The following is a 144,179-nucleotide window of genomic DNA, read 5'->3' on the forward strand; positions in this document are numbered from 1 at the left end:
GAAGGGCAGTGGGGGTGGGGTGCGGCGGATGGGGGCGTTTGCTCTCCCCGGGACTCCCAGGCTTTGCCGCCGAGCCACAATTTGCTGAAGGAGCAAAGAACATCCTCGGCTCTAAGTAGGGCTTTTAGTGTGCTCATTGATGAGTGAAAGTCGCCACACATGTCAAGCTAAAGGCAGTTGTTGGGTTACTAACAGGACCCAGCGCCTTGCAAACATATGCGCTAAGCTGTGTATACAGATGGCACGCAGAATAATGGAGCAGGCGCCTTTTATAAAGCTCTAGCTGCTGCCTGTCTTCAGACCTGGGAAATGAAACTATTCAGACTCGCGGCCAGATAGCGCCTGCGATTGTTTGTTACCGTTTTAATCCTATTAATTAAAACGTTAACCTGATTGGGTAGAAAGCGCTGTCCCAACAGGCGAGTCTTCTTCATAATAACCTACTCAGAGATAATGATGTAAAAGACTCCCCCGTCTGTGGCGGCGGCTGGTTGATGGGTCCGGAAATCTCTTGAAGGTGAATCCAAGCAAGATAAACGGTGCGGAGAGGCGGCGCGGGGCTGGGCTCAGAGCGGCGGCGGCAGCGGCGGCGGCTCCACTCCCTCCGCGCCCACCCTCCCACCATGCGGGGCCGCGGCCCATGGTGAGCCCCAGCAGCCAGCACCATCGGCTGGAGACGAAGAAGAAGAAGAAGAGGAGGCGGAGAGCGCGGGGGAAGGCGAAAAAGAAAAAGAAGGGGAGAGGGCTGCCAGCAGCACCGGGACCGACGCGCGCACCAGCCCAGGAGCCCGGCTCGGGCGCGTCTGCGGCGCCGCCTGACTCCCCAGCCGAGGCGGCGGCGGCCGGCGCGGCGGGCCGGGGCTGTGCGCCGGCGCCGGACCATGGAGCGCGGGCTGCACCTCGGCGCAGCCGCCTCGGGCGAAGACGACCTCTTTCTGCACAAGAGCCTGAGCGCCTCCACCGCAAAGCGCTTGGAGGCGGCTTTCCGCTCCACGCCCCCGGGCATGGACCTGTCCCTGGCGCCGCCGCCCCGGGAGCGCCCGGCGTCGTCCTCCTCCTCGCCCCTGGGCTGCTTCGAGCCGGCTGACCCCGAGGGGGCAGGGCTGCTGCTGCCACCGCCTGGGGGAGGCGGCGGCGGCGCGGGAGGCGGCGGCGGCGGCGGCGGCGGCGGCGGGGTGGGCGTCCCCGGGCTGCTCGTGGGCTCTGCCGGCGTTGGGGGCGACCCTAGCCTGAGCAGTCTGCCGGCTGGGGCCGCCCTGTGTCTCAAATACGGCGAGAGTGCGAGCCGCGGCTCGGTGGCCGAGAGCAGCGGCGGCGAGCAGAGCCCCGACGACGACAGCGACGGCCGCTGCGAGCTGGTGCTGCGGGCCGGAGGCGCCGACCCGCGGGCCTCCCCGGGCGCGGGAGGCGGCGGCGCCAAGGCGGCCGAGGGCTGCTCCAACGCCCACCTCCACGGCGGCGCCAGCGCCCCCTCGGGGGGCCCCGGCGGCGGCGGCGGCAGCGGCGGGGGTAGCAGCGGCGGCGGCGGCGGCAGCGGCGGCAGCGGCGGCGGCAGCAGCAGCAGCAAGAAATCCAAAGAGCAAAAGGCGCTGCGGCTCAACATCAACGCCCGGGAGCGCCGGCGGATGCACGACCTGAACGACGCGCTGGACGAGCTGCGCGCGGTCATCCCCTACGCGCACAGCCCCTCGGTGCGGAAGCTCTCCAAGATCGCCACGCTGCTGCTCGCCAAGAACTACATCCTCATGCAGGCGCAGGCCCTGGAGGAGATGCGGCGCCTCGTCGCCTACCTCAACCAGGGCCAGGCCATCTCGGCCGCCTCGCTGCCCAGCTCCGCGGCGGCGGCGGCGGCCGCCGCTGCCCTGCACCCGGCGCTCGGCGCCTACGAGCAGGCTGCCGGCTACCCGTTCAGCGCCGGGCTGCCCCCGGCCGCCTCCTGTCCGGAGAAGTGCGCCCTGTTTAACAGCGTCTCCTCCAGCCTCTGCAAACAGTGCACGGAGAAGCCTTAAACACACCCCCGGAAAACACTAGACCGACCCCAAAGCTAGAGGAAAGTGAAAAGCTGCCCCCCACCCCTTTTACTTTGGTCCTCTCGTAGTTGTGAAACACTTGCAAACAAAACAGAGGCGAAAACTGAGAAGTATCAGAGACAAACGGGACTTTTAGCCTCGACATCCCCAGAATCTCGGTCTTTGGGGTGGGGAGGGAGGGAGGAGGGAGGTGGAGTTGGGATGAAGTATGGATGTTTTTTTTTTTTTTTTTCTCAGAAAAGTGGCAACTTTGGTGGCAGCCTAGACCGCAAGGAAGCTTAAAATATAAGTTGGGAAGTAGTCGCTTGGTTATTAAGCGTGGAGAGTATTTATTAAATGGCAAAATACTAATCCTACTAATAATTGTGAATTTGGCTAGTGCTGAGGGGCAGAGGAGGAGTCCGGGGTTGGGTGGCTTGTGGGATGAATATTCATTCAGACAAATCAGAAAGGGCACTTGAAAATAAATTTTGATTCTGAGCCAGGAGAAAAACTTGAAATGTAGACTTATTTAAGTGGGGGAAGAAAACCAGAAAGAGACACATTGCTATGAAAGACTTGTATTTTTTATTGTCTCTGAACTTTAATCCTGTGAAAATGCTCAAAAGTTTTGGCAAGAGTGATATAAAAAAAAAAAAAACTGACTGTGGCTGAAAGAATTGCATTTAAAAATATTTATGTGCACCTTGTTACTTTTCACTCTGCAATGATGTATTAACAATTCATGGTATTTATTTGTTATTCTTCAGTGACCCTTCCACATCAACAATATTTATCATGTGTTAAGGTCATGGGTCTTTTGTGCAGATTTTTTTTAATGCCTCTAAAATTCTGTTTTATAGATTAACTTATACTGTGTGCCAAGTGTTTAAAAGGTTTATTTGCCAACAAGTATGAAGAGACATATTGATGTATCTGAGCTGCTTAGGTTTATCAAAGGTCACCTGGATATTTTCAGTTGCATCATCCCTGTATTTAAATTGAGCTTTAATAAATTGCTTCAGTCCAAAAATTACAGGAAGGTGTATTCTTAATTGATGAATGAATTGATCTCTTTTTTTGAAAGGGGACTCCTTTGCATTCTAAAAGGGAAGGACATCACAGCAATAGATCCTATAAGTAAGAACATGCTAAGCAAATATTTTTCCAGGCTGTGCTGTGCATTTTTAAAAGGTCTAATTTAATTGCTTTTAATATATATGTACATATATAAGTTATTTTAACTGTGGAGAATTATTTAAGTTAAAAGACTGGTTTTGATTTGCCTATGGTGTGAAATCCTTTGTTATTTTTCTAAAAAAAAAATAAAATTTAAAAAGAAATAAAATAAAACTAAGGAAGAGCAAGAAGCTATTTACCCAAAGTGAGCTTTCAGTTTTAGTTTGCATGGCTGTTTGCCTGCCTTTCTATCCTATGAAAATCAAGAAAACCTTTTTTAAAAATGGAGTCCTGCTATTTTCCACTCCTTGCAGATAATACAAATTCAGCTTGTCAGGTTGGATGGCGAGTTGGGAGCTATGATGGATTTACTGGCGGGTTTTGGATGTGTAAAGAATGATATATATATCAAATAGGTCAATCAGACTATGACAGCTATGTACGACCATTTGTATGTGTATCTATGTCAGAAAGAATCTTTATTAAAATATTTTGATCAAACATTTTATTATGCTGTGCTTTGTGGAAGGAGCAGTCCCCTCTCTTCTGTGTTACTTTGCTTGAAAGGTAACAAAAAAGAAAGGAGTTTCAGAGAAGGTGGAACTAGGGTTTGGGCAGGGATACCCACTTAGGAGTAGCCCCACTTCACTTGTTTACTTGTCTGTAGGATGATGGCTGGGCCTGGTCATGGGAGGAGAGAGCAGTGGGGTCACTGGTGAGACCCAGAGGAGATCCAGAGTTCCTATCTGCTGGCATGAACTTTGAAGGCCATGCTGCCTCTGGAACTCTTCCCACTTGTATGGCACTGTTAACCATGCCAGGGCCCATCAAAGAGGGTAAAGTTTCTTAAAGAATTTAATCAAAATTTCTATCTCCAACTGCCTGAAAGCCCAGGAAAAGAGATGGGTTTGGATTCTCTGAGAATGGATTTTGTTGTGGCTTTCCACTTTTTTCTCTTTTGTAACAGGAAAATCAACCAGGCTTAATTATAAGTGTAAACAATGCCCATAGAGATTTTCCAAACTTACTAGTGTGGCTTGTTAATGAGATTTTTAGGGACTATATTGGGATCGGGTTGAGAATTGATTCTTTTAAAGAATGTCTGTGTAGGCTTGTATTTGGATCTTAATAATGTCCTCAAATGTAGAAGGCTTGATTTTTGCTGTGGTGGAGGTTATGGAGATGGTGGTGGTGGTGATGGGTTGTTAGAGTGTTTCCTCTGTAGGCAGTAGGCTACGTGCATTTTTGTCTGCATAGCCTCTGCTCATAATGATATCCCTAAATGACATCAAACTTAGTGGGGGGTGAGGGAGGATATTTTCTGCTCCACTTGCCATCAAAAAAGATTAATCAGAACCTGTAACTTTTCAGAAAACATAACAGCAAAAGGCCTTGAAGCTGGAGCCCTCCCAGTCAGGGAGTGGGGGTAGAGGGAGGGAACAGACCAGGGCAGCCCCCAGGCAGGAAGAGACCGTCTCTCAGCATTTACCAGACAAAGCCTGGGTGCGTCTAATTATGATTATTAAAACAATTTCCATGACGATGTCTAATATTATGTTAATTTGAAAACAACTGTGTATGAAAACTGTCGACTATAATACCTAAATTCATTTAATGAAACACATCGTTAAGGCAATTAAACCTCCTGGATGTGATTAAGAAACATAATTACGACACTGTTCTGCGCCATAATTGGGTGTCTTTAATCAAGGGGTAAAGTGATCAGCAACACAGCCATTAGTTTGTATTGTTCTGGCCCTGCTGTCCATCATTCTGATTAGGAATTAACCACAGCCACCATCAGTAGGTTTTTTTTCTTTTTGCATATTAACATTATAGGACATACATTTGCTGCAAGATTTACTGCTTGATATTTCTCATTATTAAGAAGGCCTCCTTGAAATACTCTGTAACCTCTGTGTTGTTTAGCTATTATTAGAAATTGTACAAATAACAAATCTTGAACTTCAGGAGAAAAAGAAATGCTCATACTTCTTTTATTCTTTGATCATTCATTCAATCTCCAGTCTTACTCTTGGAAGAGACTTGAAACGGATGGGGAAAGGAGAGGATGTTGAGGATAAGTTGAAATGTCAGACGAATATGTACAATTATTAAAAATGGCGAGGTTAATAATATTTATTTTCATGTTGGTAATTACAGACAAATCAATTCTCTTTCCAAATCCAGGAGTTGGCCAGCGTTTGGTTCTAGGAGTAAAGGTAGGACACCTGAAAGGACCAGGAGAGGGGTTTCCCCTGATTTCTTAGGTGGCTCTCCAGATGGCCTGAAACTTTTCAGTTTCTTCAGCAGCAACTTTCAAAGAAGGAAACTGATTGCCGGAGGAGCAATTCTTCTCCATCCCGGCAACCAGCACACCGCCCCCCCCCGCCCCCCGTCCCCCACCCCCGGGGGCTGCTTCCTTTCTGAGGTTTGAGTCCTGAATTGCGCGGCCCAGTCTGGAAAGTTGGCCCACACGCTTGTGGGCCGCAGATGTATTTCCAGTATGTACCATCCACGTCGGGACCGAGTGGCTGAGCACCAGGGGCATCAGTGTGGTCTTGGGGAAGTGTTCTCTGGCCGGAGCAGACGGGCTGGCCCCTGAGGCTGTGGCTCACCAGACGGCCAGAGCACCTCGCCCGCCTCTGAGCCTGCTCCGCCGGAACGGCGCCTTAGGTAGGGCGCTTCTTCAGAGAAGCCCCGCAGGATGGATCCTGCTACTTGTTTGTTAGAGCACAGACAGTAGGCAAATGAGGTTGAGCGAGGACCCTGGGTCCCACTCGGCTTTCTATTCCACCGGTTTCCTTCTCTAATTTCTAATTTCACTTGGCTTCTCTAAATTCTAATTCCTACTTAATCTCATCTCCAGCTTGACACTAGGCACCTACAGAAGCGTCGGGGTTATTCGTGGACTCCTACAGGACCAGCAAATGATCATCTTCGATGAGCCTGCTAGTACCCCTCCTTCCCTTCCCCGTCTTGTGTGTGAGTGTGTGTGAGTGTGTGTGCGTGTGTGCGCGCGCGCGCGCATTCTGTACTGCCTTCTCCACTCTCCGCAGCTGGGCATCCCCCCAAGATCCTGTGTTGAGCTTAAATTCTACTCCCTCCTATCCCACCCACCACCCATCCTTACTGTCTACAGCTCACCCAGGAGAGCCCAGGCTCACAGGTTTCCCTTCTCCACGAACTCTGGGACCCGGACGCTGGAACCGAACCTTTCCACGCGCCCTAGACCCTGAGATTGCCCCAGCATGAGTGGCATTGACTTTCCAATATAATGACTTATGAAAGATATAATCATGTGTTAAATTGAATCCTCCGTTTAACTGTTAATGGTGTGCTCTGGGCACATTTACGTATTAGATGCTATGGTAACTAATTACCACTAGGAAAAAGGATAATACACTTCCCAGACTTTGAAAAATAATGATGAGAGTTCACTTCCCGGCTCGCAGCACACTGTGGCGGCTCTGCCGCGTGGAGCGACAGAGCGAGAGGAGACCCGAAAGTGTGCTCATAGAAGGCAGGAGGTAATGAATCCTGGTCAGGCGAGGCTCCTTAGCAAAACCTTTAATGAAACGGTGATTCAGTTGGGCAAGTGGTGGTAGGGGGAGGTTACCAAGTGCACAACAGTGCCTCCAAACAAAATTAAATCGCTCAACGTAAACATCGGAAACATAAATAAGTTTTCTTTTAATTAAAATGCAGGTCCGATTAAATTATCCTCGTGCCAAGCAACTTTACATCAATTAACAGTTTTTTTGTGTGTGTGTGGGCAAAATAAATGAGCCCCGCTCCTGCGCGCTCCGCGTTGGCACTTATAACTCGGATGTTCCCGGCTTTGCCAATGTGGTGCAGGTTGATTTCAATTTGGCCTTTTAAATCCGACCTTGGGCACGGTAGATGGAAGGAGGGGAGCAGGGGGAAAACAGGAGACAATAACTTAAGTTTAAGAGCAAAAACAACTCTCAGGGTAAGAGCCCTTTTCTTCCTGCTGGATCTCTGGCTCTTCAGATGTGTGGTTACTAGAACCAGGATACTGTAGGTTGTGCTGCATAACCAGGTGTCTGTTTCACCCCAAGCCAGGGCAAATGTTTGTACTGGGCACCCTGGGGGGCAGAAGAAAGGGGGGAGGGGGGAGAGTCAGTTTTCCAGGCAGCCCAAGGTTGTAGACCGAAAGTCCACAATACACGTGCCCACCGCGCCGCTCTGCTCGCGCTGCGCCCTAGGAGGGACTCTATGTCCGCAGCCGCAGGGCACCCCTTCTCCCAGTGTCCCCCATGGACTGAGTGCCCAGCCCCTCCCGATCCCGCAAAAACAACCAACCAGCCTCCAAGTTTCTTGGCACAAAAAGCGAAGTTCAGGGTTCTGCCTCAAACTCTTTTTTCAGAGTTGGCACTTGGATCCAGTTGTCCCCTGTGCCCCCTGGCAGGTGGGTTCACGGGCAGATCCCAGGCTTCTCAGGAACACCCCACAGCCTTGCTAACCCCAGGAATTCTGTGGAAGCGCCCCAGTTTTAAACCTCAAAGAGCTCTTTGCTCCCTAGCAAGGCAGGGGAAACTCTTTGCTCGCTTTTTCTGAGGTTTAATTTGGGTTAAATTCTACCACTTTTTACTCGTCTTAACAGGATCCAGGAGATTTCTGGATAATTGCAAAATTATCAGGTACCCCTGAATGCGTGTGGATGTGTATGTGTGTGACTTTTCTTTCTTTCCTTCCCCTATGTTCTCTAATTCGAGCAATATAGAAATACAGATTAGAAACTTTAAGAGAAATGACTGGGCTGGGAAGGTTAGATTGCAAAGGGGAAAGAGGATTTTGCAGTTTCCAACCCCCGCCCCAACCATATATAATAAAATAGACAAGCCTATCTTACAAGTAAGTCACCAGGATGCTTCGATAGGGAGTTACCTTTAATTATGCACCCTGTGATATCATTCTCCTTTCCGGCTTGAGAAAGAGTTAATTCTTTCCCAAAGACCATAGTTGCCCTTGTCTTCTCAACCTGATTCAGAGATGCAATAAAATATGAAGCAAATTTATGATCTGTTTCAAGCATTTTATTGCTGTATTTTTAAATTCATATATGCACATATAAGAACTATGATCTGTGAATAATTTGAAATGCTATAGTAGAATGATACATTTTAGATAAAACATAACCATATCTTTATATAATTGTCTCAGATTAAAATAAAAAAGAAAAATAGATTTCTAATGTGGACCAAACTGAAAAACTAATGACAGCCATAAACTGCTAACCAACCATAAATTAACATCTTCATCAAATGCTAAAATGGTATCAGTGGTTATATAAAGCAATTATTATTTCTCCTTATAAGTTTTAGAATAAAGTTCAGGGATATTTAAAGGATCCATTATTTACAAATGCTTCACAATCTTAAAGATTTCACATTTTATTAGGAGGATGGTTGCAACTCAAATCTGCTGTGTTAATAGAGATGTTTAGAGATGAGAATTTGGATTTAAACATAAAAATGCTTCATGGCCTAAGCTCATTTTATGCATTTATTCTGCTCTGGCAATTACTGAAGAACTTGGTATAAGGATTTCTTTGTTAAATATCCTCACCTACTCTTTGAGAAGAGAAGACAAATAATACCTTATTATAATGGGAGACACCTGGATTATATACCTAACTGGTTAAGACATTAAATCACGCACTGTCTGTTCAAGTAAGGACAGCTACCTTTGCCATGTACAGTTTCTCTGCAGAGCTATGGTCAGAATCCTGGTATCAGGCTGAGCCATGAGACGTCCACGAAAGGAAATGATTTTCCAAACCAGGCCTCCACAGAAACATACAGCGCCTGGAGGGGGAAAGGAAATCTATCTATTGAATGCTCCACATATCAGGAAGCAGGGTCAGGGAGTAACTTACTTTAATTTTCTTTTGGAGAAGCATCAGGCATATAGATCTTTGAAGTGTACATTTTTTAAGAAAGCGAAATTAAGTAAAATCTAGAATTTTTGAAGTAAGATCTTTTTAAAATTTAGAAAAAAATGGTGTTTTATGAAAACCATACTTAATTGGACAATAGAGGATCTGTTCGCAATACATACTCAAATTCTCTCTGCCACTCTGTTATTTATAGCAGGTTGTCCTAGAGGGTAGTTATTATGGATAAACATCTCCAAAGTTCAAGGATTAACTAAGGTCTCCAACTGGCTAAGTGTTGGGACCACTCTCTAGTTTAACATTTTGCAAACATTGTTTAGTCTGAGGACTTTCTTCTGTAGAAATGAATACTATTTTACAGATTTCGTGTAAATCTAAAATTAATTCAAAATAAAAACTTAAAAAATGGATACCTAACTTGAAAACACAGAGACAATACTTTCTGTAGACTTCAAGACTCATTAAAAAAATTCAAAACTGATTTAAAATACTTAAAAAAAAGTCCATTTAACAAAACAAAGACATTTGTAAAACTTTAAATATACTGGACAGTTCTTAGAAGTTGTGAAATAAAAGTATATTTCATTTAAACACTAAACAGAAAAGATGAAAGAATTTACTAAAAAATCTGGGGTATTTATCAGGTAATAATGACATAAGTTCTTAGAAATAAATGTTATATGGAGTAAATGTTCTCTTGTAAACAAATGAAAATCTTAAATTAACACATGCTTTATATTGAGGAGTGACTCATGGATGAATCATTAGATATTAGTACCTTTACCTATTATTTATTATTAGATTATAGTTCTCTTTACCTCTAGTTTCTTCTATAGGCACCAAATGTTGTAAGGGAAATAAAATGCTTCATGAGTGTATCACTAAACACTTACTTCCTGTATATTTAGCAATATATCCCACTTTTCCTCAAATAATTGACAACAAACTATATCAAACCCAGTTAAAATTATCCAGCATAACCACTGACTATTTTTTCTATCCAGCTATATCCTGAATAGAAAATGTATGTTATGATTCACATGGTCATGGCTGCTTCCAGACAGTTAAAAAAATAAAATTTTTATTTACTTGATAAATGGTTTTTATAGTAAAATTGAAATCATAGATAATTATTTCATAGACTGCCCATTTAATGACATAATTTATCTTAATTTTTAAACAATACTGAACTGACTAGTTCAAATACACAGGAACACCTTTAGAGCTAAGGCAAGTTCCTGTAAAAACGTTGACTCACAGGAGTGTTTCTTAGAGAAGTCAAGTGTCCAGGAAAAAGCTGTACGTATAGTTACTGAAGGAGCCACATTTCATCTTCAACACCATCCCATATTACTTGCTTTATCTACAATTTGGATTTCAGCCTTATGAATAAATAGAACACTGTCCAAGTATTATTCATCTTCATTCATGATCTGTGTTAAGCGACCTGCAGAAGACAAAGACCTTGTCTAATGGGATCTCTTTTCTATTTTTTGTTGTTCTTTTACATCTCTCCACAGAATGACTACAATTATTCAGAGCTAGAGACTAGCAAGGTCAGCCTGGTTAAAATAAACTTATTAAAAAACGTATTAGTCCCTGATATTTCTTGGGTCTGTTTTTATTATTTCCCACATAAACAGCTAAGTTAAAATATATGAAAAATACTCTGAATATAACAATGAATGCACTTTTAGGAAGAGTATCAGAAAATAACAATGTGTATGTGTGTGTGTGTGTGTGTGTGTGTGTGTGTGTGTGTTTGGGGTGGGGGAAGACAAGAATGTGAGGATATTCAGACAGCAAAATTATCTTCCAAATAACTCGCTATTTGCAACCAAATCTTCTGTCACCCAACATGCTCCTAGTAGGGAAATAAGGAGACACAGTAATTCACCTGTGTTTTAAAAGTTAATTTATTGAATTATTGTTGTAAATAAAAGATAATTAAGTAGATTTGCAAAGCATTTGCATTTCTAATCTAATGCCTTTTTAAGATTTGCTTCCTCATAAATCCACATATATACCATTTTAAATTCAAAAGATATTAAACGAACAATTCAGAACAACAGTTTTTTTTTATAACATACAGCACTTCCCTTTGACTAAAAAATATTGTTAAACATAAGCATTGCCAAATTATCTCCTTTTTAAAATTGTGCAGTAGTTTTTTTCACAAATTAAATTCATCTTACTCAAGAAAGTATTATAAACAAAATAAAGGTTTCAGCTAAAAAGTCCAAACATCAATGATCACTGATTTAGATTAACACTATGAAGCAAAGTAAGTAATAATTGCGTTAGAGAAATAGTAGAGAGTTTTATGTGATTACTCATTATAATTTAAAATAATGCTACAGGGAATGTAATCTTGGCTTGCTAACTTTTTCTTAATTGAGTATGTGAATATGAATACCTAATAATGCAGTTCAAGTAAATAATAGTTTGCAATATGGGTGATTTTAATAGGTTAAGAACAGTGCATATTCTAAGGGCATAGAGTTCTTATTTTATCATTATTGACATTATTTTATACTAAGATCAAAACTTAAATAATTTTTGTGCTTTGATCTTTGAAATTGGTTTTAAGTTTCCACTGTTAAATTAGAAGTCATTTACAGGAAGTGTTACCCAAATTATTTTTTTTTTGTGAGAAAATAAACAGAAGTAATCATGCAGATTTTGAGTATAGAAACTCTTTTACCTTAGACTTGTGACCCCAAACTTAATGATAAAATGGAGAAAATATAATTAAGTGTTCCAGGAAAGCCAGAACAAGGCAGACAGATGTCCCCACATGGGTTGCTTAGCAGTGTGCCTTATTTTAGTAGTAAATAGCTTTTTTTCTTAATATCTGCAGAGCATTAAGTTTTTGCCAACTGAATGCATTACTGTTAGCCATTGATATATAAAACAATATTATTATTCATTTCCTTTAATTTGAAACTAGGGGAGGGGCTGTAAAAATGAAAAAAAAAGAGTTCTTATGATATATAAAATATAGTTTGTAAAAAGATTCTGGAGCCTCAATGACTGTGTTTGGTTTGCTATTTTTATCATATAATCACAATACCTGATGTATATGTTTTATTGTGCATAATTATGCACATGGTAATTTCTCATTACAGAACACGACTCTGGAATGACTGATGGAAGGTTGGTTAGAACTAGTGGTAAATCAGGATTTTAGAACCCTTTTAAAGAGATGAATTTATTGCTTCCAACGACGCTTACAATAAATCGGTTGTGTGTGTGGTTTTCCCTAATAAATTGTGTGTTCTTGAAGAAGGGTAATCGAGTGCACAGCCTCATGTCTAGAATAGAGGCAATGCTCAATAAATGTTTGATTGAATAATGAACTATATGATGACTAAAAAAATATTCCCTTTAACAAATATATAAGAACAGTTTTTAAAAGGTGCAACCTTGTTAAAGTATCTCCTTTACAACTTTATGTTCGCATATTGCATTACACTTTTCAAAATAAATTCACATGTCTCACTATGTTTAGTCCTCATCATGAACCCTCATTTCAAAAAGGCCTTATTATTTTTATTTTGCAATTAAGGAACTGAAGCAATGAGAAGCAAAATGACTGGTCGATGATAACAAACTAGTCATATCACAGCTAAAATCCATGTCTTTTAGCTTATTTCTACATGACATTTTTTTTCCTATTCATAAACACTCTTTAATTCCTACATGTAAGCCTGTGACATGATTCTGTTTTGCTTCTACTGCCCATTCCTTTTATATAATATTTTCTCAACCCTTTTGTTTATTCTTACTTTCTATTCTAAATTCCTGGATACACTTTGGAGTTAAGCAGAAATTAGAAGTGAATAATTTCCCGTGCTCTCTCTGCTGTAAGACAGAGTATACTGCGGAGACAAATGGAAGAATATGGTAGCTTCTCCTTCAGGGAATATGGTGGACTAGTTGTCCTCCTAGTACAAAAAGAATGGGCTACGCTTTGTGGCAGGCAGAAGATAAAACCTAGGGCCTAAGTTGGGAGTGTGTGTGAAATCCAAGATTGCTGCACCAAGCCAAAAACTTGCAAAGGGAACATCCTTGGTTGGTGAACTAGAAAGAAACCTCGCTCCACAGCAAGACTGACTAGATTTGCCTCTCTGGGTGATGGCTCTGGGAAAAGAAAAAAAATCCCCAAAGCAGAAAGTCTCTCCTGTCTATTCCTTATCACAGAACTGCTTTGTAGCTGATTTAGGGTTATAACCCACATTACCCATATATTTCCCATCCCTCATCTCCTCTCAAAGTACTCAAGCTGAAAACTTAAAGTGATCTGAGTTTGATAATAACATCAGTACTACACAAAAGAAACTCAACTTCTCCCCAAAGGAATGAACCTTAAAACTCAGGTCTTAAAAATTTTCCAGAGATAAAATTCCAAGGAATACGGGCTCAATAAACAAGTCATACTGAGTAAGAGTTAAACTAACAGACACAGAATCAGACCCACAAAATACTAATGATTTAGAAATATCAGAGACATAACATAAAATAGGTTTCTTCATATACTTAAAGAAATGAAAGAGGATATTGACTGTATGACAAAGGAAAAAGACATAGAAAAGGACCAGGCAGATAGGAAGAACAAAATTAATCATTGAACTTAGCAAACTCAGTGGGATCAGAAGAAAAACTGAAAGCTAAGTTGGCAGCTGGCACCTGACTCAAAATCAATCCACAGAAAGGAGAGGATCATAAGGGTCTAAGGATGGAACATAACAAATTTAGAACATCTTGGGGAGAATGAAGGCAGTCACAAACTGTGTGTGTGTGTGTGTGTGTGTGTGTGTGTGTGTGTGTGTGGTGTGGTACCATGGTTGGGGACAGAGTCTGTGGCAGCCCAGGGTGAAGGATGGCTGCACACAGCAGTGGGAAGACAGGTGGGGGTAGAGTTCCTGCTTTGGCCTCTCCCCCAAATTAAGTTTCCCATGGATACAATTTCCATCGTGGGGTGAAGAGGTCATTAAAACACTGGGGGTGCATGTTATGGAATACTAAACAGCAGTTAGAAGAAACATATTAAATATACGTATATATCTGTGTGTGTGCATGTATTTGTGTGTGTGTGTGTGTGTATAGTAATATGGATAGATCTTTAAAAACATAGGGCTTAATAAAAAAAGAAGGATCTCATGTATAGAAAAAGCACTTATGTGAATTAACCTGCACACAGGTAATATGTTTTATAAAAATACATACTAATAAAAAGATAATCATCAAACACATCAGAACGTTTATGATGGGGAGGAGTATAATGGTGAAGATTAGGGATAATAAGATAGAGTAAGTAGATAAAGCCAGAGGGGTCTTGCTTGGACAAATCATAAGTGTGTGCCATGAATAAGAAGGATAAGGAGTAGGATTACTCAATCCTCTGAGGTGAAATAAGAAGCAAGAAACAAACTCCATGGATGAGTTAAAGAGCAGATTAGGTACACCGTGAGAGTGAGATCTATACCAATTACCTAGAATATAAATTAGAGCTAGAAAACATGGGGAGAAAAGGTCAAACAACATGGAGTATCGAGTGGGATGCTCTAATACAGACTCTGGGAGAGGTATTATTCTGACATTATGGCTGAGAATTTTTCCCACCTGATAAAAGACACATATTCTCAGACTCAAGAGGCACTGTGACATGCAAGCATGATACAGAAAGACCAAGAACATCAAAGACAAAAAGAACATGTTAATGCCATCAGAGAGAAGAGGCAGACTACCCTTTGAATAATTAAACTGACGGAAGGCTAACCTCTTGACAGCAGCAACAGAAGCCTGAAGACTATGCAGTATCTTCAGAGTGCCGTGAGGAAACAGACTTGTGCGCATAGCAAAGTCATCTCTTAAGGATGAGGGCAAAAAAGACATTTCCAATCAAGCAAAAATCAGAGTTTAGAACAGCAGAACCTCACTAAGAAATGTGTAGAGCATGTACTTTAAGAAGGAGAATATGAATGCTAGAACATGTATTTACTATTAAGTATTGTATTTTATAATGTTATTTTAAAAATCAATCACCTTTTTTTTTTAAATTTTTTAACGTTTTTTATTTATTTTTGAGACAGAGAGAGACAGAGCATGAACGGGGGAGGGGCAGAGAGAGAGGGAGACACAGAACCGGAAGCAGGCTCCAGGCTCTGAGCCATCAGCCCAGAGCCTGACGCGGGGCTCGAACTCACGGACTGCGAGATCGTGACCTGAGCTGAAGTCGGATGCTTAACCGACTGAGCCACCCAGGCGCCCCTCAACCGCCTTTTTAAAAACAATAGTACAATGCTGAAATAGTAGAAGTTCCAATCATGCGATACAAATTAACTGAATTTTATTACCTGCTTTTCCTGATTATACACAGTATCATCATTTATGTCAGATGCCCAATAATCCCTTGGTACCCTGAAATGAGAAAGCTTTGAATCATGGACACAATGCTACGTTATGGCATATATAATTATATTGCATTACGTAATCAATCCAAATAAGCTCCAAGTCCAAAAGATGACATGTCAAGAACAAATCCTGCTATCGAGTTTCTCAGTTTATATAAATGGAAGCATCTAGGAAAGAGTTCATTGCAATGCTGATACAACCCTTCCAGTTGACAGTGAAACCAAACACTACCATGTAACGATTTCAACATTTGCTCCTAACAACAGACCTGATGTCTCGGGCAACGGCTGAATCTGCAATAGGTTTTGTGTGTTCTTATACATCTTATCAGTATCTAACTTAACATGAGTGGTCTTACATAACAAGAAATTTTGTTGCATTGAGCCATAGTATACAAAGTGATAAAGAACATTTATGGATGATTAAATATTGAAGTGAAGTTGAAGCATTTAATCTACTGCAAAACTCATTTAATGCAGATATTATTGATATTATTGATATTATTGATATTATTGATATTACACTTGAAGGGAACATTTTCATCCGGTTTATCTCATGAAAATTTAATTTCCTTCTTCTCTGAGAATTTTGCATTTGTTAGACTGTGTCCATTTCTAGCACAAATTTCCAGTTGTACATAAAGTGTGGTTTTACATATTAGAAAAGAACATGAATGACTTAAAAAATCCCACAGTGCCAAATTTATTGCGGTACATTTACTATGACAGGCGAAAATCACAGTATGTAGAAAAACATAAAAAAGCTATTTTGAGTTTATCATTATGCTTATTTTGATGTCCATTTTCATGTCGACATTCTATTTTATTTTATGATAGGTTTTGTGCACACTGGACTGATCACAGATCAAATATAAATTGACACTTCTTAAACAAACAAACAAACAAACAAAGCAATTACATTTGCAGAAATTCAAAACAAATTGATAAGCCAAGGACATTTAGGTTAGTTTTGATAGATTTCTTTTCTTTCTTTTCAGCTTCTTTAAGATTTTACCTTGTACCTAAATAAAACATCAGAGGCTGGATGCTGAATACCAAACAGAAAACGGCTGCAGTTTGCTTCTATAGGTTTATCATCAATTATTTCTAAATTAAAATAAGTTAAAAGTACAACCAACAATTGCTTTATTTCAATAATTGCCAAAAATCGGCCTGGACATTTGCTGGCTCCAGTTCCAAATGGCATTAGGTAACACTTCAGTTTTTTTCCTTTTTTGAAAAAGGTGGTTTTCTTCTTACCATCTTCTACAAAACGATTAAATCTGAACTCCTGTAAAGAAGAAATAAGGAGTATGAAAATTAAACATTTACATGAAATAGTTTGACCTCCGTTCCACAAAGTTGCCAGCTCTCTCTGCCCTTCTTACAAGGCCTCTCTGCATCCAGCAAATGCCAGAAAGCAAAGCGTGACCAAGTGCAAATCATGTATGAACTTTCAAAAATCTCAAATGCTGCTAGGGAATTACTTCTCCTCTATCATAGTGAAATGCACACACTGATAGGACTTTTCTTCCTAATTCGTATTTCTCTCTTAGGAAATACATACACTTAGGAAACTCAGTGTAGAGGTCATCTCTTAGTTTTTGTTCTCTAAGATGGGTTCTGACTGATGGGCCCTTGGTGGACTGATGTTCGGTACAAGGTAAGGGCTCCTGCACTGGCCACCATTGTTACTCTGGAATAATGTCTCTTATTGGCCACAGGAGCTGCCTAATATGCGTTCTCTACTCCTTCCCAGTTAGCTACTGACGGACGAGGGCTGTGAGCTCAGGATCCAGTGCTTATGTCTGGATTAAATGGACATAAAATGAAATGTGAAATCTATATAAGGCACTAGAGAGGAACTAAGCCACAAAATTGGTCTTGCTTGTTTTTGGACGTTGTACTGAATTTCTCTTATCACACTTCTATTACAATGGACTCTCTCTGGGTTAACTCTAGGGTTGTAGGTATTTCTGATATGTTTTCATACAGAAGTTACATTACTTGTCACAGAAAATTGTAGGCCTGGTTTATCTATGGTGTTTAGCCTGGCATTAATTTACTCTCGCTTGAGTTTCTGAGAGGAAACTGAGTGACCTTATTTCAGCCCATGGCAAATTAAGCCATTGATTAAATTACAGCACGTGGCATGCATGAAAACGACCAAGTATTTCCTATACTTGGTGCTCATTAGCATTAGACCTGCTCAGCACACAACTTTGATATGAACTATATGAAGTCAGAGGTAAAGCAGCAGGTCAGATTGAAAGCATTTAACATTGCATGAAAACCCTACAATATGTGGATGGATTCTGAACCCATCACAAATCATCTAATTTTCTCACTCAATATTAATGTCATCAAAATAATTTCTTTTAAAAGTACTGGGTTTGTCCTTACTCACCTAGATACCTTTTGTGATAAATGCTCAATCTTAGAAAACACACTTTGGGTGGTTTCAATCCCCTTTCAACTTGCAAGCTGATGCAATCACAATGGCAAAATTAATCTGCATTACAACACAAGTATTCCTGGCCCCCCTAGACAGTTCTCGGACGTATCTGAATAGGATCTAACCAGAGCTGAGCTAAAAATATGTGTGCATCCTTGTATTAATGACCAAGGACACTCTTGTTGACATGCATTTTGTTCCTGGAGAAAGAGTTACAATATGGTCCTCTCTCCCGATGACTTTTTCCATTACTGGCGCCCAAGCCTGCTTGCCTGAGTTTAGGACTGCTGCTTCTTCCTTCTCACTGGCCAATCTGAGGAGAGAACCCTCCACAAGAGCTTCTCACATAGCCAAGTCCGTTCAAGTTAATTTACTCATGAGATGATTTGTTGGAAAAGGTCTCACTGCACCTGCACTATCTAAGGCAGGAAATACGAAAGGAACACTTAGCTTGGGTTACAACTTCATAGTGTCCTGATTATATAAATAAACCAATAATTGCTTTACTTCATGGCTGTTCTGTTCTTCCTTGTGAAAGTGAATGTGCTCCCCTCCGAGAGGCCAGAGGGGCAAACATATAATGTGCTGCCCAGCCCTGTGACCTGCAGGTGGTGTTCACATTCAATTCCCTCAAATTTCTAGTCAATCAGCAATGATACTCTTCTAGTTTTCTACCACCTTCTATTAAATTTCCTTATAATAAACATCATAGGAATTCTTACTTAGTTGTTTATATTATTAAACAAGAAGAGAAAAGGCCAACTTCTGTTGTTCTGTTACTACCACCAAGCTCAAAGGACACATGGGCATAGGTATATTTTTGAGTTAAAATTTATTTTCAGTTTGTTTTCCATCGTCAGGGCATGGGGAACTAGAGCAGAAACTAATATTAGGAAAGGCCCATAGCAGATACTAGAGAGATGGTCTGGTTTTTACCCAAACGAGAAGGGGTATAATAGTCTCATCTGTAATATTCTGGGGTCACAGTGACAAAGAACAAAGTGTGAAGAACTCAAGATACACACATTCATTTGGAACAACTTAAATACAGGATTCATCATGTGGACTTAAACTCTTTGCAGTAACCATAATAGGTCAGCACTTCACAACTAAAGAAGGTTAATTAAATGCAATAATAATTAAGTGGATGAGAATAGAGAAATCATTTTTAAAAAGGTATGACACTGTAATTCCCCTTACTTCTCTAATCATTCTGTGGTTGACTTCTGAACATCTTTCTTCTGCTGAGGTTTGTCTAGGCATCAATCATGGTAATCACATGGCTGTGGCCACTGACAGATTTAGGGTAGGGTGTGTGGACAAGTGCTACAGGGGTAACAACTGTGAGGACATCTGATAGGGGTTCCTTTCTTGTGAAGAAAAAAAACCAAATGTTTAATCACCGCTTCCCTTCTGGAGCCACCTATATGTGAATACTTATAACTGCTGTGGCCACCAGGCTGAAGATGGAGCTAACCCACAGGAATGGTAGAGCCAAGAAATCTCAGGAGATTGGCGTTGTTACGCTGTCTTATTGATCTCTGTATTTTCAAAGCACCCAACATAGTGCTATGCACACAGTAGAGGTTCCATATATGTTTGTTGAATTAATGAATAAATACATGATTAAAGTATATTTTAAAATCAATCTTCAGGGGCTCCTGGGTGGCGCCGTCGGTTAAGCGTCCGACTTCAGCCAGGTCACGATCTCGCGGTCCGTGAGTTAGAGCCCCGCGTCGGGCTCTGGGCTGATGGCTCAGAGCCTGGAGCCTGTTTCCGATTCTGTGTCTCCCTCTCTCTCTGCCCCTCCCCCGTTCATGCTCTGTCTCTCTCTGTCCCAAAAATAAATAAAAACATTGAAAAAAAAATTAAAAAAAAAATCAATCTTCAAGCTTTTGAAGAAAACACAGATATTGAAAGAGTAAATAAACATGTAGAGAATGAAGCATCGATGAATATTCAGCGTTCACAAATAGAGAATGGTATGATAGCACTAGAAATCAATAATGGATAGACGATACAATTTTCTAGACAGAAAACAGTTTTGGTGCAAGTGACTGAGGACCATTGAACTCCCTCATTTGTATTCTCCAAATATTGTGTTCAGTTGAGTTTAAGAGATTTTTTTGAGCACTTCCCCGTATGTGAAACATTGAAGTTGAAAATAAAATGTAGTCTTGTTCAGGTAGGTGACATACAATACAATCAGATTTTGTATTCACTCAATCATTTTGGGTATAGGAATCCAGATTAGAGAAAAGATATGATTTCTTAAAATAAAAACTATCAGTGCTTTGAGTGGATGACTAAGGGCCTGGACTCTTGCCCCAGCTTCACAGTCAGTACTCCTGGGAGCAAGATGACAGAGTTCTTTTTATCCCCATAACTTGGGTTCCAATTAATTTATACTAGGTTGAGAGAGTGTGCATATCTCTTCCCAGCTTTGTGTTTAGGGTCTTCATATTAGCAACGTGGAATCAGCCATGTGGGAGTATTTGTATCGCAATAATTGACAAAATCAGGGCTTTTCAGAGTGCCGTGCTGGCAGCACATCCTGGTTCCAACACAGTAGGTATGAAGGCCAATGTACTGGTATGGCAGAAACCCTCTCAACATGAGGCACCTAGCTCTGAGAACACAGCCATATGATAAGGCCAATTCCCTACACTCTGCGCTCTTAAAGAGAAGAGGCTTTTAAATTTCTCGGTCACTCATTATGCCCATCGCAGTGCTTTTGGCATCACACATGCTCAGTATACATGTGTTTCCTTGAAGTATATGGATGGCATCATCTCTATACCAATGTGAGATACAGACAAAATATTAGAGTACGTCTTCATCTGTTATGGCCAGTATATTTGTAGAATAATGACAATAATCAGAATAATCAATACAACAGTTTTAATAGTGATTCAGAATTTATACAAGGGCTTTCAAATTCGTTTATCACTTTATAATCCCTACACCTCTGAGAATGAGGTCAAATAAGGTCTTTCAGCCTCAGACCTTTGGGTGTGCTCCAATGGCTTTGTAATTACTTTGTTTTTCTTCACTGTTACCTTACTTTAGGAGGCGACGTGGTTGCGATAAAGTGTTACTACTACCTTAAGTGTTTGCTGTTTCTTCCCTATCACTCAGTTGTGTCCCCAGGCTTCCTTTTGTACCTCACCACCTCTGGCCACAAAAAAACCAACCAACAGACTTGCTCCAATAAACTAAGCAACCAATATTCAGGAAAAGAATAATTCTTCACACAGAAGTTACACATTGGTAGCTTGTAGACCCAGTTAGGTACCAAACGCTTTTTGTTTAGTCCATGTTGTGTTTTTAAACATTATTTTTCCAAACATTTAAAAATTCTTAACTTTACCCAAAAGTCTATTTTCTGAGTTTAAAAAAAAAATTATTACTTCTTTAAAGGCCTCAGCCATGCCAGGTCTACATGCTTGTAAGAGCTGAATGTTAGCTCAGAAGTAGACAAATGGTTTTATTTAGATACCTCTTGGGATCTCCATTCTCCATAGTTCTTACCAGCCCTGATAGTCTTGCTACATTTATACACAAGACACCGCATCCATTTGTTCTAGTTAGATGCATATTTGAATATGTAATATTGATTCTGATTTAATATTTTAACTTAAGTATGTTTTCACTTTCAGAATATTCATCCATCCCAGCATCCCCTTATTTATTCACCCTGTGAACACCCTCATGTGCAAGGTACTGAGAATGCACAGAAGGCAATGATGTGGTCTTTCCCCTTCTGGAGCTTACAGCATACGGGAGCACAGACAAATAAACAAGTAATTGGAAAGCAGCAGGTGGTATGCACTATAACAAAGTACAACAGACCCCACAGTGGGCAATGGCAAATTCCCCAAGGAATGAGGTGGGAATCAGGAACACTGCCAAAGAAGAGGTGATTAAGGGTGATTCTTGTGGAGTAATCTGGAACCTCTTGAGTGGACAAGTAAGGAGGAACATTCCAGGAGTAGAGAGGTGTATGAAGGAAGACAATGGACTGTTTTTGGAATGTAATATTCTCGAGTCTCTTGGGCTTGAACATCCTGAAACCATGCCTCATTGGGTAGGAAAACCTATGCTCTGCTAAGACTCTTCAGTCTCTGTGTCCTCCAAGAATAACTATACTTATATTTGGAGCGAGTCTTCTTCAAGTTTCTGGCCCAACAGCTATTGTCTGTTTTCTACATCTAAGGCCGGGTCTTCCCATTCAAGATCTACCGGGCACAAAAGGCAGTGAGGAATATGAGCCTCTGAAGAGCTTCTGGGCCAGTGCTCTTAGTGACAAATGGCCAGGGACAGAATTTCCCAGGATCTTCTTCTCTTTTTTTACTGTCAGTGGATGGTAGTTTCATACGAATATCTGTTCTATGAGCATCTACAGCATCTCTTACTGTCATTCTAAGTTGATAAAAATGACAGGAATAAATCTATATGCCTGATAGTGGTAGGTGCTCAGTCAATGTTTACAGAATGAATGATTAAGACCTTGCCGAATAATATAAAAATGGTTCTGAACCATACATTTTTCTGTGTCAATAATGACCAGCATTCCACAACTAATTTCAAGAAAATAATGTTGGCAAAAAAAATAGCTAGTTAATGGTGGTAATTTGGTAAACATTTATTATTTGTTGATAACTTTAATGTTGATTTTATTATGATGATATGAATGGTAAACTTAATGACTAGTAGAACAGTCACATAATGAATATAATAAACACAATTTAAATAAAGAAAAGAAACTACAGACAGAAACAAAATTTAAAAATATTTTTCAGAGATTAGTTATTATTTGCCCTATTTACTGACTATCTATGTGTTGATATTCTTTTTTTGCTATTTACACATGTGGAGACAAAGCTAGTTGTCTGCAGAATGTTCACTCACTCACTAATACCCTACTTCTGATTTGCTATCACCATTTATATATTGCCTCTTCTTCTGAAACACATAGAAATCATATGCACACTTTCCCTCTCACTTAAAAAATTTTGCCTTTGCTGATTAAATAGATGCACTGTTTGCATCGTAGTTGGAATCTACCCTCTTCTTATTAATTTCCAAAACTCAACAATACTTTAATCTAGCCTGGCTGCCAAACCTCTAACTTAGAAACTGGGTTTTAAAGTGGTCCAGCTATAAACTGCCCAAAAAGAGCACAGAAGTTCACCTTTCAAAAATAGTACTTTATATACAAAAACCACTATGGCAACACCATTACTTCATGAGACACACAGGCAGAATATGACTGCATTCAATTTGCATGCAGGTGGTGAACCTCTGAAGTGGTATTAAGGGATGAGCCAGGGTGGATTAATTTCCAGTCTTTGATATTCATTAACTCCAGCTTCAGAAAAAAATATAAGGAGATGACACAATTACCCTCAGAGCTTCACCCGTGAGCAGCAGCTTTACAATCTGAAGTTCGTAATGCCATCCTGATTTATCAAAAAGGGGCATATACCTTTGGTAAGAGGTGAAAAAGTATATGGGCTTAACTATGGCAGTGATGGTATTTGATTCTGGGACAGTCAACCCCACTCTGGAAACACTTAGCAAAACAGTCATTATCATTTATTCTCTAAGCCACCTGTCAACAGTTAGCCCTCTATGGTTTTCAATAATTCTCTGCCAAGCAAAACATATTTTTTTGGCCTACAGGTAACGATAGGCAAGGTACCATGCCTATTTTGTTTGAAGAAGAAAACATTTAGTCTCATCATTCTATTTCTATTTGTAGATCACAAAACCTTTGAAAGAGAGATACTTAGGAAACACTTCAGTAAACAGGAAAATTTTCCCACTGGAAGAAGAAAAGAAGTCATCAATCCATCTCAAATTCCTTCTGGGACAAGGTGGAAGAAGCAAGCTACAGAAAGAGAGTATGAGGCCCCTATCCCTCTGCCCCTTTCCCTGTTCACGCTCTCGCTCTCAAAAAAAAAAAAAAAAAAAAAAGAGTATAAGGAAGAGGAAGAGGAATGTGCTTGCAGTTATCTAAGAAGTAGCAATGATGCGTGTTTACCTCTGGAGCTTCAAAGATTTCCGGGTCATAGTGTAAGGCTGGAGGAAAGATGGCGACCAAGTCCCCCTTTCGCAGACAGTAGTCCTGCGGCTCTGAATGTATAGTCAAATCTTCTTGAACAAAACGGAAGATGCTTGAGAATGAGCATAGTCGTAAAACCTCGAGAATGGTGCTTTCTGGAGGACACAAGCAAGCAACAGCTTATTAAAACACAACTGCTCCTGAACGGTGCACTCAATTGCCATTAAGCTCATTACCAATAGCTTTGATTGAAAACAAAGCCCTTTCGTAATCAGATCTGTTGAGCACCAAGAGGTAGCCATGGTGGCCTTCCATGGCCAGAGTGAGGAAGAGGCAGGGGAGTTAGCTGTGACCTGGCCCTAATCACAGAAGGCAACAGTGGTGTACTTGGGCAGAGAGCCATTAACTAGGCTTTTTGTAGGAAGGAAAGGTTTGTAAGAGAGGAATGCTGTGTTATAGGTATATCCTTTGGACATTAAAACCATATCCCCGTTCAAGTATGGTGCTGGTGGGTTATTTCACCAACCTTTAGAACAGCTACCTCTTTAAAACCAGGCTGGGACAGTTAACAACCACTTAGGCAGTTCATAGTAAAGTAATTGTAGTAGTGCTTTCTCCGATGGCTTAACACTTAATATCTTCTATGCTAGCTGTAAATAAAATGTGGGTCAGCATTTGTTGGAAAAATTTCAAAGTAAAAAGACTTTTATAGGATTCAGAAGAAAACCGTATTTCCCTCAGCATCCAGGGAAAATAACAGTCACCATCCTAACCTGGAAGATTCCAGAAGCTGAATGTCCTTGCTTTCCCAGTGGCCTTCACCTTTTGCTCCTAGCACGACAGATTTTATGGCTAATTTCCGGCAATTTATCCTGGCAGTTTGAGGAGGAATTCCTTTGGGAATAATATGCATAATTTGCATAAATCATTCTGATAGCATGCATATCAGCATGTAGCTCCTGTCTAGGTCTGCATCTCTGCCTTCATAATCAAAACTGACTATGTTTTCACCAGCGTGAATGGGTCCTAGAATATAAAGCTTGATTCTTTCTAATCAGCAATGTGAAAAAGAGCTCCAAATTGAGCATTTGTCCCCTTTCACATGGTAACAAATGGTTGTGTTTATGGTTTGCAATTTAGAATCACACACACACACACACACACACACACATACACACACACACACATCCCAATTTCTCAGTGTTCAACAAAGCTCTGAAACATAGAGTACTCAGTTATGAGATTATAGCAATGCACTGGTCAGTGAGGGCTTGCATCCGCTAAAAAATAAAAATAAATGCTATTTCACTAAAACTTAAATCTACACACAGCTTGCACAAGGATATCAAGTAGCTTTGGGTGCCTTCTCCCAGGATGTTTTTCCCTAAGCATGCATTTGTCTGAAGAAATGAGGCTGCGGTCAGCTCTGTGTGGCCAGTGTGGTGATTCAATGTGACATACAGTGAGGCAGTGCATATTCTTTTGGACTGCCTTCGTTATTATAATCAGGCAGAGTCAAATCGGTTTGTTGGTGATGAGGCCAGAAAAGAACTTTGGTTTTGGAACATGGACTCTACCGCAGATAGCCACAAGGCACCTGACACGACGGATTTCAGCCGGCAGGCCACCACTGACCAACATTTCTGTGCTGAAAAGCAAGGGTCGGCTTCCCATGTACTGCTGCTGGCTCCACTGGCTCAAGAGCAGAGTAGCATCATTTTGGCTTGTGGTGTGAAATGGTAGCTGACATATGTAGCAGTGAGGTTCACCCAACAAGTCCAGTAGGGGTGTGGGAAGAAGAAAGACAAAAGCAAAAATAATTGTGGGCGGCTCTGTGACAGGGCAGGCATTTACCAGTCCAAACGACACAGTCACATCCGATTGGCCGATGTGCTCGAGGGAAGCATGGCAGCTTGCGCCCACTGCAGTATCACAAATGACAATTGGGCAAGCATATCTTATGCAGAAGTTAATCACAATAATGGAGCACAAAGTGTGGCTTAGCGGTCAGATCGTAAATGACAAATCTGTTTTACCTTCCAGTACCAGTTATGTGCGCAAGACGAGGTTGGCCATCGCTCTGAGCGATCATGCTGATAATCATTAGATGACAAAAGTAATGAGTTGCATTATTATCAACAATGGAGAGGAGAGCTTCCGTGGCTCTGTGTCACAACACACAGACACAAAAGCCAGCAGCTTTCCCACCAGCCCCCGTAAGAATGCAGGCAGAGCTATATGTTGAGAAGAATGACAACTGCACAATAAAAAAAATTGCAGCCTTGACTTGTAGTTGTCATAGTTGAGCAGACACCAGCCAGTGCCACTGACGGACCAGCTGGGCCCTGGGAGGACTTCCATGCTGCACCAGGAGGTACAGTAAATTATCCTGCACGGTAGAGCAACATCTGTTTCTGTGCTAGTGCCGAACAAACAAGGCAATTTAAAACATACCAAGGGATAACCAAGCAACAAATGAACATGACCCTCATTTTTTTCCTCCTTCTCACACACGAGGTGTTAAACTTCATTGTGCAAGCACTCCACGAAAGAGAGGCCAGGTTGGTATTTGATAAGGTGTTGTCAGAGAGATTTTGCAGATTTCCAAAATGGAAAGAAAAAGCTTATAGTATTGTTATTCTTAGAATCTTCCTTCCCCCCTTCTATCGTCATTTCTTTTATACCAAAGCTAGCACTCAGTTCTCAATTCGCTCTAGAATTAAAAAAAAAAAAAACTTTCCATATACTTATAAATATTCAGTCTTTAAACCTAATTTGCTATACTTAGTTCACATGCCTTCAAGCATTTGTCTTCCAATTTCCACTGAATAAATGCGTACTAATGAGAAGTAGAGCAAGCTGCTGAGGCAAAGCTGGGTGACTTGGGTCTGGCCTGCCACCAGCTTGTGATCGGCGGGCAAATTGAGTTAAAATGAAAAGTCTTGTCAGCTGAAATTCAACATGGTAGCCAAACAGCAAGCTGTCAATCATCCAGCCAAAACAAGGGACTGTAGGTAATAAAAGGTCATTGTGATCATTAGTGCACTTGGCTTTCGTACGCAAGTTAATTTTAATTAAACATGATCTCTATCTGTAAATGTTTTATAAAACTTATTGTGCATAATGGATTGTTAATTTATACTAACATTTAGCAGGTAATAGGACCCTCTACTTCTGAAATGCATTGTGGAGAAATGGCTATCGAGAATGCAAATATTTTGGGGATAATTTACACCAGGCACCACAAGGTGCCAACGATTCGATTGTGATTAAGATAAGGCTGCCTGTGTTTTATTAAGAACTGAGCTTTACTGACCAGTTCACGCCACGAAATTGGATTACAGAATTCCCACCATGAACTTACAGTGCAGAGCCTGAACCACCTCCTTCACCTGGCTAGGAGAGATTTGTTTCTCTTTTCAGGAGCTAAAAATATTCTGATTAAGTATCCCTCCTAAGCAGAAGCTGGGGAATGTGTTGAGCTAAGATGCTTTACCACGTAACTGTGAAGGAAAATGGCAAACGAGAGGAACTGCTGGTAGGAAGAGGCATACACACTTTCTCTTTTGCCCTCAGATCTCAATCCTGGCTGTAATAATTGACAGATGATTCTCATTTGCAGATTTAAAGTGCTGAAGCAGCTCATGACAATCAATAATGCATGTAACGATGCAAACACAAATAAGCACATCCAAGTTTCTGCCTCACACTTAGGCCATGTCTGTATATGTGGAATGAATGTACTGTGACATGGCCAGGCTGTTAATTTGGGTCATCTTAATGATCGGTGCAGACTGTCACACAGTCTGATTAGCCATGGTGATCCGTGGATAGCAGTGATGGCTGGAGTGAAATGGACAGCCAGCCCCTGCCACAGTCCACTGGGGCTGAACACTTGGGCGGTCTTACAAAGGTGTATGAGAAGGGGGGACAGGAGGATCTGCAGGCAGTGTTCCGGAAGGTATGAAGAAATGGAGTGAGGCTCCAGGTGTGTGTGTGTGTGTGTGTGTGTGTGTGTGTGTGTGTGTGCCCATTTTACATAACTGCCTTCAAGACAGGTAAGAAGGTAAATTAGAAATTGCAATAATCAGATAACTTGAAGCAGATAGCTAATTTTGGGCTCAACAACTGTTTAATCTATTTTAAATTTTTTTTAATGTTTATGTATTTTTGAGACAGAGAGGGACACAGCATGAGCAGGGAAGGGGCAGAGAGGGAGACACAGAATGTGAAGCAGGCTCCAGGCTCTGAGCTGTCAGCACAGAGCCCGACGCGGGGCTCGAACTCAACAAACTGCGAGATCGTGACCTGAGCCGAAGTCGGTCGCCCAACCGACTGAGCCACCCAGGCGCCCCTGTTTAATATATTTTAAATCAAGTTAGCAGTACGTCTGAATTGGTACAAATGTCTACTTTCACTCTGCACTGAAGACACAACATTTGGTTTTCTGCTAAAATGTGGAAATGTAAATTCAACATTCATTTGTTCAATAAATGTTTATGAAGGTCCTACTCTGCTCAGGGCAGTGGACCACTGCTGCCAGGAAAAAAAAAAGGAAACACAGTTTTCTTGGCCTTCATGGTTTGGCCTTCATGGACACTGCAATCTGGGTAGTTCAAAGTTGGGAAGTGCATATAAACAGGAATGTGGGGCAAGATTCTAGAGAAGATTCTGCACAATTTCTGAGTAGACACCTCTAAAGATGGCATTCATAAAGTCCTGGAAAGATAAAGGCAAAAAAAAAAAATCAAATTCCTCTTCCACATATTAGCCCTTTAAAAATATTTAAAGACAAATGAGGTACCTGGTGGCTCAGGTCATGATCTCACTGTTCCCGAGTTCTCAAATGAGCCCCACGTCAGGCTCTGTGCTGACAGCTCAGAGACTGGAGCCTGCTTCAGATTCTGTGTCTCCCTCTCTCTCTGACCCTCCTCTGCTTGTGCTCTCTCTCGCTCTCAAAAATAAACAAACACTAAAAAAAAAGACAACCATCATGTTCTTTTTATTTTTATATTATTTTTTTTTTACATTTATTTCTGAGAGACAGAAAGAGACAGAGCACAAGCAGGGGAGGGGCAGAGAGAGAGGGAGACACAGAATCTGAAGCAGGCTCCAGCTCTGATCTGTCACCACAGAGCCTGATGCGGGGCTCGAACCCACAAGAACCGTGAGATCATGACCTGAGCCAAAGTCGGACGCTCAACCGACTGAGCCACCCAGGCGCCCCAATCATGTTTTTAAATTGTGTGTCAGGGATGACATGGCCTCAGTCTCTTGGCATCCTAGATGAATTCAATTAATCAATGTGTCTCTAAAAGTGTGGCAGAATTGGGTGTGGTGTTTCAATTAGAAACGTGGAAAGGAACTACTTTCTTCACCTTGCATACCAGACTTCTATTCATGTTTTGTTGGAAGCAGAGGAGCAACAGATTTTTGAAATCATATCACCACAGCCTTGTCTTAAGCTTTGTGATACCCCACAGGTTATCAGCTCTGGCTGCCCATCAGAACCACCTGAAATGGTATTAAAAAAATAAATGTTGGGGCGCCTGGGTGGCGCAGTCGGTTAGGCGTCCGACTTCAGCCAGGTCACGATCTCGCGGTCCGTGAGTTCGAGCCCCGCGTCAGGCTCTGGGCTGATGGCTCAGAGCCTGGAGCCTGTTTCTGATTCTGTGTCTCCCTCTCTCTCTGCCCCTCCCCTGTTCATGCTCTGTGTCTCTCTGTCCCAAAAATAAATAAACGTTGAAAAAAAAAATTAAAAAAAAAAAAATAAATGCTCCATTCCAGACCAATGGAATCAGAACCACTGCATTAACTAAACCTTTAAATGAGTGGTTTTGAACCTTGGTTGCACATTTAGAACCCCCATGGGGAGCTTTTAAAGCCATCAGCCTGCACTCCAGACCAATGAAATCAGAACCTCTGGGGGTGGGACCAGGTATGAGTAGTTTTTAAAGCTCCCCAGATGATTCCAATGAACAATCAAGTTTAAGAACCGCTGCTTTCAACTATTCTGCTAAGCCACACATTTCCTCATCCTGTTCTTATGCAGTTGATTTTTGACCTAAGTACAGTATTTTGCCTTCTCATTGTTTCCCTTTCAATTCCTGTTTCCAGTATTCATTATATTGTCTAACCGTCTTAGCTTTGTGCTGAACTGAAAATTTGATATACATCCAGATCAGTCTTTTTCACTTTTTGACCAATGTTTCCTTATATTACCTATGAAAATCTCACTATCTGATTTCTGGTGTAACCCTTTGTGGAAGATACCTTTCCTTCCTTCTCCAGTTAGAAGTTTCTAAATGAAGAAGACTATCCCCACTGGAAGAGAGGATTTTATTAAACCTTACTATTACTGTCTAAATTGTTTATGATTGGGGCGCCTGGGTGGCGCAGTCGGTTAAGCGTCCGACTTCAGCCAGGTCACGATCTCGCAGTCCGTGAGTTCGAGCCCCGCGTCAGGCTCTGGGCTGATGGCTCAGAGCCTGGAGCCTGTTTCCGATTCTGTGTCTCCCTCTCTCTCTGCCCCTCGCCCGTTCATGCTCTGTCTCTCTCTGTCCCAAAAATAAATAAAAAACGTTAAAAAAAAATTTAAATTGTTTATGATTTTTGGGGCGCCTCGGTGGCTCAGTCGGGTAAGCGTCCGACTTCAGCTCAGGTCATGATCTCACGGCTTGTGAGTTCAAGCCCTGATGTGTTGACAGCTTCAGATTCTTTGTCTCCCTCTCTCTCTGCCCCTCCTCCGCTGGCACTCTGTCTCTCTCTCTCTCTCTCAAAAATAAATAAAAATAAAAATTTAAATTATGTATTATTTTTCAAATACACAATTATCTTTAATACTGAATGAACGTTTTCAAAACAACACCCACAATTGTGACAAATAACCACACTAAGATGTTAATGATAAGGAGAACTGTATGTGTGTGTGTGTGTGGGGGGAGGTATATGGGAACGCTATCATCTTTGTAATTTTTCTGTAAATGCAAATTTATTTTAAAATGAAATATCTATTTTTATTTAAAAAACACCCCCCAAATTCTGATGTGAACCTCTAGCCCCATTATTACCCTCAAACCCAACTGCATCTGAGAATTAGTGATACGTATCCTTGTAAAAGAGTGGTCAAGTTCTCTGGTAAAGTTGTAGAGCATTTTCCCCCAGAAGTGACAGTATTTATGGGTTAGCATTTAAGTCAGAGCTGGCATCGATTTCTGGCTCTGCCACATACCTAGCTGTAGGAGTTGAGCTGGTTAACTAATCTTTCTGAATCTTGTTACCTAATAATTGAATGAAGATAATAGTACTTTTAAATTAAAAAAGCTAATATATGTAAAGCAGGTAGCACAGTGCCTACCACATAAGAAAATGATAGTTGTTAATATTGCCATTCATACTGTTCCATCTGGAAATTAAAAATATAGTTAACTCTATCATTATCTTGCTCACATTTTCTGATCTTGTACATGTGCTCATCATGGCTAGCTTTGCTGAATCAAGACACAAAGAATCCCTCTCCCCTCTCAGTTTGGACAATGAGAAAGGGCTTCGAGGGCTCTGCTATGAGACAAGTCTGAGGGAAAAAGGTTGGATGTGGCCAGAAAACCCTTTACCTCCGTGACCTTAGGCAGGTTATTTAGCACCTTGAACATTTTCTCCTCTGTAAAAATAATGACAACATAAGAGCTGCCCTAGTCCCCCAGTATTTTGGCGAAGATCACCTGAGAAAATGTAGGAGTCCATAAAATTGCCTTGAAATTATGAAGTCATTAATATATTTAACATGGACTATGTCTAATGATCATTATGTGTTACTAAAGTTTATTTTTTTTCAACTGATCATTTCTTTGTTTCTGCTTCTTTCTCCTCACTAATTGGGTTTAGCAAGTTTTGATAGAATTTTGTTGGAGAATCACTCACTGCAGGCTCATAATTCTAGGGGTTTTATAATATACGGTCTCCTTTTAAAAAACTGTTACACATTTTGCTGAGCTTTAGTTTTATAGCACCTCCTTTTATTCCAATAACCCTCACTTCAGCTGCAGGTGCAACTTTTCTCATTTTCAGAACATGTAATTGAACAAAATTAGGTGCCTGCAATACACCTGAGTTATTCACTTATTCAGGTCAGAACTTATAATCCACTTTGACTTAGGTTCTTCTTACCTAGAGTATGTTTGTTCTTTCATGTGTGATGCACAGAAAGAGCACTCCTGCGGGGTAAGGTAGATGTGAGTTAGATACCAGTTTGATTCACAAATAATTGAAAATGAAGAGAACAACATAAACATTGCAGGGATGGCATTGAGGTTAAATATCATTTTGGGGATAGCAATAGATAACATTTAGTGAACCCATACTTTTAAAGTTATTTATATACATTATTTAGGCAAATGTAGAAGAGGTAGTATTCAGCGAGATTATTTGCTCTCCGTTTGTCAAAATTCCAATTTTGAGAGCTTCTTTCCCCTCCTTGCATTACCTTTTTTCTTCACTCTGACTCATCTTTTCTCGTTTTTCTTTCTCTGTCTAAATCCTACCTCCACTCCAGGTTTCTCTTTCTGGGAAAACTGAAAAATTCTTACTTTTCTCTCAGAGTTTCTCAAACTTCCATTCTATCACCAGTTCTTCCTATTGAGATTCGGCCCAACTGGCTGTTATTTGAGCCTCATTGCATTTACTATCTTATTTTAAATTTATATTTAACTTTTGTTGTAGAGACCTTTACTAAACATCAATCGATATAAAATTTTGGTGAAGTCATGATAAGCAGAGTCCTTATAATAAGTTATATAAGTATACAAAAACATGAAGTTGTGTTTTTCTTTATCTAAAAAAAAAAGGTGGAATGGTTTCAGAGAAAGATTCTCAAGAGCATTGGAAAAAAGCATGAATCCCTCACAACCTCTTACAACAGATGATTGCTTTGAATTACTTAAACAGGCTTGGTACTTAAAAGCCAAATCTATGGTACATATTTTAACTTTTGCTGACATTAAGTGTATATTGATGTCAGAGGAAATTTGATACATGGAAGGCCTAGAGGATTGAGCCACAAATGTCAATAATATATGCACAATGATTCGCATTATGATAAACCCATGCCCCATTGGGCTCTGTCTTCTATAATCACTCTAAACAAGAGACATCATTTTTGTTCAGGAATAAAGCACTCATTTCTATGGCATTCTAACTTTCTTTTCAACCTTACTTTATAATCAATGTATGCTGACATGCAAAATCTCTGTTAAAAGAGATTTCTTCTTCCTGGTTAAAAAAAAAATTCTTCTTCCTGGTTAAAAAAAATAGTAGCATTCATTTCATCCTTGTGATCTTTTCCTTATAATAATAGAAATTCAAGATGTATTTATTTTTAAAGAAATATACTTAGAATATATAGAACTCTGTCCTTAAGCACATGAGAAAGGGGAGACACATATACTCCATATCAGGGGGTACACTGTAAATATTTAATTCTGTAAATCTTCCTTTTGTATGTACAGTTCATGCTCTATTTATATCGAGAAATATTCACAACTGAACTATGACCAGATGCAGAGGTTATCTGTTGTGTTACTAATTCATGTAAAAATTTGCTTCAATCTGCATCAAACTGTCTACCTCGTGCAAGAAAAAATGCACACTATTTTCTAGAAGATTAAATTCTCGCAATGAACAACACTGGCCTCTGCTGGTAACTGAGGTCACGATGAACAGAGATCCACCTTTTCTAGATTGCTGAAGGCTCTGCCTTTATCCAGGTAGATCTACACTCTCTTAGAATAACTGTTTTTCACCTGTTGATGATAAGTGAGCTGTAAATTAATGAGGGCTCCAAGGATGAAAATCTCTAGCACTAGCCATGGACCTAAATGGACCCAGACTGTAGATCTGGAACTTGCCATTTCTTCTGATGAAATAAATTTAAACATTTCTGCTTTAATGTCACAATTTTAAAATGACCTTTTCTTTCACGTCACTCCTCATCAGGGAAATACAAATCAAAACCACACTCAGATATCACCTCATGCCAGTCAGAGTGGCCAAAATGAACAAATCAGGAGACTATAGATGCTGGAGAGGATGTGGAGAAACGGGAACCCTCTTGCACTGTTGGTGGGAATGCAAACTGGTGTAGCCACTATGGAAAACAGTGTGGAGGTTCCTCAAAAAATTAAAAATAGACCTACCCTATGACCCAGCAATAGCACTGCTAGGAATTTACCCAAGGGATACAGAAGTGCTGATGCATAGGGGCACACATACCCCAATGTTTATAGCAGCACTTTTTCAACAGCAGCCAAATTATGGAAAGAGCCTAAATGTCCATCAACTGATGAATGGATAAAGAAATTATGGTTTATATACACAATGGAATACTACGGGGTAATGAGAAAGAATGAACTATGGCCTTTTGTAGCAACGTGGATGGAACTGGAGAGTGTTATGCTAAGTGAAATAAGTCAGGCAGAGAAAGACAGATAACATATGTTTTCACTTTTATGTGGATCCTGAGAAACCAGAAAACCATGGGGGAGGGGAAGGAAAAAAAAAAGTTAGAGAGGGAGAGAGCCAAACCATAAGAGAATCTTAAAAACTGAGAATAAACTGAAGGTTGATGGGGGGTGGAAGGGAGGGGAGGGTGGGTGATGGGCATGGAGGAGGGCACCTGTTGGGATGAGCACTGGGTGTTGTATGGAAACCAATTTGACAATAAATTTCATATTAAAAATAAATTAAAAAATAAAAATGGGAAAATTATCTTTTCTTTCAATAACAAGATGCCGAGAGTAAAAGAGAATTGATGACTTTCAACTAAATATTTAAGAGTAATAACTGTGTACAGAATATAAACACATATTCCTTTAAGTTTATTTGCTTTACTTCCCAGTATCCATCATCTGATTCAGAAAATGCAGCTGAAATTACTGGAATACATAGGAAAGCAACCTTGAGTTTCATAGATCTATAAATCTACCCAGAAAATACTGTGTAGTCATGTGAAGGTGACTACCCAGAATTTTTATGCACATTGTTTTTTGGATTTGTTCACCAATAATTCTGCAAAGACCAAAATAATATTTGTATTTTGGTAATGTTGGGATTACTTTCTTTCTCCAGGCAAATATAAAATACTTGGATAATGTAAGCTAAATTACTTGGATAATGTATGCTAAAGACTATAAGGTGATACATTTTTCCCAATTGATCGAACAAGCTAACCAAGTGCCAGTACAAGACGAGCTTCCCGCTACTGCTTCTGATGGGTCTGAGCCTAGTCAGTGGGAACAGTCTCTTAGAACACAAGGGCCATTCCTTTTAATATCGCCCAATAGTCAGCACAACTCAAGATCTGTGAGTTCTTTGCGCTCGGAAGTTCCCATCAAAGAACTGGAACATATTTATTTTATTATTATTTTTTAATGTATATTCATTTTTTGAGAGAAAGAGAGACCGAGTGCAAGCAGGGGAGGGGCAGAGAGAGGGGGAGACAGAATCAGAAGCCAGCTCCAGGCTCTGAGCTGTCAGCATAGAGCCTGACGCGGGGCTCGAACTCATGAACAGTTGGGATCATGACCGGAGCTGAAGTTGGTTGCTTAACAGACTGAGCCACCCCACCTTTTTAAAAATGTGAACCTGGAACATATTTAAAAGATAAAAAACTGAGGCCAACACAGGCTAAAATACTTGCTTACATTGTCAGGAGTGGAACAACGGATACATATAAAGACATACTCCTACCTGTGCCCAAAGGGACTTGGGTTATTGTACAGTAAAGGATACCACAGGATGAAATATCAATACAGAAGGGACAGAGAATAACTCATTGATATGGAATTTAACTTCGGGAGTTAAAGTTTATTCACATAAACATATGATGTGTCTTATCAAAACTGGTCAAGGAAAATGCAATCCATTGTCATCGAAAGCTCATGTCACTGGTGTACACGTCTACGTAGAAATAGAAAACCGGGGCGCCTGGGTGGCGCAGTCGGTTAAGCATCCGACTTCAGCCAGGTCACGATCTCGCAGTCCGTGAGTTCGAGCCCCCGCGTCAGGCTCTGGGCTGATGGCTCAGAGCCTGGAGCCTGTTTCCGATTCTGTGTCTCCCTCTCTCTCTGCCCCTCCCCTGTTCATGCTCTGTCTCTCTCTGTCCCCCCAAAAAATAAATAAATGTTGAAAAAAAAAAAAGAAATAGAAAACCAACTTAGTCACTCCTGACCTCCAATATATTTGAAATAGTGGCTATGCATATCTCATGAGTCAGTGATTATTTTATAAAATACTGACATTTCACATGGAGTAATTAGTAGTTGCTGCTGCTTCTTTTCCTCCTGTCTCCCTTTCTTTTTCTTCCCTCCTTCCTTTTTCTCTCCCCCAAGTATGTTTAAGTCAAGAAGTTCCAGTGGAAATCACTTTTACTACGTTCTTGAGAATCATACACTTCAAGCTGTGTAAAACATCCTAACCTCTGCCTTCAAATATAGATACCATTTTAGGGAAGAATAAATACATTTGGTACACAAGTTGCCTTCTGAAATACTTTCTTTTTCAATCCCCAAATACCTTTCTTGTCAAGATAGTGCAGCAGTGTTTAGAAAGCGTTAGCACACCAACAGATGCTCAGAATCAAATGACTTAATAGGCATAAACTTTTTTTTTCAAATAATTGCAAAGCTTTGGTTTAGCCTTTTGCATACCTTGCATAGTTAATTACCTAGGCCTTAATGTTTACATGTAATGAGAGTATCTACAGCTATAAACTACATAATTTATAATTGATGTAAATGGGTGTTATTATGTCAATTAGGCAGCTGTGTCCTCCACCTCTTGGTAAACAGCTTTGAGTGATAAACTGAGTTTGCAGAGAGGTACCTTCTTTTCTTCATAACAGATAAAAATAAATTACCTAGGTAGACCAGGCTGTCCAATTGTTCTCTGGTGAGGTGGATGGGAAATCCAGACCCTTTCTTTTGACCTGTTGACTGCAGCAAATGGTCAATTTCGTCACGCAGCACTGCCATAGCTTCTGGGTGCTGTAGGAGGTAATACATCGCCCAGAACATAGTTGGAATAGTGTTTGTCACAGAGGCCCAGAGAAAGCCTAAATGATGTGCTGGGAGAAAATAAGTGAAAAGGAAGATTAATAGCGTTTATTACACTGATTAGATTTGCAGTGTGCTAATTAAAAGATGTTAGGACACAGACCCAGCCAAGGATCAGTGCATGCTAATGAGGACCAATAGGCTTCTGAAGTCTAATTTTCTGCTTAATGAGAATAGTTTAAAATGTAATGTGCGTGTGGGGGGTGGGGAGGTGGGGGATGAGATAAGAGGAGTAAATGCAGCTTAGTTATACTCTTTCTCATTATCACCATTAAGTATCTTGTTTTACCACCTCAGCAAAAAAAAAAAAAAAAAAAATCAATTATCACAGAGGGTTGTTTCAGAGTAAAACATTTTATCATTAGCCAATTAGAAAGAGCATAAAAATTTTCAAGGTCACCATTTTGTCTTTTTATTTCAAAGGTCTATTGTAAATTATTTTATTTTAGACAAGTAATCATCCAGAAGTTTCTTACCTCCTATTTCAAGGTCCTCGAGCGTATAGTATTTCTCCAGGATATCTTGCCTCATTTGAACAACTTCTGACCATCCTTGTATCTTAGCTAAGTGTTCTGATGTCAAGTTTTTTATAAGTTTATTTCTAATAGACTTGACATTTCCTAGAAGCTCTATGGGTACGTCTGATACTAAATACGGGAATTTGTCATCAAATTTTAAATAATCATCTCTTAGCTCAGTAGTAAATTTCTTCGTACTACCAGCAAGACTTTTTCCATATATGGTTGTAAATGTGATCTCAAACATCACTGAGTTGCAGAATGCCAACAGCGGTGTCATGACCCAATCTGTGGCTTGTAGTAGGTGGAGTTCAAGCACTTGTCTTAAATTCTGCATCATGTTTTCTGTGAGTATGTCCAAAGATTTCCCTTGTAAAAGTTGATAGCAGATGTGAAGTTCATCGTTCAGGTCATCATTGGTTTCCAGCTTTTTGATGGAAAATGCTTTCCTTAAGAGTTTATTAGTAAATATTCGAAAGCTTAATTTGCGGTTTTTTATCACTGACTGGTACTGAAAAGGGTCCAGGATAAATGTTATATACTTTCCTAAAAGAAATAAATGAGAATATGAGCTCTTTTGGTAGCAAAACACACAATATACCTGAAATTTGAAAATATTTTAATCAAAATTAGAAAGACCTTAACAACATCTAGAAAGGTGCAAAGTTTAATAAAAATCCATTTTGTTCAGATTCCATACCTGTTTCCTTTAAAAATGGGAGATAGTAGGAAAGGCTTTAAGTTAAATATTCTTAAATTCTGAATGACTTTTAAAAAGATACTGTCTTATTTTAATTAAGTACCCAAGTATTTAAACTACCCTTGAAATATCCTCAGAATCTCTTGACTTAAACATTTCTCATACAATAATACAAACAGAAAACAAACATCAAACAAACAAATTATTATTTACACTTCATAAAGAGCTATTTCATACTTGGTATCATCTTAGCTTTGGTTGGATACAATACCTTTAACTCAGATAAATGAGTATGTGGTTTGAGGCCAGTACTCACAAGTTAATGTTCGGTACAACACTAATACCAAATCAAAATGTCAGCATTTTCATTTTTATACATGAGAAAATAGTGGTTCATGGAGATTTAGTAACATGTCCAAGGTTACCTACTGATTTGTGACTAAAACAGAATTCCAAACTAGAACCTGTCCATTCATGCATTCATCCCTACCTTCAACATTTATTGAGATCCAGATATTTATTTGGATCTCTTTCCTCTTAAGATAAAAAGATGCAAAGAAATCATTGTATCATTGTGGATGGTGTTGTAGCAGAGATGTGAACACAATGTAGGGGAAAGAGAAAGGGAAATCTGCTTCAGTCTGCCTGGAGTTATCTATCATCAAGATAGTTCCTTGAGGTGCTGACATTTCAGTGTTGTCCACACTTACCCAATTAAAAGACTTAGGGTGCTGGTTAACAATACAGATTCCTGCCTGATTCTGATTCGTAAGGTTTAGATGTGGGACCTACAAGTCTCTATTTTTGACAGGGGCCTGAGGTGATTTAAGACAGCACACTGAGGAACATTGCCATTCTATGGTTGGTCTCTCAAAACTGGCAGGAAACTTGGAGAATTCCCAGCTCTTGGGAACTCTTGGAGTTGGGAGAGTTCCCAGTTCCCAGGTGATCATTGATAGTTCAACTATCAACTCTAAATTAATCAGTTGAAAAAGCTAAAGAAAGTCAAGAGAGGTTAAGGGCCAAGATCCCTCTGCCATTTTTAGTGGCAGAGCCTGGACAAGAAGTCACTCTCCATTCATTGTTCCGTTCCTTATGCAGTGCTGACTTCCTCTCACTAGAGTGCTGTTTTAAGATTCCTAATTTGAAGTATTATGCAAATAGTATTTAAAATGGGCATTTAATGTCCTTTTTTTCCAAGAACAGACATGAAGTTTAGATAACCCTACAAATTTTAATATCTATTAATTATATTGTCTTCTAGAAAACAGTTCATAGACATTAACATTTGTAAGATCATACACACTTTCCTTTTCACTTTATCATTCCTCTTTGTGTGAGTGTGTATGTGTGTGTAGCTTTCTTAGACCAACAATGCCTCACTTGTTATTTATTGGTAATTCAAGCAGCATCACAGGTATTAAATTCAATGTGGTACATGATTAGGACAAAGTTTTGAATAATTTGCAACCTAATTCTTGAAACAGGATAATATGTTTTTGTCTTACAATTTTAAAACATAATTTTTAAGTATACATTAATGTACATGTGTTATGATGTTTTTCTAAAAATATATCATACGTCTTGAATTTTATATATTGTATTTCTCCTTCACTTATTTAATAAGGTGGGTCAATATAGGAATGAGGGTAAAGCTAGAAGTGTCTATTCATTCTGGTCAGATCCCAAAGCTGCGTCTATAAAGTAAACTGGATTTTTTCCCCCTAGGGAGAGCAAAAAGGACTCAACTGGATTTGAGCATATTTTATGACACCTGCTTTACCATAGCATCTTAATTAAATAAAATTGCCAGCATCTGCCTGACAAATAATTGAAAAAAAGAGTGAATTCTCTTATTTTGCAAAAGATATAATTTTAGGCGAAGCTATGTATTTTCACAGGTGGTGATTCATACTTTCCTCCTTTCACTAAATGAGAAGATTTTGTTAAATATCTTTAGGGTTATTTTAAATTAGCCACTAAAATTCAGAGAATGTATAAAAGATTCAGTTTGTAAAACACACAATTTTTAGAGAATAGTTTGAATTTTTCTTACCAATTTTCTACATTCATTAAAATCTAAGTGGAAAGACAAAACTATATTCAGCCATGACAGCATGAGCTACTGGCCATTGGCCTACTGAAGTAGATAGAGCCTGTGTGCATGCAAGAGTTTTTGTCTTCAATTCTTCACAAATACACATATAGCCCCTCTCTCTCCTTGCTGGTTAGGATATGGGAAGAAAACAATGAGATTAATTTCAAATAAAAGGAATAAAAGCTAATTAGCAACCAATTATTGATAAATTGTTTTTTAAAATAAGCAATTATTGCATATAGGTTCTTTATAAAAATCCTTCCTGATTAGTTAAAATCAATTTATTTGTAAATGAAATTCTCACTCCTGTCAAGCCTCTTTATACTCCAGGATCTGTATTTTCTCTTTCTCATTCTTATTTTAATTTTCTTCAACATCAAGGCATTGTGTTTCCCAACTCTCTTTCTGAGTAAGATGTTGATTGCTTTAAAAGTAGACGTTTTGATTTTCTGGATTTTACTTTTCAAGTGGGTTTGGAAGTACTAATAACCCTGGAGATGTTAGTTGGCTTTCCAACTTTTAATCTTCAGTATAAACAATTTAAGCTAAGTTTTCCAAAATTAATATTAATTTAAACCATCTGTCCACCATCTGCTAATGTGAGATGCAAAACCAGAGTTTCTTTGTAATCTTTAATCAGACAGTTAGGAAAACACATATACATTCATAAAATGAATTTAAATTTTTTAACAAAGGAAAGCTGAAAAGTTATTCTGAAGGCCATGTATTCTTGGAGCAAAATTAACTTTTGCTCCAGTGTGATTTTATGTAAATGAATATCAAGTGTTGATAGGCAAGTTGCCTAGTTTACAAAGATCACAAGGTAGAAACAATATCCATTGCCATGTTTCCAAAAGAGAAAAGAATGCTGTCAGCAGTTGATATGAAATATTGATTTAAAGAATTTCAGAGTTTGCATTTGTCTAAAATAGAAATGTCAAAATGGGGCTCACTTCTGCTACATATATATATATATATATATATATATATATATATACATATATATATAATGTAATATTATATGAACTATTTAATATATATCATATATAATTATCTTTTAGAGCAATAAATTTGAAATGGGCTGAAAATTTTTAATGTCTTCTTTAACAACAATTTCATTCTTGTCCCTTTTCAGAGCTGAGTCTAAAGATATTAATTCTAGCATTCCTGTATAACCTGTGCATGATCCTTTACTAACTCGGCAGCCTTTTCACTTCTTTCGAAATCACTTCTTTTAGGAAGGTGAAGCTACATAACGCAAAGTACATCAGTAAATATAAGAAAAATTAAATTATTCACCCAGTTGTCTTGTACACAAAACGTCTGACATCTGGATTGTTATAAATTGAATTTTGATGTTTTCATTTCAGGTATTTGGTGCTATCCAGAGACACATCCATGGGAATTCAGGACAACTATTTGAGCCTTTAGATATAGAAATGCCTAGTCAACAAATATGAGATAAATTTGGATTTTAAAGAGATTTTCCTTAATTATGAGCTTTTAATCTCCATGCTTAGTTTTTCAATAGAATTTTTTAAAACATCAAGCTGAAAATATTAGTTTGAAAGTGAAATATGAATGAACTTTTTAGTTTCTGAGGATGATCACATTTTATACTCTCCCTCTTATTAGGGAGATTTCACTAGCTGCTGACAATGATGTACAGTGGTGCTTCGCCGGGGTGACATCTAGGGAAAACTGTTCCTCTGCACCACCACACAAAACCAATTAGAGAACTATTTTCTGCGACAGGGCACGAATTTACGTGGTTTCTCATGAAAAGATGTACCTTTTAATTTCTTTATTAAGATGACATCCGTGTCCCTTGAGACTTTTGGGGATGACAATCATTTGTTCATCATGCAAGAGCATACAGTAACTGAAATCACATTACGGGACAAGGGTGGAAGGCCCCATTCCTCATTTCACATTTTCCAAAGGAGCTATTTTGCCAACTGATCATTAGAAGCAAATACGTTAACAGGGTATCTTGACAGGAATTAATACAAACTCTGGTAAGGAGCCAAAGGGGAGTAGTGGTACACATTCAACTGTGGTTGTGTACTGTTGAGTTCAAGAGCATAACCATGGTCAAATTATTTAGACATCAGAAATTCAACAAGCTTCTTAGCGTCTAAGATGAAGATATCAAGTGTCAGTGGAAATTGGTTCTTTTTTGAACAGTGAATAACATTATCCAACTCTACCACAAGTTTCTGTTTAATCATCTTAATCATCTCAGGCTATTTTGTATAATGTATTAAAAGGGAAAACTGAGAAGATCAATAATTTGTGTCTACTCATTAGGACATAAAGTTTAAGTTTTTAAGTAAGAGTGATTTTTTTTTAAGTGAAGAATATAGTTTTGTTATTATGAAGCCAAAAGATCACTTAGAATAGAAGCACCAGGTATGGCCTTTATTTGTATTATAGTAAGTGTTTCATCAGCTCTAAGGTATTGGGAATATCCTCATCAAATATTTATTGTGAATCAATCAGTGCTGAGCTCTGGTCTAAATGCTGGCAATAGAGGAGATAAAGAATAATGAAGGTAAATAGACAAATGAATTAACAATAAATTCACAATTTATTAAATGCCATGACAGAGTGATACTGAGCGTAATGGGAGCCTGGAGAAGAGGCGTTAAACATAACAGGGGAGAAGAGATGGTCAATGATGCTTTGGGGAGGAAGTGTAATGTGACTATGACCTGAAAAGATGAACCCGTGTCAGTCATCTTTTCAGGATGACTCACAAACAGAAGAACGGCACTCAGGCAGAAAAAACAGCAAGACAAAACACGGGCACAAAAGGGCATCATGTGTGAGGAGAAATTTCAAACAATTTGGCATATTAATAGTGCATTAAGCACAAGGCAAGCGGTAGCAAGAGCCGAGGCCAGAGAGGTGGGGGAGCCCAGTCTTGGGGAGCCTTGTGAGGATTCCATTAGATAGTGCAGTTGCTCCAGATGCATGATGTTTTTTTCCATTTCAATTTTCCTGAAATCGGAGTGTAGGGAGAGACCTGCCACTAGGTTGTGATGAAATGGATACTGCCTGTTCATGCAAGAAGGCAAGCCGTGCTGATAATTTCATCCAGTTGGGTCGTCGTTTTTCTCCCAATTACATTAAAATGGCAGCACTGAAATGAAGTTGCTCTATGTACAAAAGGTTGCTTCTGATACTCAACAGAGTAATTGCAGTAAGAAGAAATTACCTAAATTCTTTAGGAACAGAACATAAAATTCCAAGACTGGTTAGAGGAAGGTAAAAGGGTTGAGCAAAGAAAGGTGTTTAAGTAAAGATGACCCAGTTTAAGGAATACTCAGGGTCAGTGAAAGAACCAGAGGTGCAGTGTCACCAGAGTGAAAGAAGAGGGCGCTCTGAGAAGGAATGAGAGATCTGTACGGTCAAACAAAGTAGAGAGGTCTAGTCAGGTGAGGGCCCATTAATGTCCTCAGCAAGGCAGATGGCTTGTTCCAAGTAGGAGGTATCTAGGAGATAAGCAAGCATGGGAGCAAATGTAGGTAACTTAAAAAATCTGGATGCAAAAGAGAAAAAAAAAAAGAAATGAAAGGTACCTAGAAGGAGAATATAGGAGAAGCTTAAGTATGGCTATTTTAAGCTTTATGTAAGGGCCTAAGAGGGAAAGAAAAATGAAGACATATGTTTGGGAAGAATAAATAATGAAACCGGACCTTTGGAGGCAGGATGTTACGGTCACGAGGACAGGTAATTGTCTTAAACATTCTTTGAAATTAGGGAAAATGTAGGGAGGATAGCTGTGAGACACAAGGATATCCGGAAGATAGGTGAGGGTCTGAGATCATACCTGATGGCTTCATTCTTCTTGGGAAGGAAAGGAAGGCGAGTGAACTATGTTGCCACAGCCCAGTGAGAGATGGAGAGCTAGAACAGCCTGGAAAGGCCTTTCCTGCCCTCCCTCCAGCACGCTCAACTAGAAGTCAGAGGGCAAAGAAGTGCAGATAATCTAATCTGTAGAGATCAGATTTCTGGGACATAGGACATGAAAGGTGAAGAAAAGAAATAGCTAGTCCAGTGATAAGCTGATATAAAAGACTGTGCGAAGATGGCTACAGTAAACTCTTTCTATCTCTCTACACATGCTCCTTTGCAATGGGACTCTGCCATTCTTCCCAGAGGGTGGTGAAGTTTATTTCCCTACCCTTGAGTTGGGGCTGGGCTATGACTGCTCTGACTAATAAAATGTGGTGGAAGAGAGGTTTTGTAATAACTCAGCCCAGTTCTCAGGAGGCTCTGCAGCTTTTCCTCTCACCCACCTGAAACACTAGCTGCCATGTAAGGACAACTTCTGGAGAATGAAACATCGTGTGGACACAGAGGCCCAGTCAGGCACGTGATGAAGCCATCTTGGAACATCCAGTTCCCAGTTAAGCAGCCAGATGACTCAAGCCACAAAAGTGATTCAGGCAAGATTGGTTGCTTTAAGGCATTAAATTTGGGGGAGGTTTGTTACACAGCAGCTATTTAGCTATTTAGCTCATACAGCTGGACAACATGGGCCTTAAAGGAGGATGAGAGAAGAACATTCCAACTTTTCCTCTCAGCCCTATGATATTGGGATGTTTAGTAATCTTGCTGTAGTTTTCTTTTTTCTTTTGTAAGCATTTTATTCAAGTGAGAAGCATAACAAACAGTTCAAAATTAAAAATACATTGTAAAGAGATACATTCTAGATCAGTGGTTGCTAGGGGATCAGGTCGGGAGGAAAGCAGAACGAGTATGTGGAATCCAGAGGATTTGGGGGGCAGTTACACTATCCTCTATGATAGTGAATAATATCCAGGGAATGGTGGATCGATGACATACGTTTGTCAAAACTCAAAGAACTGTACAACGCAAAGGGTGGACCCTAATGTAAACCACAGACCTTTAATAATGTATCAACATCAGCTCATCAGCTGTGACAAATTATGGGATATACTATAGTAAGAAACAATAAGGAAAACTATGATCAAGGGAAACAGGATATACGTGTAATCTCTGATCAATTTTCTTTAAACCTAAAACTGCTGTATAAAATAAAGTCTGTTAATACATTCTAGCCTTTTTTCCCCTTGAACCATTCTTTTTATTCTTTAATTTTTTAATGTTTATTTATTTTTGACAGAGAGAGAGAGAGAGAGAGAGAGAGAGCATAAGTGGGGGAGGGGCAGAGAGAGAGGGAGACTCAGAATTCGAAGCAGCCTCCAGGCTCTGAGCCGCCAGCACAGAGCCCGACGCGGGGCCTGAACCCATGGAGTGCTAGATCATGACCCGAGCCGAAGTCAGATGCTGAACCGACTGAGCCACCCAGGTGCCCCGAACAATTCTTAAAACCAAGCCAAATGAAGCCAAAATGGCAGGTGATGGGAGGACAGCAGGGTTCCCTAGGTACCCTCAAGACTTTTACACTTGGTGTAAAAACTTTGTTTTTAATGTGAAAATTACTGTACTCAAAGAAATAGTTTTCTTTTGTACTAGCCTACAAATGAAACAATAATATATAAACATTCCATATTTTGCCTAGAGAAAAATACAACTTAAGAACAACTGAGAAAAAAATCAACTGAGAATTTATTATTTTTTTAAGCATTTTTCTTTTCTGTTTTTTGTTTCTTTTAAATTTTAAGTAGGCTCCACACTCAGTGTGGGGCTTGAACTCATGCCCCTGAGATCAAGAGTTGCACACCCTACCAACTGAGCCAGCCAGACACCCCAAGAACTTATGACTTATGGAAGGTACTTATAGAAGTGCTGCTTACCCCCAAGGAGAACAGTGAAAGTGTCACCATGTTGCTTTTGAAGTGTTTTCATGAAACCTAAAGGATTCTTTTGGAAGTTCAGGGCCTCTCCAAGGTAAGGAAGCCAGCCTTTTATCAATGGAGGCTCACCAGGTCTCCTATGAGAAAAACAAACAAACAAACAAACAAACACAAGAAAAAATTAAGTCCCTATTTTAATACATGTGAGTTATGAATCCACTCTAGAAGTGAATGGATGAATTGCACAGCTAATTCCGTTCTTTTATTCAATGATTCTTATATAATCAAAGACATGGATTTATTGAGCCCCACCAGTATGTGTGGGTTTTGGGGTATACAGTTCAACTCATAGCTTTTGGTGAGCAACTTTTTGAAGAACTTTGTTATCTTGTAAGACTCAAATGGCTGACTGAAATGACAGCTACACTTAGTAACCATTTTATGTATGAGCTCTGTCTGTACTGTTCTGAGTGTTAGATGTCAGGTAGTTCACTTGCCAAAGTAAAGTTCTTTGTTATCAGATGTCACTTTAGGCTAGGATTATATCATTAGAAGAGGGACAATTAATAACCTCGAAAAATCTTTTATGCTGTTGGGAACAGTAAAAACTTCAACATTGTTTCCATGAAGTATATCTTGTTATATCCTTTCATAAAGTTTTTATTCAACTCCAAAATGAATAGGAATATTTATTAAATTTTACAAGACAACATATGAAACACATTCAACGAAACATGGAAATATTGTGAATTAAAAAACAAGTTCCTTCTTTTTTGACCTATAATCCTAGAAAAACTAGACTTCAAAATTTCTTCTTCTTCATTTATTTGGTGAACTCAATCTGATTTAAAGTTAAAAAAAAAAAAAATCCAAAGCCATTTTATCCTAGAAGGGATTAAGACAAATATTCAAGAGAACTCTGATAATTCTCTATCCCATCTGTGAAGATGACTTATACTACAGGCAGTACAACCCATTTTGATTAATCACAAGATATTACTAGCTCAGACCTAATCAAAGTTCAAGATTATGATCATATTCAACATGGACTTTTATGTAGCTAGAGTAACCCTATCAAAAGCTTTTATTTTCCCACATCCCAACATGGTAGAATTAAACTTAAAACATAAACATCAGATCTTTCAGGGGAAAAAGGAAATAAACTAACACAAAATAAACCCAAAGTATGGTAGAAATAAAGGAAAAAGGTATCAAAACTCTTCTTTCTGTTTTTAGAATAAAATTGATTTTTATAATAATTTATAAAATGTATGCTGTTATTTAGATACATATACTTAGAAAGACAATAAACATTGCATAAAAGTGTATATCTTATGCTTCCTCCCTTTCTCTGTTACTTTCTTAAATGCTAACTTTCTCAATGGAGACTTGTTTTTTTGAGAAATTTAAAAGTGTACCAAAAAAGTATTTTAACAGTTAATTCTATATCCATAGATTAAACAAGAGGAGACAACATATATGATTGTAAGGTAGGATCTCCAAATTAGAAACTGCCATAGCATACCGGCTATAAATCAATGGCTTTCAAAATTCGTAAGTGATCTTAGTTCACAAGATTTCCTTTAAAAATATTAACTCTCTTCCTTGGTCTATTTTTACTCTGGTTTGTTTAATGTTGCTTGAATGTTGCATTGTGACAAAGATTTTGAAAGGCTTTTTGTCATATCGTAATTTAATGCAACTAATTTCATCCTCTATGCTCTGTCATTTGGTCCAAAGCTGTATTCTTCACGGGATTTCCGCGGGGGGAAAGGATTGAACTCAGAAATCCAGGGGAATATTAAGTTAATGTTCAGAGTTAGGGAAACACATTAGGAAGCCATTTTACTGTTACAAAGATGAGAGGATCATAATTTCTTACAACTATGTTCATTTTGGCAGCAATAGGCTCAAAAGTATGAAATACCATGTCACAACTACGCATATTTTCAGCAAAAAATATAGTGCTGGTTCATCTTATGACCCATCAAAGACAGACCACAAAAATCTGTCTTCATCAGTACATTTGTAAAAATTATTTAGAGAGGAAAGACATCACCATAATGATCCAGAAAGGCCTGCTGACATATGGCACAGTGTAAATACTGCTATTTGTCTCTCTCATGCTCTGTGACTTTGAAAATGAAATACCCACTGCCCACTGCTGAATGAGAGAATAGATGCCTAATGTTTCTTGGGAATGATCAGGTCCCAAAGCTTAAAAAGAACAGGTTCTGAAGCAACAGTGGGTAATTTAAAAAATAAAAAAAACAAAAAACAAAAAGAAAAACTGTGGTCCATACCCCCTCTTAATCCTGCTCTGATGGTATATACTTCCTCAAATATCCTCTTTACTATTTAAGACACTATAACTATAAGGACACATCTTGTAAATTTTACAAATTAGAGCTTATAAAAGGTTCTCAATGATTAAACCCAAGTTCTTGATTTTTTTTTAGAGAGTTCTCGTGCATGCATGTGCACAAGTGGGGGAGGCAGGGTGGGTGCAGAGGGAGAGGGAGGGAGAAAATTCCAAGCAGGCTCCATACTGTCAGTGCAGAGCCTGACATGGGGCTTGGTCTCACGAACCATGAGATCATGACCTGAACTGAACTCAAGAGTCAGTCACATTGAGGAGGGCCCTTGTTGGGATGAGCACTGGGTATTGTATGTAAGCAATAGAACACGGGAATCTACCCCCAAAACCAAGAGCATGCTGTACACACTGCATGTTAGCCAATTTGACAATAAATTATATTGAAAAAAAACTTAGCAAAAAAAAAAAAAAGTCAGTCACTTAAGTGACTGAGCCACCCAGGCACCCTTAATACTGGGATTTTAACTCTAATACACTAGCTATATAGACACCCAGTTGTTTTTTAACTTAAGAATGATAGGGGCGCCTGGGTGGCTCAGTTGGTTGAGCGTCCGACTTCGGATCAGGTCATGATCTCGTGGCCTGTGAGTTCGAGTCCCGAGTCGGACTCTGCTGACAGCTCAGAGCCTGGAACCTATTTAGATTCTGTGTCTCCCTCTCTCTCTGCTGCTCCCCTGCTCATGCTCTGTCTCTCTCTCTGTCAAAAATTAATAAACATTAAAAGATAAAAAAAAGAAATTTTAACTTGAGAATGATAATATTAACCTTAAATGTTTACCATTCATATATGAAAGTAGTTGTGCTATACAGAACAGGATTAGTTTTCTGGGCTATTCACATACATTGTAACATACGTGATTTTTCTCTTTTATTCTCTGTATGAACTGTTTTCTTCATCAACTCTCCCTGCTATCTATATAAGGAGCTTGGAAGGCATCACTCCCATCTTCACCACAAGAAAAAAGCTGAACAAACTGAATATCAATAACTCTTCTTAGATTCATTACAGAATTGATGCCACCGGGCAAACCACTGCCCTGAAAGCTATAGAGACAGGTGAATACAGAAAATCATAGCTTACTGGGAACAGTGGCTGCTGCTGGAGTCTTTAAGAGAGACACTGAAAAGGGTAATTGACCAATTGCTGGAGACTGAGCAAGGACTAACTTATGATATAAAATCTCCTAAGGGGCCAGACTTACGAGGGCTCCACAGGGCTCACACAAGGAGAAATAGGTAATCTGAATTAGTATGCATCTATCAAATAAATTGAATCAATATATATCTTTTGAAGTTTATTTATTTTGAGAGAGAGAGAGAAACAGCACAAGTAGGGTAGGGGCAGAGAGAGAGGGAGGGGGAAAGATCCCAAGCAGGCTCCACACTGCCAGCATGGAGCCCCATGCGGGGCTTGAACCCGCAAAGCCATGAGATCATGACCTGAGCTGAAACCAAGAGTCAGGTGCTTAACCGATGAGCCACCTAGGTGCCCCTGAATCAATAATTTATAATCTTCCAAAGCAGAAGGCGCCAGGTCTAGAGCTCACTGGTGAATTTTATCAAACATTTGAGGAAATGTTACCAATTCTCTCTAATCTCTTCTAGAAAAGAGAAGCAGAGAAAACACTTCCTAACTCATCCTATAAGGACAGCATTACTCTAATACAAAACCAGACAAAAACATGACAAAAAGGAAAATTATGGATCAACAAAAATAACATAGATTTAAAAATCCTCAACAAAATAATAGTAAATTGAACTCAACAGAGTATAGAAAGGATTATTATACATTAGGAGCAAGTGAAATATATTCTAGGTATTTAAGGCTGCTTCAATATTCAAAAATCAATTAAACGTAATTAATGTAATCCATTAATTCAAAGGGATAAAGAAAAGAAATCATCTGATCATATCAATAGATACAGAAATATCATTTTACAAAATGTAACACCTATTCATGAAAAAATTCTCAGAAAACCAGGATGAGAGGAAAATTCAACTTGATAAAGAACATCTACAAAAAACCTTACAACTAACATCATACTTAATGGTGAGAAACTAAATACTTCCCTGCTAAGATCTAAAACAAGGCAAAGATACCCCTTTCACAACTCCTGTTTGACATTATACTGAAATGCAATAACACAAGAACAGAAAATACAAGGTAGAAGAATTAAAACTGTTTTTATTGCAGATGACATGATTGTCTATACAGAAAATCTCCAAGAATCAACAAAAAAAACCCCTCCTGGAACTAATAAGCAATTATGGCCAGGTAGCAGAATACAACATTAATACACAAAAATAAATTGCTTTCCTATTTACCAGCAGTGAATAAGTGGACTTTGAAAGAAAAGACCATTTACATTGGTACCCATAAAAATGAAATACTTTGGTATAAATCTAAAAAAATATGTACAAAATCTACATAAGAAAAACTACAAAACTTGGAGGAAATAAATCAAATAAAAGTTAAATAAATGGAGAGATATCCCATGCACATCAATAGGGAGACTCAATACTCTCAAGATGTTCGTTCTTCTCAGCTTTATCTACAGATTCAATGCAATCCTGACCAGAACGCCAGAAGATTATTTTGTGGATATTGACAAAACAGATTCTAAAGCTTATATGGGAAGGGAAAAGACCCAGAAGAGCCAATATAATATTGAAGGACAAGAACAAAGTGGAAGGAGTGATACTACTCCACTTCAATACTTATTATAAAGCAATAGTAATCAAGACAGTGTGTTATTGGTAAACAAATAGACAAACAGGTCAGTGGAACAGAAGAGAAAGCCCAAAATTAGACCAACACAAATATAGTCAACCAATCTTTGACAAGGGAGCACAGTAATTCAATGGAGAATGGATAGCCTTTTCAACAAATGGGGGTAGAATAATGGCATCCTCTCACAAAACTAGAAATCTAGACACAATTCTTATACCTTTCACAAAAATTAACTCAAGATAGATCAGAGACCTAATTGTAAAATGCAAAACTACATAAGTCCTAGCAGATAACATAAGAAAAATCTAGATGACTTTGGGGCTGGCAATGACTTTTTAGATACAACATCAAAAGTATGATCCATGAAAAAAAAACAAACAAACAGCTTCATTAGAATTAAAAAATTTTGCTCTGCAAAATACACTGTGAAGAGAATGAAAACCCATGTTTCAAACTGGAAGAGAAATTTTTGCAAAACACATACCTGACAAGGGAGTAACAACCAACATATACAAAGAACTCTTAAAACTCAACAATAAGAAAAAAAACAATTAAAAATGGGCAAAAGATATGAACAGACATCTTATTGAGGAAGACATACAGATGGCAAATAAACATAAAAAGATGCCCCACATCACATATTATCAGAGAATTTCAAATTACAACAGCAGTGAGCTACTAGTACGCACCTATTAGAAGGGCCAAACTCAAAACACTGACTGCCCCAAATGCTGACAAAAATGCGGAACAACAGAAACTCTCATTGTTGGTGGGAGTACAAAATGGTACAGCTACTTTGGAAGCCAGTTTGGCGGTTTCTTATAAAACTAAACATACTCTAACCATATGACCCAGCAACTGTGATCCTTGGTATTTACCCAAATGAGTTGAAAACTTGTGTCCACACAAAAACCTGCACACAAGTGTTTATAGCAACTTTAGTCACAATTGCCAAAACCTGGGAACAATCACGATATCCTTCAATTGGTGAACAGATAAACAAACTGTGGTAAATCTGGTTGGTCGAATATTATTCAGTGATAAAAAGCAATGAGCTATCATGCCACAAAAAGACATGGAAGAACCTTAATCACATATTGCCAAGTGAACTAAGCCAATCCAAAAAGGCTACATACTGTAAAATGACAAGTCTGTGACACTCTGGAAAAGACAAAACTATACCTATTAAAAGATCAGTAGTTGCCGAAGGTTTGGGGGAGAGAGGGATGAACAGGTGTAGCACATAGGATTTTTACTAGAGCGAAACTGTTCTGTGTGTTACTGTAACCATGCACATATGTCATTATACATTTGTCAAAACCCACATAATGTACAACACAAAAATGATCCCTGATGCAAACCAGCACTTTAGTTAATTCTAATGTATTAATATTGGGTCAATTGTAACAAATACACTATACTAATGCAAGATGTTAATATTTGCGGAAATTATGGGGATAGGAAGGTGGGGGGGTTACATGGGAACTCTGCAGTTTCCTCTCAATTCTTCTGTAAACCTCAAATTGCCCTATAAAATAGAGCATATGTATCTCTATAGATATAGATATCTCTCTCTCTATAATAAACTTTAAGCAAGAAATTGTTATGTAAGTTCACATTTTTTTAATTAATATTTTTTAAAAATATAGACAATTCTAAAGTATTAGTATTGGGCAGTGTGTAAACTGATACAAAATGCAGTATTTTTTAAGAGTAAAGAGCTCTAAATTGATGGTTCCCAGAGGAAAGGGGGTGGGAGGATGGGTTAAATAGGTGATGGGAATTAAAGAGTGCACTTCTTGTGATGAGCATTGGGTGATGTGCAGAAGTGTTGAATCACTATATTTTACACCTGAAACTGTATGTTAACTAACTGGAATTGAAATAAAAACGTTAAAAAAGAGTAAAGCGTTCTAGAATCCAAAAAGTGAGACAATTGCTGTGCCTTATCCCTGGCCATGATAAGCCAGTTTCTTGCCATGTCCTCATAAGAGGCCATTGTTAGGGAATCCCAAGCACCTATTTAAGATGTTGGCTGGGCGGAGGATTTTGTACCTTCTAGCTCGGGAAGCTGGTTTTCAATGACCTGTGGGGACTTTGACTAAAGTTAGTTTCTTCCTTGGCATTGTAGGGTTTTTGTCTACTTTGTCTATTAATTATTTTCACTTTAAAGAAAAAGTGAAAAATTTAATCATAAAAGAAATTCTTTTTAAATCTTTTTCTTATTTTTTATTCTTGTTTTTTTGCATTTTTAAAATTTAGTTTGTTAATGTTTTTGTTTACCTTTATTTTTGTCTGGCACTATGTTGATTCCATCATAAAGATCAGTTTTTCAGGTATGCTTTGAAAGTGATTTTCTTTTGAAGTAATTTGGGTCAAGTTTCTCCCTAGCTTTTCCCGGTTTTAAGCTGACATTGGGACATGGTGCCTCCAAGTAAGTGTAACACACCGCCGGGTCTCTCAGTCATCTCTGCTGAGGGAAAGACCCAGGTTGGCAACTACCATGGGCAAGGATATCTTTGCCGAGGTGAAGTTAACCTGACACATCCTGATTGGAAAAGAGATGGTCATGAAGATCATTAACAGGAGTCAATCCTGTTAAGTATCCTATAAAGTCAAAATATTGAGGGCCGTGGATCACCCCAACATTATGAAATTATTTGAAATGATGGAGACAGGAACAGTCTACCTTGTCATGGAGACGCTAGTGAGGAAGGGCTGTTCAATTACCTAGTGGATCATGGCAGTATGAAAGAGAAAGGGCCCCAGGAAAATTCTGCCAGAGAGTGTCTGCTGTACAGTATTGCCTCCAAAAGGGTACTGTCCATAGACCTAAAGGCAGAAAACCAACTATTGGAAACTGACATAAACATCAAGTTTGCAGACTTTTGCTTCAGCAATGAGTTCCCCTTTGGCAATAAGTTGGATGCCTTGTGTGGCAGCTTCCTTATAATGCCTTGAAACTCTTTCCAGGGCCAAAAGTGAGATGGCTCCATGGTGGATGTGTGGAGCCTAAGAGTCATCGTATGTATTCTGGTCATCATATGCCTGCATTTTGATGGACAACTTTTTAAGGATCAGAGAAAGCAGTAGTGAATTCACCATATACATATATATATATATATATATATATATATACACAATATACACCACATACATATACATATATATATATGTGTATATATATATACAATATATACTATATATATATATGTACACACACGTATATGTATATATCTGTAAGTTAATAAAGCAGTTAAGTAACCATAGGCACAACAGTATTTTCCTCAAAAAAATGTGGTAAGGGATATAATACAAAGAGAAAGCGCGGGGATACTTTAAGATGTTAATGGTCATTATGCTTGGTGGTGAGATTATGGGAGTTTGGAAGCTGGTGTCTTCTAATTTGCATGATACAAACATACTTCTTTGAAGAGTATTTGGCATTTACTTGTAAAATGTCCCTCAATTTGGGGTGTCTGATGTTTTCTCATGATCAGATCGAGGTTGTAACGTTTTGGGAAAGAATCTCACAGAAGCGATGTGCCTTTCTCAGTGTATTGTTTTTGAAGTTTAAAAACAAATGCTATTTTACTGTTAAAATTAAAGCCATGTATAGAAGGCAATGTCTTGTAACATGTAGGTGATGGCAAAAAAGTACACTCTACAAATGAATCAAGGATTGATTCTAAAAATGAGCTCCACATTCCTAATTGGGTGAGCAGAGAAAAAGGCTGGGATTCCCCACAAGGACAAGGAGCACCCTTCCCACTCACACTCCAAAAGAGAAGAGCAGACACCAGGGTCGGACTCTGTTAACTGTACAAAATACGGACACACAGTGCCACCTGAGATACCTCATCACTTCCAGGTGATGTACTAATGAGGCGGGCAGAGTTGGTTTCTGTGATACCCATGAGAGGGCAGGGTGTTCTTTATAAATGGAGTTGCAGCTAGTGGACTATGACAACTGGGGCCCCTGAGCGTCTTTTCAAGGCTGCACTCGGACAAAGAAACTGTGGCGCAGAGCTCACTGCCTCTGTTCCCTCACAAAACCCCAGCGCATCTCACGCTTACAGTTAGGGAGTCGGTTAATTTTTTCCTCCTTGTGTATGATGATTCATAGATTCTTTAGGACTCTTAATTCACATGTTGAACAAAAATGATCTGCTTAGTATTTGTTTACTGCAAGAATCGCAACTATCGTAATCTCTTTTCAGGATGAACATTAATCCAACTCTGTCTAGAAAAATTATGCAATTCATTACCATAAGTAATCTCTATTGTACCCTGTGATTAACCTTCACTTTCTCCCCGGTTTTATAATCTTGCAAATCCACTGGTGCTGTGTGATTGGCATCTGGTGTTCATAAACCTGCCTCACAAAGAATCAATGAAAAATCTCTACATAAAAATGTCATTTTTCAGTCTATCAATGATTCAACCCTCTGTTCCTTGGTGACTTTCGTACCACTCTAGAAAGTTCTGTTAACTTTGCAGCTCACAAACAAAGCCTTTACTCTTGAAAATGTTTTGTCTCTATCAGGATGGCAATTGGCAGTAGCAAAGGTATCACTGTTCAAGCACTTTTGATCAAAGTATTAAAAGTAACACAATGTAAAAGCCAGCAATGCTGAATGGTCACAAATTTCCCCATTATTGGCATGGAATCATAGCAAAACCAAAATGAACATGACTATATCTTCACACCCATAGAGAGTAACTTTTGAAGCCATATTCCAGTTGAACCTTTAGCTGTCAGTTCATCTCTGTGATTGTGTCATCCGAATAAAGCTTTTGTCTGTGGAATGTGCCTTGTAAACTCAATTCCATTAGCAGATTTATACTAATGCCTTGATCAAGTGAGTGATTTGTAAGTGCTTCTTTGGATAAGAAGCCAAACCACATCCATGTAGGATTTTACTCAGAGAAGTCTATGATTGAGCTTTTTTTTTTTTTTTAAACTGGGACAGATGCCCAGTTTGGCACCAGTAAAATAATGTCAAGGCATATTAAAAAAAAAAACAACAAAAAACCCAAAGCAAAAAACAACAAAACAAAAGCCAAAAACCAAAACCAAACCAAAACAAAAAAACAAGTCTCAAGCATGCCCCACAATAACTACAACACTGGAAGACGTTTATGAACTTGACCTAGTTCAAGCCCTCATCCATTCTCATGTACACTGTTGCAATAGCCTCCTGATGGCTATTGATAGCTCAGGTTCCAGGCTCTACCAACTACCATCAGTTTGCTGACTTTGGCCAATTTATTTAACCTATCTGTGCCTTGGATTTCTCACCTGTAAAACGGATATACTGTTGAAATTTCTTCACGTGACAAATAAGAACTGAAGGCAATGACTGGCATATAGCAAGCCCTCAGAATGTTAGCTGCTGTTATTACTGTATTATTGTTATTGATCTCCAGATCACTAGCAGGGATCATCTAAAATACAAATCTAATTGTGGCTCTTTCCCGATTTCTCTTTCCAAAAAGTTTTCAAGAATACTAACTTTTAAGATATTTTTTTTTATTTGCTTTCATACTTTCTTTTCTTGCCTAATTTAGGTATTAGTTTAGGGTTACCATATTTGGTTTGCTGGTCAGAGGATGGGGCACCAGAATCATCTACCCACTTGGGGAGAAATGACAACTTTTCAGGCTTTTCATTCTCTGAGCAAATCCACTTACAGGGACAAAAGAGGCAAAGAAGAGCACTGTATCTTAGGAGAAAGCCAGTCAAGAATGTTTAAACAGCTTAGACAATTCTGAAAGAGGGAAATCGATTCATAATTGAAAGTTATTTCAATTCCTTAATTAAAATAGAAAACCATGCAACTGATTTTGTAATTTCTGAGATGATCAGTTGCTAATTTATTTTACAGATAGGATTTGATTGGACTTCATGGAAGAGATATCAATTCCATTAACTCATCATTTCTTACATTTGATTAAATTGTTTGATTTTGAAATGTTTAATAAAAAATCAGAACCCACAGTTTTGTGAAACTGAATTATACTAGAGGGCTAACTCAGAAAGCCTTGGTAATAACAATATAAAGATCAATGCCCACAATATATGAATGCATAGTCAAGGGTGCCTGAGTGGCTCAGTAGGTTAAGCATCTGACTTTAGCTCAGGTCACAATCTCACAGTTCATGAGTCTGAGCCCCGCACTGGGCTTTCTGTTGTCAGCACACAGTCCTCTTCAGATCCTGTCTCCTCTCTCTGCCCCTCCCTGACTCGTGCATGCTCTCTCTCTCTCAAAAATACATAAACATTAAAAAAATAAAAATAAATGCACAGGCAAGTTATCAGGTGACATTTCAACAACCAAAACCAATGAAGAAATAGTTTCAAATGTTGAAGGTCAACACTAAAATAATGAAGCACAGCTTATCAGAACCATAGGAAAAGCAATACAAGGGTACTTGTTTGCTTAGGTGGAGGCTCATAAAAAAGCCCAAGGACCATATGCCACATCTGCTTCATAATGCAAGAAGTCATAGCCATACTTTATATTGAGTAAACTATTAGCATAGCAAACGCTAATACTATCTCTATATTTGTAACACAGTGCGTGGCACCTAGAAAGGCAATGTTTTGACTTTGTCGTGAATTAAAGGACTTTTCAACAGGAAAAAAATACTCTTCAAAGACTGGTTCCTAACTTTGGCTTATGATTTATTTTAGGTCACTGTATAAAAAGAATGTGTGACTACCTCAAGAAATCCATCATCACTAATATTACAACATGGAACGTGGAAGACCCGGCATCATATTTGTATACAGAAATCATAAGGTCTGCAAATTCTAAAATTAAAGATAGCCTCTTCTTTATTTTAAACATAATGCTTGCAGCATCCTTTGCTCATGCTATCCTTTCTTATGTGCACCCTTTCACTGTTTTGTGAAATAAATTTTCAGTATTTATAGCAGAATCATTATTGAGGTAATGCTCAATTGCTTTGTTTTTGTGTTTGCCTTGTTTTCTGTGTATCCATCACTAATTTTTATCAATCTCTTTCAGTACTCTCTAAAATCTTTCTCAATATGGTCAGACATATGGTCCTGTAATTTTCATATAGTGCCTCTCCTATTTTCCATCAATTTTTCTTTTGCTCCATTTAATGACTTTCTGGACTTAATCCCTTTCACAGATTATTTTATTTCTAATCTTAGATTTCTAATTTCACAGACTTCTTTTGTGCTGATTACACATTATACAAATTAAATTCTGTTCTTGTTTTATGAATGCAATTTCTTCTCTTATCTCTCTAAGACTGATAAATATAATTTGGGGGGGGGGCGGGAATTTTCTTCTGTCCCTGAATTATCTATTTCCTTGAAGTCCCTCTTTTTATTTATTTATTTATTTATTTATTTATTTATTTATTTAATGCTTTCTCTCTTTCATGATGGAAGCTTTCTTCAGTATCTCATGATCCTTAGCTTTTTTTAAGATTTAAAAACAAGGCTGTGTGTGTGTTGGTAGGGCTGATGGACTTCACCATATTGTGATTAGAAGGGGACCTAGTCATTTTAATGAACTACCTATCTTTTGCTAGTTAAATGGATGAAGCCATCACCTACCATGAATTTTAATTTTGCTTTCAGGGACTCTGGGAATAAAATATAATATACAAATATAAATAAATACACTTCATATAAAGAGTTAACATTAATTAATTTTGAATTTGTCTTAACTATAGTTTTTTGGAGATTACTGCTAAAGTCATTTGTAGTCATGTTTGTAGATAAAAAATTTAGAGTCCATTTCTATTTACAGTGGTGAGCATAGATAGTATATTTCACAATATGAAAGGCTGGCATTAGAAGTCAGAAAAGAGGGGCAAATGATGGGTTCTACAGTTATGCAAGTTTGTCAGTTAAAACTACAGGTTAGAGTAAGGGATTTTATTATTTCACCGTTCCCAAAATTAGTCCAACACTCCTGTAAGTGATATTATCTTGTTTTAGGGCTGGAGGGATTAGGGAAGACTGGCAGAAAAAATTGAAGTGCAGATATATTCTTTTTTCTCATTGGGGAAGGGTGTGTGTGTGTGTGTGTGTGTGTGTGTGCACGTGCATGCTCATGCATGTACATGTAACTATGTTTTGAATTGTGACTTAAACAAAGTGATGCCAAAGTCAGTAAAACATGAATTCTTTCCACAGACCACCCTCCAAATGGCAAATTTTTAAATTCCCAATAGAGTAAAAAAGCAAAGATTCATATCTTTCTCCTAGTTCCTCAGATACTTCTTCATCCCTTCTCAGAAATACGTGAGTTTTGACAAGACTCATGCACCTATAGAAGGTGTTTTTTCTCTCCTCTATAAATAGGGTATGACCTATAAAAACAGAAGCCACTATATGATCTGTAAATGACCATTCTACCATCTTGAGAGCTTACAGATAATTCCTCATAAGTGTTTAATGACTGTTAATGAGCATTTAAAATTCATTCTGCTCCTTTCCTAGAATTAAAAATTCTATCCTCGCAATCCCTATCAAAATAACACCAGAATTCTTCACAGAGCTAGAACAAACAACCCTAAGATTTGTGTGGAACCAGAAAAGACCCCGAAGAGCCAAAGCACTCTTGAAAAAGGACATCAAAGCTGGACGCATCACAATCCTGGACTTCAAAATAAATTACAAAGCTGTAATCACCAAGACAGTATGGTACTGGCACCAAAACAGGCACTCAGATCAATGGAACAGAATAGAGAATCCAGAAATGGACGTACAAACATATGGCCAACTAATCTTTGACAAAGCAGGAAAGAATATCCAATGGAATAAAGACAGTCTCTTCAGCAAGTGGTGCTGGGAAAACTGGACAGCGACATGCAGAAGAATCAACCTGGACCACTTACACCATACACAAAAATAAACTCTAAATGGATAAAAGACCTAAATGTAAGACAGGAAGCCATCAAAATCCCAGACGAGAAAGCAGGCAAAAACCTCTTTGACCTCAGCCGCAGCAACTTCTTACTCAACACGTCTCCAGAGGCAAGGGAAATAAGAGCAAAAATGAACTACTGGGACCTCATAAAAAAAAAAAAAATAGCTTCTGAACAGCGAAGGAAACAATCAGCAAAACTAAAAGGCAATTGACAGAATGGGAGAAGATATTTGCAAATGACATATCAGATAAAGGGTTAGTATCCAAAATTTATAAACAACTTATCATACTCAACACCTGAAAAGCAAATAATCCAGTGTAGAAATGGGCAAAAGACATGAATAGACACTTCTCCAAAGACATCCAGATGGCCAACTGACACATGAAAAAATGCTCAACATCACTCATCATCAGGGAAATACAAATCAAAACCAAAATGAGATACCACCTCAAACCTGTCAGAATGGCTCACATTAACAACTCAGGCAACAACAGATGTTGGCGAGGATGTGGAGAAAGAGGATCTCTTTTGCACTGCTGGTGGGAATGCAAACTGGTGCAGCACTCTGGAAAACAATATGGAGATTTCTCAAAAAATTAAAAATAGAACTACCCTACAACCCAGCAACTGCACTACTAGGTATTTATCCAAGGGATACAGGTGTGCTGTTTTGAAGGGACACATGAACCCCAATGTTTATTGCAGTGCTATCAACAATAGCCAAAGTATGGAAAGAGCGCAAATGTCCACTGATGGATGAATGGATAAAGAAGATGTGGTATATATTATATTACTCGGTAATCAAATCTTGCCAAATCAATCAAATCTTGCCATTTGCAACTATGTGGATGGAACTAGAAGGTATTGTGCTAAGTGAACTTATTCAGAGAAAGGCAAATATCATATGACTTCACTCATGTAAGGAATTTAAGGTACAAAACATATGAACATAAGGGAAGGGAAGCAAAAATAATATAAAAACAGGGAAGGGGACAAAATATAAAAGACCCTTAAATATAGAGAACAACAGAGGGGAGGGGATGTGGAAGGGGGTTGTGGAAGGGGGGGATGGGCTAGATGGGTAAGGGGCATTAAGGAATCTACTCCTGAAGTCATTGTTGCACTATATGCTAACTTGGATGTAAATTAAAAAATAAATGAATTAACTAAAAAATAAGTAATACCAAAATGGTAATCAACAACAACAAAATTCTATCTTCTTATTTCCAATGAATTTTATGTAAAGTGTGTGTGTTATCTATCTCTCTGTATCTAACATCTATCTATCTATCTATCTATCTATCTACTATCTCTATGTGTGTGTATCTACCAATATATAAAAATTATGGTATTTTATATAAGCATATTATATATATATTATGTATATATTATATATGTATGATGTATAATTATATTAATATTATATATAATATATATTATATATTATAATATATAATATATATAATATGCTTACGGCAGGGCAAGACCATTAAAAACTAGGGACAAATATATTAAGAAGTCTTATAATTCTACAATAAGGAGACAATCCAATAAAAAAACAGGCAAAATATATGAATAAATACTTCAACAAAGAAGATACACAAATGGCCAATAAGCACATGAAAGATGCTCAACATTAATCTTTAGGGAAATGCAAATTACAAACTAAAATGAGATACTACTATTCAGTTGCTAAAATGGCAAAAATCAAAAAGAATGACTGTGCCAGTGTTGGCAAAGATGAGAAGAAATTGGAACTGTCATATACTGCTGGTAAGAATATGAAACAATACATTCACTTTGGAAAAAAGGCAAGAAATTTCTTATAATGTAAAACATACACTAATAGTACAACCCAGCAATTCCAATCCTAGGTGTCTCTTTACCCAAGAGAAATAAAAACATACGGCCACACAAAGACTTGTATGTGAATGGTCATAGGTGCATTAATCATAGCCAAAAATTAGAAACAATTCAAAAGTCCATCAACTACTAAGTAGATAAAAAGTGGTATATCAGCAATAAGAAAGGAACAAACCACTGATGTATGCAACAACACTGATAAACCTTAAGAGCATTATGCTAAGACAAAGAAGCCAGGCACATAACTTTAATTATATGAAGTTTCTAGAAAAGATAAAAAAAATAGTGGTGGAAGGTAGATCAGTTCTTCCTTGGGATTGAGGGTATGAGCAGCAATTAAATGCAAACAGTCATAAGGAAACTTTTTGGATGTCGGAAGTATTCTAAACTGGATTGGGATAATGGTCGCACAACTGTATCAATTTCTGAAAACTCATCAAGCTGTACACTTAAAGTGAATGAATTTCATGGTATATAAAGAATATCGCAATGAGCCAGCTGTAAAAAAAATGTGGTTCATTGTATGATTGTTTTTGTACTTCAGTTATCAGGCAAGTCTTTAAATAAAATGTATCATGCCAAAAATTATGTTTAAATTTCTGTTATTAATCAAAGAAAAAGCAAGGAACACTTAACAGAACTTACATAGTAGGTTTCAAGTTAGATCTCAGCAATTTTTGTACCATTTCTAAATATGAAGACATACATTTTTATTTTTATATTTTCTAAACAAACGTCACTAAAATTTTTTTTTATGTTTATTTATTGAGAGCGGAGAGAGACAGAGCACAAGTGGGGGAGGGGTAGAGAGCGAATGAGACACAGAATCCAAAGCAGGCTCCAGGCTCTGAGCTGTGCACAGAGCCCAGCGCGGGGCTCCAACTCACAAACCGTGAGATCATGACCTGAGCCGAAGTCAGACACTTAACTGACTGAGCCACCCAGGCACCCTGAAAAATCTCTTCTTTAATGATTTTGCTGAGCCATCTATATGGCTTCTGCAGAATTCCATAAGTAGAACAGGGTACTGAAATTGCAAGAGTTTTGGGAGACTCATCATGTGTCTTACAAATAAGAAAACAGAATCAGAGAAGTAAATTAATTTGTCCAGTCACGCAGCAACAAACCAGCCAAAAAGATCAAAGTCCAGGTCTCCTGACTCCCAGTCCAATGATTTGTTCTCTGTACCACATTATCCAAAGAAAGATAGGCACATAGTCAGGGTTAAGGGGGTCCTGACTTTCTGAAATCAGATTTTTCTCTTTTCCGATATGTTCTGCACTTGCAATGAGCCCAGAGGTGATAATCCTATAAAGTAAATAAACATAAGATGTTATCTCCCATAGGGCAACTTCTGTTTGTGGCTAAATGAGCCAAGATGAAGAAACACTTCAAATAAAAGACTCAGCTGGAATAACCTAGAGAAGAGGTTGCTTAGCTTGAAAGGGAGTCTGGCACGTAGCCACTATGATTCATAAACTATAATGTAATAAACTTGTATGAACAAAAATCTAATTTCCATATTCAACACTGGTTACCTGAATGAGCCATATAAGAGCAAATTTTTGGAAACAGCATTAATTCTCTGGAAACAAAATGAGCCACTTGATACAAGCCAGAGTTTGGTAGCTCATGGTTTCAGATTCTACAACCTATACATTCCTATTCTGCATCTCCAGATTCTGAGAGGTATCTCTAGAAACTTCTTAAACTAAATCTTAGTCTAGTTTAATGTCTGTGTTTTAAAACACCTCCAACTGATTAAAGTATAATACAAGGTCAAAAATTAGGCATCTGAAACAAAAGAAAAGATGAGGACATCTGAGTCTCAGAAAGTTTTCATCTTTCAATACCATTAACTCAGAGAGCTGCATTGTTTGTAGCAAAATGACAGAGACTGAAGAATTTGTGGCACCAAAGTTCTCAGGGACTAGAACCAGCAGTATTTATCCCAAAGGATTCAGGCAAACTAATTCTTTTATTTTTTTAATGTTTATTTATTTTTGAGAGAGAGGGGGACAGAGCATGAGCAGGGGAGGTCACAAAATCCAAGAGAGGGAGACACAAAGTCTGAAGTAGGCTCCAGGCTCTGGGCTGTCCACACAGAGCCTGACATGGGGCTTGAACTCACAAACCATGAGATCATGACCTGAGCCAAAGTTGGACGCTTAACTGACTGAGCCACCCAGGTGCTGCCCCTGTTTTTAAAAAAAAATTTTCAGGCAAACTAATTCTTAACCAAAATCTCAGTTAACCCCTGCAAAAAATGAATATGAGAACTCGATATCTCTTAAACATAAATTTTTAAGGAACTTGCTTAAGGGCTGTGGTAAATTGCAGTAGTGTTTAAAATACCCAGTTCCTTCCTGTAGAAGCACTATTCACTGATGTCTTATTGATGCCAGACTTAACCATGTGACTTCCTTGGCCAGTGAACTGTGAACAGTGATACATGCTGCTTCCCAGCAGACGCTTTATGAGCCATCACATGGTTCCACTATGTTCTCTTCCTATTGACACAAGTTTAAAAATATCCCACGTGAAGATTCTCCTTAAATTTGGAACCTGGGATGGAGACTATGACTCACGGTGAACATAAAGATTGAACAAGAAATAAATCTTTCAGTTGTAAGCCACTCAGCTATTTGTCACTGTACTATAACCTAGCCAAATGTGACTGAAACAACAGTTAAACAAAAAAGAATGTTCTGATTAATGGACTACATGGTACTTTGCAAAATGAAAATGTTGATATATACTCCCATTTCCTAGACCGATGTTCTCCAAAACTTTTGATCCAACGTGTACCTTATGATATACAAATACATGTATATGTATATGGCTATGTAGATATACCTAAAAGTCAGAAAACAAAACTTCCTCTCATTATTTAAAAAAAAAATTTTAATGTTTATTTATTTTTGAGAGAGAGAGAGAGAGATACAGAGTATGAGTAGGGGAGGGGCAGAGAGAGAGGGAAACACAGAATTTGAAACAGGCTTCAGGCTCTGAGTTGTGAGCACAGAGCCCGACGCGGGGCTTGAACTCACAACCTGTGAGATCATGACCTGAGCTGAAGTCGGATGCTTAACCAACTGAGCCACCCAGACGCCCAAAACGTTCGCTTATTATGTGTGATGTACTCCGATATTTTCTCTTCTATTTTACATTTTTTAATGTTTGCTGGAACTCACTAAATCCATTTCAAGTCTCACTATTGGGTCACAAACCATTACCCTACTTTCTACCCATTGTCTCTCTTGTTGAATGATCCTTCAATGTGTCTTCCTATTATTTTTCCTCCCAAATTTTAATCCAATAGTACTTGACCCTGAATTTACCATAGAACCACCAGGAAGATTTTTTAAATATACTGCTCCCCAACAAGAGATGGTGATTTTTTGGTATGGTCTAGAAACCATTATTTTTAACATTTGAGAATTCCTCAATTCTTTTCTCAGAGGAAGGTAAGAGAAAGAGCCACCATCACAGTATGGCTAAGGCCTGGCGATGATGCATGTCAAATGACTTGTACCTGGGATAATCAGCAAAATTTTAACCTTTTTGCTTTGTATCCAAATTATACCTAGCTGCAGAACGTTTTAAAATGAATTGCTGTAACATATCTTCAGTTATCAGTTTTCATATAAATCATTTGGCCATATATTTGTTTTATACTAATATGCATGCTTCTGTTCCTGAAAATCTGCCACCTTAATTTGGCCTCCCAGTCACAGAAGGTCCTGAAATTGTCTCTTATCTGATCATATGGCTCCTCTTAGATGCCAATGATTTCAAATAAATTTTGGCTACTCATAGCAATCTCAATTAGTTGGGTCATCCATAATCAATGGATCGATCAATTCATCAATTCAAACAATTATTCTGTACTCAATCTGTGTCAGACTCTACTCTATATGACAAGGGCACCAGGAAGGATAAGAGACACAGGATCTTCCCTGTGAGAGCTCAGTGTTGATGTAGGTAGGTTTTAACTACGTACACAAAGATAAGATACCGAAGTACCCTGTAGTGACTGTGATGACAGGGGTTATTTTGGATTACATACTCTACTTGTCGCTCACTTCTTATTTCGATTTCAGATTGTCAGAAGCTTCTGTAACTCATTGTTCCTTATCGTTAGTCTGTATTGAATTTAGCACCCTGGTTCACACATCTGTTTCTCTTTGCTGTGTATCTGGTGTCCATATATCCTCCCCAAGGAATACTGTTGCTCAACAGAAATACAGTGATGATTGAACCTGTCCTGGCCACGTAAAATCACGCTCAAATACCCAAATAAACATGCAACTCCCAGAATTACTTATTCACAGTCCTGCAGGACGTACTTGCATCTTTTCTCAACACATGTCATTAACACATTATTTAACTTCTGTGCTTGTTAAGTGGTGTTTCTATGGCCCCTTTCTCATTGTTATCTCTGTACCTGTGAAGTGGGAACTTCGAATATTTCATTCATTCTATTTTGTTCCAGCCTTTGCAAGGCAATGGCAACTCTGTAATAATTATTTTTTGTAATGTGATAATAACCATATCATAAGAAGGTAATGTTGAAAGTAGTTTAGTGAAAGGTGTTGGAATACTTTACCTATGTTTGAACTAGAAGACACTGTATCCCTTTTCTCAAAATTTAAATTTCTAAAACGCATACTGCAATTTCTGCTGAACGAGATTTGGGAGAGTCAAGTGATTGGTAGATTCCATGCTCTGAAGCAATCAACTGTCAGCCTTCCAGAGTAATCTGAGATTTAAAAATATGATATGAATGATACCTTGATGCCAATAAGCATTAGCATCAGCCTTCCATGCCCACATGCTCTAGAATCTGTGCATATGTTTCAAATAAAATTACTCCTCAGTGTATTTAATTTCAAAATAAACAAGGACATAAGTCAACAGAAGCTTCTCTCTAATACTACCACTCCCAGAAGAAAGATATATGTTGGATGCTAAATATGGGTCAAGTTTATTCAAACTGTATACCAGCCCCTAATAATAAAATAAAGCAAATAGGTATAACTAGATGTGTTACTATAAACTGCCTTACTGTTCTAAAAATAATTAGAAACAAAGTCACAGATCACTCATATACAGAAATCCTTAATTCTTTATGCCACAGGTAAAATCATTTTCTAACATAGCCTGGCAAAGATTTTTTAAACTTTAAATTGTAACAGCTTTGACATTTATTTTTTAATTTGAATCTTCTGAGAAATTTGCAATTCAAAATGTAAACTAACAGCAACAGAAAATTTTGTTTGGCCTTCACAGGGCCTTTCATCCAAGTTAAAATAGAGAGTGCTTAGGAATTTCCTCTATAGCACACTGTGGGGCTGGGCCTGGAGGAAGTCAATGACCTGAGGAATCTTTACAGTTTGCACTAGGGGCATAAAAGGTAATTACAAATACTGATTTCTTAGATTATAAAATAAATAAAGGTGGATTTGAGGTGAGGGCAGAAGAGCAGCTGAGACCATCCGTGATGTACACTGATCATCTGAGCTTTGAGGAAATGACACTTGGAGAGTGTCTGTGGTGATTCTTCCGAGGTGGTTTCTCTTCCCCCTGATGGCACTAGGAAGATACGGCTCATTCTTCCATTTTGCAGCCACAGACTGAGACCTTTGCCTCCCAGTCTTGCCTGCTGCACTCTTCACCCACAAGGCTCTGATTGGTGAAGCTGTTTCCATAATAGGCTGAAGCTATTTCCATAAAATAAAACACTGTGCGGGGCGCCTGGGTGGCGCAGTCGGTTAAGCGTCCGACTTCAGCCAGGTCACGATCTCGCGGTCCGTGAGTTTGAGCCCCGCGTCCGGCTCTGTGCTGACTGCTCAGAGCCTGGAGCCTGTTTCCGATTCTGTGTCTCCCTCTCTCTCTGCCCCTCCCCCGTTCATGCTCTGTCTCTCTCTGTCCCAAAAATAAATAAACGTTGAAAAAAAAATTAAAAAAAAAATAAATAAAAAAACAAAACACTGTGTGGTTGGAAGATGATCTGGGGAAAGTGGATGAACATATTGAGACTCTGGAATTCAAAACAAATATTGCAATGCTTCCAAGGTTGGTAATCTTGGTGGCTAAGAGCACAAGATTTGGAGCCTGTCTGGATTTGACTCCTGATTTCCACCCACTCAATGGATACTCTTGAGGCAAACTCTCTCTGTAACTTGGCTCCATTTTCTGCAAGGTAGGGCTAATGATACCTCCTCCCTTACTGGGTGGTTGTGAAGATTCAACGGAATATATAAAATATTTAAGAACACTCAAGCTCAAAAGAAAGGTTCTATCAATGACAGCTATTACTGTGAATCACATATAACCTATCCTGAAAATTGATTGATGAGATTATGGAGATGTAGACAGGCTATGACTTGCAAACATCCTAAGATAAAAAGACTCAAAATATAAATCGTGGCCTCTTGACTCCTAGCCTACGTTTTTTTCCAAATTACTAATATCCCCAAACTTTAGTTCTTCAAAAACCATTGTCAAAAAGGTTAGCCACATCCACGAAACAGCTGCTCATACTATTTTCTTAGTATCCTTTTTTAAATGGGCTCACTTCTTTTGGGTAAATAAATCAACACCATACAGAAAAATAAAACATTGCAATTAAATTCTAGCTAGCTATTCTAGTCTGCTCAAAGCTCCAAGCCCAGAACCTGTTCTTGGTCTACAAGGAAGATTAGCAAGTGTTATGAGCAGAGAATACTTGGTTCTTTGGTCTTTGACTTCATAAGGTTTAAAGCAAACTACAAGGGGGCTAACTTTTTCACAGGGTGATTTGACATTGATGTCACAATCACAATTGCCTCCTGACCTTGGTAGGCTCACTGCTCTTTGGGAAAAGCTGTCTAGGCCATGCTGTGTCCTGGAGAAAGGCCCTGGGGAGCAAACACCAGAAACATAGCCAGGCCTCATTTGCTAAGACACCAGTGAAGTTTCTCATTCACCACCATAACTCAACATACAAGGTAATAAGAAGTGCTCTAATGAAGTCACAAAACCAAAGATAAAACCATTTTAACCAACAAGAATTCACTCGTTGAAGAGACCGGGGTGGGGCAGGGGGTGGGGGGGAAGCCCAATCATGCAAGATTTTCACACAGAACTCAGAGGTTTTGGTTTCTGGATCCCATGTATTGATGTTAAGAAGTATTCCTATGTGGTGCTGTCAGCTTTATAATAAGGTGATCTCACAAGTGCCCTGTGATTGGGGAAATCACTGAATTTTAAGCCACCACAAACACATTAAACTTTAATTTAAGGACTCTCAAAACTGAAGGCAAAGCAAACAGTGACAATGCATCCTTGTGGTGCTGGAGCCGTCTGTGATGGTCACGTCCCCGTCCCCAGGCCCAGAGCACAGCCACCCTGCCTCAGGGCTCTCTATTTAAAGTTTTGATTACAAAGGTTTGGCGTTTATAAAAAGCAGCGTGTAAAGCAAAAACAAAAACAAATCAACGTGAGACGCTTTGGGTCGCATTTCAATTGACTGAAGGAAGCAGGTAAAACAGGTAATCTGAATTAATCTGAAAAACAGGTAATCTGAAAAACAGGTAATCTGAAAGTTCAGCGGACTTTCACACCACCTTGTTACTTTGGCTTTTTCACTTGAGAAGCCTATAACTAAAACGGGTTCTCTAGAAAGTGGCCTGAGGGTGTCAGTAATCTCTGGTATGAAATGCTGTGGCCAATTAGGATCCATTTTTCCTTAGGGGGAAAACTTTAACATTGGAGGGTAAAAAGGCTGAGGCCCTCTCCAACTTTTGCGGAAGTTCAGGGCTCTCTCTTTGGTGTTCTGTTTGTTTTGTTTTTTTTAAGTCCATTTATTTATTTTGAGAGAGAGAGTATGTGCGTTAGCAGGGGAGGAGGAGGAGAGAGAGAGAGAGAGAGAGAGAGAGAGAGAGAGAATCCCAAGCAGGCTCCATGCTGTCAGCACAGAGCCCAGTGCGGGGCTCAAGCTCATGAACCGTGAGATCATGATCTGAAATCAAGAGTCAGAGTTGCTTAACTGACTGAGCCACCCAGGTGCCCCAGTTCTAATTGTTTTTGATACCTCTATTATACTTGGCATGCGGTGTGAAAATGTTGTTGTGATGTGGCAGGCACTGGCACTACTCCATGACCTTCTTGTTGGGAAGAACCATGTCTTTCTCTTCCTTTTTCTTCCAGCGCTGGCCAAATTCCTTTAATTAGTAGGGGCTCAAAATGTATGTTAAAGAGATGCCAGAATAATTAAATTAGATCTTAGAAATCTATACTCATTGTAGAGACATTATAAAAAGGAGGTAATCCAAAGTCACCTGTAATCCAGCCACTCCAAAACAGTATCATTAGCATATTAATGTACATCTTAAGGATAATATATACAGACAGCCCTTGCTTTACACAGTAGTGCAGGACCATAAAACTGTGTAAGATGAAACCATGCCAAGTGACCGTAAATATAAAATTATTATTCTGTGGTCCTTTGAAGTTTTTGTCAAAGCACTAAAATCTCTCCTATTGTTGGCCACAAATGTATAGGAATGTGAACCTAATAGTAAAATTAGCATTTATTTAGTCCAAAGTAATTTAAAACATTAGAAATACTGGGGCGCCTGAGTGGCTCAATTGGTTAAGCGTCCAACCTCAGCTCTGGTCGTGATCTCACAGTTTGTGGGTTCAAGCCCCATGCTGGGCTCACTGCTGTCAGTGCAGAGTCTGCTTCAGATCCTCTGTCCCTCTTTCCCTCTGCCCCTCCCAGCTTGTACTCTCTTTCAAAAAAAACCCAAAAAAACAACCCCCCCCCACACACAAAACCCACATGAGAAACACTGAAAAGTAACTTCTTTTACTGAAAAAGCTTGAGCAGTTTGAGCAGTGGTGGTTGCCTTCTTGTCACATAACTGAGATATGGTGTATCTTCTCTGTGCCCTGGCCAATTGTCACATCCCTTTCTCCATTTGGATCAGCCCCTTTTCTTTTAAGGTTTATTTATTTATTGTGGGGTGGGGGGAAGAGTGCGTGTCTGGGCACGAGTGGGGGAGGGGCAGAGAGAGAGAGAGAGAGAGAGAGAGGGAGAGGGAGAATACCAGGTAGGCTCCATCTTGTCAGTGCAGAGCCCGAGGCGGGCTCGATCTCATGAACTGTGAGGTCATGTTGGCTCCTAACATTTGATCCTTTGAGCTTTCAGTGCTGTGCACTATCGCTGAGAGTTCCTTTCACCTGAAGTAAATTATTCGCTGCGGTTGCTTCCCTGGGGAGAAGCCACTTTTCTCCTTTACGCTCATGAGCTCCCTTCCCTGAGCCCTTCTGCTGCCCATCCAGAGCCTCTGGATGGTGGCTGTGCATTCCCCGGCTCCGTGGTTTCTTCTCTGTCTCCATTCACATTAAATTCACATCTTGCTTGCATTGTTGCTACTTTTGTCTCTTTGCTGCCCTTCATCTTTCTTGGTCAATTCTTTCTCAAGCATCCGAGCTTCCACCTGAAGAAAGGTGGCACCACAGCTACGCCCTGGCGTGACCTGAACGACAGATACTCAGCAACAGACCACTGACTGACTTGGGAAGAACTGATGTGATCGTGTCACTGATCACAATGTGCATCTCTGGTTTACATAGTGACTTGTGGACTGAAGAGCTAGAGATGAACTCCGTACTTTATTTTTCACAGTCACGGACTGTAGCAACTGACTTTTGAACTGTAGTGTTGGGGAACTGGTGTAACTTCACCAAATCATGGTAAGTGAAACTTTGTGCATATTGAAACTGTGCAAAGTACCTGTAATGAAAAACTATTTATTATGTATGTTCACATCTATACATAGATGCATATTTTAATATTGTGCTATTATGTGCAGCTTTCATAGTTTTCTTTTCTCATTTTATAATATTTCGTGAGAATCTATACTGGTAAATTGATACCTATAGCATCCTTGAAAATGTGCTGTGTGAATTCCACTGAATGAATATAAACAAGGTTGCTATGACTTAAGCGACACAGTACATACAATGCTCTTAGCACTGGGCCTGCCGCAAAACAAGAAATCTAAGTTATAATTAAATGACTTAATTGATTTTCTATTGATGGATGCTTGGACAGTTCCTAATTAAAAATTTTTTTTTAATTTATTTATTTATTTTGAGAGAGACAGAGAGAACACGAGTGGGGGAGGGACAGAGAGAGAGAGGGAGACAGAGAATGCCAAGCAGGCTCTGCACCATCAGCATGAGGAGCCAGATGCAGGGCTCGAACCCACAAAACCCCCAGATCATGAGGTCATGACCTGAGCCAAAACCAAGAGTTGAACACTTGATCGACTGAGTCACCCCTGACTCCCTGGACGGTTCCTAATTCTTAGCACATTATGATGAATATCCTTGTACAGTGAGCACTGTGTGCTTGTAATAATTGTTTTAGAAGATGATGACAATCTTGGCTATTCATACTCAGAACACGGTTCTCAGATGATGGCTCCTCTCACATAAGAGACTAGGGGAGCAACAAACACTTGGTGTGATGTTGGGAGGGAAAGTAGACGGATTTCTGAGGTGATATGCCTGTGAGTGGGACAGTTTGGTAGAATTACTCAATAGGCAATAAACATACATCTTAGTTCCTAAGAGATGTAGAGGCTTGGTGGTTATGGGTACATACGTGAGAAGTCCAGTTCTGGAGTATACGAGACCCACCCAGGGAGAGCTAATGGGAAGATAAAGGACAGAACCCTCGGCAAAAATCATTATGTAAGAGTGACAAGCACTAAATATAACAATAAAAATAAAACAACATTCAACAAGTACTTACTATGAGCCAGGTGGTCTTGCCAAGCACTTTAGGCATATTATTTCAATTAATGCCCAAATAATCATCTTTATGAAGAAGGTACCATTATTAGTGTAGCTTTTCTATAGATCATAAAACTGAGGCTTACAAAAATTAGATAACTAGTCCATGGCCACTTACTAAAACATGATTCAGGCAAGATTTTCATGCATATATTATGTTTCCAGAATCTACTGTCTTAGCCTTTGTATTCATTATCATTGATGTATAATAAATTGCCACCAGGGGAGCCTGGGTGGCTTAGTCAGTTGAGCATCAGATTCTTGACTTTGGCTCAGGTCATGATCTCAGTTTGTGGGACTGAACTCTGTGTTGGGTTCTGAGCTGATAGCGTGGAGCCTCCTTGGGATTCCTTCTCCCTCTGCCCCTTGCCACTCATGCATGTGCTCTCTCTCTCTCTCTGTCTCTCTCTCTCTCAAAATAAATAAACTTAAAAAAAAGAGTAAAAGCTTAACATTAAAAAAATTTTTTTTAAATAGGGGCACTTGGGTGGCTCAGTCGGTTAAGTGTCTGACTTCGGCTCAGGTCGTGATCGCGCAGTTCGTGAGTTCAAGCCCTGCTTCAGGCTCTGTGCTGATGGCTTGGAGCCTGCTTCAGATTCTGTGTCTCCCTCTCTCTCTGCCCCTCCCAAGCTCATGCTCTGTCTCTCTCTCTCTCAAAAATAAATAAACATTAAAAAAAACCCTAAAAATAAATAAGTAAATAAAATAAGAATAAAAGCGTCAAAAAATTTCCCCCAAACTGAGAGGCTTAAAACAATAAACATTTATTATTTCACTATTTCTGTGAGTCTAGAATCCAGGCAAAGTTTAGGGTGCCTCTGACCCAAGGACTCTGACGAAACTGTACTCAAGTGCTGGCTGGGGCTATGGTCCCACTTGAAGGCTTGATGGAGCAGGACCTTTGCAGGCCTTTGTCCCTTGTCACATGGGCCTCTTCCCAGGACCGCTTTGTGCCACAGGAGCTAGCATCTCCGGGGGAATGACCCAAGAAAGCAAGACTGAATGAGTGCCTAAAGTGGAAGCTAATCTTTTTGCTGCCAAATGCTAGAAGTGGCATCCCATTATTTCTGTGTATTCTATTTGTTAGAAGCAAGCCACTCAGTCCACCCCACACTCAAGGGGAAGGGAACGTACAAAGGCATAACTACCAGGAGTCAAGGATCACCAGGGGCCTTCCAGCTAAGAGCCATTTATCATACTGTTCTGTGAGTATCATACCAGGCTAATAGGAAGGACCCAGGAATCAAGGAGTGGGCACTTACATTTTACTGAGCAATACTCTAGAATCTAGGCTACATTTTTGTTCTTTGAGCTGCTATGAGGGAAGAACCTAACCCAGAAAATATAGTGAGAACACTCACAAAGCTAACAGTTGAGAGGTTGGAAAGACACTTTAAAACTTTCAGAAAATAAAGAATAAACTCCCTGGTGTCCTACAGACGTGAAAAAGGGCGTGTGACCACCTGCAGCTCACAACTTACACGAGAATGAAACCTGGTGACCTTTGCAGCAACATGCAGGATCTTACAGAAGCATGAAGAGCAAAGCCTTCACGGAGACTGCTAAGTGCAAAAATAGAGTTGGAGGGTCACACATGTTCTCATGAGTCTGAGTATTACGACGGTGACCCTTCACGAACGTGAGGGGTTAGACCAAACGTTGTAGGTTTCTTCTAGATTAAGGTTCTGGCAAGAATTAAAAAGGACTCTGTAAAAGTTTGGAAGACAACAGCCAAACCTTCCATGTGAGGCCATGATAGTGTTCTTGAAAGTTAGGCTCTGCCACCTTAAGAACTCTGATGTGATTTACTGTCGTTTGTTTGCAAGGATGTCAGTTTTTATTTTGTGTCCTTTTCTTTTGGAGGACCAGAGATGATTTAAACTGTTTTTCTATTATAGTGGAGCCAGAATAGTTGATCTTAGCTATATCCAGATGGTTTCGTCGCTGAGGCTGATTTCTGTTAAACTGTGTAATGTTGTTAATAATCCTTTTAATATATTTAAATTTGTGTGCAGGGTAAAGGGGGGCAGATATGGTACAGATTGGAAGTCACAGCGTCTGCTGGACTTCTGTTGATTTGTTGAATCCAACTGTGGTCTCTAGCACTTGTTCCAATTTTGTTGAACTTAAAGTAACCCCTTCCTTTATGCTGTGACATTCAACTGCAATGGTTCATTAGTAGGGACATTCAGGCAATGTGGACCTGACTGCTTGGGAAATGTATGCCTTTAATATGAAATGCATACTTTAAAAACCTAAATGTAACTACAGTTTTTATTCCATAGAGGAAAAAGCATGTTGTGAAGGAAAGAGTACAACAAACAGATTATCTTCCACAGTCAATGAATCATAGGCTTGTTGATTTTCATTCTTAAATTAACATCTAGCTCTGCAGCCCATCTCACAAGGTATGGACCTACCTTGCTTCCCAACTAGACCCTAACAAAGGTCTCCCAGCTGGGTGGTCTCTTTGCTTTCAAACTCACCCCTATCAAGAGAACAAAAATAATAACTAATATGCACTGATAGATTGCTGCTGGGTTAGTGCTCAGTGCTGTTCGTGCTCTCATTGAACCTTTATAAGCTGAGAAGGTAAGTTCTATTGCTGTCCATTTTACAGATGCAAAAACTCAGATTTAGAGAGTTAAGCAGCTTGCTCAAATACTAAGTCAATTCTATTCTTCCCATTCACCCCGAACATGAATACAAACTGTGCCACTTCACCAATTAAAATCTTGGCTCTTCGGAAACAACTGAGGCACAAATTCCTTAGCATGGCACTTAAATAAGAATGTTCGCGTTCAAACACTGAGTACTTTCTGTGTTTCTACATGGCTGCAAATCCTTACCTCAACCCTGTAAGATACGTGTGCTTTTCATTGTAGTAGATGAAAAAATGAAATCTTGGAGGGATTTCCAAGGTTACAAAACAATTGTTGATGGGCAGAGATGGGATTTAAACCAGGAGAGGTTCCGTAATCTCCTTGTGCCACTATGTCTGCCTTACTATATATGATTATATACATAAAAGATTTTTTTAAATGCTTATTATTTATTTTGAGAGAGAGAGAAAGAGAATGAGTGGGTGAAGGACAGACAGAGGGAGAGAGAGAATCCCAAGTAGGCGCTGTGCTGTTAGCAGAGCCCAACATGGGGCTCAATCTCACAGACCATGAGACCATGACCTGAGCCAAAATCAAGAGTCAGATGCTTAACTGGCTGAGCCACCCAGGTGCCCCACCAACTACGCTTTTCTTAATACCCAACTTCTACCAATCTGTATCACTTTATCTTCCCCCCTTTCCTTCTCCCTTCACTCTACTCCTATGCTCAAAGTAATTTTTGGAACACAGGCAATTTTTTGAAACATACTCTTCCGTATACCCAGAGTTTATTTATTTTTCTGTTTATCTGGCAAGCTTCTAGATATCATTTAAGACGAAGCTTCTTCTGGGCCTTTTTCTTTTCTTTTCAAATTTTCCTTCACCACCCTTTCCTTGCTGGAAGACTTTTAAAAAAAATTTTTTTTAAGCTTATTTATTTTGAGAGAGGCAGAAAGAGTGCAAGTGGGGGAGGGGCAGAGAGAGAAAGGGAGACAGAGAATCTCAGGCAGGCTCTGCACTACCAGCACAGAGCCTGATGCCTGGCTTGAACTCTCGAAACCATGAGATCAGGACCTGAGCTAAAGCCAGGAGTTGGGCACTTAACCACGCAGGCGCCCCTGATTATTTTATTTTCAAGGATATTTTGTAAATAGTTGTGAGAAGACTGCCATCTTATTTTATTACAAATGTTCGTTTATAATAGACAGTGATGGGGTATCATATATTGATTCATTTTGTGCAACCAATTATTCCTGAATGCCTACCGATGTGTCTTACATGTATCTCTGCTTTCCCAGCTTTTAGTGCAGTGCTTGCCACTTAAATAGTAAAACAAAACAAAACAAAACAAAACAAAACAAAACAAAAAAAAACAAAAAAAAACGGCTGTATGAATGAATGACTAAATAAATGGAGGCTTCACTCAGGAACGTGCAGGAGCTAAATCAACAGCAGTCGTTTCTGAATCAGACTATAAAGCTCCTGAAATATGGTTAGCCATGATTCACTTGTCTTCTCCTTTTGTGGGCAGGGCCTCCTTGATCTAAATACAATGTTTTAAAAGATGCTTTAAATAGCCAAGGAAGCCTTCTAACTCCTGAAAGTTCCAAATACAAAGGAAACTTTGTATCAGCTAATTGCAACAGAGTGACCCCTTTGATCCTGGGTTCTCCAGCTTTCTCATCTGTCCTGTGTCAACCAGCATCCAAACCATTCACAACCCCAAAGCATGTCTCATAGAACAGGGGCAGGGTGGGACAACTGCCCTCTTCATCTTTTCTCTGTTAAGTTCCATGTGTTTTTTTCTTTTTTTTAAGTTTCTGTATTTATTTTGAGAGAGGAGGGTGCGAGGCAGAGAGACGGAGAGAGAGAATCCCAAGCATGGCTCCACGCAGTCAGCGCAGAGCCTGATGTGCGGCCAATCTCACCAACCATGAGATCACGACCTGAGCCCAAATCAAGAGTCAGAGATGCTTAACCAACTAAGCCACCAGGTGCCCGTCCATGTGTTTTCTTTTCAGTGATTGTTTCACTACAAAACACCAGGTTGAGCACAGCTTCATCCCCAGATCCTGAGGACCAAGAATTTCCGTGCACTCTGATCTGGCAGCATTATGCCTCCTTCTTGCCCGCCTCCCCCCACCCAGGCTCTCCTCCTAAGGTGTCCAATGCTCCCTGGTTCTCAGCAGCACTGTCCCTGCCACTGCTCTACCTGGTCACACACTGTCCACTCCAGAAGGGCTGGAAATACAGATTGCAGCTGGGCATGTATTTACACACACACACACACACACACACACACACACACACACACACTGCTATTGTTTCTGGCCCAATTTTAATAATAGTTATTATTTATAGAACCTGTTTATATTAGACTCCATGCTAAATGCTTTGAATGGATTATCTAATTTAATCTTTACACTCATTCTCTGAAGCAGAATTTATCATTATCCTTTTTTACAGAGAAAGAAACCAAGACTTGGAGAGGTAAGAAATTGGTCCCACATTGCACAGCAGGGAAGCTCGCATTTGAGTGGGGCTTGGCCACCATACTCTAGAGCAAGAAGCTTGACTTTGGCTCCTAGTCTGTAGGCTGAACAAAACATGAAAGGTACCCCAGGACCGTTACTTAACTAAGCTGATGTACTCTCCCCAAGTTTCATGGACTTTCACTTGATGAGTGCCGACTTAAGGGGTACATGTGCAAATGTCTGAGACCCTGTAATGAGGACAAGGCTGTGAGCTGAGCAGTAATCTCCATGAGGGAGTTACCGTGGTTGCACCTGTCCTTTACCTATAAATTCTTGTCTGTCCTAAAGGCACTGAAGCATGAGAAACACTGAGACAGAATATAGAGTTGAAATACCGACAGAACAATGGAATAATTAGTTTGTCCAAAGGAACACAAGCCAACTGCAATTTGGCTTGATTATGCATGGAATTAAAATTTGTCTCTGCCAATCATATTGGCATCGTCTTAAAAAAGGAACCCAGACCACCACGGCTGGCCAGTGAATTGGACCCTGGCAACTTATACAATTATTTTCTATGTGTCATATATGAAAATGAGGCTACTCCATTACTGTCAGCAGGACACATATTAATATTTATTAATTCAGCAGACATTTATTGAATGCCTACTGTGTATAGGTACGTGACAGGCTCTGTGCACAATGGCTAAGAAGAAAATCTAGGACTTTTGCCCTCCCCTAAGAGTTCATCATCAAGAAGAGGGGGATAAAATCAGACAATTGTGGGGGAGATTAAACATGGGGTATCAAGTACTCTCAAGTTTTGGAGATCAGGATCATGTTCCTATCCAATGATCTGGAAAGTCTTCAAATAGGAGGGGGCATTTTACATCAAAAAGCAGAAATGCTGGAAGAAGACATTCTAAGAAAAGAGAATGTCAACATTTAACAAGCTACATAAACTAGACTAGGTGAACTGATTTGGGCAAATGACTTTAGCTTACACAAATTACTTCACCTTCAGGGCAACTTAAAGAAATGAAAGCAATTTCCTCAAATTTTTAGATAACTGCCCAATCTGAAAATATTAGCTTTCACTAACAAACAGAAGATACACTTTAAGTATTTGAAAGCTTGAGGTACACTTTCAGTAAGTAAATGTTAATGCTTTGTTTAAAATGATTTATTTTATAAGTCTATTGCTGATAGAAAAAAGACTTGATAAGACATCATCTCACACCTGTCAGAATGGCTAAAATCAACAACTCAAGCAACAACAGATGTTGGCGAGGATGCCGAGAAAAGGGAACTGAACCCTCTTGCACTGTTGGTGGGAATGCAAACTGCTGCAGCCATTCTGGAACACAGCATGGAGTTTCCTCAAAAAGTTAAAAATAGAGCTACTCTATACCCCAGAAATTGTATTGCTAGTATTTACCCAAAGGGATACAAAAATACTGACTTGAAGAGATACATGCATCCTGATGTTTATAGCAGCACTATCAACAACAGCCAAATTATGGAGAGAGCCCAAATGTCCACCAACTGATGAATGGATAAAGAAGATGCTGGGGATACACACACACACACACACACACACACACACACACACACTGGAATATTACTCATCCATCAAAAAGAATGAAATCTTGCAATTTGCAATGACATGGATGGAGATAGAGTGTATTAATGCTAAGCGAAATAAGTCTGACAGAGAATGACAAATACCATATAATTGTACTCATATGTGGAATTTAAGAAACCAAACAGGTGAAAATGGGGGGGGGGGAAGAGAGGTAAACCAGGAAACAGACTCTTTAACTATAGAGAACAAACTGAGAGTTACTGGAGGGGGGCTGGGTGGGTTAAGGGGTGAGGGGCATTAAGGAGGGCACTTGTTGGGATGAGCACTGGGTGTTGTATGTAAGTGATGAATCACTAATTTCTACACCTGAAACTAATATTACACTGTATGTAAACTAACTGGAATTTAGATAAAAACAAACAAAATAAGACTTGAAGGATATAAGGCACAATGTTAAATTAACTGATTATTTCTGGGTATTGGGACTTTCTGGGATTAATTTTTGTTTTCTTCTTTGTGTTTTTCTGGGTTTCCCAAATTTCCAATAATAAAGATATATTTCTTCTGTAACCATCTAGAAGCACAAAAGTTACTCTAAATGGTCCTTTAAATGTGTTATTCTTGATAGAGAGTCAGAGCTAATAAGTTCATGTGTTTAACAAATATGTAAGTCCCACTCACATGGCAGGCAATGTCCCTGTGATGGACGCAAAGGTGAGTCAAAGTCCCCTTACAGAGTTTGCAGTCTACTGAGGGAAAAGAAACTAAATGACTTAGACAAATTACTAACATATCACTATGACTTGAAGGAAAGAAAGGAACAGGGTCTTGTGTGAAAGGGAGTCATGAGAACAAACATGATAAAGTTGGTGGGAGGGCAAGGGTAGGGTAGAGCTGATGGCATCTGGGGCCAGATCACAAGGTGAGTACAGGTGGGCTGGGGTGAAGCGTCCAGCTGCATTGAGCAGCAAGCACGTCTCTGCCCTGGGGTGGAAAACAGATGGGCATCGCGACAGGACTAATGACACTGGGCTGGAGCACCTTGAGGGGAGGATGGACTGGTCGAGAGGAATTTGTTGAGATGAGGAGGGTCTAGATCTCACGGGTACTTGCAGGCCATCTTCTGCCAATAACTAAACCTGTCCTCAAGTGTGAGCAGTAAAAACTCAAGACAATGAGAGACAGGGGCAAAGAGTTCTGATGCTTGAGTCAGCTGACATGAACCCCCAATTTCCCTGGAAGATGCTCCTATCCAGCCTTCCTAAGCCCCACCTTATTCATCTGTAAAAAGGAACTAAGCCCACCATCATGAGAGTAAGGTGGTTGTTAGAGTTAAGAGAGATAATACATTTGAAGAATGGCACCTAGAACAGAGTAATCAATTTAAAAACTAACAAGCAGCATAGCATCTTGAGTATCAAAAAATCCTTCCATTACTTCCTTTTTTTTAAAAAGTAGGCTCCATACCCAACATGGGACTTGAACTCACAACCCAGAGATCAAGTTGCACGCTCTACCGGCCACCCAGCCAGCCAGTCAGCCAGCCACCCCGCCATTACTTCTTTTTAGAGATAAAACCCAAAGTAACATGTATTAGTTTTTTTTTCCCAAAAAGCTCTTCTTTATATGACTAAGAGAGATCTAGAATTAAAGAGCCTGTTTTTAGGGTATCAGTTTTTATGCAAAAGAAACAAGCTTGTATAAATATAATCATATATATACCCGAACATACACACACACACACACATATACACTATTTTTTAAAACATTGTTTGAGGTTTGCATCATTAAATTTAACTGAGCTTAGAATAAATAAATATATTGTACACTGCCAGGCAAGTCTAGTTTTACATGTTATCACAAATGCATTTTATAGGATTTAACTCAAAAGAAGAAATACAAACGGAAGGAGAAAAATTTTAAATGGCCACCTAGGAGAGTGTGCTTGTGTTCTCCAGAATTGTCAGTTGTTGTTGTTTTCTTAAGTAGGCTTCAAGCCAAGGTGTAGCCCAACGGGGGGGCTTGAACTCATGACCCTGAAATCAAGATCTGAGCCGAGATCAAGAGCCAGATGCTTAACTGATGGAGCCACCCAGGCGCCCCCAGAATGGTTAGTTCTGATGACACCACCTTATAGCTGTTTTAGTGAAGGAGAGTAAGTAGAACTTACCAAAAGAAAAACAAAATCAGAGAAAAATAGTCTAGTATCCAATTGTTTGTTTGGATTTTTCCCCTTCAACAGTATTGATTATTCCTATTACTTAACATAGTGATTAGTTTGCTAGACTAATTATCTGCCTTAAAAAAGTGCACACACCACCAATAACAAACCCTGTTGGCTCTTTAAAAAAAAAGTTGGGGCGCCTGGGTGGTTTAGTCAGTTAAGCGCCCAACTTCAGCTCAGGTCATGATCTCATGGTTCGTGGGTTTGAGTCCCGGGTCAAGCTCTGTGCTGACAACTCAGAGCCTGGAGCCTGCTTCAGATTCTGTGTCCATCCCCCCACCCCCCGCTCTTCTCCTACTCATGCTCTGTCTCTCTCTCTCTCTCTCTCTCAAAAATAAAAACATTAAAAAAATTTTTTTTTAAGTTGTGTTGGGGTGTGGGGTGGCTCAGTTGGTTAAGCGCCCAATTCCTGATCTCAGCTCAGGTCTTGATCTCAGGTTGTGAGTTCAAGCCCTGTGTTTGGCTCCATTCTGGGCATGAAGCCAACTTAAAAAAAAAAAAAAAAGTTGTGTTAAGCCAGTATTATTATTTAATCTGGAAATTCAGGTGAAAACGCATCTCCCCTGAAATGTTCATTTGTTCTAGTTCTAATGTCTTTACAACCCTCCAAGGGGATATGTTCACTCAACTGCTCTTATTGTCATCCAGCTTCTTATTCAAACAACTTCAAAATTACCGGGATGCTACAGAAAGAAGCCAGGGTTCTCACGGGATCAGGGGTTATCCACCAAAGTAAAGTTTCTGGTAAATTTGGAAGATATTTTCCTTATTTAAATATGGCTATATATTCTCAAAGACGTTTTGGGAAGCTCTGAATGGGGAAAATAAAAGGAAAAGAACCCATACCCCATCACTATATGCTAAGTTGTGCTTGTGGAATTAAAGGCTTGAAACAAACAAAGGCTTTTGAAGTGAGCGTCTCATGACTAAGTAATCTAAAATTCGGCAGAATTACACATTACCTCAGAGGCCATCATATTAACCCCTTGTTAGTACAGCATATGGTTCCTCAGAGGGTGCTGGCACAAGATGGCCAGGCCTGGAGCTGGGGAAGATTAATTCTTGCCTATTTTGAACAGCAACACAGAGGTGTTGCCTCTATTTTCCTAAAGCTCTCAGGAAATATTTTAAGTGTTTTAGGAGTTGGTGACAACAGTGACCTTTAAAAATCTTGAACTCTTGAAGTAGATGAGAAGGATAATTATTATCTGATCCTCTTGTACTAAAGCACGTTGCAAAAATTCATTAGTCTACTCACTAAGTTACAAGGGATAAGACTCACTTCTAATTAGGTATCAGGTGGGAACCTTGCCATTAGAGAATGAAGTTAGGTCAATATGTTTCTTACTGTAATTGCAAGATATCTGTAATGGGTGAAATACCTGTCTTTTGGTTCCTTGGAGCAGAGTGGGGGAAAATCTAAAGAAGTGTTTTTTTTGGATCTTCATTAGCAGCTACCAATACTAGACAGAGCATAATGCATAGTAGGTGTTTTTGACTGTTTTTCCAAACTCGCTTAACTTTGCTAAATAAGAATATGATGACATCATCCTCTGTTCAAATATTCATATTAAATTCTCTGTACATCTCTGAACTCAAACTCCACAGACAACCACTCAATCTCCTAAAGAATTCTTATAGTATAGGAATAGTTTCAGAGAGTAATTACTTTCTTTTTTTCTCCCAAGTAAGATCAGCCTTCCTGTCACCAGAGTGTTTGAGATGTTTGGGGCTTTACCTTTGATGAATACATGACATGCCAAGCTCTATGGGTCTACAGATTCATCACTCTCCAAATTTATAGGGATGTATGCAGTGTGATTTGATAAATTGTTTTGTTTTGCCTTTCATCAGTCACACGCTATTGAAAGGACGCTCCCAGTATATCTTAGGCATCATCTATCAAAAATAAGGCTTCGGGGAGAACAAATAAAATGCAGTAAAAACTTGTTGAACTGATAACTATATAATATGAATGTGTCATCTCTGAATATGAAGGACCACTATAAGAGGCTCATATTTTATTTTTTTAAGCAAGTTTACATATCTGTTTCCCAGTGGCTTAAAGTACATTTTGGTTCGAATGTGTGCAAAGCTACCTAAGTGTCTTTGGGGGAGAGAGTGCTATAAATTAAAATGATTATTAATCTTACTAAATCCATTCCTTTTTACTGGCATTTACTTAGGAGATCTGTGCCTCCTTATGATGGATTGGTTTGGCAACTTACTTGATGTACTAGTGTATGAAATAAGAAGTTGGAGTTTGATACTCAGTTTTGCTTTGTTTTGTTTTTAAAGGAAAAAAAATCTATTAAATATCTATTTAAAAAAATCTCTATCAAACTAACAAGTAAACTGACCCAAAAACAGTTAAAAAGAGAATACTGGGACTTTAAAATTAATGGATCTGGCATTCTAAGTCAAGATGGGAATGGTAATTACTGCATTTATTAATTCAAATTCTATTTACATTTCATCATGAGAACAATGAGTTTCTGCTAATTAGTAAAATGTTCTCTATTCAAGGCCACTAATGACTATGAGTCCATGAAAATATGTTTGAATCCCAGAAGAAAATTGCTTTACAGGTTTCAGGGCCTCAATTTCTTTTGAGGGACATAAAGCATAGCAGTCAACAGCTCTGTTAAACAGATTCCATGGTTAGAATCTCTTTTTAGACCTTAGGCAACTTTCAACATAATAGATATGGAAAAGCCACCTTGCCAATATATAGAGAGTGCTCAGATGAATGAACAACCAAAGAAAACAAAACATCAGGAATATTTCAAATTTGCTTTCCTGATAGGAAATATTTCAAAGATTGATAATTTCCAGGGCTGTTAATAGTGGGAATTCTCTCACATGCCTTAGCAAGAATGAGGTGTATCTTACTGATGCTAAAAGAGTTTTAAGGCATGCTGTTAAGTGAAAGAGGTAAACTATAGAATAATAAGTCCAATATGAACCAATTTATATAAATGCCTCCTCCTGGCATGTGAGGGAGGAGAAACAGAGAGAGGGGAACAGAGGATCTGAGGCAGGCTCTGCGCTGAGAGCAGTGAGCCTGATGTTGGGCTTGAACTCACGGACCACGAGATCATGACCTGAGCTGAAGTTGGGCACTCAACTGACTGAGCCACCCAGGTGCCCCTCCTCTCATGTATTTATAAAATAAATGCAAAAATAAAGATCTGGGAGGTTTCAAACCAAACTCCCAATAGAGCTTGGGGTGGGGGTGGGGGACAGGAAAGAGAAGCCAAGTAAAAGGGCTTTTCACATTGTTACTCTAGATACTCCTGGATCAATTCAACCACGTGTAGCAAGATATGTCCTCATATTTCTTATGTAATTATTAAAGAAAACACTTCTATTTTTTTAATAAAAATATTTCTATTTTTATTTATTTTTGAGCAGGGGAGGGGCAGAGAGAGAGGGAGACACAGAATCTGAAGCAGGCTCCAGGGTCCGAGCTGTCAGCACAGAGTTCGACCTGGGGCTCGAACTCGTGAACTGCAAGATCATGACCTGAGCTGAAGTCAGATGCTTAACTGACTGAGCCACCCAGGTGCCCCAAAAGAAAACACTTCTTTATAAAAACTTGTTTATGAATTATCTCATTCACAATTTTTTTCACAGAATCTCAAAGCAGGCAAAGGCATCATTCCATTTCATTGAATTTACGCCTTGCAAACAGTACTGTACTCTGAAACCTTAGGGATTTTCTAAAGTCCTCTGGGGGACAGGGAATGAAGACTGCAGCTGGTGGCCTTCAGCTACTAACACACACACACACACACACACACACACACACACACACATCCAGACACCTCCCTGCCAACTTTGGCTTCCGGCATTGGCTGTCTCTGTTTCACAAATTAGAATTAAATGTAAGATTTTGAGCAGTGTTTCAGGACTTAAAATGTTTAAAGGCTATTCCAACTCCATTTTGAATTTGTCCCCACAATGACATGAAACTTGCCAGAGGCCATACTTCAGTAGCAGATCCCAGAGAACATTAGGTCTCTTGCCCTGTACCACATGGCCCCTTTAAGACCCCAGGGGTCCCCCCCATCTTGTACACATATCACATATCCCCTCACTTGGAAGTCATAAGCAGCCAGCAACAGAGGCAATGAGATGAACACACTTCACCCTACACCAACTTTCTTATTCATTTCCACTTAAATGTTTGTATTTACCTTTTAATACCATATACAGGTGTAATAACAAAGTCTTCTAGCTTCCTTAAGAAGGATAACTTTTGTAGGAAATTATCTGAATAAATACGTAAGATAGTTTCTGCTATTTTCCTCAAGATTAAAAGATTCCCAAACTAATTAACAAAATGACATTTATTACAGTCAGTAAAGTATAACACTAAAGTCACTAAGTACAAAATAGCTTAAATGAGTCACCTCACCCACCCAATTAAGAGCTGACCCACACGATCCAAGAGGATGGTAGTTCAAAGGAGGCAGAAGGGCCACTCATTCCGTAGGAACCCAACCACAGAGGCACATCCCCCCAAGGAAACAGTTCACTGCCATTCTCACCTGCAGAGATGAATTGAAGACAGACAGCTACAGACCCAGAGAGGGCAAAGGGAAAGCCACCCCACTGGGTTGTTAGTTATTGTCACACACTGAAAAATGGCAATGAAATAACAACCTGACATAGAATACCAGACCCCCAAACAGATCTTTTCACATTCCTCCTACTAACAAGGATCTTCCCTTCTCTGAATGCCTAGTCTTTTTTCTTTTCTTTTTTTTTTTTAATTGGTCCTAGTATCACTCACGTTAGCTCTGAATCACACACTCCCGGTGCTGTGGCTTAATTATTTCCTTGTGTGGGGTGTGTCTTCCCATCTAGATTATAATCCCAGGAGGGCAGGGTCGCATCATATAGGGTATCTTGTCAAGCCTATAAAATGAATTAATTAGTAGGTACCAATGGATATTACTGACTATCCACCATGTGCCAGGCACTGTGCTAAACGGTAGAGATATACAGGTGTGATGGCTAGTTTTCTGTGTCAACTTGGCCAGGTTACAGTACTAAGTTACTGGATCAAACATTCATCTAGATGTTGCTGTGAAGGTATTTTGTAGGTGTGGTGAATGTCTACAATCTGTTGACTTTAAGTAAAGGAGAGTGCCGTCAATAATGGAGGTCAATCTTACCCAATCAGTCAAAAGGTCTAAAAAGCAAAACCGAGTTTTCCCTGAGAAAGTGTAAATTCTGCCTCAAGACTATAGTATCAACTCCTGCTTGAAAGTCTCCCTCCTGCCATCCTGCCCGATTGATTTTACACTGACAGCTCCTGGAAGCCAATTCCTTAAAATAAATCATATATACACATTATATACGTACACGTGTAAGTATCATATATACATGCCATCTATTGTATACATACCACACACACATGCATATACCTATACATATGCATCCTACTGGTTCTGTTTCTCTGGAGAACTTGGGCTAACACAAGAACTGCACAAAATTCAAGATTCTGTTATCATGGAACTTACATCCTTCTTGGGGAAAACTAATAATCACTTAAACACACCACTAATCGAAAGAAACACAGTGAGCGACAAAGCTGCATAGAAAATAAGGCTAGAAGATCCGGTTGCAAGGGGCAGGAATGCTGCATTGAGACTGCATGGTGTGGGAAGGCTTCACTGAAACAGTGACATTTAAACTGAAACAGGAGTTGATACTCTCATTACTTTTTTTGTTCCTTTCATAGAGCTTGTATAAAGTGATTTACATAGTATGCACTCAATAAATTATTTTGAATAATAATGAGCAGATTAATAATATGTACTTATGGAAGACTGGCCATTCTAATTTTAGGTAACTAAGAAACAAGCCAAGTTTAAGACCTTAATGAGAAGAAAGTCTTTCCTGCAGGCTGAAATTACATCAACTTGAAGCTGGAAGCTCCGGTTTCTGAGTTGATTAATGAATGGAGATGACTGATTAAGTCGTTCTGGGTATGCAATGCCTTTTACCTGCACTAATTGGAAAACAATATAGATATAACGCAGTTGGTAGATAAAGTACAAAGTACAAAACAGACCCTATTCTGCCTCTTCTTACCTCCTTCTTCCCCTCCTTTCCTTCAAAGTACATCAACACGTACCCGCCCTATTATTTGCCAGGGAGAAAAGATCCCATGTTTCATCTTTCTTGTCCATGATTCCTACTATCTGACCAATCACATTTACTATCTTTTTATTGAATGGTTATGTGTGTATGTGTGTGTGTGCGTGTGTGCGCGTCTGTGTGTAAGGGGAAGGGGGTAGATAGAGAGAAAGTTGAGATTCCTTGAAACCTTAACCCAAGAGATGTTTTTATCATCCCAGAGCTGCACTTCATATTCATCAGGAGAGATCTAATGGCCAGATGACCATTTCAGATGGGGCAGCAAGGCCCAGTTCTGCCTCTCAAGGAAAGCAGACTTGAAGTTTATGTTCTTGGCACATAAGAATATGCTAACTGAGGGGTGTCTGGGTGGCTCAGTTGGCTAAGCGTCGAACTTTGGCTCAGGTCATGATCTCACAGTCTGTGGGTTCAAGCCCCGCATCAGGCTTTGTGTTGACAGCTCAGAGCCTGGAGCCTGCTTCGGATTCTGCTTCCCTCTCTCTCTGCCTCCTTCCCCGCCCACTCATGCTCTGTGTCTCTCTGTCTCTCAAAAATGAATAAATGTTAAAAAATTAAAAAAAAGAATATGCTAAGTGAATATACACATGGGCCAGGTAAGGTGTGGGCTTCTTTAAATGTTCAAGAAGTTTCTAGTGGAGAAACCATGTCTTAAAACAATAATTCTACCTATTGAGAGGGATTAACTGAGTGAGCTAGGACCATGCTGTCCGTCCCTTTGCAGGATGTCAATAAGATTACTTGCCTTCCTGTCTTGAGCTGTGATGCAAAATGCATGAGCTAAGGCTGAGGCTCTGAACAGAGAAGGTACATTGGAGCATATTCAAGCAGACTCTCATAGGCAGTAGAGGTTGACCAGAACAGGGAGTGTGTGAAGAGATAAGAGGCGGTGCTAAAGACTCAATTAACACCTAAGCTCTGAGAAACAGACAAAATACTGTGCCCAACAGGCTTGAACAGGATTTCCCCAGTAGCAGAGCTACGTTTTGGGGTGGGTTCATAGGTGACAGATTCAAAGAGTTTTTTTTCAGCAAAGAAGAGAGGAGAGGGAATGATAAGTTAAGCAGAAATAGTAACACTCATAGAGCCAAGTATCATAGATTTTTAGAATTAAAGTGGACCACAGAAATAACTGTTCTCATCATTATTTAAACGATGAACTTGAAGTGCAAAGAGAACACATTTTCCCTGAAGAAATCCCACCTTGCTTCTCCATGAATAGGTACTTCTATTCTCCAGGTAGAGGTAACCCAAGTCTATCAATAGGTTCTTGACAGGAAACCAGCTCTACAGAGTTTGCCCTGGGCCCTAGTTTTCAATGATATTACAGCAAGAGACCATTTATAAATGAAACCCTGTGTTTTTGCATTTCGTGTGTCAGTCTGTCATGGTCCCACCTATTCACACTGATTTAAGGTGTCTACATAATAATAATGCCAATGGTCGGGATTTATGAATGGTAGTTCAAGGAAAGATGTTCTGCTTTCCCATGTGAACATGCTTCTGATGATGCTCTATGTGCAGAACATTCTATGCATCACTACATACCCCTTTCAACCCAAACGCCCCCCCCCCCCACACACACGCCCTTGAAGGCTCAACTACCTACCTGCCATCCCATTTGCTCTATCTAGTCTTTTGGAGTTTCTCCATCTTTTCTGGGCCCTCATGTCCCAGATAAATTTTTATGCCCTGTTCTGATTCTCCCTCATTTTTAGGTGAATCTGCTTGGAGAATAATGTTCTGAATAATGTTTACTTTGTTTTTCGAATCTTGACCCTTGATCAAATTTCCCATGGCCTTCTACTCTATTCAGAAAATGAAGTGCCCTTGCCATGCCCCTGTCTGAATTTCTTTAAAGGTTTTTTTTTAAGTTTCTTTATTTATTTGAGGGGTGGGGGAGAGAGGGAGAGAGAGAGAGAAAGAGAGAGAGAGAGGGGAAGGGACAGAGAGAGGGAGACAGAATTCCAAGCAGGCTCCCTGCTGTCAGCACAGAGACAGAGCCCCACGAGGGGCTTGAATTCACAAACTGTGAGATCATGACCTCAGGTGAAACCAAAAGCCGCACACTTAACCAACTGAGCCACCCAGGCGCCCCAGCCCCAGTCTGAATTTGATTGCAGATGGCTTCCCACCCCCGCCACCCTCCCTGGGTTCTTTGCCACTGAAGACTTTCCATTGTGAATGAGATAATACGCACAGTCCTGCGGCTTGTCCTTCCTTCCTCTGGTCTTGGTCCCCCTTCTGGCTGTGAGGCTGCTGCAGGATAGCCACCACTTGGGAGTGAGTGTTAACCGTAGCGTTTGGATTTCTGCAGTTCTTGCCACTGTACGTCAGGTGAGGGAGCCAAGGCAGAAAGTATAACTCAAGCCAGTATTGTGAACAGAATTATGGCTTGCAGGTAATTCATGAGTTTATTAATTGTTTGTTTTCTCCTGCTCTGGGTGAGATATTAGCCACCACTGCGTCTTTAACCATAATAAACTGACAGACGAGGTGGCGGTGGGAACAGGTCCCTGATTAAAAATCTATGCCCTGCACTCTGGGCTGATGGCTCAGAGCCTGGAGCCTGTTTCCGATTCTGTGTCTCCCTCTCTCTCTGCCCCTCCCCCGTTCATGCTCTGTCTCTCTCTGTCCCAAAAATAAATAAACGTTGAAAAAAAAAATTAAAAAAAAATCTATGCCCTGCAAACCTGCAAATTAGATAATCAGAGTAGACGGAATGGAGTTTCTCAGCAAACATACAATTGCCATAAACCTCTCAGAAAATAAAGAGCCACAGGTCTAAAGAACTTCAGATAAGCGATGCTTGGAAAAGTACAAAAATATGCTTTAAAATGACACTGGTATCAGATATCCATTTAAAGCCTCAAAAACAGCATTAGACCGAAAGAATGCCAAATGGCTAGCTGGAGCACCTCCTTTTTGCCCCCTCTGGAACTGAACAAGGTTTTAGCACCTTGTTGACAGAGCCAAGAAGTGAATGATCGACACTAATGGGATTTTTAATCTTCAACCTAATTAACTTTGTTAAAATTAAGGCTTACTAGGAAGAATCAGCACAAAGAAATTAATTAAAGCAACGGAATTTTTGCTGGATTTAACAGCTGAGTACTGACTATAGCTATAATGCACACCGAGACAGATATCTTAAATTCACTTCCATTTTTCTCTTGTGTGCTTTCATGTCTCCATTTTCGAAAGAGCCTATTTCCCCAAAGCAAAGAGTGCCCATCTTTGCCATCGATACAGGGTATGCCATACTACAGAGGAGACCCCTTGTCTGTCAACACCATAAACCCTCGACCTTCTTGGACCTAGTTTGCCTGGAACCCGGCAAGGTGTCTGACATACGGCGAGGGTTTGATACATGTTTGTGGAAAGAATGAACGTGTGAGTGAGTAAGTAATTCTAACTTTAAAAAGAATCAGTGGTAATAAGTGATGGCATTGATGGTCCAGCCTCTGTCCTCCTCACCTTGTGGTTATTACGTGAAAAAAAAAGCAAAGATAAAGTGAACGGAGCCTTCTTTTCCTCGCAGAAACGAAGTTGATGGATGTAATGTTATGTAGTACATGGAAGAATCTTTCATAGTGGCCTACCTCTGAGTAGACCCACTACCAATTAAAATCCATGTACATTGGAAGTGCTATTGGTGAAAATAAAGCAATTCCTTTGTTTTGGATCATAGAAGAATGAAATATTTTTGACGAGTCAACCTCGTATAGTGTCTACTATTACAAAATGTTCAGGATAGCAATACTTATAAATTTTATCACAAATTTCCCTGACTCGATATCATTGCACAATGATCATAATCTAAAGATGTTTTTCATGACTGGAGGTCTTAAAATAGTAACTATTAGATGATGTTTTGTACAATAGTGATAGTTTCGGTCCCCTGAGTTTCACAGGGCTCCTTGTCTGCATTCTTTTTGATTCCTTTAAATTTGGCAGTTTCTATCTTCACTCCAAACTCTGGGACAAACATAGCTCTAAGTAAGTAAATAAGAGCAGTAATACACAAAATCTCTATAGCATTGTTTTTGTTTATCACTTATATTCTTTAACCATTTTTTAAAAAAATTATCTACATTCTATCACCAACAGTGGCAGACATGACCACATATACGATGAACAAAATACAGTCCCTCCCCTGGAAGATCTGAGGCTGAGACAGGAAGGTTACAAAGGAATAACTGCTATAAAGGGGTGTCCTCAGACGGACCACAGGGCAGAGAGAAGACAGCAGGGACCTGCTTGGGGGAGGAAGGGGGTGGAGGTGGAGTCACAGGGCACTGGTACATTGGAGGCTAAGCAAAATTGTAGCAGATGGAGTAGGGGATGAGATGGAATCAATACAAACCAAGTGCAGGGGCAGAAACTGGCTGGGGGAAGGTGGAGGATGATGTTTGGGGCAGACAGGGCAGTCTGGTGTCTGGAAAACAGCTAGAAGGATCTGGAACAGACTGGAAAGGTGAAGCCATTAAAGGTATTTCATTAGGTGTAGGATGGATTATTTTAAAAGTCATGGCACTGCTGTGAAAAAAATAAGCAAGAGTGAGAAAAGACTTAAAAAGGCAGAGAAACCCTGAAAATCCTCTCCCAGCTCACTTTAGTGAAACAGTAAGTACATGGGCAACAGGGGACAGTGGGCAGGCAGGTGCTTTCATTGTCCTTGGCCTCAGTCAGTTGGCATTTCCCAAAGCTCTCATCTGGTCAAAGCAATACTGTGTCCCATCTCTACCGGCAGCCCTGGAAGAAACCTATACAAACCATACTTTGACTTATCAATTTGCTACTCCCTAATTGCTGGCCACCAAAACCAAGGAGATAGATAGGTTGTAAAGTGATGAAGCTGGGCCAGTAAAGAAGCCAGGGAGGCAGGTGCACCAGGGACAGAGTGCAGACAAAGGTAAAGGGGTGGGCTGATTAGTAACATAAGATAGGAAGGCCACCATCATTAAAGGCAAAGAGGGGGGTGCCTGGGTGGCTTAGTTGGTTAGTCGTCCAACACTTGATTACAGCTCAGGTCACGATCTCTCCGTTCGTGAGACAGAGCTCCTCATTGGCCTCTGGTGCTGACAGTGTGGAGACTGCTTGGGATTCTCTCTTCCTCTGTCTGCCCCTCCCCTGCTCTCGTTCTCTCTCTCTCTCTCTCTCTCTCTCTCTCAAAACAAATAAATAACAATTTTTTAAAAAGGTAAAGAGGGGCAGGTAAGCAAGGTAGGTCCAAGCAGACAAGTTACAAAGTCTAGAATGTCATTTAAGTAAAGGGATTGCACCAGGGTAGAGTAATAACAGAGATTCATACGCAGGGAGTTGTCAAGTGATCCCACACAGATCAGGGTCTAGACAGAAGTGTAAGTTCAGGCCACCAAGCACTCCCAGGGTCTGCTTGAGGATAACCCTGGTTTTGGGCTCAGGTGGGCCTCGGCCCACAGGTGAAAGCAGGTAGTCAAGTGCAATGGCAGATCAAGGGCAGAATGGTGGAGCTATCCACTCTGGGCACTGGCAATAAGGTGGGTCACTTTACAGAGAATTCAAAAACAACAATGAAACTGTTAAAAGTAAGTCTGTTTTTATTATCACCAAGTGCCAACATTTTTAACAATATTAGTGATAAAGTATTCCTTTTGTTGATCTAAGGTCTAAGCAATTGCTGGGCTTATTATGCAAGCTAGCAAATTTTCTTACATGTCCTTTTACGAACATGGTATTCTGTAAGAAAGTTAAATTAGAAGAACGAGTTATATAGCCGTCTCTCCTGACACACCCAGACTCAGCTACATGCATTTATTTCAAGAGTACAATTCTGAACTGCTTGAAAGTATATAAACTCATTCTGAATGTAATTCATGTTTGCTAACTGACCTTGGTGGTTCTACATAGTCCTTTACTGAAATAAGGATAAGTAGATTCTAAATAAATATGATGGCACAATGACTGTAATGATGAAGAAAGACAGCCAGTCACAATTCTGTCATTCTTTGTAACCCTTTGGAATTTTTATTTCTGCTTAAAATCTTAACGAAACAATGCAAACTGCAAGATGTAGTAGTATGTTTGTTTGCGAAATGTGAATTTTAGTTCACACATGAAGTATTTTACTGATTTTGGATAATACTTATTAAATTGAGTTTCTTTATTAATTTAAAAACTAAAATATTAAAAAAAGACTTATTACTGATTCCCTATCATTTATCAGTAAAAGATATTGTCATATAGAGAAAGGAGTGTTAAAAATCCCCTCTGGGTGTTAAACACACTAGATACAATACTGGGACAAAAGTGATTCAAATGGAGACTGTGAGGGCAAGAAGTGAGAACATGGCAGTTCCTGAGAGGACACGCTTGAAGTTTCCAGGCATAAACTCAGGGTCACCCACAAGGTTACGTACGTAGGTCTTGACTAAGGGTGGATATAGTCTTCCTGCAGAGATTTAGCAAAAAATGGCATTTTTACACTGCTCCAAGGCCAACCCATAGAGGTCTATGACATTTTGTATTCTTCTACTTCATGGGGTCATATATCATAGGGAGGGTCTCTATCAGAATCAGCCCACAAACAAAGTCTAAACTGGGAACTCCTTGAGGGCAGGGACTATATGTTTCATTTTCAACCCTCAGGACAATCACAGTACATGGAATAACTCAGGTGTTCTAAGTGCTGACAGAATGAATAGACACTGAATAGATTTCAAATAAAATGAAGGTCTTCTAGCATGATAATTCATATCTTTCTTGAAATTTATCCAATTAGTCTATTGCCTGCTTTCAGTTTTATATGGACTCTTTTCTCATTTATTAATAAATATGTGCATGACTAAGCACAGTGATTAGTCTTGTGAGTAAAATGATTCCTTCTTTTTAAAGTGTATTTATTTTTGAGAGAGAGAGAGAGAGAGAGAGAGAGAGAGAGAGAGAGAAAGGGGCAGAGAGAGAGGGAGACTCAGAATCCGAAGCAGGCTCCAGGCTCTGAGCTGTCAGCACAGAGCCCCACGAGGGTCTCAGACTTAACGAACCATGGGATCATGACCTGAGCTGAAGGTGGACGCTTAACTGACCGAGCCACCCAGGTGCCCCTTGTGAGTAAACTGCTTCTTGATCACTGAAAAACATGATACAACATCTTGCGCGTGATACACCCATGTGCACCTGCCTATACTTGCTAAAGCAACCTTGCCAACCATTTAGAAAATAGGAACTAAATGGAATTCTCTTTTGAATCACACTGAGTGACCTGGGTTTTACACAGTGTGAGACCATCCAATGCAAAAACTTCAAAGAACCTCTTGAGAGATTTATCATTGAACTGAAATTTTGTCCTACTAATTACAAGGGACAGTCACATTGGGTTTGGACTCAGGGCTTGTACTCTCTCATTAAATTTACCACCTGGCATGTAGTAGACCCTCAATAAATATTTATTAAATGAATTAATCATATCATACCCATAATGGCTCATTTGTGATATATTAATAATATATAAAATTCTCAGTAATTTATTATCTATTGCAACCTGATTTCCCTTACACTCTTAATTCGGTCTTAAATGGCCGTTCACTCCCGTTTGCTTTTACTACTGCACTGCATTAAAACACTGCTTCCTTCCCCCAGCTTGTGATTTAAATATGCTAGCAGAAATTCCTATTAATTCCATTCCAAGTATTTGCACAGAACTGATCCACCATAGCCGTCTGCTAATGATGCATCTGTCATTTTATTGACACCCCTAAACAGCTTTATTCTCTTTTCTAATTAAGAGACAAAACTGGTATTGTCAGCTGATGAACCGACATTTGGGGGCTTTTGTTCTAACGTAAAAGGCAGCACATTAGGGTGCTAAAACAAAAACTCAGGAATGTTAACAGAAAAGCCCACTAGACAAAATATATTTACATGTACGATTTGAATTAAGCTTGTTATAAGCCTAATGCACATACAATATTTTGAGTTAGAGGGGAAAAAATATACACTCGTGGCAAAATATATTCAAAACAAAAAGTGGTGCTTCCTACCCTAACTGGCCATTAAAATTCAGAACAAAGCAGTCTCATGCGCTCTCCGGACAATCAAACATCCTAAGGAAAAAAAATTAAACCTTGAAAAGCTGACCAAAATGGTAAGCTGTCAGAGAGATAATAGTAATGTTTAAATAACAGCTAAATCAGAACTAAGAGTTCTTACAGAAAAACGATAGAAATGAGGTAAATAGCACATTTTTAAAGGCTAAAAAAGCAATGATTTCCTGATGATTATATTAGCCAATTGCCAGAGAAATGACAATTACATACAAGTACAGGACTAACAGCTCACCAGAACGTTCTCAAGCAACTGAGGAGGACAAGCCATAAAAGCTCTATCACCATCACATTAAAAATCTAATCTAAAATCATTGCATGTCAGAAAATTAAGGATTCATCAAAATATTCCCAAAGGTTATGTGCTGAAAGGAATGCATAAGAAGGAGCCACACTCTTTGATTTCTTTATACAGAAATATATCGTAGGATCTACATTTTAAAATAAACTAAATATAAAATCTGGTCTGCCAAATGAGATCATTGTTATAAAGCAGTTAGCATACATTTTGGCACACAGAAAGTGTCTGATAATGTTAGCTGCTCTTATTATTGTTATTATTATTGTGGTGTCAGAATCAGCTCATTGCTTTTCATGGTTCCTTCCCAAGGTTTAAAAGAACCCCCGCAAGAATTTCTTGTGGCTGAACCATAAAATAAGTTCAGCTAATTCTGTTTCTATCCTTCTTTCTAGATATTTTTGCTCTGGTTTGACACACTAGTTCCAAGTTCTTGTCTTTTACATAAATCCATCCTCTCCGCCTCCATGCTTAGGACTGCGACTCTGATCTGTATGTCTTGCTTTTAATGCTCCCATTACCCCAACTTTGTCTTTTGTATCACTCTTGGGACTATGAGCAAACTCCCTCACATGAAGCCCAGGGCTGATTCCTGCTTGTTGAGAAGCAGAGTTTGGGTATGTTGCTTAGGAGCGACGATCATTTCATTAAGCCTGTTACCTGCATGTGCCAAGAGTAAGGGTCCACCAGCAGCCTTGCCCTACGCCCCTAAGGGTTAGACCTTGGTCTTCCATCCACAGGACGTTAAAAGGTCACAGTCTAGCTGGATTTATGTAGCATTGATTCTTTAACCCTAGAAAAGTCATTAAGAGAAAAGAAGGTATCTTATCCTGATCAAAAAACTTCTGTGACAACAAAACCACCTCATTGGTTACAAATCAAATGCTGGCTCAACTTTTATGTTGCAGTGGACACCCATGATCAGTAACCACTCCTTCCACCATCCTCACCGGAGCCACCACGTGCAAGGTGACCCAGTCTTGGTTTCAGCTGACTGGTTCAGGAGAGGTATCTCACCTATGCTGAGCCAAGCTGAGCCTTTTTTCTGGAATATTTTGGCCAAGAGAACAAGCGGATACACGTGTTTTTCAGAGCAGAGCAAAACAACGTGTACAGTCAATATGTGGTCACACAACCGCTGCTAGGAACTGTTCCATCCACGGAGCAACAAAGAGTATATGCTCTGAGGTAGAGAGTATATACAGTGACAACCCAGTGTGCAAAATAAACTCATGTTTCTGAAGGGGTCCCACCCATATGTGATGAGACTATATAGTCCTTTCATATGCTGAGAAATTGGAGCTCTTATAGAATTTAAGGAAACTGCTTTTGGTAAACAGAAATGCCATATATATGCAAGATCATCGTGTGTGTGTGTGTGTTTCTATGTATGTCTCTATATTTCTCTATCATCTATCTATCATCAGAGAGACAGAGAAGTAGAGATTGTGGAACCAGTTTCTGAAAAGAAAGACAGCATAATGGCAATTGGGCAGGAGACTCTTAAAAACGTATTTGGCTGCATATCTATCTAGAACAGTCTTTCTATGTTTTGAGTTTCTAGGGGGCACGAAAAGTATAGAGTTGATGATTGATAACCTAGAAAACTTTCCTAATCTTTTTGTTGGAATTCAATTTCATTAAAATAGCCAAACTCTACGGCTTATTTCTCCACATTCGTTTATTCAAAACAGTCAACCTGAAAGATAAAGCATTGATCAAAAACAGTCTCTACTTTGACAAGAGTTTATGGACTTGTGTCAGGACGGGAATTTCTATCATCATTATTTCATTGGCCAGTGGCTAGGGCTGATGAGCGGGGAACAATGAATGAGGAAGTCTTTGTAAAAGTAAGATGCTGTGAGTCTATAAATACGTGCAAGTATCTATTGGCTTTGACCACCTCTCATGTGGCTTTCTGAGCCCCACAAACTAAGCAAGAGCCTTTTCTTGCAATTTCTGTTATGTAGATAGATGACAACAACCTTTAACATATTTCTTTGCTTTTAAAAATATTTTGTTGCTATCATTAAATAGGATTCACAAAAAGAACATTTTGGGCAAAAGGCTCAACTTGGTGAATGCTAGCAGAGATACTTCAAGTCCTTTTTAATAGAAATTGTCATGAGTTTTTCAACTTTTCCCTAACTTTCCCATTTCTTTTTTATTTTATTTTAAAGAGAACACAAGACTTCCCCCCCGCCCTTGACTATCCATTCTTGCTTTCCTTCCTTCCTTCCTTCCTTCCTTCCTTCCTTCCTTCCTTCCTCTCTCTTGTTTTCCCCCTCTCTCTCCCTCCTTTCCTTCCTCTTTCTCTTTCTCCCCCTCTCTCTTCCTTCCTTCCTTTCTTGTAAGGTATAGTAGATTATATCCTCTATTAGGAAAACCAGCTCTTCCTCTCCCAGCCATTCTGTGACTTCTTTCTCTTAAGCTTTTTCTTGTATCACACCTTCATTTTCCTCTGCAATGTTGTACACACTACTGTGCTCTGTCTAACCAGCTGAGCCTTCCTCTTTCAAATACACTCTTTTTTCCTTGACATTTACCTTATGGCTGTTCCCTACTGATAAGCCAGACTAGTTCCTCATCTTCTTATTAGAGGAAAAAGTGACAGCCCCTGCCATACCCAGGTCTGTGATTGGAGGAGAAAAGTCCCAAAGTTTCTACTTTATTTAAATTAAAAATATGAAATCAAAACTTATGTGTCCTGCAGCACTGTGGCATTGTTTCATTTCAAAAATAAAAAGTCATAATAAACCAGTTCATGGGGGCTTAGAAAATTGAAAACAAAATAAAGAAAGGTGGCAACAGTTGCCAGTGACACAAATTTCCAAAATTTTAGCCAGAAATATGGTTCCAGTGAAGCACATTACAGAGCAGTAAAAAGACCCAGATGATCATGACCATTACATGCTTTCACTTTTGCCTAGCTTTTAAAGTTGAAATTAAAATGTGAAGCAACATTTAACAATGCTATGCTATATTCGTGAGAAAGTAAGGTTTTCTTAAGCATCCTTCTGTTCCCATTTTGCAGAAGAATCTCAGTACCCAATGCACTCACGCCACTTTAAAGTTTGTACTGTTGCAATCAGTATCACCCAGGTCCACCCTAGGTAACGGGGTCCATTCGAAAATGACCTCCCTTGTGGACCCAGGCATCACCCAACATCCACCCCACCGAAAAAAAAAAAAATTCCCAGGGCGCCTGGGTAGCTCAGTCAGTTAAGCATCTAACTTCGGCTCAGGTCATGATCTCACGGTTTGTGGGTTTGAGCCCCGTGTCGGCCTCAGAGCCTGGATCCTGCTTCAGATTCTGTGTCTCCCTCTCTCTCTACCTCTCTCTCTCTCTCTCTCTTCCCCCACCTCAAATATAAATAAACATTATGGGGCGCCTGGGTGGCTCAGTGGGTTAAGCATCTTAAGCATCTGACTTTGGCTCAGGTCATGATCTGATATGAAATGTCCAGAATAGGTAAGTCCATAGAGAGAGACAGTAGATGAGTGATTATCTGAAGATGAGGAGGGGGAGAAATGGGGAGCCATTGCTAATGGGGTATTTTCGTGGAGTAATGAAAATGTTCCAGAATTAGATAGTGGCGGTGGTTGTCCAGCCTCACTGATATACTAAAATGGGGGGATTAATTGTACACTTCTTTATAAAGTTTACTTACTTATTTTGAGAGAGAGAGGGAGAGACAGAGAGAGAGGGCAAGTGGGGAAGGGGCAGAGAGAGAGGGAGAGAATTCCAAGCAGGCTTCTCACTGGCAGCGTGGACCTGATTCCACAAATTGTGAGATCAGATCTGAGCCGAAACCAAGAGTCGGACACTCAACCGACTGAGCCACCCAGGTGCCCTTAATTGTACACTTTTATAAGGTGAATTTTACAGCAAGTGAATTACACCTCAGTTAAGAAAATAAGAAAATGCAAAGAAAAAACTCAAAGCAAAGCAGCTAAAAGTATGTGGCATACAACAGATGTTCAAGAATGTAAATTAAAAATAAGAAACATAAACTTCTTTTAAAAAATAACTCCTTGGATAATTCAAAGTTTTTCTAAGTATTTGCCAAGGGTGTGTTACTTTGTATTGCTGGGAAAATAACTTCACCTGCTTTTAGTATTGTGAAAGTTGTAATAAATCATAAAAGCCTCACTCGTTCATTATAGGTCTTTTCTCTAGATAAAATATTTTGCACACTCCAGTGGATTTACCTCAGGTTATCTTCAAGGCTCTCTTCAGTAAGAGGCATTTGGCTTAACGATTGGTTTGGGCGTTGGGAAGGGAGATCGGACACCCCAGTTCAAGGAGCGTAGGTAACACCCTGCCAGTCACATTTCCCTCCCCAAGCCTTCTCCTGGGTTTGCAGAGTTCATTCACTCCAGACAAAAACACTTAGTATCAAATAATAACACTCAACTATTGTTGCCTATACTCTGGGCTCCTGTCGTCAGCATAAAACTCACTTTTTGCCTCAGTGAGAGCCATGGCAATAATATAGATGTCTGCACCTAAAACTGCAAATTCAAGCTGGATCATTGTACCCGTGACAGCTCTGGACAGCTCCTGCAAGTGCACTCTACCCTTCATCTCCATCACCTTCTTTAGCAAAGCTTTAGAGGCCCAGTGGCTACAATTTATATGCAAAAGGCATCTAAAACACTTTCTGGGTTTCCCATTTTCTAGGCCTCTTCTTCCTTCTTTCTTTCCTCCCCCACCTTTTAAAAATTCACCTATTAGTTTAGCATAACTATTTAATACATATGGATTATGTGCTAGGCACCGAATGAAAATAGTTGAGGATACTCTGGATGAAAAAACGGATACACTGCATGAAAAAAGACATACATAGGAGGTCCCTACATCTCATTACAAGACGCACCTCTACAGTAAGCTTTCATTTAAACTTTGGTGCAAGATTCTGGGGTTCTGTTTCTAGGCACTGGGAGCTACACATTTTTTGATTTAAAAATAAATTCTTGAGATGTTTCTCATTAAGTTTACATAGCCTTTCATTTCTTTCCTAGTGTTAGTTTTTATAAAATTGCTATCTATTTTTTTAACCTTTAAAAATACTCTTTATTTTGAAATATATTGCATATTTTTTGAGATAAATTCCTTAAAATACATAGGACCATCAAACTTTTTTTTAACTTTAATTAAAAATGTTTTTTTAATTTACATCTAAATTAGCATATAGTGCAACATTGATTTCAGGAGTAGATTCCTTAATGCCCCTTACCCATTTAGCCCATTCCCCCTCCCACAACCCCTCCAGCAACCCTCTGTTTGTTCTCCGTATTTAAGAGTCTCTTATGTTTTGTTCCCTTCCCTATTTTTATACTATTTTTGTTTCCCTTCCCTTATGTTCATCTCTTTTGTCTCTTAAAGTCCTCATATGAGTGAAGACTTATGATATTTGTCTTTCTCTGACTAATTTCGCTTAGCATAATACCCTCCAGTTCCATCCATGTAGTTGCAAATGGCAAGACTTCATTCTTTTTGATTGCCGAGTAATACTCCATTGTGTATATATATACTACTTCTTCTTTATCCATTCATCCATAGATGGACATTTGGGTTCTTTCCATACTTTGGCTATTATTGATAGTGCTGTTATAAACATTGCGGTGCATGTGTCCCTTTGAAACAGCACACCTGTATCCCTGGGATAAATACCTAGTACTGCAATTGCTGGGTCATAGGGTAGTTCTATTTTTAATTTTTTGAGGAACCTCCATACTGTTTTCCAGAGTGGCCGCACCAGCTTGCATTGCCACCAATGCAATGTGGTGTCAGGTGTCAATGCAATGCAATGCAATGCAATGCAATGCAATGCAATGCAATGCAAGGTGTCAGGTGGTATCTCATTGTGGTTTTGATTTGTATTTCCCGGATGATGAGTGATGTTGAGCATTTTTTTCATGTGTCAGTTGGCCATCTGGATGTCTTCTTTGTAGAAGTGTCTATTCATGTTTTTTGCCTATTTCTACACTGGATTATTTGTTTTTTGGGTGTTGATTTTGAGAAGTTCTTTATAGATTTTGGATACTAACCCTTTATCTGATATGTCACTTGCAAATATCTTCTCTCATTCTGTTGGTTGCCTTTTAGTTTTGCTGATTGTTTCCTTTGCTGTGCAGAAGCTTTTTATTTTGATGAGGTCCCAGTAGTTCATTTTTTGCTTTTGTTTCCCTTGCCTCCAGAGACGTGTTGAGTAAGAAGTTGCTGCAGCCAAGATCAGAGAGGTTTTTGCCTGCTTTCTCCTCAAGGATTTTGATGGCTTCCTGTCTTACATTGAGGTCTTTCATCCATTTTTGAGCTTATTTTTGTGTATGGTATAAGAAAGTGGTCTAGGTTCATTCTTCTGCATGTCGCTGTCCAGTTTTCCCAGCACCACTTGCTGAAGAGATTGTCTCTATTCCATTGGATATTCTTTCCTGCTTTGTCAAAGATTAGTTGGCCATACGTTTGTGGGTCCATTTCTGGGTTCTCTATTCTGTTCCATTGATCTGAGTGTCTGCTCTTGTGCCAGTACCATACTATCTTGATGATTACAGCTTTGTAGTATAGCTTGAAGTCCGGGATTGTGATGCCTCCAGCTTTGGTTTTCTTTTCAAGATTGCTTTGGCTATTCAGGGTCTCTTCTGGTTCCATACAAATTTTAGGATTATTTGTTCTAGCTCTGTGAAGAAAGCTGGCGCTATCTTGACAGGGATTGCATTGAATATATAGATTGCTTTGGGTAGTATCAACACTGTAACAATATTTGTTCTTCCTATCCAGGAGCATGGAATCTTTTTCCATTTTTTTTGTGTCTTCTTCAATTTCTTTCATAAGCTTTCTATAGTTTTCAGTGTATAGATTTTTCACCTCTTTGGTTAGATTTATTCCTAGATATTTTATGGTTTGTGGTGCAATTATAAATGGGATCGATTCTTTGATTTCTCTTTCTGTTGCTTCATTGTTGGTGAATAGGAATGCAACTGATTTCTGTGCATTGATTTTATATCCTGCAACTTTGCTGAATTCATGAATCTATTCTAGCAGTTTTTTGGTGGAATCTTTTGGGTTTTCCATACAGTGTATCATGTCATCTGCGAAGAGTGAAAGTTTGACCTCCTCCTGGCTGATTTGGATGCCTTTTATTTCTTTGTGTTATCTGATTGCAGAGGCAAAGACTTCTAACACTATGTTGAATAACAGTGTCGAGAGTGGACACCCCTGTCTTGTTCCTGACCTTGACATCCCTGTCTCAGTTTTTCACCATTGAGGATGATATTAGCGTTGGGTCATTTGTATATGGCTTTTATGATCTCGAGGTATTCTCCTTATATCCCTACTTTCTTGAGGGTTTTTATCAAGAAAGGATGCTGTATTTTGTCAAATGCTTTCTCTGCATCTATTGAGAGGATCATATGGTTCTTGTCCATTCTTTTATTGATGTGATGAAACAGGTTAATTGTTTTGTGGATATTGAACCAGCCCTGCATCCCAGGTATAAATCCCACTTGGTCATGGTGAATAATTTTTTTAATGTATTGTTGGATCTGGTTGGCTAATATCTTGTTTAGGATTTTTGTATCCATGTTCATCAGGGAAATTGGTCTATAGTTCTCCTTTTTAGTGGAGTCTCTGTCTGGTTTTGGAATCAAGGTAATGCTGGCCTCATAGAAAGAGTTTGGAAGTTTTCCTTCCATTTCTATTTTTTGGAACAGCTTCAAGAGAATAGATGTTAGCTCTTCCTTAAATGTTTGGTAGAATTCCCCTGGAAAGCCATCTGGCCCTGGACTCTTGTTTTTTGGGAGATTTTTGATTACTAATTCTTACTGGTTTGGGGTTTGTTACTGGTTTTCTTACTGGTTATGGGTCTGTCCAAATTTTCTATTTCTTCCTGTTTCAGTTTTGGTAGTGTATATGTTTCTAGGAATTTGCCCATTTCTTCCAGATTGCCCATTTCATTGGCATGTAATTGCTCACAATATTCTCTTGTTATTGTTTTTATTTCTGCTGTGTTGGTTGTGATCCCTCCTCTTTCATTCTTGATTTTATTTATTTGGGTCCTTTCCTTTTTCTTTTTGATCAAACTGGCTAGCGGCTTATCAATTTTGTTAATTCTTTCAAAGAACCAGCTTCTGGTTTCATTGATCTGTTGTACTGTTTTTTTGGTTTTGATAGCATTAATTTCTGCTCTAATCTTTATTATTTCCTGTCCTCTGCTGGTTTTGGGTTTTATTTGCTGTTCTTTTTCCAGATCTTTAAGGCGTAAGGTTAGGTTGTGTATCTGAGATCTTTCTTCCTTCTTTAGGAAGGCCTGGATTGCTATATATTTGCCTTTTATGACTGCCTTTGCTACATCACAGAGCGTTATCATTTTCACTGGCTTCCATATACTTTTTAATTTCCTCCCTAACTTCTTGGTTGAAAACATCAAACTTTAAAATAGAAGTTGTATTTACAATGTCCTACTAGAGCTCAATATTACAAGAAATAATGAAGTGACTACTTAGTATAAATTCAAAATCCTCACAACTGAATGATAAGTTCTACATTATTTCTAGGATTTCCTGAAAAAGGAGAGGGGGCATATTAACAAGTGAATTTCCTCACAATGCACCAACACACATAACTCCTAGTTTATTGTCAGAAAACACAAGGACCTATCTTATACGCTGACACCTATAGACACATATCTAGAGGTATTATTATCCCCCAAATCATGAAAAGCATAATACATTTCCTCTTCTGCACTATGATTTATTAATCAAATTAATGAATGTTAAAATACCCATTGTCTGTATTGATTATACACAATCCCTCACTAGCTAATAGTCTAGCAAAAAATTCTATTTGATTCTCAGTTTCAACTGGCATCTCCACTCTCGGAAAATGTGTCAAATAAATTGCAGCTATGTATTTCCTACATTAAAATACACATTCCTCTTATAAATAAGGAGAACTACATCTTGATGTGATACTTTTTTTTCTAAAAAGATATTCTAGAAGAATATCCCATCACTACATAGCCTTTAAAATAAAACCAACTATTCAATGTCATCACCTTTCTCAGCTTTGTGATAAAACATTCTATTTAAAAAGTAATGAACAGGAGCACCTGGGTGGCTCAGTCAGGTAAGTGTCCGACTTTGGCTCAGGTCATGATCTCACAGCTCATGAGTTTGAGCCCCGCGTCGGGCTCTGGGCTGACTGCTCAGAGCCTAGAGCGTGCTTTGGATTCTGTGTCTCCCTCCCTCTCTGCCCCTCCCCTGCTCATGCTCTCTCTCTCTCTCTCTCTCAAAAATAAATAAACATTAAAAAATTAGAAAAAGACAAATAAATAAACAAACAGAAAGTAATGAACAAACCCAGATGTTGTGTATTGGGGGCATAGAGAGCTACTCTTATTTGCAGTCTACATTGAAGTCAAGTAGCTCTCAGATCCTTGTAATTTGCAATCTCCTTTTCCTGCTTGGGAAATGCTGGTTAAACACACACACACACACACACACACACACACACACACAGAAAATTTATGTATTATTCATTCCCAAATTTGAAGGGATAACATGCATTTTCAATAACATCTATCTGTTTCTCTGTGGTTGAAGAAATATTTGAGACTTGTTCTATTCAAAAGAGAATATGTAAAACGAAAATTTTGGAAATTGAAGAGATGTTTCAAGGCAGACTTATGCTTCTCCCTTCACTGGAACTACTTCTCCTCCTCTCTCCACTGTGGGATGTGGATACAAATATCCCCAGGCATTCATTTTCTGCCAGGACATTTTTGTGGTTTAAAAATGCACATAGCAATTAGTTTTATGCCTTCCAGTAAGAAATGGAACCGAATACTCATGGTAGGAAGGGATTGCACCCGTGTCACTGTGCCCGGAATTCAACACTCCATTCCCCCTGCTGGTTTTATAACAATTCAGTGCTTTGGGACAGAGAAGCTCCTGGGGTAAATGCTGCTGGGGGCTGGGGGTGGGGGCAGTTTAACAATGAAAGCAAGAGGAGTCATATAAATAGCTTAAGAATAATTTGAACATTGTACATCAACATTCACAGCTCTTAAACAGTTTCCAAAAGCCTAAATTGACATAAACATTTATCAAAATGGTTTTCTTTATCAAAAAGTATAAATGTCCTCATTTATCAACACAAATTCAACCATTATAGGTAATAGAGTCTAGGGAAATTAAGTTGGCTTAGTGACCACGACAGAAAATGACGTATAATAGCACTCCCAAAAGCTCTGAAATGAAAGACAAGAGAGGCTAAAGGATATTCACCTCTCCCAATTTTAACTCCTATCCACTGTGGAAGGATAGAGACTGCCAGAAAAGTAGGAATCCCACTGGCACATGCATCCAGCGTGTGTAAAAGTAGGCACCAATACAAACATATGGTTGTGATGGCCATGGGAGTGTGGATATCTCAGGGGTTAGAGGTGGAACGTGGATGGCCTCCAGAGTCGTTTTCAAGTCTACATGCAATAGTCTTGTTTCTGCTCACCATTGACTCCCAAGTGCCTGAGACATAATTCATAAAGGAATACATTCAACAAAATGGCAATGGCATAAAAAGTACTTCCCACTTCAATGTAGCCTGAGGAACTAGCAAGTCTTTGTCTAGCACCAGTAGCTTGGGATCACTGGGACATTATAGGCCCTTACTACTCACCCAGTCTTACCACCCCCCACCAAAACTGAGGAGTTCAGCTGCTATCGCACTAAGGGAAGGAGCCAGAGCCAGCCTCCTGCCTCATAACTCCTAGATCAGGGTGCCTTCCCCACTCATGACTCTTCGATACTGACCAGGTTTGTCACAGAGTTACTGAGAATATCCAAAGGGCTGTCCTTTATGACACAATTCAAATTATTTGTCCTGGAAAGTACAGAGTGTAGATTTCTAGATTCTAGATTCTCAAAGGATTGCAATCAGTCAGCATTAACCAAGTGTCCTCTGTGGGCGAAACATGATCAGAAAACAAATTTACAGATGAAATAAAGAGAAAGGATCACAGAAATAAATACATGATACACTGACAATAGATGCCTGCCCAAAATAGTCCCAAGACTAGCTACCTTCCATTGCTTCTGATTCCATTCTCATGAAGCAGCTTCTGGAGGATCAATGTGACCTCAAGTTACCTAGGTGTCAGCAAGGAGTTGTCCTGATTAGAATATTCAAGCATTTATGTCTCAGAAAGGGTCCATCCCCAACTGTAAATTAATAAATGATCATTCTCATTTACTCATGTCTCTTGTTAGACAGTAAGTGTACATCAATCCCCAAGAGAATGGTTAATCTGTATTTACTGACAAAGTCAGGTGTTTGGACTACAGAGCAGGGAACCACACCCTGGAGCAGAAGGATGGAGCCAGGACCTCACTCGGGCCTGCCAAATGCTTCCCTTGACATTGCTAGATCAGCACTAAAAACAACAGAAATTGGGCAGAGACATTTTGAAGAATGTCTTAGTGGAGCAAACAGAGACAGTAAAAGCTGGATCAGTGTCCGAAGCAAATCACAGCTATAATTGTGTACGGGTAAACTAAACTCAAGATGGTGTGGTGCAACTTTCTCTGACTTTATCACACTGCATACACCTTCAAAGCAGAGAAGGAAAACAAGTCTCCTGAAACCATTCCCATATCTAATATTATAGTAATCTGTATTTTTCATGAGCAGGACCCAGATTATTTTTTCATTGCTTCTATCTACCCGGCACCAAGCACTGCCCTTGTTTCATGATAGGTGCTCAATAAATATTTGGCTGGCTGGCTGGCTGGCCGGCTGAACTTCCATATTCTTCCAATTTTTTCTCGACTCATAAGTAACTCTTCTGGAGGCTAATGCAGATGTTTCTAGCCTGCTAGGGTAAAAAGTACTTTTCCATTTCCAGAACTTCATATTTAGATTTAAGTTGTTCAGACCTGTCTCCCCACCGTCTGAAGAGGCTGATTAGGGCTTGGTTCTACCAAGTGTCAAAGACTTGAGACCACCTGCTTCTTTGCTTTTAGGGCAATGATCTTGGGTTCTCATCTGCAATCATGTTCTCCAAAGGAAGCCCCATTATGACCATTTGTGAAGCATAAACAGGATAATAAAGTATTAGCATGCAAAAATCCAAGGCCTGACCATGGCTAGAGGGAGACAGCCCAGTATCAGGGGGGTGTGTATGTGTGTGTGTGTCTGTGTGTGTATGTGTGTTGGCACTGAGCCTTCAGAGGCAGGACTCCTTTTCATCCAGTCCAGCAAGCTCAGCACCACAGCAATGCTTAGCATCACCGGTCAAGTGAGGCTAATCTTGGAGATGATATTTAAATGATTCTTTCCTCTACCTTTTAAAATAAGAATAAAAAAATGTTATGCTTAAAGTCATGGGTAGACTGGGGGTAGGATGCAAAAGGACCATAAAATATACATGGAGTGGGTTAACAATAAACTCAGGATGTAGTTTTCAAGAGAGTTTAAGAAAATAAATGTTTGATTAAGAAAAATGAATAGTAATGCCACACACACATACATAGGTATATGCACGTATATACATACACATATCTGTGTGTGTAACATGCCTGATGGTCTCCAAAGCCTGCTAACTAATTAACCTGGTCCTCCTAGTAATCCTGTGCGGAAGACAGAGAAGTGATCGTCTTCCCATCTTAAGAAGTGAAAACTGAGGTCTAAAGTGATCTGCTGGAGGCCAGATGGCTAGTAAGTAGTGACAAGATCATAACTGGGTCTCTTGATTCCCAGACCAGTATGTTTGTTTAGATAATCTATCCTCAATATGTGGTGAGGCTTGGGAGACAAAATTACCATCAGCTCCATTTCAAAAGGGCAACTAAAAAGAAAGAGAAAAATAAGGCAATGTGTTCAGTCTATTATTTTACTAAGCTCTCCAGATTCTTTACCTATTGAATATTTCATGAACATGAAGACCCCCTTTAATTGCTTCATTCCTGGCCCAAAGTCATAAGACAAAAATAATTTAATTTCGAACCTTTTGTAGTGTGAGGTGATTAGAAAATATCATCTGCAACAAACTTTTAATTATATGCCCAGGGTCAAACATTTGAAACCTTATTTCCATCAAACCTGCTTTTTAGTTTTTCACACAGTTCCTTTTCTATTTACCCCGACCCTGCATTCGGCTGGGAAGCAAGACCTTCTAGCCCCTCCCTTGCTCCAGATGAGGGAGAATAAGGGAGTTCTGTCCCCGTCGCTGTTCTGCAGCCAAGCCGCCTGCTTGCTCTCTGAGTGGATCGTCAGAAGGTGTGGGGCAGCAATGCACACGACCGGGCTACCACAACTCAGCTGCTCCCCACCAACGGCCCGTGTGAGCTACGTCCACCGTCAGACACAGAAAAGGAGAGGAAGTGTTTAGACACTCCTACAGCAACGACACAGAGCCGTTTTATGTCTGTTGAATAGAATAATAAAAAATGAGGTAGTATTTCAACTGCTTTTTATTTCACTTTTCTAGTCATTTATTTTTATTGTATTTTACAGGAGTATTGATCCACAACAAATTGGAAAGGAAATAAAAGAACTGGTCTGTCACCACTGACAGCACATAGATGGGAGAACTTTGCTAGCAAACCCCACCAGGCCTTCTGGGTCCGGTTTTATGTGGGGGAAGACAGTGGTTGTTAGAATATCAAGGATACCTGTATCTCACGGTGAGCACATAAGTTACACAGCCAAATATATATATATATATATATATACATACACATACATACATATACGTGTATATATATATACATATATGTATGTATGTATATATCTATATCTGTAATAATAATTGCCTACACTTTTGATTATCCATTGTGTCGTGACCCTCTGGGTGACTTCCGCATACATGGGTAATGAGGAGCAAACAACCCAGAAAGGAAATCAAATCAAATGCCAGTCATGTGTAAGGTAAGATATTTAAGCATAAACCCAAGGGGTCCTGTTGGAAACCTGAAATTTTAAAAAACTTGAACTCTTCCATTATATGCTGCTGACTGAAACCAACCACGCTGAGAAAGGAATGGCTGTCCCTGCCCTCCCTCTGATTTTGGGTAGCTGAGGTGAAATAAGCAGGTGGTTTCTGTTCAGTTCCTCATTTATTAACTGGCTCTGTGAAAATACACGCACAAAGCCACTTGTTTGGTGGTCTCAGAAGAGGGGCTGAGGACTGACCGGACATGAGACACAATTACCCTCTCACCCTAGAAGGAAGTCCCTGCAGGTTAGGGGTGATGTATATCAGCAGGTCAGAATGAAAAACACCAGCACAGCTGCTGCCTATGTGGTAAGGGCCTGAGGGAGAAAGAGAAGATTTTCATTTCCAGATCACTTCTTTCACCAGTACTAAAATGGACTTAACAAAATTAGTGATCAGGCTATCATGAAGAGATGCTCTTTAATGCCTCATCTTTCAGATTGCTAAATCTGTCATTTTTTTTTAATTTTTTTTTCAACGTTTATTTATTTTTTGGGACAGAGAGAGACAGAGCATGAACAGGGGAGGGGCAGAGAGAGAGGGAGACACAGAATCGGAAACAGGCTCCAGTCTCTGAGTCATCAGCCCAGAGCCCGATGCGGGGCTCGAACTCACGGACCGCGAGATCGTGACCTGGCTGAAGTCGGACGCTTAACCGACTGCGCCACCCAGGCGCCCCTAAATCTGTCATTTTGAGGAAGCATTTTCAATGGCCACTTTCTGAAAGTTGTATATCCTAAGAACAAAATAAAATATGGTGGAAAATTCCTCTGGGGGGGGGGAAGATAACGGACCTGATAAAATTAAAGCTGATTACCATGACATTTTCTATGCATATAATTTTGTGGGCAGACAATGGATGTGTTATCAACATTCTAAAACAGCCCCGTTTCCTGTTCTCAGGTTTCTTGGCCTTCATGACAATGTGGACTCCCTCTAGTGGCCAAAGTAATATATGTAAATTCACAGGTTTGTTAACAAAAAGGGTTATCTTTCGTGATTTGGCTGTTTTCAAACGAAAATAATTTTCTTTGACATACAATTTCTTTTTAGAGTACTTCACATGAGGTAATTATATATAAATCAAAGAAAGAGCAAAATGTAGATTTTATTCTTAAGTGTATATGATATATATTTAGTTATAATTCTTATAATTGATTAGACAGAAATTCATCTTCTGAATTTGTAATGTTAAATGTTCAGAACAAAGAAGATTCATTAAATTTATGAGTAGGACCATGATTATTCTTTACCAATACTAGTGCCTACCATTTAGGTGACTGTATTTCCACAGACAGATTATTTCCAAAGCAGGTATCAGGTCATTAAGCAGAATCATTACAATCTGATGCCTGAGATGAAGGCTTTATTAAACATAATAAACATTTACCCTTTAAGGTGAAATGACACATTCCTTAAATGTTAGAACTACTAGTTCTGGATAAAGGAGATAACATATGTGGAAATTCTATAACCTGCAAGGCCAAAAAAAAAATGGATATAATTATTTTTTTCACTTAATCCTGAAATTTGTTTGTACAGATGAAAATAAAACCTGAGAATCAGAGACCTCAGATGACTTGCTCTAAGGCACTGAACTAGTTAGAAGAAGAGGAAGCTGGAATCTGAGTCCCCTGACTCTTTCTCCATCTTTTTTGGACTACAGATGACCGAGGGGAAATAGTCCCCAAGTTGCATTGTTCCCTTAAGCTTGCATCTTAGCACAGACTTGTGACTATAACATTTTTAGAACGATTCCCACATGAAAAGGACTATTTCTTTAGACCTATCGCTAATATCTTTTTACACTGTATTGATTATTTAAGGACTTTCAGAAGCATTTGTTACCTGACAGAACAAACTCCTAGGAAATTCCTTTTATGGAATGGAAATGAGAAATTGCTAATTACTAATATCAATAGTATATGCAGATTCCTGGTTCCAGTGCTTTCCTGGCTATCACGGATTTGAAACTTAAACTCCAAATTTCTTATAAATTTCTATGATTTTTGTGAAGAACAAGTTAGTAAAAGTGCTTTGAAAATTATGGCAAATGCTATAAGAACAAATTCTTGTTTTAGTTACCCAAAGTTAAATCACACACACAAAAAAGATTTTATCTATTGCTTTAGTTTCCTGAAAGATGAAAGGAAGAGAAGGAAATCACTTATTTTTTTAGGAGAATGAATGAAACTAGAAGAAAATCACCCATTATCTCCACAAATACGTATCGAGTGGCAGGTTCTGTGCTAGGTGCTAAAGAACACATTATAACTGCCTCCTGAAAGTTTTGGCATTTGATTTGGAAGAGAATTAAAATCTTGTCATTATCATAGCTGTGAACTATCATAATTATACTCCCTTAAAATACAGTAATGGATTTTCAATTCTTGGGGAAGGCCAAACACATTTTGAATCATTGAGTTTTTTTCATGTTTTGAAAGTTTAGGAGACCCCCTTATCAATCCAAATTGTAAACTCTGAGAGACTAGGGGGTGTGTCTGTCTTGTCCACGTCCATGTGCCCAGCACCTAGGATAGCACCAGGTGCAGAGTAAGCATTCATTACATATTTGCTGCATTTGAACTCCAGACTGGAAATCAGAAGAGTTCATCTGGAGGGTGAAGCGTTGAAGGTTTGAAAGAGGAACTGAGCTAGAGGAGGATGGAGATGTTTTAGTGTCTTGCCCAGGAGATACGCACCTTTGCCAACAGCATGCTACCTAACCTGGGGGAGGACCTCAGTTAGGCTTTACTTTTCAGATGGTTGAATATCGACCACATTTGCCAATAATTATCCACACATTATGGAGCCCTCCCCAAAGTGTCCTCTATCTTCCAAGTTGGTAGATTAAAAAATGCATGAACTCTTAACCACTGACTGAAATGTCAGAAAAGCAGACGATAGATATCAACATTGATTCTTCAGAGTTAATACAAAACAAATGCATGCAAAAACAAAACCAGTTCACACGATTCACTTTTTACTCTTTAAAGGCTGACCAAGAGGGACAAAACAGGGCTCACTTCAATTAGACGTCTTCACATATTAGACTTATTGATTGTGACAATATTTTTGAAAACCAAGAGTAGAATCACCTCACTCCATGTGTCTGTGTCAAACAAATCCCCAACTTAAAAAATAAAGAGAGCTGAAACCCTATAAAATCCCACCAGCTTTCCAATGTTCCATGCTTTTGAATGTTTTTTTTTTATTTTTTAAAAATCTTAACACATGATGGGTGATAGAAGCTTCTTTTTACTGTCAGAGAGATCAAAGAGAGGTTGAGAAAGAATCCACAAGCAGATGCTGCCCAGTGACAAACCTGGAAGAAGCAGACAGTGGGGCCAGATGTTGGGGTGACCTTCGGTGTGCAGAGCTCATTGGCATGGTGTTGATTTAGATGGTTGTTGGCAGAAGCTTTAGATCCAGCAGCAGGGGGAAAAAACCTAAACTATGGAATCCTTTCTCACTCTTTCCCATCACTAGAAAACCTGAAACCACTGGTCAGTAGTGCTGATGGCTGTCAAAGAAGTTGAAGTCCCCACACAACCCTGCCAGTAGGTATCACATCAAAAAGGAGTTAGCTGCATGAACAAGAACATCTTCAGGCTGTGCCATTTTGCATCCCACTCAACTTTCAACAGCTGTTTCTTGAGCGAATACAGACGCAAAATAATTATACGAAAAGAACAACATATTCAATATATGGGACAATGTTTACAACTATTACAGAGCTATTAGTAGAGGACATTAACAAAGAAAGATGCTGACATGTCTAAAAAGTGAATGCCCTTCGACAGTTCTAATTAGTGCTCAATGGAAGTTCTCTTAACTTGAACTCTGAACTGTCAACTCTGGAGAAGGATGAGAAAGTATCCTTTGATCCAGCAGTATTACTCAAATCGGTACTGCAGATACCAAAAAAGAATACATAATGACACGTTACAGTTTTAAAAGCTCCCGTCACAGTTATGTGATTCCTCCCATCGTTCACTCAATAGTAATGTAAAGAATTTTTCCTGTGACTGAAATGTTCTTATTACTGTAAACACTGGTAAATAAGGCAAAAGATCTCTAATCTTAGATTCTGACATTATTTTAAATCTTAGCCACTATACAATGCTAAAACACAGAACAGAAATAGAGGTTTACTTTATATTATTAGATATGATTGAAGACCACACAGTTCTTCTGACGCTTTTAGACATTTTGTCACTTTACCTGGAGAAATATACACTGCTTATTCTGCATTGCTGCTGATGTCCAGCACTTGTCAAAACCTCTATCTGTCAAGGCCTTCACAAAGAGTTGCAAAATGACAGATCAGGATGTCTGAGTTGATGGAGCCCCAGGAAAAATGGAACAGATAGAAAATTCATGACTCTAAACTATATCAAAGTGACTTCTGTCAACATCATGTCAAAAGAACTGTTCATTTTTAGAGGGTTTTTTTTTAATTATATAAACACTTTTTTGAGTATGAGCTAAGTGTAATGAAAAAATTTTCTTGGTGTACAGTATGATCATCCAAATGTTCCAAAAATACACTTTAGATCATCCAGGAATAAGGAAAATTCTAATAGTAGACACTGTCTGCCAGTTAAAACCAATGACATTCAAGAGAGATGTATGAAGATACTATCGGCTTAAAATAGGACAAACCATCTGGCTTATAAAGGAACAAAAGTATATTTTTTGCATATTTTTTGGACCCATCAAATTTCTACAACTGGATTAAATTTTATTCTTCTACAATCAGTTTTGATCCATTTCTTGCTTAGTGTGACAATTATAAAACACTAATTCAGTGTTATTTTCTTGAACAGGTTTCCTAAAATATCTGGTATTATTTTAATTTTCAAAAAATCACTGGAAAACCCTCATAATGCATAATTCCCTTAAATTATTGCTTTCAGAAGGAAGTAAAAAATAAATGGCTTATAATATGCAGTACTGCATACGCAGGAACACTGCATAATCACATTCAAAGAGTCATTCACCGAATGAAATATGAGTTGCATAAATCTGGAAATGACCACTCTCTCGCTTTAATTCCCAATACCTTTTAGGGAGGATGGCTGGCACCTGGTGCTAGAACCCAGGCAACTTGATTCCCACTGCGCATATGTCACCAAAACAAACACATAAATGACCTTGTGAAGTAAAGACCATGAACGATGCAACGTGTATATATACAGAGCAGACAGGAAGGGATAATACACTATACACACACATGCATGCACACATGTGCAGGGACACGTGCATGCACACACTCACAGGCACACATGCTCCTGAAAGAGGACCCAAATGCACGACTTCCACAAGCACCGTTAACTGTCCACGATACTGCTGTTCACTTACACTACTTCGCTGAGCTAGGATTTAGCAATTTTTACATCAGTCTTTCCTGTAGCTCCCTTACAGAGACTGTCTACAACCCCTCCGGTGGTGGCTACTGACTCAGTGCACTTGTCTGGTTACAGAAAAACTCCATTACCTGTGACCAGAAAGGTTTGCTTACCTCCAGGGTGACAAAAGATCTCAAAAAATAATGACCACTTCCAGTTTTGAGAAAAGAAGCTTCCTTCAAAACGGTACCACTGCATTGTGTCTAAATGTGTGTGGGAATTACCATCCATTAATACGAAAGTGGGACAAGATCACCATTTCTTATTACAGGCAGAACTCAATATATCTTGTGTCCTATTTACAAAAAGATGTTTATTACCTGTAAGTGTACAGAGGTGTGGGCTTCAGAGCAGCCATGATTGGTAATAAGCCTCTTTTTCTCATTTACATTGATAGCAAGCATTAGTGAAGATATATGCATTTCATTTCATGGTTCAGAAAGAACAAAGTATATGTATATGTGATAGCAGTGGGTGGTTAATGAAATGGTCTGACAAACATAAGCTAATACATAATCATACCAGAATGTGAACTGGAACACCTGTTCCTGCTTCACAGACTTGCAATTCTTAAGGAAAAGTTACCATTCTCAAGGATTGAAGCCACTACTATTTAGACATCAATATGCTCCAAGGAAAATTTAGTCACTTTTTTTGTTGTTGTTGCAATCACTAAAGGGTGGCTATTTTAATGCTATCAAATCTCTTTTGCTTGTGTCCTAAGAGTAATGAAAACTTCACACATGCATGAAGCTCCAGTAATTATTTTAAACTGCCTTCTGTTGTCCCCCTGAGGAACACGGTGGTATTTGTTTGATGCAGTTTAATTAGTGTCAGGGTAATTAATGCTATGCTATCTACATGAGATCAAAACCCTTTCTTTGTAACACTCTGGTAACTAAGAACTAAGAAAAGGAAGCGTTTTGAAAACGTCGAGGCATGGTGTTAACCTGGGTTCACGAGTGAACCGAATTGCTCACCTCTTCCTCCACGCCTCACCCAAATGGCAATTTCCGTCCCTCCCAGGACAAGATCAGAACCGTGATGCATTGGAACCACACGGCCAGGCATACGACCCAGTGGCTGCTATGGAATTAAATTCTTTTTTTATGGGTATAATCAAATTAACTAAAACATTCACGGTCACCAGGCACCTTTTGCCATAGTTTAATCCTTTAATAATGAAATAGTAAACTTTTGCACTGACAGAAAACTAGAGTCCCCTGTAAACAGGGCGTGATAGTACCATGTGCTGATATATTTTTTCAAATAAAAGAATCATTTAGTTTAATGAATGAATGCGATTCTGCTTAAATGCCTGAATAAAATTTGCATTTAATAGTAGGTATAGATAGTCTCTCTCTTCGACAATAATGTCGAGAGAGGAAAAACAGAGATAGGCAAGGAAAGAAGTTAAATACACAAAAATTCCAGACACACACATAATGTGCACTACCATAAATCCTTTTTAACTGTTTCTTTGGTAATAAGCAACGGCAGTATAAATCTCCCAACACACAAACTCAAGCTGATCACAGGCTTAAGGAAATAGCTCCAGTTATCTTGACTGGATAAATTATTATATCCTAGAGGTTATTCCAGTTTCTAATAAAGCACGGTGGCTAACAAACAAAAATAAAAAGATCAACCATTTTCTTTATTTTATAACAGATGAAATTACGGGCTGCATAGGATAAGACACAATGGCACTGAATTTATTTTTACTCTCAAAAAGGCACCATACAAGGTTCATTTTGGAACCAGACCGGTGCTTGAACACAGCGATGATAACCAGCATTAGACTGATAACATTTTTTATGGGAGGGGGAGGCTTAATGGCACATATCTAAAAAATAAACATGACTGGTTAAAAGTCAAACCAAATGGATTTAGCCCATTATATAAGTATACTAAATATGAAAATAACCTCTGCACTGCCCAAGAAATGAACAATGAAAAAAATACTTCTAGAGGGTACAAATGTGAAGTCTATAGTAGTTATGAAATTGTGTCGTATCCATCAGCGGCTGAAATTAAGGTTAACGTTATAAAATGAAATTTCACTAGCTCAGGCTGACGGTGTATCGCAACCTAAGAGGGTTTGTGCTGAATGCATCTTCTTGAGAGCATTCATTACTGAATACCTAGTGGAATCAGCTGACTAGCAAAATATGTTCTTTCACATCTTCAGTTCTGCTCCCTGCAACTTAGTTGTTTATCAATTAAAGTGATAAATACAAGTGGATTTGATAACACAAGAAATGCATTATGCGGTAAAGTAACCTCCAGGAACCCAGCAATAAGAACCGCGTGCAAAGTTCAACAACTGTGAAGGAACTATTAAAGAGGACACACAAACAAGTGACCTTGACTGACAAACGCACTTCATTCCAGCAATAAACAGCGGTGGTGCTGATAACTGTTCATTGGCGCAGAGAGTAATTACCTATCTGTCAGCGTTGCTGGTGTGTGCGAAATAGTATAAATGAAACATACATAATGTACGGCAATAATATCGGGCATGCAGAACCTAATGTATTATCATCATTCTCAGGACCCAGGTTTATGTGGCTGCCACCACTGAGTAAATGCCTTCTAGCCATGATAATTTCATTCTAATCTCTGTTCCATATTATAATTTTCATAGCTAAAAGATACTGAGGAGCAATACGTTTCAATCAAGGGCTAAATAGAACACAACCTGTAACTGGGTATTTTATACACCTATATATTTTTTTTCTTTCAAAAAAATTAGTCAATTTATGAAGAGACTGGAATAAGCTGTAAATTTATGGGTGACAAACCCTGTCTGTACCAATGTCACCATGTTGGAGATGGGATGAAAGGGGTTTATGAAAAGGTTTGGGGGCTTTGTCTTCCATTTCTTTCAACAACACAAAATTCTATCTTTTTAAATGTTTCCGTTGTGTTCCAACATATAAGGTAAGAATGCATTTTTGAACAAAATGAAAGATAGCCCCTATTCAATAGGAGGCAAGTAATCATCCAATATCTAAGACAAACTATCTTGATTTGCATGAATTGCCTAACTCTATAACAGAAGCACAGAATGATCTTGTGCACCGTGATACCCCACTATTCTTATAAAACTGTCCAACTCTTGCACGCTTGTTTATTTTTTTCCTTTAATGCAAGTGCAATTTGATGACACCTCTAAATCATATTTAAGACCATACAAAAGGAACCAGGAAAATCTAAGTAGCCGCTAGGCCATCAGGACAAACCCCTTGTCTCAAGGATGAAGCATTAGAAAGCCACAGTTCTGTCGTCCAAAAAAGGAAGAGAATAGATGAATGTTTAGAAAACACATTGGCATATTTGATGGTTGGAATCTAGTCTTACCTTTATAGCAAGAACGTGTATTTTTGAACTCATAATTAATGCAATAGTCCACCTTTTTAAAAGAAGCCAAAAGAATTTTAATTGATCATCCAATGTCACATTTCAAATCACACAAGTGATTGTAACTATAGAAGGACCTTATCTTCATTCTTTAACTTTTTGTTTGCTGGTCTCTTAAAGTAGTTTTCTAAAACTAATACTGTAGGTGATAAATGAAGTCTTGATAGGAGATTAAGCAAACCACAGAAATAGCTCAAGTTTTTCTTCAGTGTTATTATCCTTCTGTTTTTTGCATTTTTCTTTCTGTATTCCTAGCCAATAAAGAAAGCCACCAAACAAACTAACTCATACTAAGTTGTTAGGGGAATGATGCGTTAGCTCTCAGAGAAGCCCTTCTATTTTTTTTTTTTTAATTTTTTTTTTCAACGTTTTATTTATTTTTGGGACAGAGAGAGACAGAGCATGAACGGGGGAGGGTCAGAGAGAGAGGGAGACACAGAATCTGAAACAGGCTCCAGGCTCCGAGCCATCAGCCCAGAGCCCGACGCGGGGCTCGAACTCACGGACCGCGAGATCGTGACCTGGCTGAAGTCGGACGCTTAACCGACTGCGCCACCCAGGCGCCCCGAAGCCCTTCTATTTTAAAGAAGGCCGAGACAGACAAATTCTCAGGAAAAGGTATCGCCCTATTTCATTGATAAGAGCAGCACTTTTTTTACATCTTGCCTCTTTTAAATAGCTTCCTATAGTCTCTGTCAGTCAGGTGGCAGCTGTTGACGCCTTTGGAAAGATGAAGAGCACTCTAGCATCAAAGCACCTTAGACTTGACTCTTGACTTCTGTATTCAGTGAAATCCAGTATTTCATGCTATTCTGGCTTTGAGGAGCATCTGTTACGTGTTTATCATAAAATGGCCCTGGGGCACCTGGGTGGCTCAGTCGGTTGAGCGGCCGACTTCGGCTCAGGTCATGATCTCGTGGTCCGTGAGTTCGAGCCCCGCGTCAGGCTCTGTGCTGACAGCTCAGAGCCTGAAGCCTGTTTCAGATTCTGTGTCTCCCTCTCTCTGACCCTCCCCCGTTCATGCTCTGTCTCTCTGTCTCAAAAATAAATACATAAACGTTAAAAAATAATAATAAAATAAAATGGCCCTGATTACAATCACATCTTAACAAAATATCCAACCAAATATTGTATTGATTTTATGTTGATGGTGTCTGCGTGACACCAAAACATTGGTTAAGTTAATGGATTAAATTGAACAACTAGTCGACTTTAATGGGGGAAAAACCAACTAAATGTAACTCATTTCACTGTCTGCATTAGGACCATATGGACCTTGCATTGGATCTATTGAGGCATTTATTTCTGTGGCCTGCTCAATAATTGAGCATGCTTGGGGCGCCTGGGTGGCGCAGTCGGTTAAGCGTCCGATTTCAGCCAGGTCACGATCTCGCGGTCCGTGAGTTGAGCCCCGCGTCAGGCTCTGGGCTGATGGCTCAGAGCCTGGAGCCTGTTTCCGATTCTGTGTCTCCCTCTCTCTCTGCCCCTCCCCCGTTCATGCTCTGTCTCTCTCTGTCCCAAAAATAAATAAACGTTGAAAAAAAAAATAATTGAGCATGCTCATATTTAGCAGTGATTCTCAAACTAGGAATGGGTCAGACAGCCAAGGGACTCTTTCACTTATCTCCAGCTCCGGCAAAGGAACAAGTGACTTCTCCCCTCCTGCTGTGAAGCACTCTCCTAAGGGCTAAGTGTATCTGGTGGGGTGTGTCTTATCACATTGGTGTATTATGGTGGTAAAAATATTGAGACCTAGTGGAGAGTATAATCGTCATAATTCAAAACAAGTTGGCGCGGGGAGGGGGGGGGCGGGGGGGGGGAAGACCACCTTTCCATAATATTCTCAAATAGCCTCAAGGACATTTATCTAAAAATGTGATTAATGATTAAAATTCAAGTTGCTTATTTTCCCTTTATATACCAGAAGATTGCTATTGCATTTCACAGTCATTATCTTCAATGCCTGAAACCTAACTGTCCAATGAATACATGTTGACGAAATGAATGATGAATGAAAGAATGAGTGAGTGAGTGAGTGAGTGAATGGTATTCTTCAAATCAACTTAGTTATTTTATAAAAATGTATATCCTAATTTGATGTTGCAAAGCTCACTCCATAAAGAAATCTCAAAATGATAAGCACAAACTACTCTCTCTATCCTGTTCTTTGGTGTTATAAGATTTTTTTCTTTTTGGTAATAGAATTATTTAGGATTGATGGTTTTGCAGTTAAAGTACACTTTTAAATCAGAAATTAACTTTTAATATATGGCTTGGTGATGGTAATACTGAGGTATGTAAAGTGTAGTTGCCTTCTTATAGGCAATATACTTGATTAATTTTGAACAATTTAACAGTGAAAGATTAATTAAGAATTTCATCCAGTACAGGCCATCTTTCTTTCCCAATTACATTCCTTTAGAGCCACTATAACTGTTTTAATAATTGTACTGAAAATGCTAGAAAGTATCAAGATAATACAGTGATTCAATGAGAACAATAAAATTCAGAAACATGGCACTCTGATATTTGGAGCATTTAACATTGTGTTGTATATTTAAGACTTCTGAACTCCAACAGGTCATGAACCCTGGATGCCTAAAATCAACCTTAATTTTTTTTATTTATATAAGAACTATTTTTGCTAAATATCTATTGGAAAATACTTTGTTAGAAAAAGGAAAACAGTATTTAGAATTTCTCTAATTCAATGCTAGTAGATTTCAAGCTTATGATAACAATTCTCTGAAATTACATCCAGTAGAATTGTCTTTGGAACAAATGTATACCCTATTTATCTGTAAATGGGATCCTAACTCAAGGAAACTTTAGAGCTGCAAAAGTGAAGCTGAAGTAAGAGTTCCGGGTAAAATTGACAAGACTCTTGAGTAAAATGGGCTACTAACAAGTATGTATAAGGAAAAAGTTTTGATTCAGGTGCACTTAGGCTAGGAAGATAGTTTTCAAAACAATCATTCTTCCCACATACAGAGAAATTGTTAGCATTTAAGTAGAAACTTCTCATTTTTCTAACTTTGGTAATCTGGTCACCACAATTTTAATGGAATGGCAATAGTTGTCAAAAGTTTAGCAAATAGGAAAGCTTCCTTCATTTATTTGGTTCCTGATAAGCAAGTTTCAGCAAAAAAATTTTTGGTTGCTTCAGGATAATGGAAATAAGTTATTGTTCTAAATAACACCTCTAATATTCTTATCAATTGGATTTCATTAGGTCCATTTCATTCCATATTAAAAATATGAAAATAACCCTAATAAGCAATGATGTTGCCTGACAGACTGTCGAGCATCACTACCAAAAACAAGTTTCAGGGAAGACCTGGGTAGCACCTGTCTCAGCTGTTCACATTCTACATACGTCTTACTGCTTTGAATTGCATCTCTAAAGTAGCACAGTGATAGTAATGCCTCACTGGCACATAGTAAGCCTTCTAGAAATGATAGCAAAGATTATTATCAGAAAAATGTTTTCTTAAAGAAGGTATTTAAATTGCTATCAAAAATGGAATTGAGCAATTCATCTACTTAATGCCATCTAGTACCTCACAGAATCAGAATTTGTATTAGAAACCCTGAATGATTCAGTGTTAAACAATAACAAATTAGTATGCATTTAGAATCTACACCTGAATAACTCAAAATGCATATGCTCTGCAACATATGTGTGTACCAAACAAGCCTGCAAGAAAGAAAATGAAAGTCTGAGAGTTCTACTAAGATAATACTTTCATCTTTAATGGAGTTCATTTTCATTTAGTTTTGAGGGTCCCTAGAGGCCAACAAAATGAATATCTGAACCAACATTATTTCCCAAATTCCAGAGTCTATTATCTATTCTGATTCAAGGCCACATTCCCCTGGTAACTAACTAGTCAATCAGCTTTCGGATGTCATCTCCAGGTGAAGGTTCTTTTCGAAGCAAAAGTGTAAACCAACGGGGCTTATTTGGTACCAAAGAGTAGCTTCTTCCTCTCTTTTGAGTGAACAGAGACCCCACAAGTTCAATCAGACCATAGCTGTTTAGAAACTCAATAAATCCTATTGCAGACATGACTGGCAATCAAAAGCTAATCACTGGGAATGGAATTCACTGCCATTTGAAATGAGGAATCTCCCTAGTCACTAACTTGGCAGGGTTCTACTGGATAGTCAGTTATCCCAAAGCTATACTAGTAAACCATTTCACCAAAATGTTAACATTTTATCAACTTGGGTTTTTTCCATTTTCTTGGACTCTAAGTTATTTTTCTAAAGACTTAAAATTCCAAATCAAATATAAAATTCTCTCTATTCTCACCAACCATAAACTCTGGACTTCTGAAGAAGATTTTACTGGTAAATACACATAGGGAATGAGGTGAAGCTATTTTTCATATTCACTACCAAAGTATATCTGGAAAGAGAGAGACATACACTGGCGTAGAGTGAGCAATGAGGCGGTGGGGGGAAAGAGATGGGAACTACACTGGGGTCAGATGTGCTAATTACATAATTCAAATCCCCTCAGGTTCACTGTTGTTTCTTTTGAAATATCCACATATGTACAATGGCCTTTGAGAGCACTGGCTACGTGCAGAAAGAGACAAAGGAACTGCTCTGTCCTTCCTTGTCTGATTGTGTCAGTCCATCTCAACACCAAATCATCTACACTGAGTAACGATGTTGGAGAACAGCGTATAAATCTTAATCTAAATTCAATATTGATTCTTGAGTATTAATTTTATCTAATCTATATATTTCATATAAGATTATAAAATATTTTAATGAAATCTTAGCTTTACTCCCTTAAATTTACTGGATTTGGTGGTGCTGTGAGATCATCTTCTCTCCACTTTGCCTGCATTGTGGCTACCATTTCACCTTACTCAACACCAACTCATCCTTACTCCATTCCTAACAGTCAATGTCCCACTGTGCTTTGTATTTTTTAAACTTATTTATCACTACTTTTTTGTACATGAAATCTTTAGGGAAAGAAGTCTCCCATGAAAAACCACAAAGGTATGAATAAAACATTTTTTAAAAGTACAATATCAATTTCAGGCCTACCACGCAGTCTGAACATTTCAGTTTGTTGTTGTTTTATGCACTATATGTGAGTTCCCATTTAACCATTTGATGCTGAGTAATCAAGAGTTCCTAAAAGGTGACTGGAGAGAAAATTAAAAGGCACATGTAATAAAATAAATAATGCATAAATAATAAATACATAAAAATGAATAAATAAAAAAATAAAACATTTAATAAAATTAAAAGGCACATGAAAACCTTCCAGAAAAGATAATAAGAGAAGAACTAAGAACAAGATGTGTAAACAAAGTTTAGAACAGCTGTTTTGTCATTATTGATCATCATAAGCTAAACCAGGATTTCTGAAACAATACCATAATTTTTCAAATTTAATATTTAAATGATGACTTTTGAAATTTAACTTATTTTTCCAAATTAATTCTTTATTAAAAATTCATTATTTTTTGATATGTGGCTTAAGTGTATTTTTCATTCTTTTTTAAAAAATTTTTTAAGTTTATTTTTTGAGAGAGAGATAGAATGTGAGCTGGGTTGGGGCAGAGAGAGAAGAGACACAGAATCTGAAGTAGGCTCCAGGCTCCGAGCTGTCAGCACACTGCCTGACCCGGGACTTGAACCCACAAACCGTGAGATCATGACCTGAGCTGAAGTCGGACACTTAACCGACTGAGCCACCCAGGTGCCCCAAATGTATTTTTCATTCTTTATTTTTTTATTAAAGAATTTTGTTAAATGTTTATTTATTTCTGAGACAGAGAGAGACAGAGCTTGAGTGGGGGAGGGGCAGAGAGAGGCAGACAGAATCGGAAGCAGGCTCCAGGCTCTGAGTTGTCAGCACAGAGCCCGAAGTGGGCTCAAACTCACAAACTGTGAGATCATGACCTGAGTCAAGGTCGGTTGCTCAACTGACTGAGCCATCCAGGCGCCCCGTCATTCTTGAATTTATATAAGCATATACATAACACATGCATCCTGATTTATTAAGTATCCAACATTAAAGCTATTAGTTAAAGTCACAACACACAAAGCAAAATCACAGTCAAAAATATTTCCAAAAACTTTTCCTCCAAATAAAGCCTGAAGATATTTATGAATGTGTGTGTGTGTGTGTGTGTGTGTGTGTGTGTGTGTGTGAGAGAGAGAGAGAGAGAGAGAGAGAGAGAGGGCAATGTCCCTTCCCCTGATTTTGTGTAGCTAGGTGCAGGGATTTCCCAGAGTTAACACAATGGCTCTCTTGATCAATCCTGTACTCATCTCTCCCTTTGCCTCCTCCAAAGAAGGAACGCTAACTTGTTTAAGCATGGGTGACAATGATCTGACAGGCAATGGTGTGTGTTACTCCAATGGGTAGAGCTAACCTTGAAAAAGTAGAAACAGTGGGAGACTCTTTCCTTCTTCCCTATCGGCTCCAGACCAAGGGGGACAGTGATCCTCCTGGTAAAATGTGTGTGCTCGGAAGACACAATGATTTCCTCAGGTGGGCCATCACTTACATGTGTTGGGAGCAAGAGCCAGAATAGAGAATGTTATGCAAACTCTTTTAGCTACAAGTGTTAAGCCTCATTTTTCCAACCAGTGTGATGAACAAATAAACAATAAATTCCATATTATTTTTATTCCCATTTTTCTGTCTCCTGTCTTATTTCTCAGTTGTTCCTGAGTACATGGGATAGAAGGTGAATAAAGGAGTGTTGTGCATTGACTTGTCGCTTCTTCCTGCCAAACTAACTGTATGGTGTGTGTGCATGCGTGTGTGTGTATTCAAGTAATACCTTCATTATTACTCACAATGTGTGTAAATGTATGACTGTAATGGTGAAAATTATTAAGAAACTAGAATTCTGGAACTTATAAGACTGTTCATGAAAAACTGGATTATTTTCTATGTTCATTATTTTGATTGTTGTGTTTTTTTTTTAGAAATAATGAAGTCGTTCTCAAGGATATTAAGACTGCTTATGGCTGGTCTGGGTGGAACCATAATTTATGTTATAAGCACAAGAGAAAGGATAAATGGTGTGAACAATGGGTGGCCTTTTCAAAGAAGAAGAAAGAAAATACCAATTTACAAAGTGCTGTCCTCAGAAACTTCAGACTGTCAGAAATTAAGCCCAAGAGATAGCAAAGGATTTGATTTCTGAGTTAGTTTCACTATGCCGATTTTTATTTCTCATGAGCTATTTCACTTCACATTTCACCATTTGGGCACAATGTATTTCAGTCTGATTTCATGACTGATTGTGTCATGCCACAGCATTTGGTTGACATTTTTCTCTGGGCCATATCAAACACAGTTCTATCAGATAACAACAATGGGGCTCAGTTCATTCTGAGGGTGTTGCTTAAGCAGCAATCACAGCAGATTTAATCTCACTGACGGCAATAGTCTCAGAACTAGCTAATCGCTCAGAACCCAGTGATTCTGGCATCTCTCCATCCCCCCTAGCCTACCAGTGTCGCCAGCTAAGTCTTTTTAAAGCACAGAATCTGCCTGGTCACCATTTCTTTCTGAAACTCTCAGAGGTTTCCCACGGTACAGATAAAAGCCAGAATCATTAAAGTAGAGTCTGATGCCTCTACTATCTGGCTTTAGCCTACTTTTCAAACACATCACTCATCCCTAAAGTCCACTTAGACCAAACTGTTCACCAGTCCCTAAACCTGCCTTGGATTTTCTCTTCTCTTTCTTTGCTCACATGGTTGCCTTTGCTCTGGCATTGTTTCAAGTTCAACTGACCCATTTTGCAAGGTCAAATGCCACTTCTCTCTCATTTGTTCATTCATCATTCATTCATGGAGCAAATTCTGTGTAAACTGTTCCTATATGCCAGGCACTGTGTTAAGCACTTTCTCTCTTAAACTAACCTACATTACCAGTTCCTCTAATCTTAGTTGGAAGAAATCTTGCTTTTCAATTCTGTACTTTGCACCACAGGACACTTACCATATTTAGGTTCAGAAAACTGTTTCACATATTACTGTAGGCCCACAGTACTTGGCACATGATAGGAACTCAATAAATTTTATGCATGGGTCATCAATGGTGGAATTACAGATGAATATATAAATACAAGGCACCTCGTAAAATATAGATAATATGTTTTTATTTACATTTATCTACACTAAAGTTATGTAAATATAAACACAGAAGCATAAAGCACCTTATAAAAAGACAAAAGATCTAACTTTTAAATTAACCTTAATATTTAAAATGACATAAAATATTCAAGCAACCTAATTTTAAAAGGAAATAACTTCTTTGTTGCAGTTTGAAACAGGAATACGTGTGCAAGATCTTAAAGAATAAAAGTCACGTAACTGTTTCAGCTTCAAAATACCTTCTCTCCCATTATAACAAACCGCACTGATAGCAGTAAGTACATTGAAGACTGCCCATTTCCATTCCATAATTTTAGAAGAGAGAGTGGGGATATTAGGGCTGGGTGGAGGGGTAGAGTCAAAGTTCCTTTTGCAAATCTTTTAAAGTTTAATTAGCCAGAAGAAGACAATGCTAGAGGTGTTAGGAAACTTTAGCTGTAATAATATCGGTCACGTTTTCTGTCACCTCAGCACATATCTGTAAAGAGATCTGCTATACAACACCTTGAACAGGAGAACCACTGCAAACCGGCTCCCTTCTTTAATACAATTCACTACTGAGTGGAAATAATTTCACATCTGCAAAGTAAACCTACTGGTGTCTCTCCAGATTGGCAACTTTACCTCTCCGGGTCCAGTTGTTACAGGGCAACCCCCATCCCCATTCCCTAAGAAGGGGCAAATGGTGGCGCTTGCCACAAGAGGGTAGATTAACAAGGGAAGATCATCTGCCCAGTGTTGATCTTGTCATCATTCACTCTCTGAAAGGAGCTCCTTCCTTAGAGAGGGAAGTGGAGGTCTGCAGAAAAGAATCCTGTGAGCATCTCCATTGACCATTCTAATCTTGTCTCCTACTCAACTTTCAGTTACTTCTTTGGAAAGCAAGCTAAGTGGGACATTTGCCATTAAGTGAGGCAGAGATACTAAAAAGGCACTCTCGTGGAGGCTATTTTAAATTCCAAATATTCTTATGATATGCCTTCCTTCTAGAAAATAATGTAGAGTTTGATTTGAATCTTCCAAATAAGGCTTGCTCAGAAAGCCATCTACTCTCGGTCATCAAATCAATAATGCTAATTGCAATTTACAATATGCAATGTAGCATGTGCTAATAGTCTTATTATGGTACTTTCAATAATGCAGATTTAAAGCGATTTCTGTCTTTATGACCATGGAAATAAAGGAAACCTCATTTAAAGTGGAGTCAGGACGCCCTGAAGGGGGAGCTCTCACGCATGAACCACTCGTCCCCGCTTGCATAACCAGCAGGAAAAAGAAAGAGAAGAATTAACTTGACAAGGGAGGGCATTTTTCACACAGGAATTTCATCTGCTTTAAAAAAAAAAAAAAAAAGGAAAATCCCTCTCTGCCCCAGCAACAACACACTGACCGCTGTTTGCAGCCAATGAGAAACACCACAACCTCAAACTCTTGTTCTCCAATGAACTATTGTAAACAACTCTCCCCAATTTCTTCCTAAAACCTATTAACAGCTGATCTTCCCTTTGTCTTTTCAGACTTGCTTATGGTTTGCCATAGCTTGCGTGTTCTGAACTGCAATTCCTCTGCTATGCCCAAATAAACTCATTTTGCTAGTAAAATAACTGGGTACTTTATTTTTAAGGTTGACAGTGACTATGTCTTATTTCCATAAAAACATTAAGAAATGATTCCATGGCCACTCTCACTTTTTTCTTCCATACTATGAATATCCTGCATCTCATAGGATTCTTTTGAGGATGAAAGAGATTAAGTAGAGAACATCACAGAACACTGGCAGATGTTGACAATTCAGGAAATCATAGTGAACAGCAGCAGGAGCAATGACGGTAGTAGTAACATTTGTAGTAGTAGCTCCTAGCCTGGCTTTCCGTTTGCAATTAAGAATCTTCTTGAAATTCATACCCTAAAACTCTAAAAAAAGGAATCCAATTTGTATCTACAAAAATAGCACTCCCACAGACAAAAGTATAGATACATCAGCAATCCTTTTTTAAAACACTTCTCTGGAACTAGCCATTTTCAGCAGCGTTTATAATCTGGAGCTCAGAACAGGGAACAAGCTGGCCCGCCCAAGGGCAATTTTTCTACTATTAACTCAGGGCTAGAATCATCATGTCACTTTCAAAGCAGTAAGATAAATACAGAGTCACAATTTCATAAAATGGTGTATATTACCACTACCTGATTTGTGCACTTTGAATCTGAATTTTGAAAGGACTTCGTTTTTTTCATGGTTGTCGCTCCAGCTGTGAACTGGCACATTACAGCTGATCAAGATATATTTGTTGAACAAATGTTTACCGTTTTATAAAAGTAGATATGTTTTCATAAATATATCACATATATACCTGGGAAAAGCAAGATACCAGCAGATTCTACAGCACTTTGCATATAATTCTATCAGAGCATATCATGATCTTCTCTCCTAAACTACAAGCTCCTTGAGGATTCCTTATTCATCCTTACTCATATCAGAAAAATTCAATGAAACATTAGTTGGATGAATGGATAAGTAAAGAGCTAATTATTAATTTAATAAGTGGTACCATCAAACAAAAATTATCAAGATATTGTATGAGACCTGTCAAATGATCTGTTTCAGGACCCAACCTTACAAAGTTTAAAAGCTAGTTTTGAATTAATCACACTGATACAAAGAAGCTCAAATGCATGCCAGAACAAAGCCCAACACTGTTAGAAGAAATACAACAAAATTCAGCATCCCAAAACAAAATCTTCAATGTTTGGTATGCAATAAAAGCCATCAGGCATGCAAAGAGGCAGGAAAATACAGAAAATAAAATCAATCAATTAAAAGCTGCCTCCAAAAATGAAAGAGAGGGAAAAAGGATAAAACTGGCAGACAAGGATGTAAAAATAGAAAATATCAACATGTTCCATTTCTTCAAGACTGTAGAAGAAAACATGAACTTGAATAAAAAGAAATGAGAGATATGAAAAAGGAAATTTTAGAGATGAAAAATGAAATATCTGAAATGAAACTACATTCGATGAGATCAACAACAGATTAGATTAGATACTGTAAAAGAAAAGATCAGTCAACCTGAAGATATGGCAATAGAAACTATCCAAAAGAAAGAAAATAAGAGAAACAACAGAAGAAATAAGAGTTGTAATGACCTGTGGGACAATATAAAGCAATCTAAGCATTAGGAACACTTGGAATTCTAGATGGAGAGAAGAGAGGGGGAAGACAAGAACATTTCCAAAGAGTAATAGCCCAAAGTTTGATCAAAATTATAAATTCATGGAGCCTCTCTTTTTATATTATTCTGTATCACAGATATTGCATATTGGATATGTAAAAATTCAGCAACAGAGTTTAATAATTGCAAACACTTATATGGTACCTACCATGTGCCAGAGCCTGTTTTAAAAGCTTCTGAGATAGTAGCCCACACAATCCTTACAACTTGAGGAGGCAGGAGCTCATTATCTCCACTTTACAGATAAGACACTGACTCCCAGAAATATTAGGTGGTGTGCTCAACGTAGCCCAAATCTTACACTCATCCACGTCTTAAATGCATGAATGAATGCTTCAGCATCGAAGCTCTTAACCACTAGGCTATACAACTTCTGTTTCATCTGTGCAAGGGATAGACATTAACACTTTAAGACTCAAACTTGAGTCAGAAGTGTCTGTTTTTATGTGAAACATGACTTTAAAACAATTAAATTCAATTGCAGTTTTTATAAATAACATTAATTTACTCCCTACCACCCAGGATCCAGAATTAAGTCAATGAGGGTATGCAAAGTTATCAACAAACTGGCAAAAAGACCAAGAACATGTTAGCTTCAAATCAATGGGACCTGTGGCCATTTAGCCATTGACTAAATCAGCAGGAAAACTCTGTGTATCAGGAAGAATGAACACCTGTAATTTTCTGAAGCCATATTTAAAAAAAAACCAAGAGCGTCCAAATACCAGAACTGTCAGCAGCTTGACTCCTCTTCAGAATCACAGTGTTCTTGCTGACACATGTAGCCTCTGCTTGTCCTTTGTCACATATGTAGTTCCCCTGCAAACTGTCAGTGACTTGTCAGAATTGATCAGGAAGTCTAAGGTCATTCCTCAGTGATGGACGGATCTGGACATGACAGCATCCCATTTCTAGTTCAGTGTCACATACCGTATGAAAACTGATGTCTCCATCACTCTACTCAGAATAAATAGCTGTGTACAATGATGATGAGATTGTTAAAGGTTAAAAAAAACCACCACGATAAACTCGACATTTAATCATATTTTTTAAAAAATATTTAATCTAATTATTCGGAGAGAAGGGATGTCTTATAGAAAGATGAAAAATCCTTCCTCCCTATGTATGAATAAAGGTGGCCGTGTTCCATGTTTGGGAATTCAAACCATTAAACAACCAAATAAGGGCGATGGGGACTTTGGTAAAAGAACCAAGACCCTGAAGTCTCCCCAGGCTTTCAAGCAATGAATTATAAGCTAGAATTCTGGAAGCACCTTTGTTGCTTTCTAAGATGTCTGCCTGGAAATTTGGTAGAGATTAGGACTGTTGTTACTTTTCAAAGACCATTATTTGAAAAACAGTGGGCATCTTAATACGTAATTGTCCTTTCTGGAAGAGAAAAAGGCTAGAAAATTTTGATGATACATTAAAAAAGTCTGACACCTTTGAAATATGTTAAGAGGCTGTAAAATAACTGTAGTCTTCTTGAGAAAGAGTGGGAAATCACTAACTGTGAACATGGTTATAAACTACCTGCTGTATTCTTTAAAGGGGAAGGTAAATGGAAAACGACACCCGTTGGATCATTTACATAAGTAAGCAAACAGCACTTATACTGCCCTCTCCTCACTAACCCAACTTATTTCATTTCTTCACTGGCTCTGATCTCTCTTATAGTTATCCTTGCTACTCACTTTATTCACTCTTGCAGATTTTACTACAAAATACAAAGAAGGAAAGAGAATTATCCCATTCAGCAGCAATCCCAAGATCCTGCTTCTATTCTTCCATAATGCAGTAATGTTCACCTCCAGGTATGCAGTTAGCCTCCAGGTGGCAGTTGCTTGCAGTGGGCAAAATTTGATGGTTGCTTCCTGTGGGCAAAGTGGTCCACTCCAGGTACGCAAGGTCCCTTGTAGAATGGCGGATGCAGAATGCAAGCAAAGGACTGCTATTTGTATCCGTGACTCAAATTATCAGAGGGGGATTTCCCACAGGGTAATTGGAAAGGTGAATGGGAGGCAGATTTCCTCAAGGGCCTAACATTCCAATGGCAAGGCAACAATGAGCGAACTTATTCCTTCAAGGTCTTCAAGGCTCCATCTGTTGAGCTACAATGACCACGATTTAAAGTCATGGGATATAGTGGCTTCTAACGAGCTAAGTTGATATTGTATAATTATGAGTTTACGGGGAAAACTTTCAAGGAACTTCAACTCACAGCAAATGGTTTTGGTAGATTTTAGGAGTTATGGATACACAACTGACCATATCCATCACCCAAAAAATTAAATTAAATGGGATTTAGAAGGATAAAAATTTAGAGACAGCATATGAATGTTGTTTGGATGAGCAACCAATCAATATATGATACTTGAGATAGTTTCATAACTGACACCGTTATAAAATATCACTCAAAAATCAACCAGTTAAAATATACGGAATTGTTCACTCTAAAACTTACATTATGAAGAAAGATCCCATGGAGCAAAGCACAAACTACCTCCTCCTTGAACCACTTTTGTGATAAATCAATAGTGCAGCAGATTCACATATTGCTAAGTTAATTGTCTGTCAAGATATTAACAGTGTTGATTTCTAAAAAGAAGTCTAGAATTTTAAAAGCCAAACTGAGTTGATCAGCTAGGACAGATTGCTGCTTGTCTGAGTGACTTAGTTTGTGTGACAGGGCTACAAGCTGCCTTTGGGTTCACAAGTCCTTCAAAACCAAAGATCCATGCTAATGGAAACCTTTTCAGCATAAAGTACCCAACAATCAGAGTTAAAGTTTTATTTATTGGCTTTGACCATCTACTTCTGTTATCAACCATAAGGGCCCATACACTTCATCAACCCCTAACAATAGCTGCAAGCTAGGACAATCTGTCTTGCGTCTTCATTGGGGAAGACTTCAATGGAACAGCCTGGATTAAAGAGCAGCCCACGCATAAAATGGAAACTCATTAAAATAAACTTTCTCAAAGAGGGAAACTTTGGTTCCAATTGAACTGGACTGTTTTTATTTCAAAGATGAAAGGCCCATTACGCAGTCATACATTCATGTGCTCTTGGCCTAACTGCTTTCTATTTGACAACTTTAACTGTGGGTCCCTTCCCATGTTTTTTTGGAGGCTTTTAGAAACATAATAGGAATTCAGTCCTTATTGAGCCTGATTGGAACATAGTATCTGTGAACTTCTTAATAATACTTCAGACTTTTATGGTTTAATTTGCAATGGTGTCCCTTTTGTCTGCCTTCCTGGCCTTTAATCTAAGGTGCAATATACCCACTTTACATTCATTTGCAGAAAAGCACTGAACACCGAAGGATTTTTTAATGTGTCCACTAGAAATTGCGGTTTTTAAAAACACACAGGTATGGTCATTTACATAACAGAATGCAAAGCTGAATGAATAAAAGGAAGATGTCAAAGACGACTGTTGCCAATGTTACGTGAAAACTGACTTTCAGCTTTGAGCCTGAAAACTTCACCTTGAACTTACTGTGAACGTATTTTCTCAGTGAAAGGAACAACACAATAAAATGAAAAACTCAAGGGACTGGGGAAATCTGTTATGTGAAAATATCAACCATCCTATAAAAGAGTAATATAACTGGTATTACCTGAAGCAAATAATAATATTCTCAAAGCTTTAATTTTATGTGAATGACCATTAAGTGAAATGAACCACAATCATGGTTATTTAGATACACAGGATATTCAGAAAAAATGTTAATGCTCAAAGCAATGCAAAAACATCTACACAATGGTGTATACACGTGCCATCAAAAGGCAATTAAGCTTCTTAAGATTGGTTGTGTGTCACTATATAATTTTAATTCATGCATCTTTGAGGCTAAAACATATGTCATGTGCATATTTTAAAAGACATATTAGTTAATCAAAGATAAATCTTCTGTGATAAAAATATTCCTTAAAATTGTGTCATTATAAAACTATATATAGATGCATTTTAAATTTTATCATAATTAATAACTAGCATAATGGCCTCTGTATAATGGAAGTGTTATGTAATTTCTCAGCAAAATTTTTCAGCACAGTTTGCTAAAAGCCTCTCAATTATATTTTGGATTTAATCTATTTGTAAATTACTTTCCAAATAGGTTTTTCCTTCATGCAAAAGTTTATCAAAATTAAATATATAAATAAAACATTTTTTCTTTAGACAAAAATCTGTTATTAAAAGCAAAACAGAAGATTAAAATCTAAAATATTACAAAGTCACACTCAATTACAAATGACAAACCACAGAAAAACACTTGATCCTTACTTAGTTCTTTACCTGTAAAGTCAATCTCCACTTTCTTGTCTATTTTTGCTTTGTGGTTGTTTTTATTTTTAGTAGAGGATGTATTAAAACTTCAACATTAGTTTTAACTAACCAAAATCTATCTTCATTGAAATTACAAACTCTGTCATTCACCAAGTTGCAAAACTAGCTGAAGTACAAAGATAAACATCTGCCTTGTTAGAAGGCTCTAAATGAATTCTGTGGCTCTGCTCAGCCTGGATCACATAGATACAGTGTTTCTCCACTCTTTTTTTAATACCTTATTTTCTGTATTTTACTTTATATTGCTTGGGGCCTTCCCACATCTATCCTATCCTCAATATGAAAGAAACAAATTAAAAGAAGCAACAAACTGTCGGGGAAAACCAAAATAAGTCTGCGTCATTTTAAGCAAAACCAGCATATAAACATAGGTGAAGGATGATTAAAAGATTCATACTTGTAACGCAAGGTATTCGCAACAAGAATCTTCAGTAGTGAGCTCTCCTATTGGAATTTGTAGTTTTAAAAACATACACACTGTCCTAGAGTATAGCTAATACACAGAATAATACTTCATATTTATATTGTATCATCTATTGCAAATGTTTTTGTTTATTATTATTGTTCAAATAAATCCACAGAATCTGGGTTACTCTGCCAAGAATGTTAGTTCATAAAAATACGATTATTGTTTGTTAGAAGCTGTTCTTCCAAAAAAAGAAGCTGCTCTTTAGTAAAAAGTTAACTTATGAAACTCATGTTAAGTATAGACCATTCATAATTTAAAAATAAAATAAAATGCAATGCTTTCTTATCAGAAGGTTAAATTGTGGACCTGCAGAAACTATGATTGATTTCTTGTTTAATGCGGTTGGCCACAACTGCCATAAAGCTTCCCACAGCTTTAAGACTACTCTGTTAAGTTCTGCTTTCTGGATGTGAAGTTCCTTTTTCATCTTGGACAGCATAGCTAGTGTATAAATACAAAGGAAAACTGCACGTTGGAAGCCACGGCCTCTCCAGGCCACCCTAGGCAAATTAAAAACAAGAAGAGCTAAAACCTGTGCAGTGTGTGTTTGTCGGACTTCACATGGTGCATCAGGAAAGTTCCCCCAAAACATACCCAGTGTTGAAAACATGGGCCTAGATATTTACCACAAAAATCATTTTTAATTCAAACAAATTTTATTTTCATTTAAATACATCACTTAAACGTGGAATAATTTTTAACCAAGTATTAGGGTGGTAAACAGCTTTTTAAGATTTGGACATAGGACATTATCTACTAAAGAAAATCTAACATAATTGAGATGCTGTTACTTTTGTGTGGAAATCGTAGTGTGTCAAAAAAATGAAATGGGATAGTGGCTTTCCCCTTACATTTATTTACACGTGCTAAGTTGCCTGGAATGTTTGCGATTTTCATTTTTATGGTATTTTTTGATGCTCTGCTAGGAAAACTGGGATACTGTAGTAGCAAATTTAAGAATAGCAAACGGATGATTTAAAGGATGTATAGTGTTTTCGGGGGGGAGGGAGGGCTTTAAATTTTTTTTGCTTTCTTTTTCTTTTTGCCTTAATCCTCTCATTTGGTTTAGAAACATAAGGCCCTGTTCACTTCATTTAAACCTCACAATGACTGGGAGCCTGATCAATCTGTCTTGTGTCTTCTTAGGGTGAAGCTGCAATTGAGCGGAAGCAACAGATGAACAAAGCCCACATTCAAATCTGTAGCTCATTAAAATAACGTTAAAATAGAGTAAAATCTCAATTGTAAGTGAATTGTAGTTGGCTTTTTTTCCTGCTAAATACATTTGATTAATAAACTATACAATCATTAGCCCTGAATCAGTGGTCTTTAAAGTAAATTTAAATAAATGTCTCATTCTTTTTAAAAACTTGAACATTTTGAGAAACATTTTGGAACTAGGCTTTCAGCAAAGCACTAAATGAGATAACATTGCAGCATGCTCCAAAGGCGCATGCCATCAAGATGTGAGTCCCAGAGATTCTCTACAGGATATGGAGAAACTGTCAATGTAACAGTTCTAGCCCCAAATTCACATGATTCTAGTGATACCTCATAGAGACAGTTTCTATAAATAAATTCCCTAATTGATTGTGCTGTCCAAATGCCCAGTAAGTAAAATCTGTAGAACTTTTGTGAATTTTAAGTAACGCAGAGATTCAGTATGGGTGTAGCCAAGTAAGCATACTACCTCTGGCAATTTGTTTTCAATGTGATCCTGTGGATTCCGGTCTGTACCTAATCCCCAGCTGAAACTTTTACAATATATTTGAGAAGGGATAGTCAGAGTTTATGAAAGTCAAATTTTAGTTGGGAACACAAGTATCCATTCTTCTGTATGTCTGATGGGTTTTTCACAAAAGTCATAATCACATGTCCTAGAAATTGTTTGGGAAATCTGGAGATACTTGTTAAGATAAAAAATGCATATACTCTTCAACCCCAAAACCTCACCTCTAGGAAATCTATCCCAAAGGAATAAAAGCACCAATACGAAAGCATATGTTATCAAAGATATTTAATAAAGAATTGTTTCTTAGGGCAGAAAAAAAGAAGGAAAAAAAGAAAACCAAATTAAAAAAAACAACCTGAAACAAAGTAGAGAGGACTCTCCATCCTATGGAGTATTACGTACCTCTCAGAGAATATGTTAGAGCTATACCAGTTGGCCAGAAATGTTTGCCCATGCTGTATTCTTGAAGAAAAAGCAGAGAACACATCTTTAAAAAACACATTTAAAAAAAAACTAACAACATAAAAATCCCTATTTACACGTGTGTGCCCACACAATGGTTTGTTCTGATTATATGTTCTTGGAGAAAGGTTTGAAAGGCTATGTAACAGGTTGTTGATAGGAGGGTGCTGGAGGAGGGCAGGGGGAAACAGATAGGAGATAGGGAGTGGAAGGTTGGCTGTTAACAAAGAGAATTTTTTCAAGGTCCTCAATAAAAACAGCTATTATTCTGCTATATTGGACTTTTAAAATAAGCATGTAATGTTTGTATAATCAGATTAAAACCACAAAGCCACTTTCCTAAACAAAGAAGAAGTGATGGCTAAGAAGCAAGTCGGGTGGAAGCTTTTCCGGTCATGGGTAGCTTTCCAGGTCAATTCCTATCTTCTCCATATGCTTGCTCTTATAATTTGGGGGCAATCACAAAATTTCTCTCAGCCTCCATCTTCCACATCCGTGTAGGGTGAGGTCATACTAAAGAGGGCATAAAATGAAATCATGTATTTGAAGAGCCTCCAAGAGGGAGTGACCACAGTAGGCCCTCTGTGCATTGCAGTTCTGAAACCCTTCACTACATGGTTGCCCCAGGGACTGGAGAGGAGGCATCCTTGCTGACAGGAGGATCTGGGTCCAAGCTGAAGTAGCTACTAAAAGACTCTCACATATATCCAACCTACAGGATCGAGCCTACCAGATCAGAGAAAGGAAAGCAGGGAGAGAGAGAGACAGATGAAGAAGTTGAGGAGGAATGGGAGAGTGGCTATCTCCTTCCTTATCTTCCTGGTGATGAGAAAAGAACATATGCCTATGAATCTCTTAGTTTACAGTGATAGACAAGTGTCTAAATGTCCAAAATCTGGGTCCTAATGAGCTATACGGCATCCGTTCTTTATCGTGTCCTGAAGTGCCTCACTGGTCCACCAAAGCCCTGTTCTGCCTTCGGCAGGAGAAACTCACGCATTCGGCCTACCGCGGGGTCAGAGTTTCTGAGTAATCACAAAGGAAGCAGACGGTGTGTTTCATGGGTATCTGGTCCCCTTATGAGGAGCTAACTGACATTTTTTAATTAAACTGGCCCACTGGAGTTTAATTAAGGTGTTGTCTTCCTGAGATGAAACTAAAGGAAAAATATATCCCTTTTATGGAACAAGTTTGTAGGATAAGAAACCTCCTTTTCTCAGCCCTCTGACCTTTAAAAGAAAAAAAAATTCCATTGTTTCCCTTATTCCCTAAGCTTTTCATGTTTTAAATGGCAAAATTGTTTCAGAAGTGATTTAAAATAAACCATAGGCCATCCCACTAAAGCTACATGTATCTAAGAAACTGACTATATACCTTGAGTGTGGGAATCAGAAAGTCCTTCATTTTAATGCAATTTCATAGAAACCAGCTTAGAAAATATGTATTGACTAATGATCCTATAATGACACAAATTCTGCAAAATACTTTGAATCTCACGGGGAAACTCACAATGTTAAAAAAAGGTACATAATCAAAATAACTTCCTATTTTGGAAAAAGCATTGGACTTAGTGTCTACAGAACTGGCTTTGGCTTTAGCCCTACTGCTTTCTGGCTCTGTGACCGCCAGTAAATTACCTAACCTCTCTGAACATCAGCTGCCTAATTTGTAAGGAGGATGTTATACCTTACTGGATATTGGGGAAGATTGAATGGGATAATGAATGAAAGGTTGTGTGAACTGTGTGGCACTATACAACTGTAGGAAGTTACTATTATTTGGGAAATAGAGATTAAAGTATTTAAAAAAGAATTTTCTTTTGGAAAAGCAGTATATAAGGGCAGATTACAGCTGGAGCTTTAGAATCAGACAGACATATACATGTGTCTTGAGTGAACCACTTACTAGCTGTATATGTATATACTTTACTAGCTATATTTTAATGAGATAAACGTGGTAAAAGTATATAGCCAACCTATGCTTGATTCAACATGGCATATTCATTCCTTTGTTCATTCAACAATCATTTCTGGCATACCACCACATCTGGCAGAGTCCCTACCCTCCCCAAACGATTGAAATAACACCCACACTCACTGCCCTGAGGATCCAAGAGTTACTGTGCTTACAGTGCCTGGTAGAGTTCCTGACCTACAGTAGGTGCTCAATAAATAGTAGGGCTTGTTTGTTATAGGATTAAGAACAAAGCAACAAACTAGGAGTCCTGATATGGCTGACTTGATGATTTTTCTTTAATCTGAGAAATTATATGGATTTGAATTATCCTCACTGAATTTCTATATGTCTTTTTCATATTACTCTTACGTAACTTAGGGTCATCTGTTTAACAGACAACGGTGAACCCCCTCTCATTCTTTTTTGCCATGCAGAAGCATGCACCCCACCCCTTGAATTTGTAATCTAGTGTTTCCAATGGCCAGGCCTGCAACTCCTCAGGAGACAATGCTCAGGCTGCTGAGGCCACTTTGCTACAGGTGCAGTGTGGGAAGGGCCTGAGGGTCTATGACCTTCCCACACACCCTGCGACTATGCGATCACATTCACGCATGTATTCATTCAATACATATAAATATAATTCATATTCCAGACTTCCGCAGGATGAGTCTGAAGCCCAACCTCTAGGAGATTCTGCCTGAGAACCCTCTTCCCTTCCTTGGCTTCCTCCCCTACTGTCTTGTGTTCTCTGTTTCCCCTACAGTTTCCCTTGGGAGCTCCTTCTCAGAAGTTCTGCTTCTAAAAACCCCATCTAATAAAATATGCTATTACAAAGTCTCCTGTAATTATTTTACTTAACTTTGAGCTTAAATTTTCATACCACTTATTTCTTTTAAACAATATGTGTAATAACTCATCATTTTTCTTTGCTGACTAGGTTTCATAATGACATCATTTTGATCATTAATTGCTTTCCTTAAATTATTTTTTCTTCACAAATTATTTTTTGCTCATTTGAGATTTTTCAATGTATATGTTACCAATGAACCAATTTTCACAATTGTCATGCATCAGGCCTTCACACAATATACACATTGATGATGATAGTAAATGAGACAAAGAACCTGAATTCTTGAAAAGAATAATTATCCTGAAGATTCCAACATCAAAGTGACAGCATCTGTCCCACTACTTTGTTCTTCTAAACTGAAAAGGACTATAAGGCACAGTTGACCAAGTAGAAATGTTTAAGGAAAGATTATGCTAATATCCTTGCCAACTGAGTAAGGGAGAGTGGGTCTAGAAAGACCAATGAGAACAATCTTTTCAGACCGCAAGACTTAAAACCAATACTTGAGGTTCACAGCCAGGGCAAAGTGCTTTGCCAATTCTAAAGGTATCTTTCATTTCAAAACCCAGGAAATTAAGCAAAAAAAAGTCATGTTTTAATCACACTTGCAGTTCCAACCTTTGAAGAAGCCTGGTTTATTTGAAATGTATCTGAATATTTAGCCCAAGTATGGAGCAAGAACATTTAAATTATCTTCTTTCATTATCATCATTATCTCTTCATCCTCTCAATCACCACCACAATGGAGAAGTTATGCTTGCCACTCATGTGGACAATAGGGTCATAAGTCTTGGGTTTAGCATGCAGTACCTGCTGTGGTACATATTCTTCTGTTAATGAGCATGCATAACTCTTCATCCCCAAGGAACTGTCTCTGCACATAAAAGGATACATAATTTTTATAATGCCAGAAAGAAGTAAATACAGCTCATTGAGTTTTCTATGGGAGGATTTGGAGAGTATAATTATCATGCATTGCCAGTATCTCCAGGCAGTAGGCTGGTTCCTTTTCTAAACTAAGGCCGTGTGTAAGTTTTTATATCAGACAGCCAAGTTACCAAGTATGTTGTTACTAAGTGTAACATAAAATCAAAATTTAGATCCCCTTGGTGCTTTAAGTGACCAGCATCTGCATCCCTTCTCTGGAGGGCAAGTCTCAGGCCATTAGAGCCACGTGGTCCCATGCAGTGAACAGAAAATGCCTGGATCTTAAAGAGATCCTTCCTCACACCCTGCCTCAGGTGGGAAAAAGTCTAAGGTATAATTTACATCTATGATACTGATAGGTAAAATATTTTTTTCTGGATGTATTCAAATTTTAAGTTATTATATCTGTTGGGTAGAATAAAAGCATCATATTCTCTCATAACACATATGAAGTTCTTTGCAAAGAAGCTGACACATGCTAAACGTTCGGTAAGTGTTAGATGCTATTATTATAATTATTACTATCATTAAGAAAAACTGTAGGGAGTTATCACATGCTTCTAAAAATCAGAAAAACAACTGAAATTCAATTTCAAGATGTTTAAGGAATTTCTGCTATTTTCTGAGTTCTTCATAATGCAATTATAGAAAGATCTGTTAAGAAAGAAAATTTCACAGAAGTATTTCTACTCAATAACACCCCGAGAGTGATGAAAGAAAGCTCCACAACTAAGTCAAAGAGGAACTAAAAGACAGCAGCTTATGTAAAGATATATGTTCAGATGGTTTTATGTTATTTGGTATATCAAAGCAAAGTGAAAACATTAGCCCAGGACTTCTTACCCTAAGTACTCCATTACTTGGCCAAAGTACTTGTGCGTGCATGCACACACACACACACACACACACACAGGCAGTCTTGACTATGCACAGCAGTGCAGAACCATAATACTAACTATGTACGCTGAAACTGAGCAAAATGATCTTAATAATCAATGGGTATTGATTTGTCTGGACAGACAAAGCAATCACCAGAACCAGATTCCAATTTAACACGGACTGCGGTTTTGTAAGACAGGGGATTTAAAATAACTGTGATGAATATATTAGTGGCTTTAATGGAAAAAGTACACAACATGAAAGAACAGATGCATAATGTAGACAGAGGGATAAAAATTCTAAAAAAGAATCAGAGGGAAATACTAGGAATAATAATACAGTGTAAAAGACAAAGAGTGCTTTTGATGGGCTCCTCTATAGACTGAACACAGCCAAAGAATCAGTGAGCTTAAAGATAGTTCAAAATGGAACTTACCAAACTAAAAAGCAAAAGAAAAGAAGAATTTAAAAAGCCACACACAACCAGAACATCTACAAACTATGGGTCAATTTTAAAATATGTAACATATACATAATTGAAATACCAGAGGAAAAAAGAGAACAAACAGAAAAATATTTGATGTAATGATGACTAATAATTTTCAAAACTAATGACAGACACCAAACCACATATGCAGGAAACTCAAAGAGTATCAAGCAGTTTATCCTGACAATCCAAATCTAGGCATATCATATTCAAACTGCAGAAAATCAAAGACAAAGTCTGGAAACAAATCAGAAGGGGGAAAAAAACTCTTGCTTTTAAAGAGGAACAAGGGTAAGAACTACAGCAGACTTCTTCAAGAAGGAAGAAGGTGAGTTGAAAAATTTAGTGTTGAATTTTTAAAAAATTAGAATTCCATCTGCACCAAAATTCTCCTTCAAAGAGAATAAAAAGATATAAAGATATAAAATAAAAAGATATAAAGATTTTCTCAGAGAAACAAACACTGAGGGAATTCATCATCAACCTACCTGCCCTCAAGAAATGTTAAAAGAATTTCTTGAGGGAGAAGGAAAATGATAGAGGTCAAAAGCTTGGCTCTGCATAAAGAAATGAAGAGCATTGGAGAAGGAACAACAGCACAATAAGCATTCTTCTCATGCTGACAGAATATTCACCAACACAGACCACAATCTGGGCCATGAGACATACCTTAACAAAAAGCTAAGAAACATACAAAGTGTGTTCTCAGACCACCGTAGAATTAAATAAGAAATGAGTAACAGAAAGATAGCTGGAAAGTCCCCACATGTTTGGGAATTAACACATCTCTGTACTACGTGGGTCATACATAACATACGGATCAAAGAAGTCCTGAGATAAATTACAAATATTTTGAACTAAGTAAAAATGAAAATACACCTAACCAAAACTTGTGGGATGCAGCAAAAGTCATGCTGAGAGGGCAATCTATAGCATTAAATGCACATATCATAAAGGTAGAAAGATCAATAATCTAACATTCTATCTCAAGAAATCAGAGAAAGAAGAGCAATTTCAACATAAAACAAGCATTAAAAAATAACACAGAAATGAATTAAATTAAAAATAGAAAAAAAAGAGAAAAAAAATCAACTAAACCAAAATCTGGTACATTGAAAATATCCATAAAATATATAAGCTTCTATCCAGGCTAGCTATAAAAAGAGAGAGAGAGAAAGAAAAGACATAATTTACCAATATCAGAAATGAAAGAGGCGTCACTAGAGATCCCACAGACATAAAAAGATGATATAGGAATACCAAGAATAGCACTGTGCCCACAAATTTAATAACTTAGATGAAACAGACCAATGCCGAAAGACAGACACTACCAAAACTTATAAAAGGAGAAATAGGTAATTTGAATAGGCCTATTATCTATTAGTGAAATCCAATCAATAATTAACAACCATTTTTTA

At 38.8% G+C, this 144,179-nt stretch overlaps 2 protein-coding genes across 2 annotated transcripts; one reads left to right on the forward strand and one right to left on the reverse strand.

Annotated features, from left to right (window-relative positions):
* The first annotated feature begins 881 nt into the window (after positions 1 to 881).
* BHLHE22 (basic helix-loop-helix family member e22) lies at positions 882 to 2,009 on the forward strand. Its single transcript, XM_047073890.1, has one exon. The coding sequence runs from the start codon at positions 882 to 884 to the stop codon at positions 2,007 to 2,009; it is 1,128 nt and encodes a 375-aa protein (XP_046929846.1).
* A 13,995-nt stretch (positions 2,010 to 16,004) lies between these two features.
* Positions 16,005 to 116,913, reverse strand: LOC124507527 (cytochrome P450 7B1). The gene is made up of 8 exons (XM_047073859.1): positions 116,823 to 116,913; positions 115,712 to 115,809; positions 109,576 to 109,782; positions 46,258 to 46,432; positions 37,629 to 38,216; positions 36,957 to 37,163; positions 24,026 to 24,201; positions 16,005 to 16,815 (listed from the first exon to the last, which is right to left on the reverse strand). The coding sequence occupies exons 1-8, from the start codon at positions 116,911 to 116,913 to the stop codon at positions 16,528 to 16,530; spliced, it is 1,830 nt and encodes a 609-aa protein (XP_046929815.1). The 3' UTR covers positions 16,005 to 16,527.
* Positions 116,914 to 144,179: the final 27,266 nt, after the last annotated feature.

Source organism: Lynx rufus, unplaced genomic scaffold (genome assembly GCF_022079265.1).
Source record: "Lynx rufus isolate CCGP_SWC_20201006 ecotype Redwood Valley unplaced genomic scaffold, mLynRuf1.p SCAF_12, whole genome shotgun sequence".
Lineage (NCBI taxonomy): Eukaryota > Metazoa > Chordata > Mammalia > Carnivora > Felidae > Lynx > Lynx rufus.

Bases quoted from the DNA above. Each gene is read 5' to 3' on its own strand.
- BHLHE22 (XM_047073890.1), top strand. From the start codon at position 882: ATGGAGCGCGGGCTGCACCTCGGCGCAGCCGCCTCGGGCGAAGACGAC.
- LOC124507527 (XM_047073859.1), bottom strand. From the start codon at position 116,913: ATGCCTGGCCGTGTGGTTCCAATGCATCACGGTTCTGATCTTGTCCTG. The intron at 46,433-109,575 runs GTAAATAGAAAA...ACTTAATTTTTT, and splicing joins CAGCCGAATGCAGGGTCGGG to CTTGTGTTTGTTTGTTTGTT. The intron at 16,816-24,025 runs GTAAACACGCAT...TCTTCTTTACAG, and splicing joins AAATCTTTGAAGCTCCAGAG to GAGTTCAGATTTAATCGTTT.